The sequence below is a fragment of the Acanthochromis polyacanthus genome, chromosome 23, assembly GCF_021347895.1.
Source record: "Acanthochromis polyacanthus isolate Apoly-LR-REF ecotype Palm Island chromosome 23, KAUST_Apoly_ChrSc, whole genome shotgun sequence".
Lineage (NCBI taxonomy): Eukaryota > Metazoa > Chordata > Actinopteri > Pomacentridae > Acanthochromis > Acanthochromis polyacanthus.
In genome coordinates, this window is record NC_067135.1 from 12,211,097 (window position 1) to 12,335,269 (window position 124,173).

Genomic DNA, 124,173 nt, shown 5'->3' on the forward strand with positions numbered 1-124,173 from the left:
GGGGAAATTTGCAGTTTCACAGCATTACCATTGATGTTCAAATTAATGAATTACAGAAAATGACCTTTCTAATCAATAATGTAACAAAAAACATTTTATTGCACCATACGTAGCTGTGCTTTGATAAATTATCCTCACACATGGACAGGATTTTTGATATTGAAATCACAAACTATTTAAATGTAAATTTTCATCCTCAAATACTCTGCACCTTCTTTTGTACTGGCTAGATGTTAACTAGCTAAATCTGGCAGATAATTAGTAACTTTCACTGTAAAGTAAGCAAATAAAATGTATCAGAATGCAATTTCTCAACTCTCATACTGACAGTCTTGAACTCGCTTCCACACTACAATTCCTAAAATTTGGTATTTGTGTGCCTGCATTAGTGTTCTTATGTGTTACAATTGCAGGAAACTGTATTTGCACTGTGTTTATGAAATCTAATTAGGACCTCAGTACTGAAAAAGTAAGTTCAAACGTCCACCATCTATTATCCTCCAGTCGCTTCACTGCAGACTCAATTGTACTCTTGTGCTGCCACCTACTGGACGATAAAAATCAGGTTAGAAAATTCAATTAACTCTGTTCAAAGTTGGATTTCTGCCTGGACAGAGGGCAAATGTCCCAAAGGACCAAAACACAGGTTCACGGCAAGTTAATTACTCTGTTATAATTTCATTTATGGCACATTTGTTTGTGAAACAACATGCACCGCTAGCGTACATCAAAATTAAGTTAAAGGTGGATCCTGCTGAACTCAGCAGTGTGAACTTTCTATGAATACTGAAGGAGCATGAAAAAATCTAATCTGTGGCTCCAGCATGACCTCCTCAGAATTAGCTCATTTCCTATGTACAATAACTAACACATTTACTGAAGCCATGCAAAGTTTTACCGTCATACTGTGAACATTTTCAGTCACAGATCATTTAGCTACATAAAAGGTGGGTTCAAATTTCATACTTTGTAATTTTAATTTTTCCATAATTTCTGAGCCTCATAACATACATCAGTACAGCAGACAGACGTATGCAATTTTCAGGGCTGAAAAACACATTTGAGCTCCGTTAAAAACTGCAATCACATCAGTTTTAAATCTTAAGCTGTAATCGTGTTTTTGTGCAGCATGATTTTTAACCGCCCTTTAGCGGGATATATCATAGTTTAGCGATAAAAACAGACCGACAGATCTATAAAACATGTCAATGCCAAAGTCGTTTCTGCTTTCAACAACCAGAAGATAGAGATTATATTCTGGCAAGTTTAAATGTTTTTCACTCCATGGATTTAGGATTCACACACTTCAGATAGTGACATCTGGAGTGGATATAAAACTCATTTGGCTGCAGTTTCTAACAGAACTCAGGTGTGTTTTTCAGCCCTGAAAATTTCTCGTGTCCATCTGCTGTGCTCATGAAGTTATGAGAATAGAAATGATGGATGAAAATCATGCAAATTAAAATGCAGGAAATTTGCACCCACCTCTCTACTTCAAGGGCCTGCAACTCTAAAAATATAGTATGAAGGTAAAACTTTGCATGTTTTCATTTAATATACAGAACATCATATTTAGTATTTGTATAGGTGAAAACCTGTTTAAATAATGAGGCAGAAATTCAGAGTACGAAAGAATCTTTTAATTCTTATTTAGGAACACCAAGTTCATAATTAATGAAGGGGCACCTGAACAAAGACTCAGATGTTCCACAAAATGATTACCGCTCATTCAAAAGTCTTCTTATGAACCACATATTAGGTACATGACGAAATACTGCGTCATGATGTATTTATAGAGGGTTGCACCTGTTGTACAGCAAGGCAGGATAAAAGTGCAACTTCCATTAAATGAATAATCGGTAATAAAGAATTCTGGATTAACATACTGATTAAGGGAATTTAGAAGCAGGTCATATATGTGAGGCTCCTCTTATTGTTCTACAAATGTGAATTAAACTAGTAATAACTTCTGGTTCTCAGTTTGTAAATGTAAAAAAACCCACAGTAATGGAATACTGAAGTTTGGCGACCAAAGCTGATGCTATAATTAAGGGGTCGTCACTAAATGAACATATAATTGCTGCTAAGTCAGACTTATGACATTTTAACAGCCTGTTTTATAAGCTGGTGGGCAAACCATGTCTGCTTACTGATATTTAAACACCATCAGGCTATAAAAATCACATCATTGTGATGCCTTTGTTGATGCCTAGAATCACTAGCTTACATAAACCTGACAATTTAAGTTGTCAAACAATATTTTTAAAAAATTATCCCTAAAAAATTGTTTAGCCAATGAGCTTCTGTGGTCCAACAGCAGTACAGATACTGTGAAGATAACATTGACAAGTCACTTCTGAACATGACGAGGTTCTGTTTTTATAGAAGGCAACGGTCAGACCAAAGCAGTCGAAAGGCATCTGTATTGTTTCAGTAGTTGCCTCTGTGGTTCTGGACGTGTTTGTAAGGACGAACAAACCTCCGATTTCCAGCTGCGTTCCTCCCATCATCGTACTCACTGTGCCTGAAATCAATAAAATTTGATGCAAAAGATGACTCAGTTAAATCTGGATAAATGGGCTTTGATATATTAATAAACATCTGGTTCATTTAAGCCAAATAAGTTTTATATCACAGGTTTACATCTGGGCCTGTTCCATTCAGTGCCTTTACCAAATAAGCCAGTCTGACTTGCTGTCAGGTCATTTTAATTTCACTCAATAACACTCAGTTACTCTGTAAGCTTGAGCTGGGAAACTAACCAGGTCCAAGTCAGGCTAACTATCAGGCTAACTATGAGGATAACTGTGAGGCTAACTATCAGGCCAACTATGAGACCAATTATCAGGCTAACTATGAGACCAACTATTTGACTAACTGTCAGGTTAACTGAGACTGTCTAACTAAATATAATAAAAATAATACAAAAAAAACAATAAATGCTTCACTTGTCACATCATCTCTCCTTTTCGTAGCATCTGCAGCATGTTTCTCTAAACTGCATGTGTTTTATCACTGCATAATGCAAAAGTAGCTCTTCAAAAATGTCCTGCTGTGACCTTTATAGGACTCTGTGTACATCTGATTTGATAATCTGGCCTTCATTAGCAAACAGTTTCACTCTGGAGGCAGTTTTAGAGACAGGCAACATGCGACTGGCTGAAAGGGGAGGATGGCGACAACACAAAATAACATGTTTAACTAAGAGATAATTGGGTAAAATGACAATGTGAAATACAGACTAAAGGCAGCAAGAGTGTCAGTGTGATGACAAAACAAAAATAAATAAATACATTTATTGCCCAGAATATTTTAATGATTCCTTAACTGAACAGAGACATTATGAAATAATAGTCACATGAAGAAATGGTGTAAAACATAGAGGAACCAACAATTGACTTGAAGCAACTGAAGAAATTCTTAAAACTACTCTGTGAACAAAGCAAACAAGCTGATTTCCCAATACGTTGACCTAATTCCTGAAAATCTGTTGGATATAAAAGCACTGACCTGACGTTTTCGTCTTGCAGGTTTTCGGCTTTAAGGGCAGATTTGGAGATGCCCATACCTGGAGGAATCCTGTCCGGATATCTCACAACCATTTTGATGCCGTTCAGCTCATAGCCCTGGAAAAGAGAATAAATTACTTTATAGCAGCAGGCAGGACTGTGAACAGACAGCAGAGGTACGTGTTTGACACTGAACTCAACCAAAAGTCAACAGTCCTGCAGAGCAACACATTACTTTCTGATAAGATTCTAAGGGTTGACAGCTGCTTAGTCGTGGGTGTAAAGGACAGGTTTCATCACAATACAGAAATCAATACAGTATTTGCTGATAACACAAAGTCTGAAATAGTCAAATAACAGTGAAAACTTCAGGTTATTATCTTTCATAAATCCAGAGATATTGTTGTCTGAACATCACCTGAATGCGGAAAAAAAACCTGCTCAAAGTGGGTAGATGGGCAATTTTTATTAAACCTTTTTTGTTGTTTTAAGGTAAAACTTAACGGATACCATATTAAATAAATGACCAGCAAAAGGTTTCAGCAGAAGGAACAGAATTATTTGAAATGGACTCCCAACCGAAATCCCATTCATGACCATAAAATTAATTACAAATCTTGTTGTTATTAAAGAGACAGTTCAGGATGTACTTACATTAAAGCGCCTGATTGCTTCATCACAATGCTCTTGTTTTGTAAAGTTCACGAAGGCACATCGTTTGGAAACCAGAACCTTCGCACTATAAACAGCTCCGGCCCTGCAGAAGAAGAACGAGCAACTACTATAAACTCAAGTACTTTAATACAGAGTTCACTGACCAGTTGAATTGTAGAAATGACCTGAAACTAAATAAACATTACATCATCACGTCTTACTTAGTAAACAGGTTGATAATCATGGACTCAGCTACTGGATAATTCAAGTTTCCGACCCAAACTGGAAACAGCTCTCTGTGAAAAGACAAAATCATTAAAAATAAGAAAATTAAGGTGACACACGTCCATGAAAACCGATTTGTAGACAAACATCACTCATAACACACAGTCTGAACTGCATGAAAGCATCCAATGATTTTCTGTTCTGCTGGAATATATTGTCTAATTAAAGGTGAAGCAACACCAATAACCATAAATATACTGTCTGAGTACTTCATTAAGCTTTTCCATTACAAAAGCTGATTGGGGATCACAGTTTTAATTAACCTTTGTTTAGATTGGCTGACACAATCTGTAATGTTTTTGTAATTTACTTCTATATTTAAACTGACAAGTAGTTAAAGGTTGAGCTCACAGTTTTTAAACTTCTAATATTTGTGCCCTAAAATGGATAGATATAAACACAACCAGTAAATTCTGTGCTTTCAGTTGTCTGCCTCAATCTGCTGCAACTTTTTTAAACTCAGATAGAGATGTGGGGAATTAATTGTTAAATTACTGTGTTCATAATAATCATTTAGAAGATATTAAACAATGAAGCAGAAGATGAGGGGCATGCATGATAGATAAATTGTTGTAGATTAGCTATAGAATCTGCTTGCCCTATCAGGTGGAGCCTCTAACTGTTTAATAAGATGGAGTTACAGGTGTGTTTGCTGACCGCCTATAAAACAAGTGCACCTCCCTGTTATCTAACTGTTAACTGTGGCAGTGATGTTGATGAACTCTGCAGCATCAATTTGTAAAGGGGCGGCTGTCTGCATTAGCTAGCCACCTGCAGCTAATGCTAAGCTATGATGCTAACACAGTTCAAAGCACAGTACAACAGTCAGTATAGAAGCTTCAGAAAACATTGAAGTGATAAAGTGTGTTGGCCTGATGATAAATACATTTTAAACGCAGCATGAAAGAGATTTTTGTGAGTGAATCAATACTCACGGTGGTGGTCTGTCGTCGTCATCGCTAGTCTTCACTGACCGAGGATTAACAGGCTTTGACTGACTCTGGACATTGGACGTATTGTGTACTGGACCTAAAGGTTTGTTAATAAGTGTTTGTTTTGGTGCATCCTGGGACGGAGCAGCAGCAGCAGCAGCAGCAGCAGTATTGTTGTTGGCTGACAGGACTGGAGAGACTCCAGTGACGTTGACTACCTGAGCTGGTTGGATTGCGCCATTTTCAATAACACCTAAAACAAAAACAGAACAGTATTTGAATCAGTACTGCAGAAAATGAAGTTTATCACACTTTATAGCAGCTAAGGGGAGTGAGATTCTGGATGTAACCTCTGTGGGCTCACCTGGTTGTATGTTTAATTTGGACAGCACCTCTAACGCCTTTTCTACCGTCTCATGAATAATTAAAGCATTTGAGCTCTGCTCCCGTGTAAAACCAAAGTTCTGAAGAACAAAACACAGAAATACAGGTTTAAGAACACTTTCTGTGACTTCCTGACTCCTAAACCACGGCTCCAGACCGCAATCAAAACGGTCACATCTGCCACCTTTTTTTGAGTGTGTGACTTAAAATTTGAAGTGATCGCATTGCATGATGATCATTAAGCTGTATTAGTGTTGCTCTAACCGGCACAGGCAGCTGCTGTGTTAACCACAGTGATGGAAAGTAGTACTTTTATAAATTATTAACTAATGTTAAATGAGCACATGAAAAATAAAATCACTCTGACATAAGGCTTCCCAAGTTTAATTCTTTTCAAAGTAATTTTGGTCACCAAGCAGCAGCTACAGTAGCCTGCGATGTGAGGCGTTTAGGGAACATTGGTAAATTGTAGAGTCTAACAATCAGAAAATGTTCAGCAAATGATGCGTTTTGCCTGTGACAAGGTGGGAGCTGCTACCAGTGAAGAAGTTAGTCTGGAGCCCTGGAAACAATGCTGTTTTTGTTTAGATACATATAATAAATTATAGAATACGGCACTAATTTTGACAAACCATTAGCTGTGTTATCTGCACACGCATCAGTTCCTTGGCAGCTTCTGCACATGAACTGTCCATTTTGAGGACTTCCCTGAAGGCCTGTGTAGCTTCTTCATACCTCTGAAAGAAGAAAAAGAAAGTTTTCATCAACTCTTCCACCGTCTTGTCATCCGGTTATTAAACGTCTCATGCAACCGCTAGTCAAAACAAGTCTGAGTGAATCATGCGAGTCTGCAGCTACAAGGACACAGTGATTAAAGTCATTTCAACCTGACCTACAAATGAAGAAAAACACGCAACTTCTTCACATCTACAACCACGGCTGACATAAGACACAGAACTTACACAACAAAGCACAAACTTCAATGATTTTATGGTCACTTTGATATAGCTCATTATCCCTCTGAACCTGATGCATATTTTTACTAAATGTAGGATCATTTTTCACTGCAACATAAAGTCCTGCACCTTTATGGAAACAACATAATCATGGCTAGAAGTAGAAAGAACTCAGAAATGCCTTTGGAAAGTTCAAAAAAGTCATAATTCCACAAATCATATATAAAGAAAAGCTGAATTTCTGGGATTGTTTATTTTTCAAAAATTGACAAACTTAGAATCAACATATTTTCCCGCAGGTGTTTTCAATACTGGAAAAAATGGGACTCTACATACTAAAGATGTTTATTACTTACATTTTCAGTTTATTTCAATACTCATTTCCCATCTACTCAATGAACACACAGCCTTCAGTTCAACCAAAACAGCTGTTCCTGTGTGTTGTAGCCAAGTCATTATTGGCTTCACGAACTTTCAGTTAAACTCTTTAAAATGAGAATAAGGTGATTTTTACTGATTTGGTCACTTTTATCAATGAAACCGAACATCACACAATTAGTTAAAGAGTTGAAAATTCAATGACTGTTTCTGTTTTTACAGTTTCGTGCTGAATTTTTTTGGTTTAATTCTTTATTTTACCAGGTAAGCTCAGTTAGTAAGAAGCCCCAGCAGGAAAATTTGGTTTGGTGATGTTTTGAGGAAAAAAAAACGTCTTTAAACACTGTCAAAATGTTTTGGGGGTCAGAGGGTTTAACACCAAAATCATTTTTACCAACATACTCAAAACAAGTGAAAGATTTGTCTTGAGTGAATATTACAGAAGAGTATGCATTCTACATGTATATTCTGTCTTTGAGCCACACTGACTGCTACTCAGATAAAATACAGAGCACATCAAACAGTACGGAGTATTTGTGTGTAGATTAAAGATGGTTTACCTTCAGTCCAGCCAGAGCTCTTCCCTTTCTAAACAGACCTTTAACCCAGCCTGGACAGATTCCCAGAGACAGCTCCGCATCTGTCAGCGCCTTGTCGTATTCTTGCAACTTTTCGAAACAGAAAGAACGATTTCCAAACAGCCTGTGGCAGAAACACAGAGTGAACACTGCAGAAAATCCAGCGATGTTACACCAACAGTAAATGTCTTTTAAATGAAGTTCTTACTTAAATTCTGTAGGATTATACTTTATAGCATCAGTAAAATACTTCACGGCCATACTGAACTCTCCAGCACTTGCATATTTATTTCCAACATCTAGGAAAAAAGAAGGAACTTCGGTTAGAATTAAATTCACATATGAATAAATATTTATCTACAATCACGTCTCAAAACTTACTTGCAAGATTGGTACTTATTTTAACGTTTTCTTCAAAGGTGGCACCGCTAGGAGCAGCAGAATCCTGCTGGACAGAAAAACTAGATTAGCAAAAAAATCCTGTGGACCAAATTCAGATTATTATCACTGCATTACAGTCAGACTGTAGTTGTTGTAATCATCCGTCACCTTCTTTCCATCCTCCTCTCCTTTATTCGGGTCGTCAGGCACAGATTTACGTTCTTTTTCTGGGGTCTTCTTTTTCTCCTTCTTCTCAGCTCTGGGCTTCTGCTCCAGTTTACGCATCGCTATAAGAGCTGCTTTGCTCACAAAAGTACTCGTCATATCCAGTTCCTGAGAAAAATACGTACATCGGACATAGAGACGGTGTTACGCAGCATCTTAACTACTTTAATCTTCCAGCAAACCTCCATAAAACTATATATCCCCACATTAAAAAAAGCAAAGATTTTGATGAAACAAGGACATCAGAGGAACTTATTCTGACTAAATGCTGCATGTCTCAAAGCAACAGCAATAGTGAGCAACCTGAAGGATTTACTCAGAATTTTACACCAAATCAAAGCTGTAAGTGTTCAAATTTAAGCTACAGAGTAAAAAACCTCAATATTGCTGCTGCAAAAAGTCAAAATACACCAAATATAAACACAAAAATGCACCAAAACATCAAAAATTTTTATATTAACACACTGAAAAATAAAAACAGAAATGTTACCACACCAAAACAACCTGGATGTTAATCTCCCTGGATATTGTAACAAAAGTCAAAAGTATGGATATTAACACACCAAAATAAAAAGGATATTACCGTAGCAAAACAGCAAAAACACAGATATTAACGCACCGAACAATGTAGATATTAACACACTAAAATGTTAAAAACCTAGATACCACACCTTCAACTGCCTGGATATTAATGCTGCAAATTTTCAAGAACATTAACGCATCAAAATATTAAATCCTCAACACTGTACACACTACAGCTCCAAATACTCGGATATTACTGCACCACAACGTCAGAAGTCTGAATACTTACACTTCCATGCATCAGCACCAAGCACAATAACACACTACAATGTCCAAAAACCTGCTCCAAAATGTATAAACATGTATGAAAACAATAAGCAGGCCCAGCTGGGTCTGATTTTAGAAGACAACAGCAAGACAAAAAGCTCCAAGTGGCTCTGAAAGACTGCTGGGGCACAGATGGCAGGAGCTTCAGTTGCAATTCTGTAAAAATAGGCATATCATACTTGCCACAAAGTCTACTGATGTTTGAGGCCTCAAAAGTCGGAGAAATGTTGAGCAAAGACTGTATTTTTAGTAAGAAATATAGATACACCCATTTCTGGAGACACTGGACCTTTAAAATGGCTTCCTGGACAATTTTTTGAGGGTGAAATTCCAAAACATTTTCAGGTCTGAACACATACGATGTCCTCAAAATTCAGCCAAAATATTTTACATGCATTGACTCCAAAACAACAACAAAGTAAACTCTGAGATGTTGGGGCATCACTGTACTAGGGCACTATGTTGGCTTTTCCTTTAATTTGTCACCTCTCTTTAAACATAAATGCTTTATTTATTTATGTAAAATGTACCTCTGAGTTGCTCGAGTCGTGCTTGGTGTCTCCGTCTTCATCACTGGATTCGTTTTCACTGCTGTCACTCGTGTCTGTATCTTTAGCTGAAGCCGACAGTTTAACGCTGGAATTGGCATCGCCTTCATCTTTAACTGCTTCAGACTGCTGTGTGTCGTCTTTTTGCTGTAGAATTTTAAAAAAAAAACCTGTCAAAATGAGACACGTTTATTTTTTCGTTGCCTCTGAAGACATTGCAGATTATTGTCACCTCCTCGTTTTTTGCAGGCTTCTGTTTTTCCTTCTCCAACTTCTCGCGCTGTTTTCTTTCCTTCTGTTTCTGTTGGAAAAGAAAGTCATTTACACAAGTTAAGATTCACTCATTATCAAGCAGCTCGTGTTAGAGAAACCAGAACCGACCTGTTTTTTAAGCCTCTTCTTCTCAGCCTTGTTTTTGCCTTTTTTAGAATCTTGTAATAATCTGGTTTTCCTTTCAGTATCCTGCAGGAACAAAGCAAACGCTGCATAAATTTAACATTAACGCCATCTGAACCCAACAGAATCACTTCAGGGTGTCAAAATGAAGTCATCTGACTCAAATGAGACAAAATAAAAATAAACGTACATTCTCTTTGGCCTGAACTTTTACAGCTGGATGAGAAGGTTCGTGAGCTGAAGTGTAGTAATGCAGTGGGGGATGATAAAGAGAGCTGGATGGGTTTCTATGTAATCCACGCCCGTCACTCCTCCCAGGCAGCCTCCCGTATCCATGGAAACCGCTATGACCATGTGCCCAATGCTCAAAATCATCATCCTCACTTGCATCATCCAGCTCACCATGATATTCCATACCTGTAAATAAAATCCACACGATTACTTCTACAACAAGTTTAACCCTTGTGATGTCCTGCGGGTCAAAATTGACCTCATTTAAAGTTTGAAAATGTGGGGAAAAAACATGTTTCCACAGTGAAACTTCTGATGTCCACTTTTTCAACATTTTTGAGAAAATCTTTAAACGTTTTTTGATGGAAAAAAAGAAATTTTAAAAATGTTTCTTAAGAACATTCACAAAAAAAATCAACCAAAATACAGCGAAATTCACTGGATTTTGTTCTTAAAGAAAATATTAGATGTTTTACGATATATATGGAATAACTTTGATATTTTTAGGATTTTTTGAAAATATTTACAAGAATTTTATTGCCATTTAAAAAAAATAAAACTTCAAGGAAACTTTTTGGGAATTATTGAATTTTTTGCTGAATTTTTGGATTTTTTTTCAAACAAGGAAACAATATTTCTTGGTGCCTGTAAATGAAGACAATAGGAGGGTTAAGAAGCAATTTCACACATAAAAACGAAGTGCTAAATCATATCTTCTTACCAATAAGGCCACATGTTATGATCCTCTGCATATGAGTCTTTCCATCAAACATATTCACAACCCTTTGCTGAACAGAAAAAAAGAGACAGTTTCACTGAGTTGCATAAGACTTTCCACAGCACTGTGAGCCATCCTTAAGTTTCACTTTCATTTATGTAAAAAAAAGTTGACTCACTGGACTCACATCAGCAGACAGGCGTATTTATTTACACAGCTCAGTAAGAAGGCGACAATTTCACATTTATTTGTAGAAGGTTTCCATTCTCTAAGTCACTTTTGTTTGTACAGCACATTTAAAAGCAAAAGGAATCGACAGAAAGTGCATCCTACTTGTATAGTAACTGGATATTATCGTAGATAAACAGATAAAACCTCAATATTAACGCAGCACAGCGTCAATAATCTGGATGTTAACGCAAATCAAAGTTAAACCATGCACCGAGACCACATATCGACTGTTTCGTAATTAAATAATCTATCCTATCATGAATAAAACCCCTCAACCCCCCTCTTGGCAGTTCTGACAGTTTTTCTGCGGAGCCAAATGTCTCCAACCCGGACAAAGTTGAGCAGCGGCTCCTATGAGGCCGCTGCATCTCTTCCGTCCGCGGACAAAAACACCAACATGACCCCGCTTCATAGTGCCACAGCTTCAGTGAGGAGAGTTTTACTTACGACCATATGGATGTCCGGAAACTCTGCAAGAGGAGAAGACAAACAAATCAGTTAAATTGTGATTTTTCTGCTAGTGTGACCGCTAGCCCGTTAGCTAGACGCAGCAAACAACTTCCACGGAGCGGCTCGTCTCTTGTTTTCTTACCGGGGTCGTCCGTGAATATGTCCATGTGTGCTGCTCTGCGCCCCGCCACAGCTTCGTTAACTCCTACCGCCGTGTTATTTTCACGCTACGTGGATGTTAGCAGCCTCATAGTACCGCCGTGAACACGTCGTGCCCGCGCTCTCAACTTTTTTTCTGTGCGTGAACGGAGCTTGGCTTCAAGACGCATGCGCGCTGTGGCCCCCCACTGCTCTGTCGCCCCCTGCCGAACACAATGTGGCTGTGCAGAGGTTTTAATGGACACTGCCTGTGTAAAATATAAAAGAACCTGGTTTACAATGCCTCAAAACGTCAGCGCCTAAATATGAACACATTATAACAAAAAGCTATTTATTAACACATTTAAACTTTAACAAACCAGGATTGTTTTGCGCTATTTCTTAAGATTTTCTTCCACTGAAAAGGAGAAGCTTTCCAATTTTGTAATATACTGTATAATGACAATAAAGCATATTTTATTGTATAACAATGGGGAAAAAAGCATTTGATGGGTTCAAACCTGAAAAACACAGACACAGCACAGGAAGGAAGAGACAGTACTTGAGCTCTGGTATTTGACTTGCCACTAGGGGAGACGGACAGACCATACGCATTGCTCCAAACAGCCTTCCAACTCCGTAGAGCCTGCATCTCCCCTACGTCTTTCTATTTGCTTCAAACAGTCCTGTAACACAGAGGGTAGTACCATGCATCAGCATAAGATAACAATAGAAAGACCTTCTTCACAAGCAGTTGTGTGATGTCAGCATAAGATAACAACAGGAAGACCTTCTGCATGAGCAGTCATGTGATATCTGTGTCTGCTTTCTTATTATCTTATCACCTAGAAGGTCTAGTTCTGTTCGCCTCTCGGCATGTGCCATTTCTTCATGTTTCTGCCATACAGTACACGTAGAATCATGGTTTAAAGTACATACAGAGTCATGGTTCAAACTGTTCGGATACGTTTCACAGTCATCGCTCAATGATAATCTAATGATAATCTAAAAATAAGTATTCTATTCTAAGTATCCCAAGTATATTTCTTCTAACAGCATTCAAAACCGAGATATTAGTGGACCTTACTGTCGAAAGACGTCCAAAATCTGCATATTAACTTAGCAAAATACCCAGATCTGGAAATAAACACACCATTGTGTCCAAAAGCTGGCTACTATTGCATAAGAATGTCATAAAAACAGGATACTAACACAACAAAATATCAAAACCTAAACATATAATTCCAATGGCTCAGCTTCCAGACTGTTACATGTGTTTAAAACTCAAGTGCAATTAATGCATGAGTTGCCCTGACTTGGGGGGAAAAAAAGGAAGAGACAGGATTCAAGCTCAGTCCCAGGCTCTGAAGGACTGAATGCATGAGGGTCATAGACAGGTCAAGATGGAGGGATAAAGCTGCTTCACACACATACATAGAGCAACTCTGCTCTTCATCACACCGCATACTCCTATTACCTTATAAGGTAACAGCTAATGACACTGAAACTGCTTTTCCAAGGTTGATTTAAGACTGGTAATCATAACAGTCCTCCCTGTGAGGTATCTGCATCACATCTCAGCGAACAAAGGAGTAGAACTGACAGGTAGAGAGCGGGAAGTGTTAGCAAGGAGGGTTCTTTTCACAGGCTGCTGCTGATTGGATGAATTGGACATTTACGTGCACCAATGAAGGGAGAATTATATCTAAACCATGCTTCTTTCGAACTATATAGCCATTGATATTTGAATTATGACAGTGATATTAGAAAACAAACAGCTTAATTGAAGAGAAGTAGTTTGTCTTCTATCTCAAACAAACACGCACCTTCACAGCACAAATTAAATCACAAATAAATGACTTCACCTGCCAAACTACCATTGTTTTTCCCCTACGTCTGTCTCGCACACAGACACAGGTGCCCCCTACCTCACTCTCTACCTCTCTTACGCTACCTCTTATGCCCTGGTGTTTTTTGTTTGTTTGCAGGTTTTGTGCAGGTTTCTGCACAAAACCTGCAAGCAACAGCAGCAGGAAGTGTTTGTTATGTGAATCAGCAGGGAAACTGAAAATTATTGATTGGATAAGGTTCAGAGGGAATACTCTATACACAAAAGCTGCATTAACACTTGTGTGCAAGAACCTGTGTGTGATGAGTGACATGGTTGTAGCAGCAGTCAGACACTTTGCATCAGAAGCAGACATGGCAGGGCGACCTTAAAGATGGTCAACAAAAGACTTTAAGAGGCCCATTTTCTCACACAGAATGCACGTGTGAACAATAAAGGCATGTGGGCTGCAACGTGTAGGGCAGGGGTGTCAAACTCATTTTGGTCCAGGGGCCACATACGGCCTAATTTGATCTCAAAGGGGCCGGACCAGTAAACTTATAGCATAATTACCGAGAAGTAACAACAAGTCTAAGTTTTTCCGACATTTTAGTGCAAAAACTATATTAGAAACAACCAGAGATTAAAGTAAGTGCAATTTCAACAACACTATGACTCAGTTTAACATTTATTTGTGTGCATTGTGCATAACAACTGATCACAGTGACTGTACAATGGCACAACATATTTAGGTATGTGTAACTTCAAAACATAGTCCTGGAATTAAAAAGAAAAAAAAAATCAAACTTATCAGGATATAGAAATTTTTTGAAGTCCGTTTTCCACATCTGGAAGGTAATTGTGAACACCTAAATTAACTCTGCACACCTTTAAATCTTAAGAGGCAGCTATTTTATACAGACAGTTAAGAAAGTAAAGTTGTCACCTGCCTTGTTTATGTATAAAAAAAACTACATACATAACATGGATGCATCCATTGGAAATAATATTCCACTCAACCAGACACTTTTGTAGTGAATCTGATGACCAACACTGAATTTCACAGTATTAACTACAGCAAGTTTTCATTTAGCAACTTTTTTTTTTTCCTAGGGCAACAATGTTTAAAGCAGCATTTTACAGGATTTATTCTTGCTTCCTATTTGCTCCTGAAAGTATCAAAAATTTAGATATGAATGAACAAGAATGTGGAAAAAATGGATATTGATGCAGCAAACCCAGATAGTGAAATGTAAAAAAAACTGGATAAAAAAAAGCACAAAAATGACATTTAATGTGTCAAATATCAGCAAGCTGGACATTAATGCAACATGGCTTTAAATACCTGGAGATCAGCACACTGAAAGGTCTAAAATTTGGATATTTATGCACCAAAAAACCTAAATATTATTGTGCAAAACGTTCAAAACTAATTGAATTTATCAAAATTTAAATCTGGATATTATTGCAACAAAACATCATAAATATGGATATGACCACATTGAAACATCACAAACCTGGACACTAATATTTCAATAACTTCCAAATCAACAAACAAATATATTAAAATTCTGTATGGTAACATACCATATACTTCAAATACGTGGATATTACTGTAGCAAAACAACCAAATCCTGTGTTAAAATGGAGAAAAGTATCAATAATGTAGGTATTAATGAAGAAGAATGTGAAAAATACGGATATTGACACAGCAAACCTGGATAATGAAATGTCCAAAATTGAATTTAAAAAAAAGCATAAAAACAACATTTTAACATCTTTATTTAAACAGCTTTCTGATTTTTCTTCTTTCAATCGGTCTCTTATGCAAATCATGTTGGATATAATTTATAAATAAGATAAAAAATACCAGACAGTGTTATTAAAGTGAACATACGAGCATAAGATCACATTAAATCTGTCATTTATCACTCAGTTAATTGTTAGCATACACACATATGCACACCACTTTGCATAATTTCAGGTAAGCAAAAACCTGCAGGTTTAAACTACAAGTGAAACCATTAAAGGAAAAGAGGAAAAAAATGTTCAATATTCTTCAAGAGTTCAGTGAAGGGAATGTTTAATGAGTACCACCGACTTTTCTCTCTCTGAATATGTGCCACAAATTCATTCACAGCAGCTTACTGTGCAGTGCTAGCTCCTTTATAAGTCACCAGCAACCATTAATACTTACCTCAACCTTATCTCTTCACTGTAGAGTTTAAATGTCAGAACCCTGAGTTAGAAAATCTTAAAGGCTTATCAGTTACCACATTGTAAATTAAGGAGCAGCAGCAGTCATCACTGTGGCCAGGATTCTGGCCAAATAGAAATCCACGGAGTTATTCTACAGTCCTTCCGTGGCGCACAGAGAAGGCGATGAGTCTGTGGTAGACTGAGCCGAGCAGGACGATGGCTCCAAACACCAGAGCACAGATGAGGCTGAAGGCCCAGCGAGGGCCCAGGATGGTGTAGACGTGAGAGACGAAGATGGGGCCCAACGTTCGAGCCCCGCTACCCGACGCCGTCAACAGGCCCATATAAACACCCTGAAGAAAACCACGAAAGAAACGTCACTCGGAGCTTTTCTCCTTTCATTCAACATTGATTAATGGTCCATGTAATTTGAAAGACCCAAATATAGAAAAAATAATATATACATACATACATATATGTATATCTATATAAATATTACAATACAGTGATTGCATCAGAATTCCCCACTTCAAGTCAGTATTTAATAGATGCACCTTTGGTCGCACATCTGGATGCTGCAATTTGACCTCATCCTTCTTTGAAAAACTGGTCAAACTGTCAGGTTACACAGAGATTGTGAGTGAACACTTTTCTTATCTGTTCCAGACACTAATTCTCAGCTCTGGATTGAGGTCTGGGGGCTGACTCCGCCTCCAAAGCGGTTGAATACTTATGCAATCACTAATTATTAGTTTTCACTTTGACATGAAAAATACTTTTTTTTGGCAAAGTCTTGTCCAAAAAAAATTATACTGACCATAATTCAATGTTTAGAAGCAATAAAAGGGGAAATCTTTCAAGGATGCAGCACTGACACATTCAAAAGCAGATTAAAACATCCCAATAATTTCTTTTTTTTTTTTTTTTTAAATACACTTCCATTACCTGAGGTTTTGGTCCAAGGATTTTGGAATACAATGTGTAAGACATCACATTGCATGCTGGATATCCCACCCCAATCAGGAAGTCCGAAGAAATGTACTGGGCGAGGTGTATAGCAGGAGTATACTGGCACCAGGTCTGTACAGATGGGCAGCCTGTTGGCTCCAAAGAGCTGTTGGGTGCTAGCGTGGTGCCAGACATCATGCTGATCAATGAGTTGTTTTTGACATCTGTATATGATAAAAAAAGAACCTAAATGTGAGTGGAAATCCCATCAAAACAGACTGAATTCTGAGCCAACTTTTAAATTCGTCCCACAGTTGTATTATTTTAATCACAAGCAGCAGAAAGAGTCAAATTGGCACTGAAATAAACCAATTTAACTGTACAGTTCAATTAATGAATCAATCCATACCTGCCCACTGGATTTTCGGGAAATGATTTCCCCATGGAAGGAGAACAAAGAAGCCAGCAAATATAATAGCCAAGCCTGCTAGAAACACAGGACGATCCCCAACTCTGGAAGAAAGCAAATATTCTTCTGAATAAACCAAATTCAGGGGAATCTAATTTGGTTTAATCCATGCACGCAGGAGGAAAGGTACCTTTTAGAAGCCATTTTTACCACCACAAACACCAGGATAGATTCAAATCCAATGCAGCAGATAATAATGCCATTGTACAGCACAGCTTCCTTCCTGGTCCAGGCGAACATGTCCATGGTCAGCGGCGTGGCAATTCTGAAGAAAAACGTTTAAATCAGAACTTTGTAAAACTGAGTACAAAGAAGAAGAGGATGAAACTTGACTTTAATGAAGCACATACGTCTCAAAGACAGCGAAGATGAACATGACGATGAAGAACAGGACGTTGGAGGTCACGACCGCCACCTGATCGACGGTTTCCTCAGTTTCTTCACTGATCTCAGCTCTATCTACAGAAGGATAACAGAGAATTAAACCCCAAAAACTATTACAACATCCTGTGTCTTGATCCCACTTGGTGAGACAATTTTGACCCCAAAAATGTTTTATTTGTATGTCTACATACAGCATGTCATTCCTCTGTAGACTGTTTATAGTGCTTATTAAATGTTTCCCCTTTTTATTGCTTTACAACATGGAATCATCATCAAATTACACACGTGGACAAAATTGTTGGTACCCCTCAGTTAAAGAAGGAAAAACCCACAATTCTCACTGAAATCACTTGAAACTCACAAAAGTAACAATAAATAAAAATTTATTGAAAATTAAATAATCAAAATCAGCCATCACTTTTGAATTGTTGATTAACATAATTATTTAAAAAACAAACTAATGAAATAGGGCTGGACAAAAATGATGGTACCCATAACTTAATATTTTGTTGCACAACCTTTTGAGGCAATCACTGCAATTAAACGATTTCTGTATTTGTCAATGAGCGTTCTGCAGCTGTCAACAGGTATTTTGGCCCACTCCTCATGAGCAAACAGCTCCAGTTGTCTCAGGTTTGATGGGTGTCTTCTCCAAATGGCATGTTTCAGCTCCTTCCACATATGTTCAATGGGATTCAGATCTGGGCTCATACAAGGCCACTTTAGAATAGTCCAACGCTTTTCTCTCAGCCATTCTTGGGTGTTTTTGGCTGTGTGTTTTGGATCGTTGTCCTGTTGGAAGACCCATGACCTGCGACTGAGATCAAGCTTTCTGACACTAGGCAGCACATTTCTCTCCAGAATGCCTTGATAGTCTTCAGATTTCATCTTACCTTGCACACTTTCAAGACACCCTGTGCCAGATGCAGCAAAGCAGCCCCAAAACATTACTGAGCCTCCTCCATGTTTCACCGTAGGGACAGTGTTCTTTTCTTCGTATGCTTGGTTTTTGAGTCTATGAACATAGAGTTGATGTGCCTTACCAAAAAGCTCCAGTTTGGTCTCATCTGTCCAAAGGACATTCTCCCAGAAGCTTTGTGGCTTGTCAACATGCATTTTTGCAAATTCCAGTCTGGCTTTTTTATGAGTTTTTTTCAGCAGTGGTGTCCTCCTTGGTCGTCTCCCATGAAGTCCACTTTGGCTCAAACAACGACGAATGGTGCGATCTGACACTGATGTACCTTGGCCTTGGAGTTCACCTTTAATTTCTTTGGAGGTTGCTCTGGGCTCTTTGGATACAATTCCAACGATCCGTCTCTTCAATTTGTCATCAATTTTCCTCTTGCGGCCACGTCCAGGGAGGTTGGCTACTGTCCCGTGGGTCTTGAACTTCTGAATAATATGAGCCACTGTTGTCACAGGAACTTCAAGCTGTTTAGAGATGGTCTTATAGCCTTTACCTTTAAGATGTTTGTCTATCATTTTTTTCGGATGTCCTGGGACAATTCTCTCCTTCGCTTTCTGTTGTCCATGTTCAGTGTGGTACACACCTTTTCACCAAACAGCAGGGTGACTACTTGTCTCCCTTTAAATAGGCAGACTGACTGATTATGAGTTTGGAAACACCTGTGATGTCAATTAAATGACACACCTGAGTTAATCATGTCACTCTGGTCAAATAGTTTTCAATCTTTTATAGAGGTACCATCATTTTTGTCCAGGCCTGTTTCATTAGTTTGTTTTTTTAAATAATTATGTTAATCAACAATTCAAAAGTAATGGCTGTTTTTGATTATTTAATTTTCAATAAATTTTTATTTATTGTTACTTTTGTGAGTTTCAAGTGATTTCAGTGAGAATTGTGGGTTTTTCCTTCTTTAACTGAGGGGTACCAACAATTTTGTCCACGTGTGTAAGTCAGCTTTTTTTGGAAAAAAATTACCAAAGAAAGACTCTTTTGTGTCAAAGGGAAAACAGATTTCTACAAAGTATTGTCAATTCTCTACAAATAGAATTATATTCGGCTCATTTAAAGCAACGAATTGGGTAAATACTGATCCTCAACTGCAGAAAAAAGGTGCACCTACTAAATTTATTTTACACTTTATATATATATATATATATTTTAAGTAATAACAGAACTACCTGATTCAATGTTTAAAAAAAGCTTTAAAATGGGAAAACTCTACTACAGTCTTATCTGATAATAATCTTAATAAAACAATCAGAAAATATGACAAACCCTACCTTCTGCTGTGTAGTTGATAGCTTGAACGCACCTCCCGTGATCATCAACATGATGCTCTCTGGTGGCAACAATCACGAGATGTTTTAGCCAAAGGACAGAAGATGCAGAATTTTTTCAGTCCGTGTTAAAATAAAGGTGTTTTAATGATTACTCGTGAACTCACTTCAACACCCAGAGAACGAGCACGATGTTGACGATCCCGAGAGCTGCAGCCAGTAAAGCAGGAGAAGTGTACATGTTGAGCCTCAATTCGATAAACTTCAACGTGACGCCCTGCTCACCGATGAATGACAAACCCGCCTGCAGAGCTGGTACATAAAAATGAAGTAAAAACGATGGAAACACTGCTGCATTTCTTTTTTTTTTTTACTGCTGCAGCTCAGGTTTCCATAATGTTAAAGTATCCTCTACGTTTTTGGTGCCCCAAAACTGTGAAACTTGCAAAAACACATTTATCAGCATTAAACATGCAAAAATATATTTTTTAGCAACTGGACAAAAATAGTCAAACTTTCAAAACACATTCATTAGCAACATTTCTGGTGCCCCAAAACTTTCAAAAACACACTGAGTAGAGATGTTTTAGGTGCACCAAAATGTCGCTTATAAATTTATTTTTGCACGTCTGACAGCAAGTGTGAGTCCGTTGGCAACAAAAGATCTTTACCCGGCCCGAGGATGAAGCCCAGAGCCTGACAGGCGCTCATGTTTGCCATGGCGCTGGTCCTCTCCTTCAGTGATGTAGCGCCAGCAACGTAAGACCTCACCACGGCAACATTACCTGTCAGGAAAACAGCAAAGCTCACAAAAGGCTCACTCCATCTCAAAATATCACATTCCTGCTCCACTGTCTCTGATGTGCATGAAGTTTTGATAGCACAAAATGTGGATATTTATAAAAATTATTATGAATAAAGATTGTTTTTTTTGTTGTTTTTTTAATTTCCCACTGACTCACTTTTAGCATTTTTTTCGCACACTGACATTTGAGGATGTTTAATCAACAATATCTGAGAAAATATAAGATAAAAGATTGAAATTTTAACGGTTATTTCTAATCATGCCATTGATTCAGAATTGGCAATGTTGGACAAGCAGATCAAATTACCTAATAGTCAAAAAAAAATGAAGCTGTCATAAAAAGTCTCATTTTTGAGCTCGTATTAATAAAAAAAATGACAATGAAGAAGTCAACTAGTGATATTTTTTTAACCATATACAGCTGTATGTCATAATAACACAAAACTAAATATATAAAATACTTTTTAAGATGAAATATTTGGTCACAAAAATGGGAAGAAAAAAGTTATTATCATTGAACTTTCATAACTGGTTTGAGCATGTATGACAAGTGGTACCATAAAACAAAAATATTGGTCTTATCCGAGTGGAACAAAGTTTGAAATGTTCAGAGATTCTTTAATCTACTTGTCTTATATTACAGATTCTATATCAATAACATGATGAGAAATAACATTGAAAATCCCAGACTTGAAGCTTTAACAGTCCCTGAGATATTGTTGTTTAAATGGCCTCAAAGTCAGGCAATTTTCTAAAAAAAAAAAAAACGTCAAAGTATTTCACACACCAGCCAAAATGATACAAATAGCATTTTAAATATTCACAGTTTATGATTAAAAGTTTCAATTTTCCTGGCGACTTCAGATGGAATAAACCATCCTCATTTGGTGGAAAAGATTGATTCGGTTCTGTAGGTATTTCAGAAATGCATCACATGAAACCATCACCTGCTCCGAAGCCCACGAAGGTTCTGGACATGAGCATGTGAAACCTGTTGTTGGTCTTGGGCAGGTAGGCGTAGGCGTAGTAGATGTTGGCTGACAGGTTGATGAAGATGGAGCACACCAGTGGCTCCCTGCGAGGCCGGTGGTTGGACCACCAGCCAAAGATGGGCGAAGCCACCATCTGCCCCAGGCTGTAGGCTGCTACCACCCATCCCAGGAAGCTGGCGTCGGCACTACCGTCAATCTACAGGAAACAGTCGGCCAGGAGGTGCTTAGAGTTACTCTTGGTGGGTCAGTCTGGGCCATTTAGAAGTTTACTGAGTTGTTATTTGGGACCCAAAGTAAAGTCCTGCACATTTGCATCTATTTTCAGACCTGTGAATTTCTGTATTTTCATCCTCCAAAAACATCCAACCTAAGAAGCCAATTTAAAGGTTCAATATCTCCAGAAAATGAACTCACACAGCCATGAAAGTTGGTGATGATACAGGTAGAAGTGTTTTCAACAGATCCGAATCACTCAATGGCTCCAGCAAAGGACAAAGTGTTAGTTAGTGGCTCTTGAAAATGGAGAAAATTGCAAAATTTTCACTGGTATTGGCCCTCGAAAGTTTCTATAAGTGCATATATACGGATGTATCCATATTGCTTTAAAAAGTATAGTCTTTGGAAGACATTTCACCAACTTTTGAGGCCTCCAACATTAGTAGAGTTTGATGTGTGGCCAGTATGTCAAGACAAGGTAGCAGTTTTTTGTTATTTTGACAAAACTGTGAGTAAAGTTCCTGCCATAGTTTCCAGCAGATCTAAGTGACTGAATGATTATTGACCTTGCACATGGATAGAAGTGCAACATTTTCAAACTGGGTTGGTATTGTGGCCCTAGAAAATTCCTGTAACTCTATATATGTGGATGTTTGCATATTTCCTAGAAAAAAAATACAGTTTTTGTTCAACAATTCACAAACTTGTGAGGCTCCAACATCAGTATAAGATTTGATTTCTGGAGATATCAAACCCTTACAACGGCTTCTGAGGTGAGACGTTGCTTTGGGAGGAAAGTCTAAAATTCCCAGGTCTGTAAACCATATGAAATTCACAAAAATCTGAAAAAAATGTGTCAAAGAACTCAGTTTGGGGTCAAATCATCATCAGTTTCTCTGTTCAGGGTTCGTTTCAAGAATCAATAGGGCCTAACAAGCCTCACACGTTGTTAAATGTCAACATGAAGACAACTTGAAACTTTTCACATATGACAATATATAGACGCCTATACAGACTTGTGTTAGGGCTTCTATACCAAAGTAGCAAAAAAACTGGAACCCTGTCTTGACATACTTGCCACATATCATATTTAACTGTTGTTAGACCTTACATTGGTGAAATGTCGACCAAAGACTGAATTATACACACTTACAGGAACTTTCTGGGGACACAACACCACCCTAGTTTGAAACTTTTGCACTTGTTTGCATTTTCAGTGGTCAGTAATTAAAAATGTGTCCTCTGCGGGAGCCATTTAGTCATGTGGATTAGCTGGAAACTATTCTGTCTGTGTGCTCACCGATATTTCTATAGGTTTTAAGTTGCCTATGAACAACAAAACAATCAATATTTTTACATCTCCCATAACAGGCATCAATCTTTTACTTTAAAAAAATAATGAGACATGCATACCTTTTGCAAATAGGGCCACACAGATGTGATGACAATCGTGAAACCTAAAAGAGGACAAAAGACAGAGACGAGCTGCAGTCAGATTCCTGGAAATGATAGATTGTCTCCTCAACTTTCAGACAGTCTTTGAACATATCATGTATGTATGAGAAAGACAACAAAAATGTAGCTTAAATTAGTGATATTTCTTCAAAAAGATTCATTTAACAAAAAAAACCCTTCTCGGGTGAACTGCAGGCAGTGTTTCCACAGAACAGAAAGGAGACAACAAGCTAGGACAATAAAATATACTGGAACACTAAATTAAATCAGCATGGTTCAAAAACTGTACACATAGGGGCAGGATGTTAGAAGACAGATTCAGCACGGTCAAACATCTGTGTGGTGGGTCTGCTCACCTACACTGCTGAGGAACATGGTGAAGTACATGACCCGGATGGACCTCCACCGGCTGCTGCTGTCCTCCTCCACAGATCCATCACTGCTCACAGACAGGACAGGTGAGGTTAAGTATTTTTTTCTGGACAGGTGGTTTAGTATTAATCCCAGAACGCACCTGGACTTCCCTTTATATTTACGTAGCATCACAACCTACACACATTTATTTTGAAGCCAATGTCATAGAACATTTCATCCAGGGGTGAAACATCTTCAAGAACTTTAAAGGGAAGGATTTATGTTGCCAATCACAGTCAGAGAGAGTGTTCTTCCTGAAGGGGGCGTGACAACAACTGCTCAGCTGCATTTAAAGCTATAAACACTGAAATATCCCGTTTAGAACACGACTAAAACCAGTAGTTATACAGTCAAGCTGAAACTTTCCTGAATTTGCTGAAAAAAGAGCACAGCATGAGGCAATTAAAGTAAACTGAGCAGTTTTTAAGACATCGTGTGTGTTTTTTAACATCACCAACTGCAAGCACTTATCATGAGATTATCATGCAACATCTCATTTTAGAGGTGAACTCTTTTCAAGAACTTTAAAGGAAATTCCAGGTGCCTATTACGCAAGCTAGGATTACCATGACCTGGTTGACAGAGCATCTGCACAGACATATATAATTATACCAATATGAGACATTCAAAAGTAAACGTGCTTCTACAGAAGAGGCTACTTTAAGTCTGACCTGCTATCGTCGTCCCTGAGCAGCGGTGTGGTGTCATCAGGCTCCAGCTGAGACATTTTAAAGCTGAATCACGATGCTGTCTTTGGACTCTGAAGGTTCAAAACAGTGGTACTAACTCGCCATTTTGCCGAGGGTCAGTGAACTACGCGGCTAACTCCTCTGAAAAGGCTCTGGCGAAGCGAGCAGCGGTGTCAGGCTAACGTAAGCGAACGGGTCACATGCTAGCACGTACGAGAGACGAGCTAAAGCCGTAAACGGTTCGGTATCGACCAACGGTGAAGAAAGTAAACAACCGTGCTAGTCGGTAGCGTACACACAACTGGACTATGACACCAGAGGAAGTTTAAAATTTGACCCCTGTCAAGTTAGACAGCGTCAAACCCGCGACTTCCGGTTAGCGCTTTCAAAATAAAGTTCCCCAATCCATTTAAAATCTGGGTAAAATCAGTTCTTGACATAAAAGTTTGCATGATTCTGCTTCCAGATCAACCATTCAGAATGAGCCGATAAAATGGTACAATATAGGAACTTCGATGTTCCTATATTGTTGATGTTGAAATTAAACTTTTGAGACCCTCACGCTTATTTTTGTACCATCACGCACTACATACATTTATTTTGAAGCTATTCCACAACATCCGGGGATTTTGTGGCGTTAACTGTTTACCTTGAGGCAGCGCTCTCACGTGAGAGCAACATAAACACAGCTAAACCTCATTTAATCATCTTCTGTCATTTCAGTCCGAAAACATCTAGCAGGATTACTAGAATTGTTTAGAAATGCTTATAACAGAATAAACAAAAAAAGCCCAAAGAGAAAATACATTTTACCAGAAAATAAAACAAGCAATATAAACTCATTTTTCACATTTTCTTAAGTCTATAAAGTTTCGGTGTGTCGTCTCTGTAAGCTCAAATTACAAAAGATGCGTTTCTCTCTTTGTGTTATTTATGATACCTGCTATATCACATTTCACTAAATGGTAAACGCTAAATGACTGCCATATGTGAAACCATTTAGTGCTGATTTCACTTGCACCCTGACACCGTAGTTGCATTCACTGAAACTTGGATATCAGAGTTTCTGTGAATGAACTTGATCTATTAGATCTGTCTGTCGACGTACCGTCAAATATAATGGTTACATTCAAAACTTTTAAGAAAGACCAAACAGCATCACTTTAAGAAAACTCTACTTTATGATTTTTTTGTTTTGTTTTGCAGTTATTTATGAGTTCTCTAATAAAACCAAAAACGAAAACAACAGACAGAATTGGTTTAAAAACATGATATAAAAAGTATTTTTTAAAATGCTGAGAAGATGCATTAATCAGCCACTTCCAAGCAACTATCTTTATTTGTCATAAGATTCCATTTTTCTTCATTATGCTCCAAGACATTACATTATTTCGGTTTCCGCATTAACTGTTATTTTACAGATTTCCCTTGTTTTGTTAAATGACAGAAAATATCTAGTAAAATCACAGAAAAAGCCATGATTTCAATGTAAATCATAAGAAATATTGTCCACATCAAGAAATCTGTATTTCTAAAAATTTAACTTTGTTCTTTTACATTTGATTGTTAGATTACACTATTTTTTTCTGTATTTAAATTAGGAAAAAATGAAAACAAATGTTGTATATAACTGAGAAGTTGTTTTAAACCTTTTTTTAACTGTTATTTTAGAAATTGTCTCTGATTTCTAAAATTAGAGGGAAATAATCTAGTAAAATCACACAAAAAAGAATTAATTAAAAATGTTTTGCTGCCTGCAATAAATAAAAAATAAATAAATGTCCAAAAGTGTACACATTGTGTCTATTTAAAATCAATACTTCTAAAAACAGCAATTTCTTCCGACTAAAAATGAACTGTTTGACTGTTTTTAAAACCATAACAACAATTAATAAATCAATTAATGAAATAATAAATAATTAAAAAATAAAGAGAAGATCGAACATGTGCCAGATATTACTTAGAAAAAAAGGCAATGCCATAGAAAAAGAAATGTAGTGCCAGAAAGTAGAAGCAGTGACATGTAAGTACGATACATGATCGAAAATAAAATAAGGCTAAAATAGAACCGTTTAAAATAAAGCTGGCAGCTCAACTGAGGAGCAGCAGCTGCAGACAGAAATAAGACACTTCTTGTCGGTCCTTGATTTTCTGCAGCTTTAACGTTGCTGGATGTAAAAGTGAAAGTGAAAATAAACCTCTGTGTGAGGCGACATCTTGAAGCGTGGTTGTTGTATTTTCGAGCTGCACGGAGAAATCACACTGAAAAAATGGCGAAGCTGACTTCATACCTGTAAAAAATAGGTTTAATTACACCCCGATTTCTGTCTTTAAGGAGTTTACCTCGATTTCACCGCTGGGATTGTAAAACCAGAATGGGTAGGTGAACGCTCCCTGTTTCAGCGTTTCTGAGGTGGAATAAAAAGACCTTCAGTCATAATTTCTACATAATTACTGATTACTTCATGTTTTACAGACGGACGTGTGATTCATTTGTGGCTTGTGGGGTTTTTGTCATCTTCTTGTGGAGCTTCTTCCGGTAGGACAGGTTTCTCTACATGCCATGTTCACACAGGTTTTATATGCTTGCCTGAGGGTTTTACTCACTAAACCAAGGTCAGATACCTCCCAACTGTAATCACTTTTGTCACCACTCTATCTATCTATCTATCTATCTATCTATCTATCTATCTATCTATCTATCTATCTATCTAGTAAAAAATGAAAGTTTAAATTGTATTAGTTTCATTTTTCTTTTTTCCTTGTCCAGTTATTTTGCAGATATGAATCACAGATGATATCCAGCAAGATCACAGAAAAAAAAAATCATTACTTTACATGTTAACTATAAAATAAAACTTCCAAAAACTGTAAACAACATCTACCATATATGTATGATTGGTGATTTGACATTATTATCTTGTCTGTGATTTAAGTTTCAATGACATCAAAGCGATTGTAAACTTTTATCCTAAATCCAGAAATTCCTAACTACTAGTACAGTAACACAACAGCTAACCAGACTCAAAAGCAACATGTATTTCAATGCATAAAGTATAATTAGATACATTTATAGAGTTAATAATGTGATGCTGTAGCACTAGCTAGATTGAATGCTTCACTAAGCCCTTCTTATGACCCAACTTCTAGTTTTTTGTCAGGGGTTGTGAATATAAATTATAACAAAGATAAAATAAACTTTATTTTGTTGGCCCAGAAATTCTATCTCATCAGTATAGTACCACAATAGCTCACCAGCAACTTAGAAATAGTATATGACAGAGAAATGTGATTGACATGAGAAATGATATGATTCACACAAAAATGTTTCACACAACCCTGGCGGTGCCGTTTTAATGTCCTAATGGGTTAAAGCTACATAATATAAGGCAGATGGTTCCAGTGTTATGGCTGATAGGTGTAGATCCTGCTAGCCTGTGTCTACACGATAATATGCAGGTAAAAATGTAACTTAACCAACGGCATCTATGTGATAGTTTCAGATAGTCTGGTGGTTTCGGTCGGGCCTCCTGTCTCGGTGCACCGCAGCCTCACAACCACACTACCGTGCTGGATCAATCCACCGCAAAGTGCCGAGGATCTGGAGGTACGCTGGTTTCGTGACAGCGACTTTGACAACCCCATCATGCTTTATAAGGAGAAAAAGGTCAGTGTAACCCAGGCGTCGTACGCTGGCCGAGTCTCATTTGGCCCAAAGGAGACAAAATCTGACGGGTTGAAGTCGGGTGATGTAAGCCTGAAGCTGGAAAATGCTGTGATTGAAGACGCAGGAGATTACACCTGTTATGTCAGCAGCTACAAGGGTTATGACAGCGCAACTATTGCTCTCCTTGTAACAGGTGAGGGTCATGAAGGTGGAGTGAATGCAGATTATCAAAGAAAAGATGGGTGCATCAGATGTTCTTGATTTTCCTCCTCCTTCCTAGAAATTGGAGCCCCTCCTCTGTTGTCGACTGTGTGGACAGAAGATAACAGGGTGAAGGTGAGCTGTGAATCTGAAGGATGGTATCCGAAACCAAAGCTGCGTTGGTCGGACCAGACGAAAGATCTGACCCCTGGAACTGTGCTCTACGGCAACGATTCTTCTGGTCTTGTCTCGGTCTCCAGTTGGGTGCTTGTCAAAAGCTCCTCAGAGGTCTCCTGCTCTATCAATGTTCCCAACAACGCAGCAAAGGAGGCTAGAATGCACGTGGAAGGTCCTTCTGCTCAGAAGGGTAAAGAGAGTTATGTGTATGTGTACTACAGCTGTGTTTATACAGTAAATGAGTTACAGGTCCTTGAAGTACATAAAAGTGGGTACAAATGTTACTTTTTCCATTATTTCTGACCGTCATAACTTTGTGAGTACAGGAAATAGGCACGTGAAACTTCAAGGTCTGAAAAACACATTTGAGTTCTGGTGAAAACTGCAATCAAACCAGTTTTACATTTACTGAAGGTGCTGCAATCTAAAGCCAAAATGTTTTTGTTCAGACTTGTTCAATGCTATCACTTGTTTTGAACAACATGGTGATATGAGCCTTGATGGTTTACCCAGAATGCAGCTTTTTAAAGTTTTCTTCAGGAAATTATCAGAAAACTGAAAAAACATCCAGGGTATCAGTGAGTGTTTCTAGGACTCTCTGTTGTGGTCATTAAACTGCTGCGGTTTGACTGTTCAGACTATCATACATCCCATTATATAGATTTTTTAAAGTGGGTTATAGAGAAAATGAACCCAAACCAGATGTAGTCTTTAGATTGTGACACTTGGAATCGATGTAAAACTGATTACCAGAATTAAAATGTGTGTTTTTCAGCCCTGGAAGCTTCAATTGTCTATAAAAAAAATGCTGGAAAAAGTAACACAAATTAAAAAGTGCAAAATTTAGGTAAAACTTTGCATGGCTTCATTACATATAGTGAAGTTTTCGTATATGAAAACCCTGCTGATTCTGAGGAGGTCAGGTGGGAACTTTTTCAGGTTTGGCTGATTTTACATGGAATGACTTGGATAAAATACAAAAACAAGAAATCCTTCTTTTTATTTAGAGTCTGGATCCGCTGGAACGGCTGGATGGGTGGCCTTCGCTTTGCTCCTCGTATGCGTGGTATTAGCTGGACTTGCTGCTGTGTACATCAGAATGAAAGGTAAACTTTAATACATAGATGTGTGTGTAACAAATTAAAAGTGTGTAAATATGAGCACTGACTGAATCAAACCCTGACATGTTTTTATTATGTTTCAGGGAAGAAAACCAAATCAGGCACAGGCCATGGTGACGGTAAGAAAGACCACTGACGATTACTTTGTCACAACGTTTCCCTTAAACTGGATTATATTCATTATATATTTATCTTACAGTTGTGGTGTTGAGCTTCCATAAAGTTTGGGTAACAATCTGAACTAAGTGAATAATTTACTACATACTCTCAAATCATCAGGTTCCTTTTGCTTGACCATCTCTGACCATCAATAAATTATTATCTCTGATTATGAATATGAACACAAATTTAAACTGTGATGAAAAATCCCATCTTTGAACTCATATTACCAAAAAAATGCTAATACAGAAGTCATTGAGTAAACTTCATATGCTTGAAGGTAAACTCTTCAGTAATTCTTATGAATATGCATAAAGTCCAGCTGTCACTTTTTTCTTGAATCCAAGTTTATTCCCAATAAAACATAAAAGAAGAGAAATATTTTCATCCTATCACACATTTTCCACGTGTCAAGTCATGAAAATTTCCCACTAGAAAACCCCCACTATCCAACAGTTCTGTGTTTTTGGTTTTATTATGTTGATGTCATCCTAATGACTTAATGCAATCATGATTCACATAGAAACTGCACACAACTACATGACAAGTCTCCTCCAAACCAAAGGTTATGTCTACATTGTGGGGTCTGAAACTTGAAAATCTGTCCGTATCAAAGGAATGATTTTCTGATATTTTGAGAAGCATTTTGAAACTTGAAACATCAGCACAATATAACCATGACCAAATATTTAGATCTGTTTGGACATTGGGATGTATCAAAGATGAACTCAGGTCGAGAGACCATAAACTCTTGACGAAAATGTTTACCGAGGCAACACATGAAAACTAAAGTTGAATCACTTCCTCATTTTTGCAACCAGAGGAATCGCCCTCTGCTGGCTGTTAGAAAGAATGCAGGTTCAGTTTTCAGACCCAAGTACTACGTCCATTTTTATAAACAGTCTCTGATCACTTCTATGAAGGATACAGCTGTACATCCTCATTCATCCTTCAAGATGCTGTGCTGTGACTGATTTTCCTTAGGAGACACGGTGGCTGGAAATAGAGAGATAATGCAACAGATTAGCAGGGTTATGTTTGAAAACGTCATCTCAGAGCCACAGATAATGCTCCTAACAAAAAGGAAATTCAGCTGTATGTGTAAACTCAGTATATTTCTTTCATAAAAAAACACAGAACATTTTTTTTATATTGTATTTTATATATTGACGGACATTTGTCAGAAGGTAAGAATTAATTCAGACTGTCATTGTTCTTGGAGTCAAAAGAAAAACCCAGCAAATATATGAACATATTATTTCCATTTCAGCACAGAAACATCCAGCAGGATTACATTTATTTGTTTAGACATGTTTATAGCAGAATAAACCAAAAACAGCTGAGAGAAAATATATTTTACCAGAAAATAAAACAAGGAATATTAACCCATTTTTCACATTTTAAGACAGAAATTGAAATAATCTAATGTCTCAGAGCATAAAGAAGAAAATTGGGCAATGTGACAGATTAGCAGGGTTATGTTTGCAATCTTCCTCTCAGAGCCACAGATAATGCTCCTGACAAAAAGGAAATTAGACCTAATGTGTAAAATCAGTTGACTTCTTTAATAAAAACACAGAACGATAAACAATGTTTTTGTATTTCTTTCCAGAGGATGACCCCCTTTTGTCAAAAGAAATTCCTGTTCTATCAGAACTTCGGGAACAATATTATGGTAATTACTTGATTTAATTTCTTGAGAACCACAGTTATTTGCTCCTGTTTTTCTAATCTGTTCTTGTTTTTGTCACTTTCAACAGTAAATATTAAGCTTGAGGACACAAACAACAAATTCCTCACGTTGGCAAAAAATAAACTGCGAGATGCCAATTGTGCTAGCTTTCCTGATGGCGAAAGTGTGACCTGTCTCACTGCTGTCAAAGGAACACCTGGGTTCTCCAGTGGACGACACTACTGGGAGGTTTCTTTGGGTAATCCAGACCTTGGCCTGAAACGGTCCTGGTGGGTCGGAGTTACAAGTGCACCTGAAATTTCTCAGAAATTCGACCTTCCAAACACTAACGGCTTCTGGTTCCTGTTTTCTTCCCCCGACAGAGCAGACAGACTTCAGTTTAGCACTGAACCAAAGGTTTTAATTGGTTGTCCAAGACCGCAGACAGTTGGTGTGTTTTTGGATTATGATGATGGAGAGCTCTCCTTTTATAATGTAGAGGATGCAACTCTAATTGGATCTTTAAAAGCCACATTTAGAGGTGAAGTATTTCCACTTTTCAATCCTGGGAAAGGTGATAAATCGCCTATGGAGATTTTACACAAGGTAGAAGAGAAAAAGTCTGATGATGAGAGGAATTGTGTAGTTTCAGTTGAACAAGAGACCTAACCAGAATTCAGGAAATACTGTATGTTGTTGCAGCATATCATATTTGTTCAGGCTTTTCTTATTTGCTATTTGAGACCCAAAACCAAGTTCTATAAAATATTATGGCTGAACTTTGAGAATTTCTGAATGGTCTGACCTGGGAATTTTTCTAATTTCACCCCTTTACCTGTGAAACCATTTTGAGGGTTGAATATCACCTAAAATGTAGCTCTTTGAACCATGACATTGGTGAGGACAATTAAATTTCAGTTCAATTTTATTTACAATTCAGATTGTTTCAAGACCCTTTACAGAACCCATAAGCCTGCATACAGCCTTTGACCAAATTGAAGCCCTCATCAGTGGATCAGTAGAATTTGATGTGTGGCAGGTATACCAAGACAAGGTTCAAGGTTTTTTTTGTTGCTATTTTTACATGCCAAAATAGTGTTGTGGACTTATTGGTAGGGCCTCAAAAACTGGTGTATATGATGTTCTATATGTGGAAAATTGCAAGCTGCTCCAAAATATCAAAAAACTAGAACCTTGTGTTGCCACACAACAAATTCTACTGATGTTGGAGGCCTCAAAAGTTGATGAAATGTTGGTTCAAGATTGTATTTTTGGTTGGAATTTTGTACACATCCATCTATATACATTTGCAGGAACTTTCTGCAGCCCAGTTACCACTGGTGTTTTTGCACTATTCTCCATTGTCAAGCACCAGTATATAAATATTTGACCTCTGCTGGAACTGTTCAATCATTTGGATCTGCTAGAAAACATTAGTCTGTGTCCTCAGATGTCAGGGCTGTGGTAGGTCTATTACTGGAGATACTGGATCTTTATAATGGCTTTGCAGGTAAGACATTTCTTGAGAGTGGAAATACAAAGAATTCCCAGGTCTCACAAAAAGTAAACAGAAGTCTCAGGCAAAGTGCTTCACAGAACTTAGCTGTGAGTCCCAAATAACAAACGAGAAAACCACTGAGAGCGCAGTACTCCAACGAGGCTGCTTAGTCGTATCATTTCCAACAGCTAAAATCTTGAAAAAAAAATTTCTTGCAGAAATCATGGCCATATAGATTATGGCCATTTAATACGATGTACCCACAAACAAAATGACCTTGCGCTGAGCACAGGCATGTGTTATGCATGTGTACATTATGTACGGATACCAAATCATGTGACCTAAATATGTAGCGGGCGGTGGGAATTGATGGTACTCAGAAACGCCCCCACAATTTAATCAATTGTTCCTTGTATCATTTCCCGATAAGTCCGCAGCGGTCGATTTGTAGTAGGATCGCAAGCATGTGAATTTCAACAGGCAGCTGACGTAACGTTCCCTTGTCGTAGTTACAGTGATGCCTTGCCGCTATCTGGGAAGGATACAGAAATATTCAACAAATTTGTGGATCCAGAGTATAAGCTGCATCACTTCCAACATCTAATTACTTGGTGCTTGTGTCATTTCTAAGCTTCCCTGAAAATTTGATCCAAATCCAATTTTGAGTAATGCTGCTAAGAGACAGACAAACGTATGCCGATCATCGCATAACTCTGGCCGTTTCTTGGCGGAGTAATAAGGAAACGCTGAAAAAAAAAAAAATCTGACATGGTGGAGCAACACCGTTATCTGAACTGACACCAACTGACTCTACACCTATTTAAAGGAGCTGGTTGAATACTTTTTAATACTTCAGCATTATCCTGTGCTGAAGAGAAATCAGGAAAGTGAGTATTCTGAACTTATTGATATTTCTGTAGACATTTTTCAGCGGCAAACTGTACAGACTTAAGTAATGAAGGATGTTTTCTAAAGGGATTGTATGAGTGGCATACTTATCAGCAGCTTTATTACCCGAGGTACAATGGGAACAAAAAAAGGCATTTGACTGACAAAAAGTGAAAAAGTCTAAAATGACTTCAAAATGAATGTGACACGTTTGAAATAGCTGAACAAGACGTCACCGATGGAGAATGAAGGATTTTGTAGTAAAGAATCAAAAGGGATTCAGCTTAACTGCAAAAGAACTCATTAACCTCAAGTACCATAATATTCTAGACCTGAGCTCCTTCAGGTGTCCAGGAGTATAAGATATAAAGTGGTCAGAAGAAGGCCGAACCACGACCACAACTAAGATTCACAACTTTAAGAGCCAAAACACATATGAAAATAAACTTTTACAAGCTTTATGGACAGAATGACACTCCATCACATGTATCTAATTAATCTACTGCTTGGCTCAAAGGCCTCAAAGATGACTGAATAATGATGCTGGCAGTAATGGAAGATGATATATCTCTAAGCAGCATTGTATGAGACTCTTTTTACTGCGTCAGTAAAAGTAAAGATACCAAGAAACTGACACACCACAGATGCCAGTTATTGAACAGGAGATTGGCTCTAATGGTGTGACATTTACAATACATTTTATAATAAAAATGGGAGGGACAAAACTTACTTTCCCTTCGTGAAACATTGAAATTTGAGGCACAGTTAAATTTTCAATGATCTGAAAGCATAGTATTTGTTAATTCTGATGTAATTGTTTCATAATTGTGAATACTATCTACAAACTAGCTACCAAGCCAAGACCTGGCCTTTTTTTACTTTTAAATTATCGTAAATATTTGTGTGTAATGTGTATATGTAATTCATGTTAAAAATCAAAGTCGTATTAGCTCAAGTGACACACCGGACTGACAAAATTATTCGTTTTATCCGTTTAGCAGCATGTGGCATTTTTAAGTAAATATAGGTAGTATTTTGTTAAATACAGTATGCTTATTCACTTTGATGCTTCCTGTGTGGTAAATATGTAACTGCAGCCAGCAACCTGTGAGCTTAGCACAAAAACGGGAAGCAGGGGAAAACAACTGACATTGGTCTGGATGAATTTTAAGCTGCCTAACAGATGTTTCAACACTTTTTGTGGGATTTAACAAGCAACCTACATACACTACCTGGAGACCTGAAACCTACCCGTTTGATCTTTTTTACTGTCTTTAAGCTAAGCTAACCAGCTGCTGGCTGTAGCGACCAACAGGTAACTTTTCCAAATCCATTGCTTTAAGTGTTTCTTAGTTGGTAATCTTGAGGTAAAATGCAAACCATGAGTGATGTCCTGATCAAGTATCAATCTGATACCATTTTTCTAGACAATACACACTTCAATCCAGTGTAGATGTTTGACAACTGAATGGCATCCATGCTGTCCCTTAATGTTGTGTAGGTAGTCAGGAACTGTGGCTCCACAAGCTCAAACATGGTGAAAACCTGTATTCTCTACATGTATGTCAGAAAATGTATTGCAGATTAGCTGTACTACCTGGTTATTCCACCAGATATAACTTTATACTGTTTATTTCTGTAGAGACCAGAGGAACTGGCCATTCGGAGTTTGTGCCAGCAAGCAGAGCGTGTTGTGTTTTTTTTTTTTTTTTGGTAGCAAGAGGTACCATGACAAAGACTTTTGGGACAGTTAATGACCTCCAGGCAGAGCTCATGTGTTTAAGACAATCTGAAATCAATTGTGACAGAGTTTTTATATCTTAGTGATGTATGTAACAGGGCTTCCTTGCGCCTCCAATTATGCAACCATTGACCTGAACGGCAAAATTACCATAAAAGGAATGTGCACTGTCAAGTACCTTTGATTAATGGTACTGCTGATTACTGAATTGTGATCAGTCCAGATCACAAACTCTAAGATAGATCAGGACATCTCTACACACCATATAATGTTATGCTTCTGGTTTGTTGTGACATGCCTCTTAGTCAGCGTTGTTTGGAGTTCATATGACCACATTGCGATATCACTGAGATCTTTGAGACTTAAATAGCATTGCTGTGTCTACAATTCAGTCATTTTGTTTTATATAGAAAGTGCTATCCAGTATTGTAATTTTTACTGACTTTCCTTATAGATGTGAAGCTATTAAATGCTGTTATGTACTAATTTGCCATAATCTGTCATTAAGATACTAATTAAACCATGTATAATGCACAATGTTGTCATTTCTTGTGCTTACATACTTCCTTCAGCATTTTGACTTTTTGCTATTTTTGTAACAAAATGTAAACATTTCATGCCTCTTGGTTTGAAATCAGTTGTTTTCAACATCTGGGTAGGATAAATATGAACATCTACTCGCTTTTCTTAAATTGTTTAGCTGCATACATGTGGAATTTTAATTAGGGTCTGAGCACCAACGGTCCCGGAGGACCCTATTGAAACCTTAGGATTTCTTTTTTTCTTCACTCTTTTCCTGTCTTTTCAAACTCCACTTTGGGAGCCTAAACATACCCCAAAACATGTCAAACTTTGCATACATATCAGGACTGGCGAAAAAATTTGCTCTAAAGCTCGCCAAAATTAACACACATACCTGGATTGGTAAACCATTTCATATTTTAGGGGAATTCCACCTGATTGTGGCAAAATGGCTCCACAACACCACCTGGAAAATTTCAAACATTTACTACGGCCAGTTCGTGTCATCCAGAGTTGTGAAATTTGGTAGGCAATTGTACAATGTCCTTTGTGGGGTATTGCCTCAAATCATAAGAAAAACTGAATTTAAGGACTGGTCACCAAGTCTGGCTTATTAATTAAATACAACTAATTAACTGGAAGGTTCTCTTCATTTTGCATGTTTTTCTTGTTGTCGGAGGCCCCCGCTACACCTTATCCAGCTGTATCTGCAGCTTGTACATCTCTGTGGTTGTACACTAGATGGCAGGAAAGTACACAAAGCTGACCAAGCTGTGATGAGAGTAATGTTAAAGTGGAGTTTCCTTCCACTTTTACATTACTCTCATGCCAATGTGACTGTGTTATGTTATTGTTTCTTGTAGCGAAGATAGTAGGGACAGGGGACAAAGCTGACTGAATAGCTGACTTCTACCTGCATTCTGCATCAATCAACAAACACTGAGGAACTCAGGTGTTCAAAGTGTTAACGATCAATGTATCCTCATCAGTTTTAAAGCTACAGCTACATTCTGTATCATACAAGCATGAGCCGAGTGACCTACCGCTAGGAGTTGTCAGTGTTTGTGCGGAAGAAGAGACTGCTCAAAGACAGAAGTGTTTCAGAATGGGGAAACAAACCCACACTAGCCTCTGCAAATTCCCCCAGCTTACTTGCCCCTGGAGGAGGCAGTCAGGGGGACGAGGGGTTTTCTGGTCACGGCCTACACCCAGATTTTTAATGTGTCTGAAGTGCATTAGATCCATCCTGCCAGTCTGTCAAGGTCCAGACAACGACAGACCTATGTAGAAAGCAACAATCAGATAAAGCAAGAATGGACCAAAGGGGGAAAAGTTTGGAGATTTAAGGGCCACCTGCTTTCCTGTGGTGAGTCCCTTCTGCTGGTTCACCTACCAAAACCCTGTCAAGACTTCTACCTCCTCTCAATAGTCAAGTTTGATCGTCTTCTCGGTGTACTTAGACAGCAATAGGCTTTCCTATTAGTGCAAGGATCAGGTTTCATGTCGAGTTGAATTAAGCTGCATCCTCCACTCCCTCCATTAAACCTGAAAGCTTTGCAGCCATCCACCCCTCAGTATCCAGACATATTACTCTCCTGAATATTTATTTTTCTGCTAATTGTCGCTAATTGTATCTAGATGTATTTACAGCACTAAGCTTCAATTTAACAGTTACATGTCTTAAATAAAAAGTACATAATCAAGAAATTCTGATGCATTTGTGAAAGTATTTTACCCCATTTTTGTCAAAAGTTAAAGAAATGTTTTGGTATTTTAACATGATTTTACATTAGAAATTAAAAATAAAATGTAAATATAAAAAAAATGTAGAGATAAAATGTGTGAAATTGCACATTTTTTTGTCACAGTTACATGACAACAGCCGTGTTGCACAATACGTTTACCATATGCATGTTCCTAGTGATAATGCTGGACTTTTACTGATGTAAGAGTTTGATTACAACACTTTAAGGAGGACTGAAAGTCGGCACAGCCTTTCCTGTCACTTCTCTTATCTCGCCTTCAGTCATAAAACTGGGCTTACCACGCACAATGAACACTAAGCAAACTGCTCCCCTCACTGTCAAAGTCATTGATCTCTACAGAGTGACTCCCTGCATTTTCCTGCTCAGCGTCCTGTGGTTTGGATGTCCGTGAGCTGCTGCTTTTACTGGATTATCTGACATCATCAGGTGGGAGAAGATCTATTTATTTTTTAGTGTTTCAGGTGTTTTTTCAGTATTGATCTTGCTCTGGTTGAGATTAATCTACATTAGGGTTACGTAGAGTCACTTTAGAGCTTTAATTTTTACTGAACAGGATTTCTTGTGTAGCAGAAAAGGGGAAATGAGCGTTAGCTGCTTCTGAGTCGTACTGACTTGGCTTCAGTTTCATGATCATCAGCATTGCAGGCTGTTAAGTCCTGCTGATTGTGCCAATACAGCATTTTAATGTGATTTTCAGCTAACTGAGCCTCTGTTTGCACATCAGCTAATTTTCAAGCAAGCAGTCAAAGCTTAAAACTCTTGCTGGCAGATGTACAAGTGTTAGTTACTTGATCACATGTTGTGTCTTGATTATGTTTTGACAGTTTTACCCATGTGAGTGAGCTCTCCTGAAATCTAATCAAGTAGTTTTTGTGCTTGAACCAAATCAAATTAAACCAAACGGTTACAGAAATCACTTTTGCAATGTTTATTTGAAGGCACATAAACAGTTGGATGATGATAGATAGCGCAGTTTTTACATTGATGGCCAAAATAATGTGATTAATCAATAAGAAGGATGCACTTAGTCTGTGTAAGCAATTGGCTTGGTTGCTATGCAGCAGGGTAATCTAATTAGCTGAGCAAGCTAACTCAGGTGGCTAAAGAATTATGTGAGAAAATGGACATCTCATTCAGGAGGTCACAAAAGAACCTAGACTAAATTCAAAAGAACTGTAGGACTCAATCGCCTCAGATAAGGTCAGTCTACATGGTTCCACAATGAAAATGGCACCCATGGGAGAGTTGCAAGGTACAAACCACTACTCATCAAGACAACCATAATGGTTCATCCAGCATTAGCAAACAAAAATAGCTGGATGATCCTCAACACTTTTAGGATAACATCCTGTAGACCAGGGGTCGGCAATTAGATGTGGCTTTGGGCCAAAATTTGTGTAAACAATCGAACAGCGAGCCAACCTGCAGGGGGGGTGCTCCGATGCCGCGAGGTGGGGTGATACCTGGAGCAGCGGAGCTTCTACAGCTGATCGCCGCTGCTTGGGACACACGTCTCAATTCTGATCACAGATGTATTAAAAATGACTCCCGAGACACACACGTTTTGCACACACTGTTGCTCTGTGAAATCTGGCTGGTACAACCGTGTCCGACCAGTAGTGCGGCAGCAGCCGACCACGCGAGGGTGACGGACTGGCTTGGCTCCGTGCCAGTGGAAACGCAAACTGTTTTTTTGAACTAGCAGTAGCTCCTGGAGCCAGCGGGTGGAAATATGATATATGGGTGCGATCGATTCTTCATTTTTAATAATCTCAAACATTGAAAAAATAAATCAAATTTTCAAAATCATCTGGCGGGCCAGATATTATTCCTGACGGGCCAGTTTTGGCAGTGCTGTAGACTGATTAGTCAAAGGTGGAACTTTTTGGAAGACATGGGACCCGTTAAGCTAATACTATAATACTACATTCCACAAGAAGAACATTATGCCAGCAGTGAATGCATAGTGGTGGCAGTGTGATGTTTTTGGGGGCGGCTTTACCTGAAAATGTCATAATTGATGAAGCCAAGAATTCTGCTCTGTGTCAAAAAATCCTCCTGGAGAATATCCACAATCAGTCCATGACCAAAAGCTAAACACAAATGGTTTATGCAGCATGACAATGGCCCAAAGCACACAAGCAAGTCCAGGTCTGAGTGGCTCAAAAAGAACACGGTTGAAGTTTTAGAGTGGTCCAGTCAAAGTCTTGAATGCAATTGAGATGCTGTGGCAAGACTTTCAAAGGACAGCTCAAAAATCAGCTAATGTAGCCGAATTATAAGTATTCTGCAGAGAAGAGTCTGTCAGAATTCCTTCATGGCGATGTAAAAGACTGATCACAAGCTATAACAAACATTGGACTGCACTTATTAGGTTCAAGAGGGTAATTACTTTTCTACAGGGGCAATATAGGTTTTCAATAATTCTTTAAAAATCACCATTTTGCGTTTTGTGGGTTATCTCTGTATAATATTCAATAAATATAAGTTTTAGTTTGATGACCTGGAACATTTCAGTCTGAGAAACATGTAAAAATAAAAGATTTCTGTAGGGTGGCAAATGTTTTTGCACGGCGCTGTATGTTCTCTGGTTCTTGTCACATTGGGTTTAAAAAACCAAGAGGGAAACAGTCATAATCCAAATCTCAAAACAGTAGTCACAAACTAATAGGAGACTTCAGAGGCGATATCCAACTTTTATACCCAGTCAATGGCTAGATTAGATGAGAATTAGATTATAAAGTATTTATTGTCCAAATGCGGGCAATTTGATTTGCAACAGTGGTCAATACAATCCTCAGATGTTTTAGAGTAATATGAATTTGTTACACAATTTATTGGACTCCAAACCCCCCAAAAATGATTTCATCTGATTCTGGTTTGGCAAAATATTAAGACTGACTCTTCTAGCTGACACATCTGCTATTACTTGCCATATTTGGTTTTATTCAGGCTTCTTATTTGTAGTTGCAGCTAGATGACATTTCAGGTAATTACAGTTCATTCCTTCACCCTGCTAGTGACTTTGAAAGGCATGTTATCTTTATTAAAAAAAATCACCAAAGTTACACAATTTATCTCCACATTGTAAACTTTGATGGTCCTTGATCTAATGAATGCAACTTTCAGCTCCATCAAGAAACACGAAGAAATCCAAAGCTTACACTTTCATCAAGGTCAATTTGTTTTGCGCTTGCAGTTTAAACATTAACTCTAAGTTAATCATGTGTAGTCATGAAATTTCACTTAAAAAGCAATAAAAAGTTCCAGAGAACCATGAGTGACTCAGTTTTGACCAACAATCATCTCCTGAAATTTAAGTGAGGATTCAGCTGAACAATAAATGCAATATTAACTTTATTAATCCCTGAAGGGAAATTACATAACTGCAGGCAGTGTTCACAGAGAGTAGATAGTATACAAGTTTGGAAATAAAAAATCTACGCATTTTTCCATTCTGGGTGACCTCTGTGGTCATCTGGAACAATGCTGTACATGTTCATCGTAGGTTTTCCATTTTTTTAAAGTAACCAAAGCAATTTTTAAATCATGAATGACATAATAGTTTTGTAATATAACGCAGGAGACATTCTTGAGTTCTATTGTTAACCATGGTTGTGCTGTTTCCATAGAGGTGTGAGACTTTATATTGCTTTGAAAAATTTGCCTACAGTGACGAAAAATAAAACAAAGGCAAAAGAAAAAAAAACACCTACTTGGATTTTTGAGAGATCAGCAACTTTACAACCACAAATGGGCATTGTTTTTCAGATCCAAAGGCACAACAGAGTATTTTGTCCTTTTTAGAAAATGTATTGCTTTTTACACCGTGTATGTGGTAAACAAAATATTTGGCGCTTTCAATATTGGAGTTGCTGGGCCTCAAAGAGGAATCTGAGTTAGCTTGAAATGATAAGATTTTCCTCGTTCATGTTGGTAACTATAAAATGTTCATTCAGGGTTCTGCATTCAGGAGGAAAGAGGGTGAGCAATGTCGAACAGCAAGGTGACGATCGAGACCGAGATGAATGGAGTCTCCAAACGCCAGGTACCTTTCTCACAAGATACTAGCATTACAGATGCCCGAAATATGTCTGTGTGATCCTGGCTTTGAGGTGAATTAACTGTTTCTCAGCGTGCAGACTCGAGTCGACGTGGCGCCACTGTCAGCTTCCACAATATTCACTACAAGGTGAAGCAGGGAGGAGGCTGCTTTTGCATGAAGAAGGGGACGAGCAAAGACATCCTCATCGACCTCAAGTGAGTACGAGGCTGTGTCTAAAACTATGGCTCAGTGCTCCACTAAACATTGATAACCAGTGGCAAACTGCAGTTTAATGTTGAAAGGCAGACAAGTTTAAAATGTCCGAAGGAATCCGTACCACACCCTAAAGTAAGCATAACCTTAAGCCATGCTCCATTATGAGGGATGTGATTGGCCATTACGAGGCAGGGCGGGACCTGCTTGGCGGTTGTTTATGCAACCAAACTTGCTTCTAGAATTACATATAAATGAAACTAGCAAACATGTTTTTACTTCTATATGGTTATTGTTTTATGGCCCAGGTTTAATGACCACTCGGTGCAGCCATAAAGCTTTTTAAACCCTTCTTTCTCAGCTTCACTGTTTCTGTAGTTGGCCAGAGGTGCACATGTGCATCTCAAAGTTCACCAAAGTTAGTCTCAGTGCAACAAATTTGCTCAGTGTTTTTTTAAATTTTGCATACTGACGATACGATTGACATAAACTGCATTTTACGCAGAATCTCATTTTTAATAGTCCAGAAGCCTCCGCTCCCTTAACAAAAAGACACTACGGCGTTATTCAAGCCTCGAGCAATGAGTTTGGTAAACCGACGCTGCACGATCTACCACGTGTGTGCAGTTATTGTGCGATTGTGTGTCTACGTGCCGACAGCGGCCCACCTGGCAGGCAAACGTGACGCGATCAAGGCCCCCTTGGATCAAACACCCCCACATGTTTGGAGGCAAAGGAAGGAAGTTTGCTTTGTCGAGAAACTCGGACTCCTACTGCGCATACAGAAGACAATGACTGTGGGCTTAAACTAACAAACAGGCACAGCAGCAGGATGCTCAACTGCCTCAATAGGTTTTGGTTTAGTGAGAAAGTTCAGAGTGTTTAATTCACAGAAAAACTGTTGGATTCTAGGAACCTGAAGATGAAGAAGCGTCTGCACATGGACATGTTGGCACTGGTCCACCGCTTTGGCCCAAACTCAAATCTGTCAACAATGAATTAGGACAAAATCTGCTCTAGACAGTTGTGGATCCCAGAGGATGAATCTTTGCAACTTTGGTGACTTTTTGATTTTACACTAGCACAGTTTTAAGGTTGACATGTGAGGAGTTGAGTGAAATGTCTCAAGAAATGCTCAATGGATTGCAATGAAATTACCAAAGATATTCATGTCCTTTTTCAGATTATTCATAAAGTGCTATCATGAGGTAAAAATTCCTTGGCCACATACCAAATGCAAAGCTATTTAGTGCCACCGATTAATGCCAGTGTAAAATGATCAAAAAGTAGTTGTGCTACATTGATTGAAATTAATTCTATACTTTTATTTTGGTAAACCATTGAACTGAAAGCATTTTCTTTTGCAGGATGACACACTTATAATTCCATAAATCATAAATGTCACTGATAATTTGTTTTACAAAAATGGAAAAAACCTCAAATCAACATGTTCAACATTGTTGCTTGTTTCTCATACATAGTATCATTTTGGCATTTCAGAGGGTAAATATGGAAATGCAGATGATTTAAAGATGTTTTTTTCTGGTGAATCTGACAAATCAACAAGCTGTAAAGTCAGTTATTGTAAAAAAAAACCCACTCTTCTCCGTTGCTGTCAGAGCTCATGTCTTCTCCCGTGCATCTCAAACACCAGCACGTGACAGCAAGCAAAGTCTTTTATTGTACTCTCTTATGAAACGCGTCAAAGTCCGTTATTATGTATATATGTTATGAAAACTGCAGTCGGCCAAAGTGCAGCATGTGTTTCGGTTTACAGGAACTGGTATCTCTGGTATTTTATTGTACAGCATGTGTAATCATTGACAAACTTGAAGGTAGGGACAGTTTATCTGTTCACGTGAGAATGAAGCCTGCATCATGTCCTGACAGCTTTTTATAATGTGCTTTAACTATCTTTTATTGTGCATAAAGCTTCTCTGCATCCAGTTGTTACTCAAACATTTGGATAAAACTGCATTCAGACAAAAGTTTATAGTCAGTGAAGGTCACAAACAGGTTGTTTTATTGTGGGACGATCATGACTAAACTGTATGAGACAGAGATTCCATATTTTACTGCTTACATTGTTCCTTTGTGCCAATATGATGCCAGTAAGGAGGCTTTATCCTGCCTTTCTAGTGAACTTAAATCAAAAATTCCAATTTCATGGAGTCATAGTCATAGTTTGACCTTGTTGGTGAACAGAGCTCTGGGAATGGGAAGACTGCCACCTTTTTTTTTTTTTTTTTTTGGTCCTGCTAGAAACAGTATACAGACTTAGCAATATGATGCAGTGTGACTTTAAAGCTTGTCTACACGTGATGAAGTTGCAATAAAATGTAGAAAAAGGAGGCTGGATGTTAAACATTTGATTTGAGGAGTTAACTATGAGATGGTGGGGCTGACTGAGCCTCTAAAAAATGTATAGATTTCCACGTTTTACTTTAAAATGAGCACGATGTTTGACATGGTGGTCGTTTTTCAAAGCTGATTCATTGTCTCCAAATATTAAATGTGCAATCTGACATTTTTTACACCAGCATACCGAGAGACAATTAGAACTGGGAAAAGAAAGGAAGAAGAAAGGGTCCGATGACAGAAAGATGGGGAAGAAATAAAGGCATGCCGAGGAAAAGAAGGAAGAGGGGAAAAGATGGAGAAATATAAGACAAAAAAGAAAAACTGGAGCGGTAATGGGAGAGAAAAGACATGAAAGAATGGAAAAAATAAAAATGGAAAGAAATAGATGTGAAAGAAAAGATGAAAAGAAAGAAGTGGAGAAAAAAGGACAACATGGGAAGAAAAATGTAAATAGATGACAAGAACTGAGAAGAGCAGATGCAGAAGGACACAAGGAAAAGCTTCTGTCATGGAGGAGTTGAAACAAAGCTGTAGCGTCATGTTTTCATCGCTAAAAATAACCCAGAGGAAAAGAAAATTCAAAAAGAGATCTCAAAAATGTTTCATTTACTTCTCCTAGACAACTTTGAGATCTGTGTGACACCAAACTGAGACTAAGGCTTATTTCTCCTGTGTCTCATTTTTTTCTCCTGAGCAATAAGATGCACTAAATCTCAGTTTAGTCTCCTTTAAAGTTTCAGAAGAGATCTCAGCAAGCTCTCATATAATTCTCAGAGTTTCTCAACTTTTGTGTCTCTTTGTGATCTCAGGCTGAGAAATCAGAGAGCTCTCTCTAAGAACTCAATCTGTTCTCATCCCAGCTTCAGTTCATGCATCTCATACTAAGCTCAGAGAGAACAAATGAAGAGATCTCCACAAGCGCTCACTGAATTCTCAGACTCAGGTCAATGTTTTGGTTGTTTTTAATCATCTATCATGTTGACTTTATTGTAATCCACATGATATTTTTTTAAATTAATTAATAAAGATTCAGATTACTTTATTCATCCCAAAAGGGAAATTCATTTGTCTGTCAGCTCATCTGCTATTTGCTATAGAATTATAAAGCCTGATCGCTGTGGGTACAAAGATCTTCTATATCTTTCCGTCCTGCAGTCCAGAGAGAGGCCCATCACGATATTATGAGTGGATGATCCGTGTTGTTTAGAATGATAAATCCAGTCAAGTGGGAGGAGAGGGTGACATGATTGAAGTCACCATATATTATTATAAGTGCCTCAAGATGTTTAGGCTGTATCCTGGCAACTTCTTATTTGTTGCAGCATTTATAAGGTGTGTGTGTGTGTGATGATTAATATATGCATAGGGTGGTATAGCTCAGTGGGTAGAGTGGCTGTCTCACACCCAGAAGACCGGGGTTCGATTCCGAGTCTGTCATGCTCATGTGGAGCTGTGAGTGAGTCTCACATATTGCTCTGTAGGAGCTCCACTATTGTTCATTTTCTTTTCCAGAGGAGAAATAAAGGAGCCATTAAACACACTGTATTGAGATTAGCAAGGTATCTCCCACAAGTCTCAAGTATGACTCCCTCTAATTATCCTGTCTCACCTATTTCTCCTAGTGAATTTTAGGAGAAACATATGAGAAACCTTTAGACAAAACAGAAACTAAAATGAGGCTGACATGAGAATCTCAAATTTGTCTCCTGAGTTGTAGAAGAGCAAGCTTTGAGCAGTAAAATTTTCCTCTGGGAAACTGCAGCGTCATGTTTTCATCACTAAAAATAAACTGCAGTGTCATGTTTTCATTGCTGAAAATAAACCGCAGCGTCATGTTTTCTGCTGAATCAATGACCTGACTGACTGAGGAAGTCATCTTCCCGAGTCAAACCACAAGATGATTCAAACTTGCTAAACAGAGATCTGCTGACTAATGACCTGACACACGTTTTATAGCGGGAAGTTATCCCCTTCAGTTTTATCAGAATCTACGAAAGCTTCTCCAAAGTTTCACAGAAAGACTGAATGTTTGGTTGCTCACTGTGAAACCTCCATTTCTCTCTACTGTTGAACATCAGAGGTAAAGAACAACCATTTAACTATTTATCACAAAACATTTATCAGAACCAGAAACTGTAAACAGCAAGAATCGCCGGATTTCCAACTTTCCGACAGTCCTCGAACTCATCAAGAACAGGAAATGAGCAAACCTACGCTTCAAATTTGTGATATTTCATAAAAATCACTTTATTCCACATGCCTCATTTTAAAAATTGCACAACTGAGAAACCATGACTCACTCTGCTGTGTCACAGTCACAACATTCAGGGAGGAGATGTGAATGAATTTAAACAAAACACACGGGATTAATAAAATAAACGCAGTATGGCTCAAAAATATGCAGAGGAGCAAGTTGTTGGGAGATACATTCAGCATGGTGAAAGAGCTGATACAGATGATGTGCAGAGTAGAGGGAAAGAGTTGGTAGAGGCTGTAAAAACGTAAATATTTTTAAAAAAAATCCCAGTATTAGCAACACCTGTGGGCGCTAATACTCGTACAAATGTTGTACATGTTGATTAAACCTTTTTCCATTTTTTGTAAAATATAGTCTACCATACAAAAGTTTAGAGTCACCTCGAAATGTCCTTATTTTGAAAGAAAAACCTTTTTTTTTCAATGAAGATGAGTGAAAATGAAAGCAAAGACAGAATCAAACAGAAGGACAAACACTGCAGCTTCATGACAGCAGCGTGCCACATTTGCTGAGTAAATGACCTGACAGACTTTGAACTTCCTCTGTTTTTTTCCCGCAAAAACGTTAATACATGACTCAAACTGTTGCAAAACAACCGCACAAACTGTCGTTGAACGTACAACTGGCTGAAACTGAGGAAAAAGCAGTTTCTCTTCCACAAAAAGAAGTTGACAGGTCAGAGGTAGTTTACCACATTTACCTCTGACAAACCCAGAACTGAAACTGCTGCATCACTTTAGTAAGAAAACAATAAAAGCAGAAAAAGTAAGCACCTCTCAAAGCTCACACATGTACACACGATTTCTTGTTTGTTTAATCTCCCCAAAAGCACAAAAATTCTATTAATAATGAGAATAACAGTGCAGTTAGAATAAAAATGCCTCCAGTAACCATCGCAGTCAGAAAATAGGAAAATATTTGCATCTTATAAGGTGAAATAATGCAAAATATTATAGATTTTTTCCTTCCTTTTGCTATTGCTCCGGTTTCATGTTGACTCACTGTGGGCTCATTTTTCACTGCAATATAAAGTCCTGCACCTTTATGGAAACAGAACAACCATGAAGAAGCAGAGAGAACTCAGAAATGTCTTCTGTGTATTAGGACACAGTTAAAATCGCATTAATCATGGAGAAAAAAAACTGTGAAATTGATTCCTTCTGTCTTAATTATAGAAAAATGTAAATCAACATGTGACAACAGGTATTAAACTAATAGCATTTTTACAAACTCTACAAAGCTTTTTCACGCTACTCTGTTCAAAATACAAAACTTGTCCAAAATAGCTCAAAATGTTTTCAAAATGACTCAAAACTTCTTAAAAATGACTCCAAAACGATTAAGAAATATCCAAAGTGACTCAAAACGTCTTTATAATGATTTAGAATATGTTCACAATAACTTAAATCTATCCAGAATGACTTAAAATGTCTCTTTTGAACTGAAAATTCCACCTAAAGTGCCTCAAGAAACCAGCGGTAAAAAAAATTCAGTTAAAAACATGATCCATATCAGTAGCAGGAGCTTGACGTGCTTTTGTTGTAAAGTGTTTCTAAGGTGTTTAGGACAGTACAATATAATGACCTCGATTGTGTCTGAATTTAAATTTAGAAAGTAAGAGGTCATCCAGGCCTTTATGTCCTTATGTGACCTCTCTAATCATTAAACCAAATTATTGCAACATGTTACCCAGTAACAATGACAGCGCCTTTTATTTCCCCATAAATTGCGGTAGTTTGATAAGTTATTATATATAGACAGAATTTTGAAGCAAAACCCAAACAGGAGTCAATTGTTGTTTTCTATAAAGTGTTTGTATTTTAGCTGCTGTTGACCTATCCTCTGTGGAAAACCAGTGAGCTCAAAACTCAACTCAAAAGCAGCAGCAACTTTTCTGTAATTCTTGGTTTTATCCTCAGCAACATCCTTCCAGTTCTTTCCTTTTTTTTAAGCGGAAGCCGTACAAACATAAGTTAAATAAACATTCACTACTCAGGGAAAATGGTCAAAACTGTAAACTTTTCAGTTTTACTTTTGAAAACTAATAAACGAAAGTTAAATATCCAAAACTTGTAATAGCAGTTGGAGTTAAAAGAAGAAATAAGCTCACATAACTAGTTAGTTTACTGGGCACTTATGTTACCAATGCTGGGAAACAAGTTTGGCTCAACATTTGTAGACATTTTACTGTTTATATTTTTAATTAGTTTTTGTTGCATCTGCTCTGTGGAAAAACAAAACACAGTTAATTCAAGAAGTCCCTGAGTTTTTGTCTAATGATTGTTGGTCACAACTGAGTCAGTAGTGGCTTTCCAGCTGCACAGAGTGGCGCAGAAATTTTTTGTTTAACATTTACATAATAATTTTTAAGTGAAATCACAATTGTAAGTTTACATTTGGTTAAGATTCCCAGCAGAACATACTTCAAGAAATCCCACAATTATTTCTAGCTGTCCAGTTTCTGACTCTGATAAATTATGTCATTTTAGCCATTTTTTAAAAAGATAACATGTCTTTCAAACCCAACAGCAGGTTTTATGGTTCAGAGGGTTAAAGACTGCTGCTTAGTTGGAAAAAAGATGGCAGAAATTTTATCCCAGGGGCACTATGTTGGTAATTTTCTTCTGCTGAATGAACTGAATTCCCTCAACTAGCTTGGATAAACAACTTACACTTTAGATGCGCCACAGAAAGCACAACAACATATTATAAAAAATAATGTTTGGAATAAAGTCTGTTAGAAAAGCAGAACACTTTTTTCCCACTTGTGTTATTCCATAGTTTGATACACTGTAAAAGGAAAGACTTTGTCCGAACTGAAATAAAAACTTCATTCATGTGAACATCCTTCACATCTTTAAAGCGTTTTTGCTCTGTTTCAGTGGGATCATGAAGCCGGGTCTGAACGCCATCATGGGAGCGACAGGAAGCGGCAAATCATCGTGAGTGTTGTCGTAAACAAAGAGCTCTCCAAGCATTTGTCAGGTTCAAGTTTACCACAAATTTAAACTTAAATTTCCAGAAGATTGCAGCACAAAACTCTGAATTAGTGTTGTTTTTCATCTGTTGTGTTCTGTGAGATCAACAGCTGGTGGCGCTAATTCTCTAGTCGATGCTGTTGAACCAGCACAAGAGAAGATAATTTGAGGAAATCTTTTCTACATTTCAGCTCCAGCACCTGTCCAGAGATCAAAAAACACAAGCTGAAAATTAGAAAACACAATTCTCATTCACTTTGCATGAAAAAACAAATTAATCTCAATTCTATTCTTCATTGACAGTTTTCTTACAGTGCGATATTAATAGTCTTAGTTAAGAAAACACTTCTTCTAGCACTAACACCTAAATTCAGTTAAACTTTTCTACAGCCTCCAAATCACTAAATCTGCCCCCCCGCCCAGAGTAAATTTACCCTCGGGTCTTCATTAAAGCAATAGTTCATTACCCACCTCTAGTCTGAGCCAGCTTTGTTTTTTTCTTTCAGTTTCTTGGATATTTTGGCAGCCAGGAAGGACCCTGCAGGTCTTTCAGGGGAGGTTCTGATCGACGGAGCTCCTCAGCCTCCAAACTTCAAGTGTTTGTCTGGCTACGTGGTGCAGGTGGGTAAAAGAGGCAGGAAGGCAGACTTACGATGCAGAGTTTCCTGGAAAGAGCTCCTGTTGTAGCGTTACATCAGTCACATCAGCAGAAAATGAAGTAAAAATGCTTGTTTTCTGTCTGCAGGACGACGTGGTGATGGGAACCCTGACCGTGAGAGAAAACCTGACCTTCTCTGCAGCGCTGCGTCTCCCGCCAACCATCAGTCAAAGGGAGAAGAAGCAGAGGGTGGACAGACTGATCCAGGAGCTGGGACTGGGCCGAGTGGCCGACTCCAGGGTGAGGAGGGAGAAAGAAAGAAAGAACGGCGACAAACCCGAGTGTGAACATGAGTGGTAAAAAGATATTTAAAGAAAAAGCAACAAACATGAAATCATAAAAGCAAAGAACAAAAAAATAACGATCAGACTGAAAGTGAGACAAAAAATACAGAAAGATGAGCAACTACAATAGACAGAGCAGTAAAAAAGGCTCAAAGAGTGAGTTAAAAGAAGTGAAAAAAGACAACGAGGATGTAACAAAGGAAGAAAAAAAGAAAGACACATGGAGTAAAGCAAAAATAAAGACCAAATAGAAGCATAGCAGTATGTGTGTTTTTGTGCAGGTGGGTACTCAGCTGATTCGTGGGATTTCCGGCGGTGAGAGAAAGAGGACAAACATTGGCATGGAGCTGATCATCGACCCGTCCGTCCTCTTCCTGGACGAACCCACCACCGGCCTCGACGCCAGCACGGCCAACTCTGTGCTGCTGCTGCTCAAGAGGTGAGCACAAACAATGCACACTGTTGAATCTGAAGATGAACAAATCCAGATGGCCAGTGGGACGGTAAATCACAATGGAAGCTACTAGCTGTGCACAGAACAACAGGCAGAACAGGCAGCTGTAGGCGTTTAAATCTAGAGAAGGGCAAGAAAACAGCACAATAAAACAACACACAAGTCCTCTTCAACTTTCAGTCAGTCATTGCTCTACTAACTGTAAAACATTTAAGCCACAAGCAAAACTTCCCAAATGTTCTGCTGCTGGCTGTAAGAGTGAACACAACAATCTCCATGCACTCCCAGCATCTTGGGAACAGATCACAGAGTGGAGGACCGTTATGTTTGATGGAAATGTCATCACAACGATCAAAAATCCTTTGTATTAGCACTTTGTGTGGTTAATGAGGCTAACATTAGCTTTGATGCTACATCTAAAGGTCAGAGGTCTGAGGAAACCATAGGACTGAGGGAACATTCAGAGAAGGTGGAAACTTTAACTCAAATCAGTGAACATGGCCTGGGTGGATTAATGTGTTTTCATGTTGTACATCAGTACAGCTTAAACACATCTGTTAGCTTCTCTCCTGCACTCTGCACTTTTTTTTTTTTTTTTACCGTTTCTGTTGTCAGACAACAGAGCCAATAGGAAACAGTGACTGAAATGGAGCTGAAATGTTACCCACCTTTCATTTCAGGGGACAACAGCATCTCTGCTGCATTTAAAGCTCCATACATTGAAACTTTCAGAAAGGACTAAATCCAGGAGTTAAACGGTCATCGTGAAATCAACCATTTTTGTGGTGCTTTGAACTGAGAGACACCTTCTGGGAACATGTTCAACTTGTGAATTTTTTTTACGACATGTCACAATATTGGACCTTCAGCGTTTTGGTTTTAAGTTAAATCCATGTTGGTTTGGTTACATATCTGCAGAATGGGGAACCACGGTCGCACCATCATCCTCTCCATCCACCAGCCTCGATACAGCATCTACCGCCTGTTCGACAGCCTCACCCTGCTAGTCAACGGCAAACAGGTCCCTCACCCTTGCTGCCTTTTAAAATACTATTTCTAACTTAATTTTTGTTCAGAATGTCATCACAGTAACTTCTGGCAATACAAGGTGTTAATACTACTTCTGTTTTCTCTGTAAATAAAATGATCAGGTTTACCACGGCCCTGCACAGAGTGCACTGGAGTATTTCTCAGACATCGGTAAGAACGTGAGCTCAGCTTTAACCCCATATGATGCAACACGATGGAATTTCTAACTCTGCTGGGAAACTATTTCCCAGGATACACCTGTGAGCCCCACAACAACCCTGCTGACTTCTTCCTGGACGTCATCAATGGAGACTCGACGGCCGTCGCTCTCAGCAATGCGGACAAAGACGGTGAGTTTGTTGTTGGACCAGAAGTAAAAGTGGAAATACCACTCTATAGTAACCACTGTCTATGGAACGTAGCGAGTTTAATTTCATTGTCACTGGAGGGTTACTAGTGATGCACTAACTCTCAAATGCATATATTATTTCTTTTATGAGTCAAGTATTGTGATTAGATTGAGGGAGATTTTGCAAACACTGTCAGAAAAATTCCATTTGTACTTCCTGGATGAAGTCAGACCAGATTATATATTTTGTATTTTACTGTCTTATATTGCTGTAACTTCTCATAAGGTGACACCAACCAAACCCCTCGTAATTAGAATCACATAATGATAATAATTAGTCACATTTTCTTGGTTAGTGTAATCTGGTTATTGTGGTTGAATGTGGATGGACAGAGTTTGTTTATGTAGGAGTTTCTCAGCTCTAAACTGATTCTGAAAAGACTAAAGACTTTTAGAGCCTCCATCAGCTCTAATCAGCTGCGTCAAGTCGCTACTCCTCTTTTAAAGGTTTCCAAAGAGTTTGGGAGATCTAAAAAAAAAAAAAAACTACTTGTGGGTTTATAGCTGCAGAGTTGAGGCAGATGAAGAACTGTATGAAATTCATAATCAGTTCTGACTTCTCTTGGGACATTAACTGGACATATTTTGTCCATTTTCCTATTTTACTTTTAAATAGTTACTCAAGTTCTTCTTGCTGCCATCAAACTCCAGCCAATAGAAAACACATAGAATAAACAGTAGAACAGCACCACCATCAGGTCAAACTGGGAAATGCAACATCTAGCTCTATATTTTTCATCCTGAATGATGCTGTTTGAAAACAGTGTTACTTGCATCTGCACACTTCACATTAAAATAATTCTTTACATCCTTTTTTAATATTTGGCACCAGAATGCAGTTATAGACAAGTAGTTTTGTGACAAACAACAGCTTTATTGATCACGTGAAGCTTTAGTTTGTTCCCACATTAAATCAATTAAAGCTTGTTCAGTGATTTCAAACCCAGATTAATTTCATCCACACAGTCAGTGTGTTCGACTCACAATATCGGTTACATACAATAAAGTACTGACCAATCGATAATCACCACAATCGGTACAGTATGCATGACCTCATCTGTACAGCAGTTTAAGCAACATTTGTTATGCCAAACCATTCAGCGTAAATAGTTTTATGTATATGTGATACAAGAAGGCATGCCAATTTCTTTGCAAAGGCCCAAAAAGTGGAAGAGAATCACCAATATACAAACACTCTGGAGCACAGAGAAGTTTACATTTTCATGTGGACAAGGGGAATAAAAGCCGTGATGACAGACACTGGAGGGACAAACTGCAGCATCAACAAAACAACAGACGAGAAGGTTTTAAGTACCGTTCATAGAGTGCGACTGACAGAAGATCAGCTGGAAACTGAAACACATTTTAACCAGCTGTTCCTTGAAGAACTCTATTTGAGTTTAATGAACTTAACAGTGTCGTCCATGTCCCAAAGGTAAAGTCCAGCATGTATCGGCTGAGTGAATGTGGTCTGGACTCTGTGGAGGAGTGTCATGGTTCCAGAGACGCTGTAGAAAGACAGAATACCTGCACTGTGATCCAGATAAACTCCTATTCTGGAGGAAGGAGGGCCTGAGACGGGAGTTCTGATTTTGTTGTACCAAAACGTATGGCCGTTTTTGTGACAGCGCAGAGCCCAAGATTTGTCATTTAATCCAAATCAACTATCATCTGAGCATCCTTCCCTGCTGGTGTTCTTGTATGCGACTGCTACATCAGCTGCTCTCCCGCTCCACTCCACCTCCCAGTAACAACACCCAGTCAGACTCTCTTTACCCAGAACCTGCCAGCATCCAGTGAATCTGTCCGGATGATCAGAATAAGACTGAGGTTTTTTCATTCCTGTTACTTTTGTGTTTCCTTCCGATAATAACAGCCATCTGTGTGGGGTGTTTGGATCCAGTGTGATTTTTCGTGAATATTTTAAGAATCCAGCTCTGGTCTTTGGTTCTGGCTGAGAATTTGACAGGAAAACATCTGTGTCAGTGGTTGTCAGGGAGATGTTTGTCCATGTGACCCTCAGAATGTCCTGTAGTTTATCTCTACTCTCTGTCACAGCTGCTGTCACCTTCTCAAAGTATCTCCGAGGATGGATGTTGGTGCTGGATGAGTGTGTGGACTCACTGAGTGCCGACACTGATGGGTAGTTGTGTAGAAACTGGTTGTGGTCTTGTGTATCTGAGAGCTGCTTCAGCTCAGCATCTTTCGTCTTCAGATCACTGATCTCCTGCTCCAGCTTCTCCTGAAGCTCTCTGACTCGACTCGCTTCGGTCTCCTGCTGGGATCTGATCTGCTGCTTCACATCACGGCTTCTTTTCTGGATGAGACGGATCATCTCGGCGAACATCTTCTCACTGTCCTCCACTATTCTATCAGCAGAGCCATTGATGTTCTTCAGTTCCTGTTGGAGCAGCTTCACATCTTTCTCTCCGTCCTGGATTCTCTGCTGGATGTTTTGTCGACTCACTTCAAGCTCCTTCTGCTTCTCCGTCCTTTCTGCTGCAGCTGAGACTGTTTCATGGCCTTTATGTTCATCCATTGTGCAGAGGTAACAGAGAGACTGCTGATCGGTGCGACAGAAAATCTTCATCACCTCATCATGACGAGAGCAGATGTTCTCCTGGAGGTTCTTGGAGGGCTCCACGAGCTTGTGTTTCTTCAACGGAGGCGAGTCATAATGAGGTTGGAGGTGCTGCTCACAATAAGACGTCACACAACCTAAACAGGACTTGATGGACTTCCTCTTCCTCCCACCAGTGCAGACGTCACAGGCCACATCTTCAGGTCCAGCATAGCAGTGACTAGCAGCAGCAGCTTGGAGTTCAGTCTTCTTCAGCTCCTCCACCATCCCTGCCAGCATGATGTTTTTACTCAGGACAGGCCTCGGTGTGAAAGTCTTCCTGCATTCAGGGCAGCTGTAGGTTCTCCTGCCCTCCTGTCCATCCCAGTGTGTTTTAATGCAGTTCATGCAGTAGCTGTGTCCACAGGAAGTAGTCACCGGATCCCTGAGTAGATCCAGACAGATCGGACAAGAGAGTTTTTGTGAGTTTGACTGATTTCCTCTCTGCGCCATTTCATCTGCAGTTTTTCTTTACTTCCTTCATAGAAAATTAAAGCATCACACAGGAGGCCAAACCCAAGTTGTTTTCCTTCCTCCTTTGCACACTGATTTGCAGCAGTTGGATTTGTCAGTTTTTATACTTTGCAGCATTGTGATGACATCAATCCCTCAGCTGGCAGATCTGTGAAAGGGGAGGAGGCAGGAATCTACCATCAGACCTGGACTCTGTTGAAGAGAAGGGAGCATCTTCAGTGTTGATCTCATTCAAGCTAACATTGTAGCCTTCAGTGCAGACTTAAATCTGTGGTTTTCACTTTATATGGTGGCTTCTGTATGCATGTATGAGCCATCGTTCTTCCAGTTTGAACTTGAGCAAAGCTTGTGGCTGTAAAACAGCTGTGTCATTGTTTTTGTCAGTGAGATCTTCATCAGTTTAAGTTTGCCGTACCCTGTTCTGGCATGCTGTGTTCAAGTAAACACAACCGTTTCCAGTCAGACAACATTCCCACTTTGAATGTTAGAGATGTGCAGCCTCATTCACAGTGGATGTTTTCAGTATATATCCAGAATAGGCCTCACATGTGTCACCTTCTGTGTTCATTTGCTGACAGTCAGTGAAAGTTCTGCTTTTCCTGACACCAAAGTCTAACCTGGCAATAGCCAGATTACTAATTGTGTAGTACTTGATAGTACTCCACAATATCAATCTGGGACCGCTCCATGTAAATCCGTTCGGAGGAAAGAGGCACGGATTGGACAATGCAACAGTATGTCCCGCCTCTGACAGGTTTGTTTTTAGCCAGTCGCGGCAAACTTTAATATGTCGTCATCGGGTTGTGCGCAGGTGCTATGGTGTGGTCAAAGTAAAACTGACTTAATAGCAGCATCTACACAATCGCAGTGTTTCCCCTCCTATATGACCGACGAGGCGGGCCGCCTCGCTGGTATAGGCCACCGCCTCACTACAATTTTGCCGAAATTGCCGCCTCACTGGTCCGCGCCCAAAAAACAAACAAACGGAAAGCACCAAGCCACCGGAGCTGTCATTTTTAACTGTGCAGGTCCGCCGGCTGCTCTCCCCCGGTCTCCTCCGCTAGCTGGTCAGCTAACACCTGCCGCCGCTCGTCTGCCCGGGACAAAACACGCACGCACACACGCCCCCAAAAGTTGACCCTTGCCTACACCCCACCGCCTCACAGCCATTTCAACCCAGGGGAAACACTGCGATCGTTGTCCTCCGTTGCCATGTTTGTTTTGATCTACTGGCGCTTGGTGTTGTCGTCACACCCGGATATCCCGCACATTATCCCGCCCCACACACGAATACTGCTGCGTGATTGGCCCGAACCAACTTGGTTCTGTACGAAAAGTGAAGGCGGGAGTGGAGCAAGATGGTTTCTTGAGAGATTTGTGAACTCACAAATATCGCGAGAAATCAACTTGCTGGCAAGGTTAACCAAAGTCATGAAATAGTCAGAAGTAAAAATCCTACATTTAAGTCTACATTTCAGTCAAAGTAAATTAATATACTGAAGTATCCAACCATGCCCACAAAACCTGGTGAGCTAATCATGGAACAACAAGACACGATAGCTACAACTAAACAGAGGGGCAATGTTCGGGGCCTTCAAAACATGTTACCTGTCAGGTTTGGTGAAGAAATGTCATGAGGTCAAAAGTATGTTAGTCAAAAACAGAGCTTATGTCATTGTCTTGAGCATCACCTCCTAAATCGGTCACCACCAGACACCGGCGTTCTTTATGCCTAAAGGTTGCAGAGATATTCAAGACATTGTGTCATATTGGTTGGGTTGTATCTCAGCATGTGGTGGTGCTATCACTACCACTTTCAGCTATTTTAACCATTGTGCTATGGAGAAGCTGTCCAAAAAATGTTAGTTTTGTAACTTGCATTGTTTTTTGAGGGTTTTTTTTGGTAGTTTTTTCATTATGAGTGTTTTTTTTTCTTGGTGTCAAAATTTCATACAGGCAGTCATTCAAACAAAAATTGTCAAAAACTCTCACAACTCTGCTAGTTGTACCATAGCCACCAAAAAAAGTGTGATTGCACTAAGAATAAAGTTTTTCAGCTGCCATTTTAGTATTTTTAGTTTTGCTTTGTGTTGCTAATCATGAGAATGCACAACTAGTTTTCATACTCCAAACATGAAGGAAGATATTGCAGGTTGAAGAACTAAGAATTCTGAGAGCTGCATGATAAGATTGAGACTTTAGTTTAATAAGCAACAGTTTCTTATGGAAACAATCACACCAGGGGGCGCTGCAGGTCAGACTCTGAGGAAATTCTACAGAGTAAAGTGAAGTTAGCTTTGGACTGTGAAAAAAATTGGACAATGTTCAGTTCTGAGCTGCTGTAACTGACATGATGTGTAGTCCTGATCCAAAGCGGGTGAAAAACACAACAAATAAACATGCAACAAATGAGGCAAAACCCTCCATTTTCTGGTCCCCAACCCAGCAGTAATTTCTGTATTGTAGCTAAATTTAGATCTGGTTTTGTTTTGAATGCTTTTTTGTTTGTCCAGATCCAGATCCAGAACTAGATCCAGACTCCATATCGTTGTCCAGACGAGGAATCGAGGACAAACTGGTGGAGGAGTATCGAAACTGCTCCTACTACAAACAGACCAAAGCAGAGCTGGGTAAGTACAAGAATGTTTTCATGTGCACTGAGGTGTCTGAGACTGCTTTAGACATGAAGATGGATAAAATGAATACCACTATCAAATACACCTCAAAGAATGTTAGTAGGTTCCTTAAACAAAAGCACCTCATGCTACTTTAATTTGATGCATCTGCATTTTAAATTTACCTTTCAAGGAGCTGAGTAAAATGCCTCCCAACGAGAGGTTTTTATACAGTTGTGGCTTGAGGAAATAATGAGGGTTCAGAGCCATAATGGGAACATCAGCTAAAGATGTTCAACTACAAGGTGAGATTTTCAATCTCCCGAAATATCAGGAATGAAAAGCAATAAGTGCTGGACAAAAGTCAGAATCTAAACCCAGACTATAAAGAGACACACAATGTCCTCAAAAAGATGCAAAGTGACCACAGAGAATCAAAACCCAGACAGAGATGGAAAAAAATAGCATGTTTAGGTGCAAAGCGACTGCAAACAAAACCAAAACAACCACAAACGATCATAAAGATATGCAAAAAAAGGCCATAATTAGATGCAAAATTACTCCAAAGAGACACTAAACGACTGCAAAATCATGTAAAACAACCACAGGGAGAGGCCAAATAACCAGAAAGAGGTGATAAATGAACACACAATCACACAAAATAACCACAGAGAGACAGAAAACGACCTCAGAAACACAAAACAACCTCAAAGAAATGCAAAAATAGCCACAAAGAGATGTAAAATGGCTACAGGGAGAAATTAAATGAACACAAAGAGGCACAAAAGAATCACAAAGAGATGCAAAAACAACCAGAAGAAAATGGAAATGGCCACAAAAGACACAGAGCATCCACAAAGAGGTCAAAACAACCAGCAAAAGAAGCATATTGACCAGTGAGAGACACTAAATGAACACAAAGACATGCAGAACAAACCACCAAGAGACACCATATGACTGCAAAGAGTTGTAACTTCACAGGTAACGCAACAAAACTCTTGGCATTTTCGACAAATTGTGCAAATTTAAAGTGTTGCCACCTTCTGCGTCTCAGAAAGGATCATTGAGGGAAAGCCAACCACCAAATCTCATCGCACCAGAACCATCACCTACAACACCAGCTTCCTGACGCAGTTCAGATGGGTTCTCAAGAGAACGTTTCGCAACCTCATGCTCAACCCTCAGACCTCCGTGGCTCAGGTTGGGGCATCGAACAAACTCGTCTCTGGTTTTTTATCACTGACTGACTCCACAGCTGCTCACTGCTGTGTTTTCTCTCCGTTCAGATAGCGGTGACGCTCTTCCTCGCTCTGGTCATAGGCGCCATTTTCTTCGACGCCAAGATGGATAAAAGTGGAGTGCAGAACAGGTGATTTGTTCTTCTCTGGGTCAGCAGTAGCAGCTAACTGTGGCATGCTAGGAGATCTAACAGGAGGAGAAATAATCGTAATACTGCCGGGTCATTCCAGTTCAATTCACTAAAATTTTGCTGGCAGTTAGGTGTTTGCTGATGGTAAGACTTTTCATAAAATTGTTTGAAGCCCTACGAGTTGGAAAACCATGATTTTACTGACAATATTGTACTACTCTTCCATTTGAGACCACTTTTGGAGTGGTTTCACCATCATACCAGCTCAGTAATCATCCTAATATTGGCCATAAATGCAAAAACAAAAAAAATGGAACAAAATCAGCCTCTTAGGGTGAAAAATAAAGGTTTTCTGGCTGGTGGAATATTGAAATTTTCAACTTTTTTGACCAAATTTGCACCATCATGTCCCCGGTTTGTATTGTTCTGTCAAAGCACTGTTGAAGATCATTTATAAATATCAATGAACCTGCAAAATTTTACGATTTTAGCTACATTATTGCTCACATTACGGCACTTTAAACAACGCTCTGCGAAGAAAATGACGCAGAAATCCACACAACCCCACCTTCTTTAACCCTTTGAACATTTTTTGGTGGAAAAAAGAAGTGAATTTTGTTGGATTTTGGTTGATTTTTTTTGTGAATGTTCTTAAAGATAATAGAAGTTTTACTGATATATATCTAATCACTTTAGACATTTTTAGGATTTTTTTTGGAAGATTTTTGCTCATTTTTTTGAAAAATATTTACAAGAATCTTCTTGCTAAATTTAGGGGATTTTTTTTTTTAAATGTCTTAAGGGAAACTTTTAAGGAATTATTAGAATTTTCTTCCTGAAGGTTTTGCAAATTTTCAGAAATTTAGGGAATTTTTTTGCTGAATTTTTGGATGTTTTTCAGACAAGGAAACAATATTTTTGGTGCCCGTAAATGAAGACAACAGGAGAGTTAAGAATATTTACCTCAAGAACTACTGGTAATTTTGACCAAAGATTTGACACATGGTCAACTCAATCAATAATCAACCACTTTAAAAAAAAAAAAAAACAATCTGTCAAACTGAAGCTGGACAAGTGTGAAACGTTCAGTGAATCGAAGCAGAGCGACCCTTCCAATAACGGTTCCAGCTGCAGAAATCCTGTCATGTTTTTAGGGTAAATTGTTTTATTCTGGTGTTATATCAGATCTTTCACTATGTTTTCAGGTTCGGTGCTCTCTTCTTCGTGACGGTGAATCAGTGTTTCAGCTCCCTGTCGTCTGCCGAACTCTTCATCTCAGAGAGGAAACTCTTCACGTGGGTTTGACACACAAACCAAACTTCAGAGAACTAATTTAATAATAAGTGTCAACCAACGTTTTTTTTTTTCAGTGCAGTGCCAATATCTATTGATACTTATCAAGAATGCCAATAGCTAGTTTAAAACCAGTATATTTTCAGTACGAATGAAAATGTTGGTGTCAAAATTAAGAAGGACTGCTACACAGAACCTTGTTGAGATGCCTCCAAGCATGTTTTACATGTTTAATATAAAGAGAATTTCAGCGTTGATTGTCTCAGGACATTGCTCTGGCCACACTGGAAAAAGAAGAAAAACTTAACACGACCATGCTCAGTTTTTCTTGCATTTTTTAAGACAAAATAGGAGACTTCTGCCAGAGACAAATGGTGGAAATGGTGAAACAAAAGCATACGATTGGTTGACGCTTCACTGGAATTACCCTTATTTTGAAATCCTGTGATAAGAAAAAGTCCCGACTCACAATTACTTGGGGGCAAATATCAAAGTTTTCACATCAGTTACACAGATAAAGTGAAGATGTTTCCCAAATTATACTGTAACTCTTTCAACGTAAAAATAAAGTCGCAACATCGTAGTTCATTGCTGCCCCCTACAGGACAGCAGTGAAATACATCGTAGTACACATCCTCATGTTGTGTCACAATGAAATTAAAACCATTTGATTATTTAAAACCTAAAGCTAAACAATCAAATGCAAAAAAAGGTGAATTAATACACTGCAACTATGCACTTTGCTTTTTTTTTTAAAAAAAAAAGACAAAATTGCACTTTTTATGATCGCAAATTACAATTTTGTTGGAAAAATTCCTCAAATCTAAGCTTCAAATTGTGCTATTGCATCAAAATCACTTTATTTACATGTCTCATTTAAAAGATTTGGCAGAAATTAAACACTTGCACAAACCAGATTCAGCAGAAAACAAAAACTCTGTTCTCCTTGGAGCAACCAAAAAGCTCTTCAGTTGTGATCAACAACCAAAAATTCTGAGATTTTTCGGCTAAACTGCAGCAGCATTTACACAGAGTAAAGAGAAGACAAGCATGGAAGCTAGTTTTAAACACTGCGGTATTAAAATACTGTAAAATATTAAATGCAGGGCCACAGTTTGTTTTTTTATTGTTGTTTTTTTGCAGTAAAACTTAAATTTTGTGAAATGAATAATCAAAGACATGTAACTTCCATGTTACTCTTTTTATGCCAGGACCATCAAACATAGACAAACTGCTTCTAGTTTAGAGGGTTACAGCTGACTTTAAATTTACAAATTTAAAAAAGTAAGATTTCCTATTAAGAGTAGAACAGCTGAGTTAATTCCAACATTACCAGGTAGTGGCAGAAATAACAATAAATATGATCCAAGTAGAAGTAAATTCACTCACAGTCGACACTGTGGCTGTTTTTCTTCACCTCTCTGCAGTCATGAGTACATCAGCGGCTACTACAGGGTGTCCGTCTATTTTCTGTCCAAGATCCTGTCCGACATCATTACACTGAGGACCATCCCCGGCGTCGTCTTCAGCTGCGTGGCGTATTTCATGATCGGTGAGTGGAGAAGCTCATTACGCTCAGTTTACCACGAGAAAAATAGCACACAGGGCCTCCAGGGAAACCTTGGATGTTTTGAGTCATCGTGTATATTTTTGTAGTCGTAACTTCAGTTCAAAATTAGTCAGGTTAATCTTTATAATTAATGATACAGTTGGGTCTCAGCCTTAATGTTTTGGTTGTTGCTAGAGGTACGGACCCGTACCCGTAGCCTGTGGACTACGGATACGGCACTTGCCATTTGCCAATCAGATACGCGAGATCTGGTCACGTGACTCCCGGTAGACGCTAGCGGTACGGACCCGTAGCATCGGTACTACAGGTACGGACCCTAAACCTGACCCTAACACTAACCCTAACCTTAACCTTTGCTTACCTTTCAACAGTTTGCAGTGGTTAGCAGCTTCTTGACTTGCGAGACTCGCGTATGGGTCCGTATCTGTCTGGGAAATGCAAAGTGCTGTATCCGTATGGGTCCGTATCTGTAGACACTACCTAGTGTTTTAGCCCACGTGTCGTCCTGCGGATCAAATTGACCAGTTTTAAAGTTTGAAAATGTAAAAAAAAAAAAAAAAGTTTTCACAGTGAAAACTTCCACATTTTCAACGTTTTTTGGGAAATTTTTGAACATTTTTTGGTGGAAAAAAAAAAGAAATGTTAAAAACAGTGTTTCTTTATGAACATTCAGAAAAAAAATCTACCAAAATCCAGCAAAATTCGTTGGGAAACTTTTAAGAAATTATCGAAATTTTCTTCCTGAAGGTTTGCAAATTTTCAGAAATTTGGGGAATTCTTTTTGGCTGAATCTTTGGATTTTTTCAGACAAGCAAACAATATTTTTTGCTGCCTGTAAATGAGGACAACAGGAGGGTTCATTAGTCAAGTTGATCTCCACACTTAATAATACTGTACGGTCTTAGCCTGAATATTAAAAGTAGTGTCGTTAATCTCCAGAATTAATAATATTTTTGATTCTGTTATTTAAGTTCGTCAGGTTAATCTCTATAATAATAAAGCAGCATCTAAGTTTTAATGTTTATATTATTCCGGTTACTGTATATAATTGTTAATACTGTAAAGTCTTAGCCTGAATATTTAAATTAGTCAAGTCAGGCTCAATAATTAATTAATTCACTGATTGAAAATAGTCTAATCTCTATAATTAATAATACTGTAGAGCTTTCGCCTTGATATTTAAATGATCAAAGTGATTCTCCATACTTCATAGTACTCTAGAGTCTGAGCCTTCATATTCCAACGTGCTGTTTTGCAGGTTTTAAGGCCACAGCCGAGGCTTTCTTCCTCTTCATGTTCTCCGTTGTTCTGGTTTCCTACACGGCCACATCCATGGCTCTGGCCATCTCCGCCGACCAGACGGTGGTCGCCATCGCCAACATCTTCATGACTATCGCCTGCGTCTTCATGATGGTGAGACACCAGCAAACATGAGCTCAGAAACGTCAGCGTTTCTGCAGCTTCTGTTGCCTTACTGGTTTTTGTTTAACAGACGATTAGCAACTGTTTTTATTCATTTGTTCATTTCATGGTAACAAACTGGGAAAACAGGCGCAAGTAAAGGTCATTTTCAGGTTAAAAAGGAGGATCATCTTGATTTCCATCATAATCTTCCACATCTCAGGGCTCCAGATTGACTTCTTCACTTCACTCTTTCTTATTTGATCACTCTTAACATCTCGTCACAGGCAAAACACATCACTTCCAGAGCATCTTCCTATAGACAGACTCTAGAATTTACCGATGTTCCCTAAACGCCCCACATTGCAGGCTGTGGTAGCAGTATGTTCTCTGTCTCTCCTTCTCTGCAGATCTTTGCAGGTTTGCTGGTGAATCTTCCCTCCATCGTCAGCTGGCTCGCTTGGTTAAAATACTTGAGTATACCAAGATATGGCTACACGGTAAGTAGTTTAATCCAGGTTCTTGCATCTGTAATCAACTAGTTGGAAAATCCTTTTGTGGTTAGAACAATAGAAGCAGTCAAGGAAGTTTTCACACATTTTTGTTTTCTCCTACACTGTATGCGATGATTTCTGGAACTTATATTTGTGTGCTTCTCTTCAGGCTCTGCAGATCAACGAGTTCACTGGACAGAACTTCTGCCAGGGGTCAGACAGCACAGCCAAGTAAGAAACACACATTAAACAAACATAGATACTAATGACGGATTCTAATAACGTAACAGTGATGGTGCCACCCTGTGGTCAATATGGTGAGTCTAATCAATAGTTAGATGATATATTTGGCACATGAACTTAGATACCTAAGTTAATGGTGGTTATTAATCTTTTATTTTCATATTATTTTTCTAAAAAGGTAGTATTGATAATACATTAAATAGTTGATTTAAACTCAAGTATTTTAGTTAATTGGTTAATCGGTTGTCTAAAATGTAAACCAGTTAGTATTTTAGTTGTTAACTTTGAGGGTGAGCTGGTCAGTTAGATAGTTGGCTTCATACTTGGGTAAAAGCTGAGCAAGTTAGTTATTAGACAGATAGTTGGTTTCATATTTCTGTGCCAACAACCAACTAAATGAAGAGAGAAACTAGCTAAACAGTTCACTAACTAATAACCTAACCATCTTAGCTTTCATTGAAGTACAAAACCAACAGTCATTCAGACCAGCTCACTCTATAAGTCACACACTAAACGCTCCCTCTAACCAACTGTCAGAGGACTGAAAGAGCCATGTTTTATCTATGAATTAAATAACCCACTACTAACTTCCTCACTTTAGTAACTATTTAACAAACTGAGCGACTGGCACAGAAAACCAAAAGTTAAGAGTCTTCATCAAGTCAGCAGAGATCTGGAATCAGTTCTTCATCTCTTGAATTAGTGTCTTGTTAATTCAGATATCATCAAATGTGTGTTAGTTGCAGTTAGACAGACAGTTAGATAGACAGTTAATTTGTGTGCTAACAGGTTAAAGTAGCATCCAGTGACCTGGTTAGTTGTCTGGTTACTCAGGAGCCTTTGTGGTTTGTTTCTAGTTGCACTGGGGAGTATTTTCTGTGGGAGCAGGGTGTGGACTATTCCCTCTGGGGCTTCTGGCAGAACCACCTGGCTCTGGGCATCATGACCATCTGCTTCCTCACCATCGCGTACCTCAAACTGCGCTTCATCAGGAAGTTCACCTAAACCTTCGTCGTGATTCTAAGACCTGCGACTGGAACTTCTGCTGCTCACTGTTGTTTTGTAATTTCCTCTCAGCCTTTCTCGGTTTTTCATTCATTAAGCAGAAATACTGTTGATTCCTTTGTAAAAAATTCATGTCCTTTTTGTCATAAAGACTTTAATTATTTATTCATTCCTCACCAACACTGGAGCACTTAACTCATATCAGGATGTTTTCACTTTGAGTTCAGAGCCACACAAATACAAGAATTTTATATTTATAAATTTTTGCTAAATAAAATACAGATTTTCTGAATCTCTGTTCTGTCCATTTTTGAGTTTCCTACTGAAAATGATTTCTTCCACTCATATCGAGATTATTTTCATAGAAGCTAAACTGCAATTCTTACTGTGGAAATACTGATTTGATTAAATCTATCCATCATTTATATACACTTATAATCACCTACAATCCTCTGTGGGGGGGGGGGGGTGGACTCCATCCCAGCTGAGTTATGGCGGAGGAGAGAAGACAGACAATGAAAAACAACTCACCAGTTCCTTTGTGAATGTAGGAAGAACCGTAGTCCAACATGAGGATGTCGTCCTGCCACTGGGATCAGATCACACAGATAGAATGTTTTAGTGGATTCTTGTATTTCGCAAGAAACACAAAAACGCAGGATGTGACCCTGTAGGAACACGGAGATAACAATTAGCTAAATGCATTTGTACAGAAATAAACATGATACAGAACAAAATTTTAAACCAAATAGCCTTCCATGTTGATCTACATTCCTGCTCATGCATCAGAGACGGATTTAAAATAAACTTCACCTCTATTCAGTGCATTTATATGTAAATTAAACTTTTGCTTTATCGACTAACACCACAGTATACCAAAGTTCCCTAGCAGCTCACGTGAGTGCTACAGTAGAAGCTAGCTAGCTGGGCTAATGCACAGAGAAGCCTCTAGTCTCCACTCAGTTACTGCAGCCCAAGTGATAGATATATATATAGATAGATAGATAGATAGATAGATAGATAGATAGATAGATAGATAGATAGATAGATAGATAGATGATCTCTTGCAGGAAATGACAGTGCTACAGCAGTTTCATAACAGTCATAACACCACACACTTCCATACCGAAGTTAAAAAGAACAATGAATAAATACTAAGAACAATAAATAAAAAAATGCAGTCATTTTTGTACATTGTAAAATCTGACAGCAATTACTCTGAAAAACTCAAATGAGGCTATTTAATGTGAGATTTATCAAAGATGCAACATTAAAAAACAGAGATTTCAAACTAGCAACTGAGATCATTAGCTCATTAGGAAAATGTTCACTAAGCTAAAAAATGTCAAAATTAATGAAGTGCTCCTGGACGCAGCTTCGTTGTCTGACTGCAACTGAATGGACCAATGACGACAGTTTGATCTTTTGATTGGATTTCATTTGGATTTGAAGAAGCTTTGAAGACGTTTCCTGATGCCGGAGGAGAAGATGAGCAGCTTCGGACCTTTGCGGTAAGAAGACTATGGCCGTTTCTCAGTACGTAACTGTCCGTACTTGCGTTCTGGTGACACTACAGTGTATCAGAGTGAAGTTTTTGAATATTTGTGTCTCTCTTTGCTGTCACAGCGGTTTTACAATTTGTAGACAGTCCCCATGCACTCCATAGACACCAATGATAGACCATAAACCATAGATTATGTGGTTCAAAAAGTGCAAAATGATATGATGTTGAACATGTATGATATGTTGTTCAAAAAATGTCATAGTGCAGTATATTGTCAAAATAGTATGCTATTCAAGAAAACAGAGTCTAATATGTCGTCTAAAAAATGCCATAGAATAATATTTCATTGCACAAGTAAAAATATAGTAATTTTTAAAGCTGTTTAAATTCTTATATGTTTCCAAAAACCAACAAAAAAAATCTTCATAATAATATGTCAATTAAAAAAGCCTATAGCATAGCAGGTCGTCCAAAAAACATCATAGTATAGCAGGTCGCTCTAAAAACGACTAAGACTAAGTTTACAACAACACATGTAAGCAGAAACATTGCAAAGTCTGTCTTTCGTTCAGCTGAAAATATTAGTTTTCGTCTTTTTTATTGACCAAACTTTTCAGGAAGTAGATAAAGAATAATTAAAGTTCTCATGTAGAAGTCCAACTTATTTTGGATCCTTGTGGAGATTTTAATCTTAGAGTTTGTAAAGCTGTTGAGCTTTTAGAGTCACATGGATTGTTTTGACATTTAATAGAGTTTAGTGTCTGATTGGAATTCTGTTCAGTGAATGGATAATTTAAGTATTTAAGTTTTGTAGATATGTTTTGTTTTTGCTTCGGCACTTTTTATTGTTTAGGTGGCTGATGTGGTCAACTTGAAGCTGTTGAGTGTATGCATTAAATCCTCCAAGACAAATGTTACAAAGTGGTTGCTGGAGTTATTTCAATTATGCATATATTTATGGAAAATACTGAAATGTGTTGTGCACATCCAGCCACAGAACTTTCATCCATATTTTACATGAAGAATCATTTTAAATACTGCCTGCCCTTGCTCTATTTTTTTCCAGATTTTTTTAAGGTCAATGTTTTCTTTATTATCCCTTAATGTTATCTCCATAATAAAAAATAATTTTTATCTCCATAATAAGATTGTAACAGGCAAAGTGCTCTTAAATTACACCAGAATGCAGGAAATAGGATCAATAATGTTCAAAATTAGACCCCCTGTCAGCATCCCGCACAAACCAAATCTCACTCTAAGATCTGGTCACAAGTTGGCAGCCCTGGGTACACACAAAACACAGCTTTACATGTATTCAGTAATAAACCCAAAGACTGTAAAAGATGGATGAAGCAACCATGACATATCCTGCTTCAACCTCTATTTTCCTCTAAATTGGATAATAATTTACTAAATAAACACCGAACTGTATTGAAGAAGACTTGAGAGCAATGATTCAGACCATAAACTGATCAGGAAAATGTTTGCCGAGGAAACATATCAAGCGAGAAGTTTCTCATTTTCTCATGATCATTTATACAACTTGTTTGAGAGGAGGCGCCCCCTGCTGGTTGTTAGAAAGAATGCAGGTTCTGTCTTGGATTCGCCTCTCAGACTCAGAAGCTACATCCATCTTTTATACAATTTATGTAGAAAACAAATGACAAATTCAATTTGCATTGATGATGGCACTAGAGTTATTACAACCCACCTTGGTGAGAACATAACTGTCTGAATGAAATCTCATGATGATCCAGCTGGTATTTGTTGGCATATTTGAGTCATGACTAGCTGAGGTGAAATCCCTCTTTTTTGGGTTTATGACAGGATAATGGCAGAGGATAATAAATGTGAAACACCTGCACACTCACACGTCTACAGATTAGATCGCTATGGTTGACTGTACAGTAGGTGTGTGTCTGTAAGCAGACACCGGCTCCCACAGCAACCACTGCTGCAAACACACTGTGCTCCACGTTAGGAAATCTCCTGTTCCACTTGAGTAACACCTGTAATGAGATACAGGTAGCGAGCTGCTGTGGGTCCGCAAAATCTGCACGTGGGAAGTCAATGAGTAACTGTTTCCATAAACTGTGTAATGTGCCCTTGAGCAAAGTTAACGCAATGAAGAAAAACAAGCTTGCCCCCCAAATTAAACCAAGTTTCCTTCTAACTGTTTTGTTTTAGGGCCCGTGAATGTAAAAGTACCAGACTAAAATAAACAGTGGAAGTTATGACAGTCTCACCTGTGTGCTCAGATAACTTCAAGATTAATTAACCCTCTCAACCCCGAACAGCTTCTGGCCATTTTCTGCTCCCTTTTGTTTTCACTGCAATATAAAGTCCAGCACCTCTACGGAAACAGAGCAACCACAAAGAAGAAGAGAGAACTCAGGAAATGTTTGCTGTGCAGTATGACAACGTTAGAATCCCACTAATCCTAAGAAAAGAGAAAGAAATGGAATTAATGTGAACATTGGTCCACAGGTGTTACCATACCTGGGAAAAATCAATGACTCTACATATATTTAACAACTTACTGACTTTTCCCCCTATCTTCCATGTGTAAACACAGCCTGCAGTTCAATCTAGTTCAGCTTAGAAGTCCCAGAATTTTTCTTTCCTAATTGTTAGGACATGTGTCACATTTGAGTACCAGTATAAATTTTTTTTTTTATTTATTTATTTATTTTTACAGAATTTGGTTTGATCGAATGACTCAGTTTTAAAGAAATATCATGACTTTTGGGTCAGGTTTGGTTCACCTTTTCTGACCAAAGAATCGTTAAAAAGTTGAAAATCTGACAGTTTACTGTGTTTTTACAATTTCTGGGTCTGATAAATATTGTAATTTTGGTGATTTTTTTTCAAACCTGCCAGCTAGTTTTGGTGTTCAAGTCCATTTTTATTGCTCGTCCAAGGAACAGGGCGGAGTTATGTCCGTCTGTTTGTCTGTGTGCAACATTACTCAAAAACGGAATAATTGATTTGGATAAAATTTTCAGGGAAGGTCAGAAATGACACAAGGACCAAGTGAATAGATTATGGCAGTGATGCGGCTTATAGTCTGGCTCCATGAATTTGTTAAAGATTTCTGTATCATTGCGACAAATCGTGCAAATCGACCACTTATCCATTGGAAATCATACAACAACTGAGCAGCCTTGGGTGCTTTTCTTGGTATTTATTGCAGTTCATTTACTTGGTTGAAAGCAGAAACATAAAAATGCACTCTAATACAAGTAAAAGTACATAAATAAAAGCATCAGAAGCAGAAGTATTTATCCAAGGTACTGTACTGTTTAGGTATTGATGCATACATGTACATGTTGGACAGCTTAATCCAAAATAATGCTCCATTATTTATTTTTAAATGTCAAATAGTGAAGTTGTCTAAAGTAGCTTTAATGGGAAATAAGTCGATACCTCAAAACTCTACTTGTTGATCTCATGATTTTTCAAGGTAAGTAACACTCCAGACTGGATTCTAGACAAACTGAACCACAACGTTATGATGATTTCTCTTTGCGTCACTCTACATAAACACTGTGTGTTTTGGAAATCCCTCACCGCAGTTCAAACAAAGCTTTGTGGTTTTTATGCTCCTCTCATCTCAGCTGGAATTAAATTACACAAGCTGCAGCTCTGACGTTCAGTCAGACACTAACAAGGATTGAAAAAAACCTGGCAGGGAAACTCCAGGTCTGTCTCCATGACAACTGGTGCCAACGTGAGGAAACCTTGACACCAGTTGTTTTGCTGTAAAAACCCTGGATTAACATAATGAAATCAAAATGATTTTAGCCTCAGAACCACAATGAATGAATGAGGTCTTGCCAGAAAAGAAAACTTGCTAAAATGTTTTGTCAAAGTGTCAGAAAACACATCAGTGAGGAATTAAACACTGAAAATTATTTAAAAGACATTTACAATCCTGAAACTTTCACTGTATAAATTCTGCAAGACCTGACTTCTAACTTAAGGCGGTGTGAGTTTAGGCTGCTTATGTGCAAATTATATAAGAACTACAAGGAAATCGCTGCTACGTTTGCAAAGACAACAACTTCATACCAAATATGTTCATGCTAGCTGGCATAGTGGGCGAATTAGAGGAGGTAAAGTTTAACGGACAATGTACATATGCATCCACGGGGAGTTTACTGGGTTAAAGCACACAAAGACTCTTAACAGTCATTTAACATCAATATTTTCAAAAATCGTTTTTAGAGTTTATTGATGAAACCCTGCCTCAAGGAACATAAAGATATCTTAGTCTAGATTAGGGTTAGGGGCTTTGGGATTGGAACCAGCTATGGATGAATCCACGGAAATACAATTTTATTCCATGCACAGGACGATGAGTTCAATTCACTTCAGTCACTTCAAACTGACCAGGGATGTTTGAATCAGGTGTTTTTTTGCATACAATCCAATCTGTGTAATTTTAGTTTCTGCCAATAATGCCACTTTCCAAGATAATCAACACTGGAAATATTGTAGCTTAGATGTAGTACCTGGTTGTTCCACAAGGTGGAGCCTCTTACTGTTTAATACTGAGATGTGGAGGTCAACCAGAGAGCATTATGAGGGTTTAGCTCATACAGGGGCACCATGACAAAGACTTCTCTTCTGTTTAATGACCGCCAGCAAGCGCACAATGTGTGAAATCACACAGGAATCAAGTAGAACAGTGTTCTTATATCCCAGAGATGAATGTACCAGGTGTTAAATCAGGTGTTTGTGGCTTAAAATAGAGAGATGAGCATCGGGCACATACCCTTATCAACTGTGGATTGACAATGCTGCACTAACGAAGCCTAATTTGCAATTTACGACGCCGACTTTGACGGTGAAGGCCAAATTTAAATCAAGTAATTTGGGATTTTTATTAGAGCAGTCTGATTGATTTTTGACCACACTTCTTGAGCACAGTGTCGGTGACAGATATGCTATGGGATGCAATACACTACAATAAAAGATGCTGGATGTTGGTCAAAAGTTTAGAGCATTCATTTAAAAAAATCTGATGAATTAAGGTTAAAATATGCTGACAAAAGCTTGACAATCATTTGCACTGATGGAAAATGTGTGTTCCTGTAAATCCAGGTGTTACTGAGGGGGCTGATGTTGCTTCCTCACATGAGTGAAGTTTAGAAAAGCAGCTCGGATTAACGGGGTTTTACTCTGTTGCAACTCTCACACCGTCAGAGCTGCTGTGACTAAACTCAACAGTCTAGACGTTTTCATGCCATTCCTCCTCCCTCTTCTTCACTCCCTCTCTGCCTTTTTTTCCTCCTCACTCACTCTGCAGTCTGTCTTCTTGCTTGTCTTCTCTAATTTCCCTCCTTTTCCTTCATTCTATGTTTCTGTCCATCTGTAATCATGTCCCTGGCAGCTCTGTCCGTCATTTCCCTCCTTTATGTCCTCAGAGCTCAGAGCATCGACTCATCAGACGGTGAGTACAGAAATATTCATGCTGACCTGAAACACTCGACTCCGTTTGCTACCCAGGAGAGGAAGCTGTGAAAAGACGTGTTGTTGTCGTCGTAACTGGATGCTTTTTTGTCGCATGTTGCTGTTTGATTTGCAGCAAACAAAAGAGAAAGACAAAAGAAAAACACACCTTAGAGCTGTTATCATGAATTATGCAGCGCAGACTGACAGATCAGATAACTGCACAGACACCTCGACACTAACAGAGCTGTTGACCTCGACATAAACAGGGAAGAGCTTCACTTTACAAAACCAGCTAAATCAGAGATATAAAGGTTTTTAAAGGTGAACTGAACTCATTTATTCATTGTTTCCCTGATCTTCATCTAAAGGTAGCAACAGATGCCAAACTACAAGATTCAAATCTGTCATATCAGAGAATTTATCTCAATGATTTAATGATATTATATAATGTTATAAATAAATCCTTTAATGCTCAGGGTCTAACAAAGCAAAAAAATAATATAAAATAAATGTCAAAATGCTTGAAAATTCCTCTCAAGAAACAACAACATTTTGCATTTGACAGTTGGTGTTTACAGAGTTTAGAATGAACAAATATCCAAACCTGAAAAACTAAATAATGTTTTATAATTTGTACACACCTTGTCCACCTGGCAGCTGTTGGAAATATCTAGTGGTTGAAATGACCTAAAACATATTTACAGCACAAAGAACAATTGTGAGGCACATTTTTCTTCAATATTTTAATTTTTGCTTTATTTTACTTTATATTCTGCCTTAAGTTCAGTTCAATTGTATTTATATATTTCAATTACAATTAAGATTTTCTCAAGACACTTTACAGAACTCAAATGGCCTGAATCCCCAGAGGAAGACCTAAGGCGATAGTGGCAAGAAAAACTCCCTTTTACTGTTTTTACCGAGGAATATTTGCACAAATATACTCCACTGCATGGAAAATACCCAACCTGTTTGGCTTGATATCATTTACAAACAGCTTTCCAGATATCTGATTTAATACATCCCCTTTAAGCTTTAAAGTAAAATGAGACATCCGTGGCTAGAAGGGCCAAAATTAGCAAAGATTCCAGAAAAGTCCAAAAAAACCAAATACAATTGTTCTATAGCTGAACTTAGTTTTATCTTTTAATTACCTCATGATGCCTTAGATTCATTTTATGGCAATTAATTAAAAGTAGCATATTCCACATTTAAAGATTGACCAAAAGTATACCAATTACTGTCACCAAATTACGTAAAAAACTGAATATCAAGCACTTCTTTGTGCATCTATGAAGCCATTAGTGACTCAGCTGTGATCAACAGGCATGCATAAAAAGAAAGTAAATTCTGAGTTTTCAGCTTAACTGCAGGATTGTAAGGAAATATCATAATAGTACATTTTTGTAAACTTAATACATAAACCACAACATCTCTGATTATCTCATGAGTGAAGAAAATTCTAAAACTTACCTCTGATTTCACTCTATTAGCTTGGCCCGCCTCCTCTCTGTCGGGTTTTGAGCTTCCAGAGATTGACGGATCCGCTGTGGACAACACCTGCAGGATCTACATCATTAACGATGCCACCACAACATCCACAACATCCACCACAACAACATCAACCACAACAACATCAACCATGACATCACCCATCACCAAGAAAGTAAGCAGCAGCATGACTGGTCGGCAGTAACCTCACTGTGTCCCCAAGGGCTTTTAAGTTCAGATTAGTGGGCAACATGTTTGTGTTTACATCCACCTAAACCTTCTCAAGGCTAACAAGCTGCTCCCATAATGTCCGGTATGTTTCCAAAAGAGAGCTAAACGCTAACATGATAGTGATCACATGTTGATGTTTAGCAGATCTAAAGTTCACTGTGTTTAAAGGAAAACAATAAGGAAGTACAATTACTTGGCTTATGAACCACTTCTGTGTTTGAAAGGTGCGACTGAAATAAATGTTCCGTGTGATTCTGCAGCAGGTGGTGGAAACAACGAAAAAGTCAGTCATCGAAACGGCAGCAAAGAAACCAGAACCCAAAGACAACAGAGAACCAATCAGGATACAGCCTGCAGCAGGAGGACCAATCATTGATCACCGTGTTGTCAGCCTTCTTCACCGCCTTCTGGCCAGTAGCAGAGGACAAGGGGCTGGTCTTCAGCCAATCGGACGGCAGCCTCGGGGAGGGCAAGCCGCATCCTCAGACAGCGACGAATCAGTGGCAGCCTGGAAAACCGGTTCAGCTTCTTCAGACTCCAGTGACGAATCATAAAACTCAACCAGGAGCCGCCTCTGAACTTCTTTTCTATTATTGCAGCTGTTTAATAGTTTTCGCTAAAATGTCATCAGGATTTCAAGGTGAACTTTGCAGAATGTTTTTTATTCTTTATCAGATGCAATTAAAAGAACTGCATCAATATGCAGATTTCAGTTGTATTTGCTGTTTGAAAAAGATGTAATTTAATCAGGGCTGGTCGCTGGCATAAACACTCTATGCCGTTGTTTATAGCCACATCCACTAGAGGGGGCCACACCACAATAAGTGTGTGATTCGCATTTTGTCCCTGTCCAGGATACATTTTTAAAAAATAAATATTTGCTGTTAATCATGTGCATGTGTGTTTTAACCCAATTACAAGCTGTGCACGTGATTTGGTAGTTGTCCTGTGCATGTTTTGGGGCCACAAAAAAAATCTTGGTTAGGGCCACCAAAGTCCTAGGGCCGGCCCTGAATATAATAAAACAAATCTAAAGCCTTTACCATTAATAAACATTCATACACATTTCACTGTATTTACATTAGCATTTGCTTTAACGTTAGATTTTTTTACACTGGTAAAAATGTAGTTAATGAAAAATAAATTTAAAACATAAGGAGAGTTGAGAGATAAAATCAGTATTGTTCATATTGCCATCTAAAGTAACTATTAAGTGCGTTATTGCGTTAGTTGTTGCGTGTTTGAGTCGGTACTGTCGTGTCCCTGCTGCTGTGGTTGTGATGGTGAACTGGAGGGTGGATGTTTGTCTTTCCTCTGATCCTTTGTGGTGCCTTTGTTGTGTTTGCCTGAGAAAAAATACATACATTTTCACATTTTTTTAACTTCTTCAACAGTTAGTTACAAATTGTTTTCTGGATGGATCAGTTAGTATTTTAGAGCGACTGTTAAGTAGTTGAATTTTGTGCAACACTGACTTATGTTCACAAACTAACTCTCTGAAATTACACCATTTATCAGAGCTAGAAACAGTAAAAACTGAAAGATTTTCACATTTCCAACTGTGCTTGAACTACTCATCTGTGAAGTGTTCTTCCATTATGGAATTAAACCAAATCTGATCTTAAAAATATAATATTCTATGAAAGTCATTTTATTCACTGAAAAAAGTTCTAAATAAAGTGCAACAGACTCAGTCGACAAAAATTCATTCATTTTTCAGATGAACTGCAGGCAGTGTGTACACAAGCAGAGAGGAGATATGAACCGAAACAAAAAATATAAACAGTGAAAGAAATCTGGACTAAAAGTTGGTGTTCAAAGCCCTTTTTCATCTAAAGAGGGATATTGCTAAGAGGTGTGTGCGTACCTTCTCTTCTTCGGAGGTCCGTCAGCACTGAGCTTCTTAGATCCGGGAAATGGATGTGTGGTTTATTTTTGGTCACTGCAACACCACTACTGTTGGAGATCAGACTCTTCTCTGATGCCTGAAAGGACAGTGTGTGTTTACTTTGGAGTCATTTGTCCATTTTGAAACCCCAGCACAATCAGTTACCTGAGAGGTGAGGGATACTGTAATATGGTTTGACAGAAACTGTTGAGCCTGTCGACTATAAATGCCTCCATGATGTCTTGATTTGTCAACACACCTGTAACACACACAGAGACAAGAATTGTATATACCTGTGTCAAATCAGACATTGATTCTAACATGTGCTGTGTTTGCTGGGTGGATGCTGCAACACTATGCTTCTAATAAAATCAAAATCAATAAATTTGGCTATACCGGACATGAGAGCCTAAAAATTAAAATGCCGGTATACAGGAGCAGGGCTTCCACTTTGGGCCTTGGTCAGCCCATCGACATTTACTTTGCTAGTCGCTATTAGCTAATGTAAGGGAAACTAGTCCTTACATACAATAGATGTCTACACTTTTTTGATGTTACCCAAGTTACACAAATTTAATTTCTGGGTGCAGAAACTGCAGATACAACAATCCCAAAGCAAAAGTTCACCATCTCTTTTTGGCACAAGGCCACACTATACACGTGCTGCAAGTGTAGCTAGAACAAGAAAAAAACGTGTTTGATGAAAGTTGGGGTTTCAAACTCAATCATAATCCAAGGAATCCTCACAGGAATGACAAATTTATGTAAAAATTTATTTCAGGAGTGTGTTTTCCCTGTATTCATGTTTAGCTGAAAGTTGGGGCGAATGTTTACAGGAATGACTCAATAATTGACATTTTTAGTCTGACTGAGGTCAAACAATTCTAGACTGAGGGAAATGAGAATTCAGTCTTTAATCTTGACCCATTTGGAATTGTTTTGGCTTGGATGTTAGAATATAGTTTTCAGAACAGAAATTTTCAGAAGCTTTTTGGCTAAAATCAATCTCAAATGGGCCGAAGTCTGACACTCCACTGTTGTGCATTGTGAGTTCTACAATACCTAAAACTGTGGGTACCAGGATGGAAACCTGCCCCAAAGGAAAGGTGATCACTGGCAGCTGGGCTGTTGGAGGGGATGACAGATGTGGTAGATGGAGGCAGGAAGAGAGGAGTGGAAGAGGGCGGTGGAGGAGGAGGAGGTGGAGAAGAAAGAGGCACTCTGAAATCAAAGTCATTTAGGTCTGCGATGTCCATGTGGGGAATGACGGAGTTTCTCGTCAAAGCTTTGTGGTCTGGAGACACTGTAGATGAAGCTGAAGTCAAATCTGTAGGGTCGTTTTTTTCTGGGTCTTCACTTTTTGTTCTTGGATCTGTTGCCAGTGTAGTTTTCTGAGTCTTTGGTGTCACTGTAGATATCATGCTGTTGCTAAAAGATCCAGGCTTCGTCTTAGGTTCTCCGACCAAACATTTAGAGTAAGGGGCTTTTAAAGATACCACATCAGATTCAAACTCACTGCTGCTTCTGGGAATATTCAAGGCCTGATTTACTGAAAACATCATTATTGGACTGATAGACACAGAAAGAGCTAAATCCTCTTGTATCTCATTATTTGAGACATTGAGGGTTTTCAGAATATTTGTCCCTACTGATGTGTTTTTATGTAGCATGGAGGTTGCAGTTGTTCTGGCATCTGTGATGATCTTAGACTTGGAAGTTGGTTGTTGATGTAGACAGGAGGGCTCTAGAGATTCAGGACTCCTCTCATTTCCAGCTTTTGCGGTCATTAAGTTCACCTTCAAGAATCCGTGATCCTCCTTCAGGTCTTTGTCTTCTGTAAGTGCCCTGTCTTTTGAAAGCCTCTGTGTAGTCAAGTCAGTTTTGGACACCTTTGGATTTGAGAGTCCTTGAGGTAGTACTGTAGCACTGTGGGAAGGACTGGTCTCTCGAAAAACTGCAGAGGACAGCACTGAAAGATCTGAGGTAAGAGTCTTTGAAGGACTGGTGGGGAAAGACAAGATGTTCTTGTTTGCTTTTGGGTTTGAAGTCACTGACTTATGGTTTGAGGGTTGAGCGTTTGGACATTCAGAGGTCCTTTGCTCCATGTCAGTTGTCAGTTGGTCGGTCTGGTGCTCTGAAGTAGTGCTGGTCTTGCATGGCTTGATATTCACCTCAATGTGATTGGCGTTTGATGATTTAGATGATTCAAGTACCATGCTGGTGTCAGTCCGATCAACAGCCGATTCCAAGGATACTTTTGGAGATGAGATTATATTTGCATGGTCAGTGGATGAACCTTTAGGCAACCTGGGCACTTTTGTGTTGGTCTGATTCCAGCTCTTCCCAAACTCTTGACTTGGCTCCGATTTCGGCAATCTACAGATCTCCATCTTGTTTGCCTCAGTGGCATTTGACGTTGTGTTGTCTGAGCGACAGTTCCTGTCATTTACATTTTTTAGATTGTCCTCAATCTGTTTTGGAGAGAAGACTTTTTCATGTTTATGTTTTGCGGCCACTCTGTTACTGTCCTTAAGGTACACTGTGGTCCTGGGGGCGTCTGATGTTTCAGACGTAAAGGTTTTAGTTGACTTGGAAGTCTCAGTTCCCTTCCTCAACTCTCCACCAGTGGCTTTTCCTAGTTTACTTTTCATGGCCATGGGCGATTGCGCTGCATTATGGATGCCCTTGTTAGCAATAGTTTTGGGTTGTTTGATGGCTATCAAAGGCTCTGAGGTATTACAGATGGTCTTTGACACCTTTGGAGGTTGTTTTCCTTTTGTTTTCTCCATCTTTTCTTTGTTCATTTTCTCATCCGTGTCTTCTGATGGTTTCCTTTCTTTCCCTCTGCTGTTTTTCTCATCACCATCATCCTTTTCTTGCCTTAGGTTTTTGGTTATTTTGGGAAGGGTAGAATTTTCTCTGTGGTCTTTTTGGATTTTAGCATTCAACTCATCCAAAAATCTGTATAGATACAAAGAAAGATGCAGCGGGTCAATTTGGAGGCTCTTCAACAAGGAAAAAATGAATTTTTTTTCATTTCAGTTTTTAATGCTTCAGTTCAGTAGAAGATAGTAATGCTCCTATAAGTTAGGTAGTTGCCAACCGCCAATAAATCCCAAGAATGAGTAAAAAAAAAGAGCCTTGCTGGTTTAATTCCTGGAATTTGTATTCTTGGTAACATGCATTTCAGTCTAACCTCTTTAAACCAAAGATAAAAACTAGGAGACTATGCAATCTAACTAGCAACCAAAATAAAATCCACATTTGTAGATGGAAAAAGTCGTATTTTTGTAAGAATTTATTGCACATAACTGTAAAAATGGAAAACATAGAGAGATGCACCTGATGTGGAAAGAGTCTTGTGTGAAGAGAACATGCTCTAAGAGCTCTGAACACTGAGCTCGTCTTTCTGGATCCATTTCCAGACAGCTCTGAGAGAAAACACAATGGTATTACTGGCATTTAGAAAACAACAAACTGAACAAGTTTCTACAATGTTTCCCATAAGTCTTTAACACTGAGGCAATGTCAGAACCTAAAGGGACCAGAAGTTGTTCAATACTAACAAAATAACATAGACTTAACTCTACTTACAGGTTATCAGACAGAATGAGAGGCAACAAAAACTAACTCAATGCTTCAAACTACTGTGGAAATTCAGATTATTATAATCTACAAGCTATAGGTGAAGTCACAAACACTGTATTTTATCTAGAAAGGATGGAGCAACACGACTAACCTGTGCTAGATCCAGGGCAGCAGGTGTAATTGTAGGGAAGCGTTGATGCAGCTGGACTCGAACAGAACATTCAGGCAGAGTGACTCCAGAAAAGACGGGATTTCTGTAGAACAACTCCTTGTGATGAGTCGTCAGGTTACCTATGGCAGACAAAAAGAACGTGCAGTTAGGATGGAGAAGAGAAAAGACAGCCTGCTAATGTTGTGTGGAATGCTTACCGAAGCACCTGATGATGTGGTAAATCTGGTCTAGGTCAGAATCTCCCGGAAACAGAGGTTGACCGGTTAACATCTCTATTAACAGGCACCCCAACGCCCACACATCTACTGGTCTGCAAACACATACTTGTTAACATTTTTATTAAGCAACAACCTACAGGTAACATACTCCTTACTTCAGAGAGATACTCACTTGCCATACTTAATGTCTCCCACCAGCAGTTCAGGTGCTCTGTACCAACGAGTAGCTACGTAATCGGTGTAGACGGCGCCTTCAGAAGGCGAAGCCATGGTGCGGGCAAAGCCGAAATCACAGAGCTTGACTACACCCCCTTGAGAGATGAGGATGTTCTCTGGTTTAATGTCACGGTGGATGATCTGAGACAGCAAAGACAGAATCAAAACACTGCATATATATTACAAGTCAGCAACCCTTCATGTGGTATGTTGGAAGGTCTTCCTACTGTCACAACAACATGGAAAAGGCATGGTTTATAATTTTAAATTATTAACCCTCACGTTTTGCTGGTGACAGAAGGCGGTGGCCCTCAGGATCTGGTACAGGTACTGCCGGCTGGTGTTTAGGTCCAGTCCACTCTGGTTTTGCTCTAGCTCCTCCAGAAGCGTCCGGTCCACAAACTCAAACACCAGATACCAGCGGCGACGACGCTTCCACACTTCTAGGAGGTTCACCAGGTTGTCGTGACGGAGTTGCTATATGGGTAAAAAAAAAATAGTGATAAATATGGATGTGATTACTTCATGGTTGCAGACAGTGACGTGAGCCAACACTGTGACCATCTCTGCCTTTTACACCATTGATTTAAAAGAAGCTGGACTCTACAAGACCCATGACAGTGTTGTGTACTATGTGGCTCCAAAAAACGACTTCAGTGGAGTTCCACAAGCTTCTGCATTGATTTCTTGCCCTTACTGAAGCTCTGTTTTTTTCCTTCTTTTTCAGATTGTGAGGATTTGCTTTCTTAATTTTAAATATGCCAGCCTAAAAGTTTCAGTCTGTTGTGGTGGTAATCCAGCCTCCAGCCCTTGATATAAACTTTTCCGGGGTCTAACAAACAAAAAGTGTTGGTGCCATTCTGAAACCAGTTTTTCTGAGTCAATTGTTTGACTGTGGAAACGGAAATAAACAGTTTGAGAACAAATCGACCTTTGAACTACATTGCTACAGGTGAAATGTGAAGGTGCAAAGACCTGAGTCGCTTTACCACCAAACATGTTGCCTGAAAGGACCAACTGTTTGTTTAATACCAAATATTTCCAAAACTTTATAGGTGGCACAGTGGTAAATATTACAGTTTCATTAATTAGAAGCAACAATCAGTCTTTTCATATCTAGATTCTCACCCATAAGTTCCATTATTGATAACATCTCATGGCGACAGTCGGTCTAAATTTGAGTATCTGACCCGGAGTTGATTGACGGGTTTTGCTTCACTCTGGTTTCAGGCGCCTACAGACCTCACTGACTCATTGATTTTTGGCCGACTGACTGACAGGTGGACCGATGGATTGATTGACAGGTACCCTGAGCAGCTTGATCTCCCTGAGGGCGATCTTCTTCACAGTCTTGTCGTCGTCGGAATCCATGAATTTCTTGATGGCGACGAGGCGGCCGGAGTCTCGGTGGCGGCACTTGAGCACGGTGCCGTAACTGCCCTCCCCGACCGGACCGAGAGACTCGTATCGCTCCATCAGACTCGTACACTAGAGGGACAAGGAAAGCCGTCTGATCTCCTACTATTTTGTTTTGTTTTAAGGCACCAAAATCCAAAACGGGTTCCAAATTTATTATTTCTACTACTTTTGAGTCCAAAATGAGCCATACCTCCGATATATTTATGACCAAAAAAAAGTAAACTAGAAAACAAATTAACCTTTTCACTATTTTTTGAGATGCACTAGAATGTACACACACATTTTTAACACACAATCATTAGAATTCACAGGTTAACTATAGTAACTAAAGCTGTAGAACTAATGTTGTGAATTAAAAGTTTACATGAAGTGCAAATCCTTCATGACATTATTATATCTTTACTGCATCTTTATCATGGTCATCTATGAATAAAAAAGGTGCTAGAAGGGTTTCTGGATGATCATCAGACAATATTACGGAAAACAACAACAACAACAACCTGCTATGATACAAAACGCACACACCGACCTTACAGGGTTTCCTTTTCTGGCTTTAATCTGCGTGGCGAGCTCCCGTTATCACCGTAAACACTGGAGTAATGCAGAACATAACGTGTTGCAGTCACCTGAGACGACAACTCGACTCCATGTGTGCATGTCACCCAACACGTTGCCATAGTAACACCCCCCTCCTCCAGTTGTTATTACTAGAAGAGAGTTGTGTTATGTATGGATATGAGCTGAAATATCTGTTAGAGGAAGAATTTTTTTTTTTTAACAATTCGAAAATCTAATTCAGCCGAACTCACTAGTAACTGTTCTTTTATGTACATGCTGTTGGATATAATCACAAAAATCAGTGAATTACCTTTATACTCAATCCTAAATACATTTTCTTCCAGAATTTCTAAGCGGTATGATGTCTGTTTTTAGATCTGAAGTTATGACACTAAAACTCTTTTTTTTTTTAAAGCAACCACTTAAAGTAAGTTTCCCTCTTTTTAAACTTTTTTTTTGCATGTTTTAACATTTTTTGTTTTTACCATGAGCAGAAAAATACATAAATGATGATTCTCAAAACCAAACCGAAAGCAGATTGTCAACATGCTTACAAAATGACATCAGAAATTAAAACAAAACTACACGTAAAATTAATACAAACTATTTCTAGCAGTCATTTTATATTTAGTCTTGTTAATTTGGGGCTCTAGTGAAAACTGTTACAGAAATCAAGCATTAAAATAAAACATGTATACAACATAGTTAACTCATTTGTTATTCTTGCCATTATGTGCCTCTTAAAATGCCAGCATGCACATGACAAACCTGTAACGGGTAGTTTTATTATTTAAAAAAAATGAGCAAAACTAGCCATTAATTATCTATAATCCACACGAGGACACCATTATTTTGAAAAGCTACGAACTATTAAAAGTCTGTGCTTAGTTTTTATACTTACCGGGTGTTACTGATTCCAAATAGAGGATAAATTAAATAAAGGTAGATGAGTTTCTCATGAATAGTCCAGACATCTATTGTTAAAGGTCGTAAAAACAGAAAAACACTGGTTAATATCCAAAATTAACCAGTTTTCAACCTGATAAAGAGATTTTTTTTTTTAAATTTCTACACACATTTAGAGCATTACAATCCTGGGAGTGTAAAAAACTAACACCAACAGCTCTATGGCTTCACCTGGTGTCACTTTTGGTGTACTGCACACTTTAACAACTACTGACTCCTTTATTGCACATTTTTACATATAAAATCATGAGGTACAATAAGAAAAATTACTGTAAACAATACGAATGTAGGGCTACGACAATACATATAACCATAAACTACTTTATTAGGTTTAATAAATGACTATAAAAAAAAAAACTATGACTGTTCTAACAATTATTATTCATTCTGTTCTGGTATACACCAGCAGTTTACTTTGGAAATGAACCCCAACTGTTCTGTGAATTTGTTCAGATAACTTTAGTACAAAATCTGCTACATTCTGAATCTGAAAACAACATCTGAGAGATAAACATTTTTTCCCAATATGCCCTTTAAATGCATCGTTGGGTTTTATAGGGTTAAAATCCTAATTTGAACAATAATATATACAAGATAGAAGGACTATGACAGCATGAAATGGAAAAGAAAACAACAGAAGTCATATTTATGGTCAAAACAATATAAAACTGAGTAGATATGAGTGTAGGGCTACAGCAACTTAAATGAGAAAATGATTTAGTTATAGTGGGATACATTCATCAAATTCACTCACATGGTCTCAGCCACAAGCAAACTCACTAAATATTCCATGTTTGGCTGCAAGAGTGAACACGTGTCTTTATGCACTCCTAATATTGAAGGAACTGAAGATCAAATACATTACTTTTAATGTAAATGTCATTACCGCAGTCAAAAATGGTTGTGAAAAGCGTACTTTATACTGACAAACAATTGCATCGTTATATTCAGAACCTGAAACATCTTTGAAACGGCCACAAGTCACTGTTCAAGTCAGCGATTTGCTCTTTCAGATCTTTGGCCGCGTTTTGAACCCGCTCAGAGGAGTCAGCAGCTGTAGTCAATCATATAGAGGTCATGTCACTAAGAAAACTGGATTTTCAGAACTTTTTATATCAGCATAACTGATAATTTAAGTTGCTGTATGTAGATTTTTGATCCAGCAGATTTGGTTGTTTTTCCAGATGACCCATAACAAATCCATAAAAGAATCTAAATTCAGGATTGTTTTTCGGGACGAAGATGTATGGGTTTTAAAAGTTTTCTTCATAGAACATTTAGAGCAATAGGAGTAATTGGAAGCCCATGATATATATGTTCTTTACAAGTGCACATATACTTTTGTTTACAGCTGTAGCTAGGTTAGAGGTTAGCATGTTTATCCCAGCAGTCTACTTCCAGTGAGTCAGACTAGTTCAAATACAGCTTTTACTCTGAACAAGACAGCTGTGAAACATGTTAAAATAACGTTTTCATCTTACAGTGCTGCTTTTTAGATGGCACGGAACGTAATTCTGGATTTAGACGATGCATTAATACAGCTGCTAAAGTTGTGTTTACTGCCAGAATGAGGAGACAAAAGTTACACAGTGCAGGCTTAAAACGTCACATAAATGAAAACTGAAAGAAGCTTTTATGAAAAAATATTTATTTACAGTGGCAAAATACAGCATGTGTACATTCATGACAACATGAAAAAACAGTTTGAAGGTCAGCAATATATTAATGTGTGTGTGTCAATCTGAATTTTCTGCCAGTTTTCTGATTTCCTCCAGGAGCTCAGAGAAAGGAGGCCGGCCCAGAGCCTTCTGCACCACCGCCACCACCGAAGAAGAAGAAGAAGAAGAAGAAGAAGAAGAAGAAGAAGGGTTCAGATGGTTAACAAAAGGTGTCATGTTCAAATGTATACCAGGAGAGTAAATATTAAGTTTGATTAAATTGTGCTTGTGGAGCTTTCAGCCACATCCTGAAGTCTTTTCCTTTTTTCTTTTGTTTGTTTGTTCACCATATTTGTGGTTCATAGTGCTCCGAATAAATGAAAATGACTGATTTAATAAAAGAGTGCGCTGTTTAGTACCTCATGCCAGCAGCGGTACATGATGGCGTACAGCGATTGCGAGGCTCGATGAGGTCGGTACAGCCGGATCCCTCTGGTGATGTCGTTGACTACCTCCAGGTTGGATCGGTTTTCAAACGGAGTCCGACCCTCCGAGTAGATCTCCCACATCACCACACCTGCACACAGACACTGTTTATACCAACTGTAGACCACATTGTAGATTGTAGATTTGATTTTAGCAGGAAAAATATCAGCTGTTATTTGTAACTAAAACACATTTATCCGTCTGAACCCCAAAACCTGCCGGCATGTTTGAAATGAAACAGGAAGGTAATCAACCATGAGGCACCATCCTGTTGGAAAACTTCACCAAAACTAAGCTTAAAAGTTTAAGATTTTACCAAAACATGCTTCATTCTAAATGTATTCCTTAAAAAATTGACAAAAAAACTAACAATGTGTATTATATTCTGTAAAAGACTAAAAATCCTTTGGTGCAACCGTGAAGATAAGAGTGAGTCATCTGCAAAAAAAAGTCTCGAGCCAAAACTTTAGGGACATTTTGGCTGAACTTTGTGGAAAATAGTAAAATTGCAACACATTTAGTATGCAGAATTATTTTATTCCAGTATTGATAACACCTGTAGGGACTTTTTTCTATTCCTATAAACATGAATAATTCATTTTTCAACATTTATGTGGATGGGCACCATGAACTAGTCAATATTTGGGCAATACTTCTGTCACTGAAATAGGAAATGGTCTTTTAAGATGCATTTTGACATTGAATATTTTAAACAAAGTTACTGTTTTCATGTTGAATACAAGCTTTTTAGTTTTCCCCTTGTACTTATTAGTTATACAGGGCCATATTATTAAGGTAGAGTTCTGTTCTGATGCGTCTAATGAAGAACATTCACCACAAACCATCTGACCTGTGGTGTGATGACATGTGGCTACTCTGGTTACAGCGGTTTGATTACAAACAACACATTCGTCGGTCTCCATCTGCCCTACTTCTTAGATTTTACTCCCTGCAACTTCTACTTATTTTACCAAAATGAAATTAAAGTTGAAGGTTCACTGCTCACCACATAGAGTGTTTGGCATGCCAATATAACAGGACTTCCAGGGAGCATTAAAAGCACTGCAGGAGCACTGGAAGCAGAGTATTACTTACCAAAAGACCAGACATCAGACTTGCTGCTGTATTTACTGTAGTGGAGAACTTCAGGAGGAGACCATTTCACTGGGAACTTAGCGCCGTTGGAACTGGTGTACTGGTTGTCTAGAACATATCTGGAAACAAGAATGCAGCTTGAAACCTCACTTCACATTTTTGTTGTTTTTAATGATTTAGCATACTATGCTGGTAACTCCACATCAAATACAAGGCTTTATCCAGCAGGCAGTTAGCTTAACTTAGCAGAAGCATTGGCAAACAGCTAGCATGCTGTCTGAGAACAAAATCTACTTAAAAGCACCTTTTAAGCTCACAAATTAACACATTATAGATGATTATTACATTTATTCACCGTTTGATGGGAGGGAATATGTCTGAACATTTCTTGAGATAACTGATTTAGAATGAAAAAGATGTCCAAATGACTATTTTATACTTCTATCAAAACAAATTATATGTATCATGTCAATTACGTAGCATCAGAGTGAAGTTCTCTAACTTTTTCCAGTTCGTTTTTAGTCTTTATGCTAAGCTAAGCTAACGAGCTGCTGGCTCTGGCTTCTAATGTAGCACATAGCGTATCTCCCAAAGCACTAAAACACAAACAAAATTTTAAAATATCTGGAATACCTGGTCATTCCAAAGTCGCAGACCTTCACCACATTGTGCTCATTAACCAGACAGTTCCTGGCTGCCTGCAGGGTAGAAAAATATCCAGAAGGCAAACATAAAACTGACGCATTTTTCCAGCAACGTTACATGACAAAGAGGACATTTAGAATATATTTATTCAGGTACTGTACTTATACTGAATTGTATAAGTTTGAAACATTGAATTAGAGGTGCTCAATTACTTCAAACCTACGGTGGCCGAGACCCGCCATCGCTGCAAATAAAAGAAACGCTGCAAATAAAAAGAAACGCCGCTGCAAATAAAAGAAACACTGCAAACAAAAACAAACGCCGCTGCAAATAAAAAAGAAACGCTGCAAATATAAAAGCCACAACGAAAGTGGATTACTGGGGATTATTTTTGCCGATACACCGGTGTGAGAAGTAGACGAAGTAGAAGAAGAAACAAGAACAGGAGTACAACTTGGAAAACGAACGAGAAAGTAAGTGAAAATGTTAGTGTTTAATGTCACTACGTCTAATTACCTCAGCCAGGAGGTTATGTAATCATCGGAGTTTGTTTGTCTGTTTGTCTGTTAACAGCATAACTCAAAAAGTTATGGACGGATTTTCACCAAATTTTTACAGAATGTTCGGAAGAGCCAAAGTAACAATTGATTAGATTTTGGAGATGATCCGGATCACCGTCTGGATCCAGGATTTTTTTGAAGGACTCTGTACAATTGAAGGCCATCTCTCAATTGTACAGAGTCCTTCAAAAAAAAATCTTGTACCGTACAAACCACACGAATACCAGAAGTGAAAGCATGTAGAGGCTAATATTAACCTCGGCTAGTTAGCTCTCAGGTCAGACTACCTGGTGCTACTTTTCCATTTATTTTTATTTCAGATTAATTTGCTCAAATTAAATAGTATTTGGGTATCAAACATTTAAGTTTCGAATTGCAGAGAACAGGAAGAAGTGGATAAATTAGCTTTAGCTACGGCTAACAGCTAGTCTGACTGAGTCAATGCAGTTTAGTTTTTGCCTCAGTTTTTTTCATCAAAAGTAACGTAACACGTCAAAAGTCCATTTTCAGTGCATAGATACACCTGTCAATCTGTGCATTACTGCTCACAAAACATATAATAACTTCATATATATATATATATATATATATATATATATATATATATATATATATATATATATATATATATATATATATATATATATCGTACATTACACTGCCTAACTAAGGAACTCTTTCGGGCTGTAGTACCACCGTAGCTTGATAATTTGGACCTTTTTTCCATTTTCTTAGTTTTTTATGTTTTTGTGGTGACTGACCAGGTCTCTGTGGATGAAACTATGAGCCTCCAGGTACTCCATCCCCTCACAGACATCCTGGCACATGGACAGAAGCCACGCCTCTTTCAGAGTTCCGCCCTTTTGCCGCAGGAAGTTCAGCAGGCAGCCATTCTCCATGAACTCGGCCACGATCAGCAGGGGGCGCTGCTGCAGACAGACGCCGTACAGCTGCACCAGCTTCGGGTGGCAGAGCCTCCTGAGAAAAAAAACAAAGAGTTATAACAAGCTGCTGCTTCTCCTCTCTGTTCCTGATCATCTCCACATCTTCTCCCATCCTTACATCATGACTTTGGCCTCTTCGATGAAGTCCTCCTCGTACATGGCTCCCTCCCTGATGGCCTTGATGGCCACTTTGTGCTGAGCCCTCCACTTTCCGAGCCTCACCTGGCCGAACTGACCGCTGCCCAGCTCCTTCATGAAGGTCAGCTCACTGGGGTTGATCTCCCACTTCTCTGGAGGAAGGAAGACCGAACAGAGAAGAAACAGAAGCATCAGTTTGGTCTGTCTATTCCAGCTCAAGGCCACTCTACTTAAAGGCTCGTGCCACTTTTTAGCAAAGTGATCAAAATGGCAAAGATGTGTGTTTCAAGTTTCAGCTCAGAATCTTTCAAAGATGGTTCGTTTCACCATGATGTGCATTGTAAAAAATAAAAAATAAAAACTGTGACAACCAGGCAGCAAAAGTACAAGAAAAAATACATTGGAATACTGTTACATTCAAAAACTATAAAAGACAAAATAATGGAAAAAAAATCAGCAAAACAGTGATACTTCATGATTTCAATTTAAATTTTACTTTCAGACATTGTGAAGAGAATTAATCACTATTTGTAAAACAACTGGACTTTAATAATAAGGTACAGTTTTGGTGTGTTTTTTAAAATATATTTTTTAATTAAATGCACAAGGGGAAAATACACATTTACCATCTTTCAGCTCCTAATATATATATATAAAATCTTTTTTTCAAATGATGGCAGATATCAGCAAAATAATTATACTGTACTTTGAGCTGATTTTATCCACACTTTAAAACAAAATGTCAATAAACACTGGAACTGAAGTATTTGTATTAAAACAAGTTGTATTAGCGAGAACAAAATATTTAAAACAGAAAAAAGTTCACAGCCTGCAGTTCAACAGAAAAGTTCCAGATTTTTTTGGTGCTGATTTATCGATGTCTTCACTATCGTGCAAAGAAATGCAGAAATTTTTTTGCTTTTTACTGGAGGAAATGTATTTATTTATGTGAATTGTGTAATTGAGAAATGTAAAAAAAAAAGCGATTTCAATAAAATGTAACAATTTTATTCTTAGATGTTGATCATTTTGAGACAAATAGTGATAAGCAGTTCAAAGACAGCTGGAAATCCATTGTCTCAATCTGATAAATCATGTAATTGTAAAAGAAAACATCCCTTTTAAACCTTCAGAGATCCGTGGAGCATTTTAATGTTTTTCTACCTGAGCTGAATCCTGCTGTGGCCGGGACACACCTTCCCATCGGTCCCACTGCGTATCGAAGCCTCGTCACCAAACCTGCAAACAACAAATGAAGCATCAGATGCTGAACCGCTGTAGATGTGTGTGCAGAGGATCTGTGCGTTTGTTTACCTGCTGCGTTGTGTTCGTGGTAGTGTATAACGTCGGGGATGGAGCTGAAGATGTGTTTTTCAGCCAAGAAATACTGTCCGGTGTCAGTTATTTTAATCTGGTAATGTCTGATGTCTCCGTTAGCACTGAACACCAAAACAAACAGATAAGTTACTCAGGTTACAGGTTCACACTTCAATATAAAATACTCGCATTTTCGTGCAATTTATTTGCATTTTTATTTCAGCTTTGTGTCAGACTTCAGACTCTAACTTGGTTTTTTGAGGTTCTACTTTTGAGTCAATCAGCATTTCAGCTTTTGTGTCAAAAGAGCCGATGTAGAAACGTCATGAAATGGGACATTTATGAGAAAAATCATGATCTCTTTCAGTGAGAATCACCTTAATGTTTTGGTGTAAACTGAGACGGTATAAACCCCCTTTTGGCTGGACTCTCGCACAACAAAACCACCTTCTTTGTCCTAGAAAACAACACAAAAGTCAGAAAGTGCTTGACATATTTCGCTAAAGTTTTACAGATACCTTTTTAAATCTCCCTAATTTATGATGGAAAAGTTTCAAACAAGTCAGAGCTGGTCAAGCAGAAGGAACCTGATGCTTCTTTCCCATATAAACACACGTAAACGTGGACGTTGTGGGTTAATACCTCTTGTCTCAGCAGCTGCTCTGCTTCTGTCCTGGTGACGTTCTTGCAGTACCACCTGGACATAGAACAGCAAAATTAACACTTTGATCATAACAAATATCAGATTTCATAATTCCATTGTCACCGAGTTGAAGAAAACTCACGAGTTTGCCTCGATTCTGTTTTTCTCCGTCACATAGTTGCTGGGGATGAAGCCTTTATGCCTGATAAAACAACAAACTGACACTTCAGGACATTTTCAGCAGACATTAGTTTTACTGAGCAGTAAATAGTTTGCTAATAATTTGCTTTTTATTGCCACATTGTTGGAATCAGTTGAACAGAAAGATAAACCTAAATGTTAAATTCAGTTTCCTTAAACAATGCTCTTATTTTGGTCATTATTATAAGAAGTCAGCATGCAAGCTTTTCTACTCCAAGATAGAAGATAATACTTCAAGAATTTTTATATTAGCCTTTATATAACAAGAAATGTGTCTGAGAGAGCATAAAAATGGAGCCACAAACACTGAATTTCATCTACATACACCCCCTGTCAAAAGTTTTGAGACGAGTTCTAATTTGTTTGAATGAGAGAGAGTGGGGGTGTATGTCTCAATTGAAGTTGTAATGATATTCCTGGTTTTAACTACCCGTGTTTGTCCTGCGCTCGCCACCACAGCTGGTCCTGTTTGTGGAGGATGATGTACTCCTCCCCCTGAAAACACAACAGGCCACATCAACACAACGCCTCAACACAACTCTGTCCTTGTTTGTTTGTTTGTTTGTTTGTGTACCTGTCTGAGCGTGAGGTCGGTGTCCTCCTTGGCGGTGAAGTCGTACATGGCGACGACGCTCAGCAGCCCTTCGCCTTCGCTGTCTTCGCCCTCCGGAGGCGGCTGCGGCAGCTTCCTCCTCGACCTCTCGACCTGAGACGCACAAAAACTCAACCTCAAAATCTGCTGAAATTTATCTTATAAAAAAGAACAAAAAATGCACCATTTATGAGCCAGAAACTGTAAAAACAGAAAGAATTGGGTTGAATGTCCTTGAACCAATCATGTCATCAAAATTAGTTTATTCGACCCTTCTCATCAAAAAATTGCCACAAATCAACCATTTGCAGGAACCATATTCTGTAAAAAACAAAACATTCTACGCTACTCAGAGGAAATAAAGTGTCTTACTGATTCCACTGTGACCAACAGTCATGTGACAAAAATTCACAAAGTATGGATGCAAATTTTAAATAAAAAGTTGAAAAAAGTAAGTGTCACTATGTTTTTCTTAGTTTTGCTAACAGCTATAAAATAAATAATCAAAGAAATTAATTTTTCATGATGTATGTGTCATGCTACTCAGAAAACTTCTTCACGGTTGTTCTGTTTCCAGAGAAAATCGATTCTGCATTGAGGAACAATGAGACAGGAAAGGGAGAGGGTATATTCAGAGAAATAAATAAGGACAGACTGAAACACACTCTGTCCTACCCGGTGGGCATGTCCTGGATGTCTTCGGCCTCGGAAACAAAGTGAGGTGCTGTCTTCCAGCTCCACACGGGTGCTGATCGCCCTGAAAACAATCAGTCAGTTAATCAATTTGTTGGTCTGTGTGCCATGAGAACCTTTAATATACTTTACCAAACTGGTTTGCCAGTTTCAGTATTCCACGAGGCACGACTTCTTTTTTTTCTTTCCAGAACTAACCATCAATAATTTAGTTCAGCAGGTAGTAGCCTTCAGGTCTGAGAAGTGAAGTCTTAACCTGCATTCTTTGTAACGGCCAGCAGGGGGCGACTCATCAGAGGTCTGATTGTATTAAAGTCTATGAGAAAATGAGTCTAATAAGGATATTTTCCTTTAATATTGGTAACTACTACCCAGTTGCTTTTTATTAGATATATACTGGACATGGTGGAGGATATATTTATAATCTAAGTCGACCAGATCCAAAGTGTTGACTTCGCTGAGCATGACCTGGTTTTATTGAACTGATTTTAAATGCAGAATTAATGTTAAAATAGATGCAGAGTACAAAATAAAAGTAAAAAAATAACAACTAGAAATACTATATAGAATAATATATTACAGTAGTATAGTAGAATAATAAATAGTGTAATAACATAATAACTGCCTCTTTTGAATCTCTAAAAGAATATAAATGCTGCTTTAATAACATACACGTGTTTTTTTTTAAGTTGGACCCACAGACTGTACCTGGTTTGAACAGCACAGCAGCAGCAGCAGAAGACTGAGTGGATGGAGTGATCTGGAGGAAAAGAAAAGAATCGAGTTTGTAAGAATCACTGAAACAACTATTTGTTCTCACAGACACCAGGGGCGCTGCAGAGGAGAGTTAAACTAGTCGACAGTATGTGAAATAACTAGCAGCACTGTGGTGGAAACTGTGGGGACACTTTCATTTCTTTTTAATTTGCTATTATATTTTTCCTGACTGTGGTTCAGTCTTCAAGTCCTGCACCTCTATGGAAACAGAACAACCATGAAGATGGAGAGAGAACTCAGAAATGTCTTCTTTGTCATATGACACAGTCAGAATGACAGAAATTTTTTTTAAAAAGAAGAAAAATGTAATTTATTTGAATATTTATTTTGCAAACAAATCTAAATGTTCAGTGTTTTTTATTTACAAATGCTTGTACAAATTAGATAGTTTTCTGCAGGAAAACATACATAAATAACACAATATTAGAAGTATAGACAGGATTTAAAACTAGAGCTAAGCCAGAAATATAAACCATTTGCACCACATTCTACAAAGAACAACAACTCCTGCGCTGCTCAGAACAAGTGAAAAACTACGACAGACTCAGCAGTGACCAACAGTCACAAGACAAAAATCCAAAGAGTTTTCAGATTGCATTTCCACAGAGCAGAGAGGAGACAATTCAAACATAGTGGAACAATAAAATAAATGCAGCATGGCTCAGAGTCAGTAAACAGAAACGTTTTTGGAGGATTCATTCAGCATGGTGAAACATCTTTCTACAGCTGATGTGCAAAGCAGAGAGAAAAAGTTTGCAGAGGCTGTAAAGATCGAAATAGTTAAGACATGAGACACAAATTATGACATAAAAGAACAAAAAAGACATACATAATGATCCAAAAGAGAAAAAATGACAAGAGAAAGAGAAAAAGGTGACACAAAACGGCAAAAAACAAGACACAAAGCGACAAAAACGTGATACAAAACAATAAGGGAGACTGAGAGGAAAATAAAACATTACTGATTAACAAACTGAATGCAGTATAGCTCAAAAACAGTAAACAGAGGATGTTTGAACGGCTCTGTGAAGTGAACAATGAGAAGCTGCGAGCCGTTCGCTTGTGCAAATTGCCCACGCTTTCTTCAGGTGTTATCTGTGTGCCCCATGAGTCTGAGCTGTCCAAGCTGCCTTCACATGAATGACTAATAATGACACCTCTGAGTTTGAGTTGTCCACAGCATGTTTAATTCACACGGCTATACATGTGGAGCGAACTTAGAGAAGGATGAGTGTGAGCACCGCCCGAGTCCGATTGACTGGAGACTGGAGCAGAGCCACATTTACCGCTTTATCAGGGAGGAGGAGATATTAGTGATGGAAAAAATACATAAATGAGCCAGAGTCAAAGGAAAGGCAGCAGCATTTGGATGCACTTTTCTGGAGACGACACATCAGGCAGAGCACAAAGCAATACTTGTCAGAAAAAACACATCTCTTTAAGTCTGCGTCAACAAACAACTTGTGTAAGTTTGAATTATTCTGGTCCATATTGTATTTCTCTGATAAAAAACTACCCTTGGTTGATCTCCCAAAAGACAAATGAATATAACGACGAGCTAGTTTTTTTGAACGGCTCTTTGAAAGGAACATCTCCTCAAGATCCGTCTCCCTTCAAAGACTCAGAAATCCCATCTCTAACCTGTAGCATGTACAGCGATTTGTAAAGACGTTCATCAAGATATTTCTTTTACAGCACTGGAAACACCTTCATGTTGTGCATGAAACTCAACTTTTATTTGTTTCTATGCTCTTTGTTTTTGAGGCCTTTTAACTGTGTCATACGGCACGGAAGACATTTCTGAGTTCTCTCTACTTCTTGTCATGGTCGTTCTTTTTTCAATAGAGGTGCAGGACTTATATCACAGTGAAAGAAGCTAAAAACAGACAGAAACTGCTTGGTCTCATGCATAATGATAAACATGTTAATTAGTGCACTTCGGTGTTATTTTAACCTGCTTCTTTTCTCTCCAACTATATCTCATCATCTCCTCTGCACATCTGTGGTTTAGAGGAGGAGGACTTCGTCCGCAAGTCTAGTTTCCTTTTCGGCAGAATTAACACACTCTTTGTGTCCGTGTGCGTGTGTGTTTCTGTGGGCAGGTTTGTGGGTCATTTTCTCAGCATTTGCACACACGTTGCTTCCTGTGCGAGTTTGACAAAGACACACATTTGTCATGCGATTTAAAGCTGAGCATCGCAGTAAAAGCAGCCCTCACAGAGATGGTATCAGTAGAAATATCCCAGCATGCTTTGCGACTGTGATCCCTGCAGCACAAGTTCAGAGTCAAAGCCATAAGGAGCCATGAACTCTTCTGGTGGTTTGTGGTGAACCGACATCCCATTAGCACACTTTCTTGAAGGTTTCTGTTCGCCAGCCTCTACGACAACTTCACGTTTTTCACAAATTAGGTAAAATTAAGTAAGTTTTAATGACACTGACTTCTGATTTTCAACGAGTTTTTCCTACAAGATGAAAACAGCAAAATTTTATCCAGATTTACGTCAATTGGCGCAAACAAATAGAATAACACATGTAGTACCCTGAAGTGTACACTTGAAAAATAATTCAGGGAAACTGTTGTCACCGCTTAATTAAATGTACAGAATAAAATCTAATTTAAGTTGCAAACATTGTTCTAAACTGTTTTTAGAGTGTAGCTTTCGATGCTTTGTATTATCTCACAACTATTGTTTCTTCTTATGTGGATTGTTTTTCATGCAGGCATGTGTTTTTTCGACCAAAAAAAAAACCCTTAAATGCTTAAAAAAACTTCTATTTTAGAGTCAGTTTACACCTGAACCGACTCTCGAAACTTTTTAATGACCCTTTCAATCCAATTCCAGTTCAGCTTACTCATAATTCTATTGTCTAATTTATTCTGTTTTCTTTACCTCATGAACTACTTTTCTCTTTCCCATCGTTTTCGTTCGCTTGCATCGTGCACATATTTGGTCTTACAGGATTCAAGGAGTCGCTGTCTTTGTAAAAACAGCAACATTGTTCATTTACTTCTTTGTATTTTGTGCAAAAGCAGCCTAATCGCAGATGGACCCTGAAGTATTTCAATGGTAAAAGTTACACAAATGTCTGATTCCATAAATGACCCAAACCAATCAATATGTCTTTTTATTTTAGGTGGGAGAAATCTTTCATTTTTATAAATCCAAAGGCAAGATGCTGTGTTTCTGAGTCAGTGTCAGGTTTTCTGACGAGAACCAGAAGCTAAAGAGATTTGCAAGATCTCCTCAGAATCAGCTGATTCTTTATCTACAGTAACTTTACGATATTTATTGAAGCCAAGAAACGTTTCGCATTCATACTATGAATATTTTTAGAGTTCTAGGCCCTTAAAATACATAAAGGTGGGTACAAATTTTGTGCTTTTTAAATCATGTTGTTTCCCATCAATCTTAAGCCTCACAACTTCATCAGCACAACAGACACAAACATGAAACTTTCAGGGCTGAAAAATACATTTGAGTTCTTATAAAAACCGCAGCCAAATCAGTTTTACATCCACTGCAGGTATGACAATCAGTTTTTGTTAATTTACTCTTTAACCACCTTTGAGGATCAATATTATGGGATGTATCATAGTTTGAACAGTAAAACTGCAGCAGTTTAATGTCTATTACATTATAGAAATCATATAAACAATCATTGGTTCCCCAGATGTGTTTTGTTTTCTGATAATTCACAGGAGAAATTCTGCTTTATTATTTATTAGCTGCATATCAGTGAATTTCCAGCTGATCTAGTTTGAGTAGCCGGCTGATGGAAAATTTCAGTGAAGTTAAATTTATCTACTCTCTAAATTGTATTTTTTTCTTACATTATTAAATCTTTATCTTGTTTTTTTTTTTTTTTTAAATCTCACAGTTTAGCATCTCAATATTTATGTCACATTTCAGATCTTGTATGTGGAGTTAACAGGGTTAAAGCCGGGACTAATATCTCATTTTTTAAAACTATTTAAGGTAGAAGCTATGAATTTCTGCAGCTCATTTATAGACTAACTGAATAATCACCTCATGATGGACAATAAAATACAAGTACATTTTAAAACTGGGGGCTTTTGGGAATGTAAACAGGAAGTGGACTGCATGTACAACAATATTGAATCTGTTTGTTTTTTTTTGCACATTTTGTCATATTAACCACTGGCACCTTATTTATTGCATCAAAAGTTTAAAAAAATAATTTGCTGAACCGTTTTTGTAAATAAAAAAAGCTTCAAAATGAGCCGCCATGTTAATTGGTTTGAAATCCAGGAGCAGAGAACCTCTGAGTGAAGCGGCGTCCAATCAGGTGCGGCAAATGTTAGCAAGATTGAAGTGGGGCGGAACATGTGGTGATTCCAGTTCAATCCTGCCATATTCAGCATAGATGGAGGCAACTGGAGTTTAGGTGGAACTAGTGTTTCTCAGGAGACCTGTATGGAAACCAGTGGGTGAATGATGGAGGGTGAAGAGGTTCTACGATTAAGGGATTTGACTGGCTGTTTTTAGCCGGGGAAGAAGCGCTCTTTGACTTTAGTAGCAGTTTGCGTCTGATGCGTATCAATTCAAGGATTCAAGGGTTCAAGGATATTTATTGTCATTGCATTTCTTCGACGAAACTTTCCAATGAATACATATTTTCTTGTTTCTATTGTTTCTATTGATCAAGAGCCAGTTGGGCATTTCCTTGAGCGCCACGATCAGGTCAAAATCACTTGTCAAACTCTTTCGTTTGTGATCAAATACCTGAGGAGCTAATGCAATATTTTCTTGAGCCTCAGCTGCTGTTAGCATGCTAGCTCCACTAAGATGGTGAACATCAACCACTTTTATATTAGCAGTATCGCTATGAGTGCTGTTGTACTTTTTTGGATTTGAAAAGCCCCTTTAACCTCCATCTGGGTGGCTGAACCGTTGTGCCAGCGACAGAAACAGAACTGAAACTTCACATTAGCTGCTTTTCTGAAATCAACAGATTGGAGGTGTTACTTTGCACACAGGTGTCTCTGCCTTTCTTGAATCTGCGCTGTAGCAGCACTTACGCTGCTACAGGGGTGAAGAAACGGCCACAGCCGAGTGTTTGTGGTCCTACATAAATGAAAAGCAAAATCATCGCTTCTGAATCTGTCATGGATGTAATTTATCTTACTTCGGAGGATTTTAGCTAGAGAAGGTTGAAGAAAAAGCAAAAGCAATGAGGAGATGTTTATACTTCTGAAGTTACGTTGAGAAAGAAGCGAAGGGAATACTGGCTGTCATGTTCGTCTGTTTTTCTCACTTCATACACTGATTCTTTGCACTTTATTCTCGATGATGTTCTGCGCAAAGTTTTGGTTCTGGAGATTTTTTGGATGCCGTTCTTCTCCTACAGAAACATAACGAAGTGCTCCATCTGTGGACGCAACAGTGTGCACAGCCACTTACTTGAGTGAATCATGATTGTCTCTTCTTCCTCTTCTCTTTGTTCCTATTCCTCCTCCTCTTCTATCTCGTCCTCAGCTCCAGCTTTTTGAGATCAGCGTCGATTTCTGTACATTCGGTCGCATCGACGGTGCCGATATGATGCCACAGGTGGGAAACCTTGAAAGAGCTGAGTGACGAGGATGTAGAGAGAAAGAAAGAAAGAAAGAGAGAGAGAGAGAAGGCAGGTGGGTGGAGGAACAGAGTGGGCGAAGAAGACAAAAGAAAGAAGATGTGAGGTGAAAACTATAGAAGAAGAAGTTTTTATTGTATGTTTAACACTGCTGTTGTTGTCTGTTTAGGCCACATCAGTTTTAAAAGTCTGATTTTAAGTTAAATCATCTATATGTTCAGTGTTTACAGAGAGGGAGAGATAAAGAGAAAGAAATCGAGAGGAAGTGAAAGAATGACGTCAACGAAACCACAAAGCATCCGTCGATGAGAATAACTCCAGGAAGGACACGCAGAGTAAAGCTCACAATGCAAAAATAAAGTCGCGTTTTCAACTCTGCTAAGTTTCATAGCCTCAGAGTTGATCCAAAATCTGATTGTGTGACTCAGCCGAGGCGTTTCTTATTATTGGTTATTAGGGGTGAACAGTGAATCAGTTTCAAGTCTAAATTTTAAACAAACAGCAAATCACAAAGGCTTCTGTTGATGGTTTCTTACATTCTGTTAAGTTTCAGATCTGTTACACTGTGAATAATATAAAACTAAACCCTGACTTTAAAAACATATTTCAGATTCAAACAGCTTCCGACAAACTGTGTAACTTGCAAAAATATATTTATTGGCCAACATTTCAGTGTTAGACCTTCACTGGGCAAATATATTGGTACAAAGTGAAGAATCCATGTTCAACAGGGAGTGGCTCTGATTCTGCCACCAATTAAGTTATTAAAAAAAACACTGAAGCCATGTTCAAGCTAGACACGACAGTCACTGTGTCAGATTTGGTGATTAGAAAATCCCAACTTCTTGCAGTGACTTTGACTGAGACACATGACAAAGTATGACATCTGACTGATGTCACCATGGATTAGGAGAAGCAGACTAATCTTGAAAGAAGAAAGTGAATGATACAGACTGTTTTTAGTTCAAAATGTCTAAAAAAAGAGAGTGGATTGTCCTTTGGTCCATCTTTCATTTTTCCAGCTGAAAATCACTCTATGCTCCTGTTGCTCAATGTCACGATTACGGTGTTTATAATCAATTGCATTTGATTAATTGCTACTGATATTTAATTAAAAATACATTTCAAATATATCAGAAGACAGAAATTGACAAAAAATGCACTGTAGATAAGCTGAAGTACCTGGCTGTACCACCAGGTGGAGCCTCTCAATATTCATTGTGATGGAGTTGCAGGTGTGTTTGCTGACTGCCTGTAAGGGTTCATAAAAGAAGCGCCCTCCTTGGTGTCTAAATGAAACTGTGGTAGTTGTGTTGCTGAAGTACGTTGTAAAAAGGCAGCTGTCTGGTTTAGCTATTTACCGTTTAGCTGCGGCGCTAACTCAGTTCGGGAGCTGAGTGTTTTTCAACTTGCCTTTGGGGCATGAGTTGAACTACTGAACATCTCTTAACAATTAATAACTCATGTATGGGTCATAAAAGCTGCTGAGAGGACAGTCTTGCAATTCCTGTCAAATATTTTACTTATTTAGTGACGTTTTCATACATGATCCTGCCAACATGACACAAATGCTGCACTAATGTATGAATTCGGTCCGAAAACCTCTTAAAGCATCTAAGAATCTTAAACATTATCACTATGCACTTTCCGGCATCTTCATAAGTCTCCTCGATCGTTCTTCAGCTTTAAATCTAATATTTAAACATTTTGTTGGCTGCAAAAATTTAAAAATCTGCGATTCAAGAAACAATACGTAAAGAGGAACTTTGTGAAAACTGTCATTAGTTTCTCTCTTGCATGAAGAGTCTGATGTTTTGTAACTACATACAAAATACCAGATACAGAGTTTGAGAGCATCACTAAACACACAATGAACCAGCTGAGAGTTTTTTCAAAACAACCGTGTCTAAGCTGCCGATTATTTACTACTACTGCTGTTTCTAACAATAGTGGTGGTGATAAATGTCTATTTTCATGAACACACAGGAAGTTTGAAGTCTCTGTGAGCTAATTTTCCAAGAAAAGAACTGAAACCAGCTGCCGTGACTGCAGTAATATGAAGTGCCAGAGAGCTGATGTATATAAAATACAGCTGGTCTGAAACAGGTGAGAGCACAGGAAGACATTTCGCCACAATCCTGCACTGGAACTTTAACCAGCTGTTGATGATTAAACCTATAAAGTTTCAAATAACCTCAGTGTGGTGGATTATTAATGTTTTCATTTCCTGGGCCTCAAACGACTTTCCAACAACAACAAAAAAAACTTAGTCTAGTCTAGATATGCAGTGACTAGCTCAGGAATGCTCATGACTAGCCTAAAGATGCTAGTGCTAAGTTTAATATTGCCAGATGCTTGTCTAGAGATGCTAGTAAAGTTGCCTTCTAACAGGTGAATTACCTTCTTTTGTTCAAAAAGCCACCTAGTCTTAATCCTAAAGAGCTTGATTCCAGTGATGCCCGAAGGGTCTTACTTATTTGACTTTGAAAAGTTTGATTATCCAAACTTTAATCTTTTTGTTACAATATCAGTCATAAACAACTCTCCAAAGTGCAGCAAGAAATCCAGTCCTAAGCTCATGGAAACTGCTATTCCAGAGCGCAGCGATGAGCCTAGGAATGCTAACTGTTCGACTAGGGATGCTAGCAGGTATGCTTTCTGGAACAGGCGAATTACCTGCCCTCGTGTGGAAGTTGCTAATTTGGATATGCTAGTAACTAGCATTGAGATGCTAGTGATAGGTATTTTTGTTATAACAGGAAATTTCACTTGACCTGCACATTTTTTGTTGGTTTTTACGTACAACATTCTCTCACTGCAAAACTGCATAAGTTTTACACAACATGTACATTTATCCTCCTAAGACGTGTTATTCACATATGTGGACATCTTTTTTTGTTTGTTTTTCAAAAAGAGCATATTGTTAATAATAACAACAACAACAACAATAAGAATATTAATAATAACAATATAAATGTCATATTATTATAATATAATAAATATAATAAACGTAATAGTGACTGACATATTAGATATTATCCAGTAATTATATTTATTGATTACTCCTTATCCCAAATAACTGGAAGAAATCTAAAATGCAAGCCCAACCAAAGCTCGGGTCTTCACAGATAAAGTCACTGCTGTCTCTTTAAAACGTCTCGACTTTCCACGAACTCCAAAAAGTTCCCAGTTTCCAGACATCCCGCAAACTGCACATGCAGCTGCTCCAAGCTGCAGTGGATCAGAGTATTTTCCACTCTGCTGTCAGACTCATTTGAATACACAAATGATCTTAGAGCCAGCTGATCTCTTTCTCTCTGACACGCACACCAGAGGAGGAAGTTTGTGAGTCCGTGCAGTGTGTTGGCTGAGCGTGTCCGCCTCCCTCTCTTCATTTCCTGAATCCTGCTCCTCTGATTCACAGCGACAACATGGGAGCCTGAAGGCGCAGCAGCAGTATAGAACCGAGACGAAACCTGAAAATGAAGCTCCGAGGTAAGAGCGACTCTGCGCATTTCTTCTTTTACTGTCGCTATTTGTGAAGAAACTGCTGCTGCTGCGGCTGTCAGTGAACTAAACCGCGGAGCAACAGGTTTAACTGCACAGCTGCAGCTTCACCGCCACTTTGAAAGATAAATGAAATAGAAACACAGAAAACTCACTAGTTGTTTAAATAATTACAGGAATGTATCTTATAGCAAAAAGAAAAGCCAATAAATTCGTTAAAGTATCATGAGACACTAATTTTCTTATAACCTCTGCATTATTTTTGTTATTATTATCCTGTTTTATAGGTATAATATAGGAATGTTTGATTTATAATATAACCACGCCTGAACCTAAACTAAACCACTTGAGGGCAGGTGTACACACTGCCTGCTTTTCTCCCCCATGTGTTGCATTCAACTGCTGTGGGAAACATGGACACCACGTTCAAGTGTCAATAAATCAGTGTTTATCAGTGACTTTTCTCAAACATGTCAAATGTAAATTGCAGCCATCCAGACAAGAACGCTGCGGATGGCAGAATATAGAATTAAGTTACTCTGTTCACTAATGGGGGCTGCACAGTGGTCGTGTCCCGGCTTTCCCAGGATCTTTCTGCATGGAGTTTGCATGTTCTCCCTATGCATGTGTGGGTTTTCTCCGGGTACTCCGCTTCCTCCCACAGTCCAAAAATATGCTGAAGTTAATTGAGTACTCTAAATTGCCCATAGGCGTGATTGTCTGTCTGTATATGTAGCCCTGCGACAGACTGGTGACCTGTCCAGGGTGTCCCCTGCCTTCGCCCGAGTCAGCTGGGATAGGCTCCAGCACCCCTGCGACCCTAATGAGGATAAAGCGGTGTATAGAGGATGGATGGATGGATGGATATTCATTAATGGTTAACAACTGACTGCACCACGAGTTGCTCGTCTAAACATAAACATTTATTTCATTTTTTCCCCAAATTTGTTGTTTGCAAGCTGATAATAAGAAAACTATCAAAATCATTAAGCGCATAGATTGAGGCCAACTGAATAAATAAAAATGTAAAATTTGATTAACTGTTGCAGCTCCAAATAAAACAAAAATGTGCAATCAGAGAGAAGTAAGTAAATCAAAAGTGAAAGCTGGTCAGGGGGAGTTCTCAGGTCAATTTCTTTGGTCTATGAGAGGATGTGAAGACTTCAGCTAATAAAGGAAGGTAGTGTCTACAGATACAGACCCGTACCCGTAGCCTGTGGGCTACGGGTACGGCACTTTCCATTTGCCAGACAGATACGGACCCGTACGCGAGTCTCGCGAGTCAAGAAGCTGCTAACTACTGCAAACTGTTGAAAGGTAAGCAAAGGTTAAGGTTAGGGTTAGTGTTAGGGTCAGGTTTAGGGTCCGTACCTGTAGTACCGATGCTACGGGTCCGTACCGCTAGCGTCTACCGGGAGTCACGTGACCAGATCTCGCGTATCTGATTGGCAAATGGCAAGTGCCGTATCCGTAGTCCACAGGCTACGGGTACAGGTCCGTACCTCTAGCAACAACCATACAGGATAAACTGAGTAAAATTTGCGAAGAAAAAAACCAAGTACCTAAAAGTTGTTGCTCAAATCTGCTTTTCAAAAACTGAAGAAATGGTTTCTGTTTCTGTTGCAGTTCTGTTTCTTTTGAAGAATTATTTCTTCAACTTCTGTGTAGGATGGACTTTCTGTCTGTGGCCACACTGATGACACAGAACTGATTCTAGGAATTTGTTCAGTTTCTTCAAACAGGGTTGACAGACTCTTTTTAATGTCTGGGACTGATTTCAGTCAAACGGGTCAAAGAGAATGTATATCTGGGGGGAAAATAAGCATATATTAAAATTGTGCACATTTCCTCAGCCTAGCTACATTCATACGCCACCTGAAAATATCGGCCAATGGGCTGAGGGCGTGGGCGGGGCCAGGATGAGTGCTGAGTCGCTATTGGAGGAGAGGCTGATCAAGCGTTCGCAGCAGAAGAAGAGGACGTCGCCGTTGAACTACAAGGAGAGACTGTTCGTCCTCACTAAGAGCAGACTGACATACTACGATGGAAGAGCTGAGGTTGTTTTATTGCTTTGGCTATGCTACTTTTTATCAGCTTTTCAGCTCTGGATTAGCTGTTTTCTTTCCAATTTAACATCCCATCACAAACATGTATATTTCTGTGAAAAAGGAATGTACATTTTTACATTTGTTTACATGATTTTTAAATGATGAACTCATGCCAATAATTTAGGAACGTCAGTGTTTAGGCTAGGGAAGCTCATGATGAGCTCATAAATGCTAGCTGATAACTTAACAACACAGTCATGCTTACTGAAAAGAAGACTTGCATGCAAGGTGCTAGTCTACATGACTAGTCTATGCTCGTAAATAATTAAGCTGACAAATGCCAGATTCTATTTTATTTTAGGAATGTGATGGCAGTAAGTACTGGTAATTTAGATATGTTATTGACTAGCTCATTGACGCTTTCTTGAGACACTCAACTTTATTTGCGACGACAAGCTGTTGTTGACTCTTTGTTTCGATCAACAGAAGAAGTTCAGGAGAGGCTCAATTGAACTGAGGCGCATCAGATGTGTGGAGATCGTAAAGAATGGAGGAGGGATCATCCCCTGCGAGAACAAATACCCATTTCAGGTACAAAAAAGAAAAGGAATGATGGGAAATGTAGTTCGGTTTGGAAAAAACACACAAACTACCCTGAGACAGAAGGGACTGACAGACACACAAAACCTCTTAAACTGAAATTTGCTAGAAACATCTTTGGCAAATACGAAACTAATTTACATTTTTAACTGGAAACATCAGTATTTTTTTCCGAGCATGTGAACAGACAAACTGTTTGTTTTTTTTTTGTCCAGGTGGTTTACGATACTAACACCCTCTACGTGTTCGCTCCGAGTCACAACAGCAGAAGTCTTTGGGTCCAGAGCCTCAAAGAAGGTGAGATAAATTTTACTCATGGAAACAGCAGAGCAGCACATTCACAATACAGTATGAGTTTATGTGTCTAAACTGCTGCAAAGATGTTTTCACACTTTAAACCACACATCTGAAACTGGTTTTTACACCTTCCCTGCAGCCCCGTCGGTTTCCACTGCTCTTGTCAAGCGACATTTTTACCTGAAACTCGACCCGCAGCTCACATTTATTTGTCATTATTTTCTCAGTCAGTTTGTTGTTTGGTCAGAAAATGGTGAGAGCGTCAATCAGTGTTTCTCAAAAGTCTTGTGTCGACAACCTGAAGATTTTCACTTCACTGTTATGCAGAGCAGAGAAACCAGAAAATATTCACATTTAAGAAGTCATAATGATAGAATTTAATTTTTTTCCGTCTGTAAAAAATTACTCACACTGACCGACTAACACTTTAAAGCTTAAAATCGTGACAGTTCCTCCAAAATCACTGCATTTTATATGTCTCAGTTAAAGTAAAAGTGAAACAGTTTACTCAGAAAAGATCAATCATGACTGAGCTGCAACTTATCAGCTGAACTACAGGCACAGAGAGGAATCAAGTATGGAAACAAACTAAAGTCTAAGTAGTGAAATATCTACAGTATGTCGAGGCACCGTATTTTCCAGTATTGCTCACAGTGAACAAGACATTTCTGAGTTCTCTCTCCTCCTAGCCATGACTGTGCTGTTTCCATAGAGCTACAGGACTTTATATTGTAGTGAGGATGATAAAAGAAGGGCATTAATTCACTGGAAAGAAAATTAAAAGTGATCTTAAATTTGAAGATGCTTCTATTAATTACAACAGCAGCACTTATACATTTGTAATTTCACATATTTGTAGCTTAAAGGTAGCTCGTGGGCTCTGCAGAAAGGAGCTAGTATGACTAAAAACGACAGAACAAGTAGGATTCATTTCAATTTACTGCTCACTATTGAGCCGTGGTTTTGAGATGGTGAGGCTTGGACAGATGTGACAAACAGATAGCGTGAGAAGCAGGTGTGTGTTAAAGCAACAGGAAGCTGGTTATTGTAGTTTGGCTGATTTAACCCTGAGCTCGTAGAGTCTTAACAGATTCAGGTCACAACACACAGATATGGAGGGGCTTACATTCCTGAGCGCGTCAGTATCTCTGGTGTCCGCCTTCAGCTTAATCATCGTGCATTCATGGAAACTCTGCAAACAGCAACGGCGCCAATTTACCAAATTAAACACAAATGTGGTCGATCTAACCAAACTCAAGAGGGAGCAAACTACGTCAATTCACTGCAGTGTTGAATTTACAGTTTACATCCCCCAAAGCATTATGGGGACTTCAGTACATAGACATGAGCACAATTACAGGTGATCCTTCGGCAATTTGTGTGGTTTTTAAGGTTTATATTATCCAAATAAGTAATCCTGACACATTAAAAAAGTGTCTTCAGCAACTCACTAAGGTATTAGGAACCAACAAGTCCAAAAGTTGCCAGACAAAAATGAGAAACCTGCTTTCGTCTAAATCAGTCTAAATCACGAACCTCCCATTTCAGAAATTTCCATAACTTTCTAAGATATTTTTTCCGCTGGTGTGACTGGAAATGGTTTGATTCAAACGTAGAAAAAGAGCTTTATTTAGCTGGAAACAGCAACTGCTTTCACTGGATGGCTTTCACTGCTGTACTTTTTGCAACTTCTACGAAACAAGTAAAATTCAAATCTCACCCAGCACTTCAGCAACAATATATACACTGCCTGTCCAAAAAAGAAGTCGCCACTTGGATTTAACAAAGCAAATAGGTAAAAGCCTTTCAATGGATAATTCCTGCAGTGATGACAACAACTTATTTAACCCTAGCCCCTTAAACTTCAGTGTACCGCCAGCAGTACACCTACTAATTTGCATAGGAATTTCAAGAATGTCCGACGGCTGCAAAACACTATATATATATACAAACACTATACACCGATGGAAAGCTTAGATTCTCATGAATCCGCCGGTATAAACCACTTTCAGATGTGATTACCACAGCGGGTGAGAAAAACACATTTGTCCGACAAAAACGAATATCCATCCATCCGTTCTCTATACACGGCTTCAACGCACACAGCGCGACTCACATTTCCGGGTTTATTATTACACACAGAAAAAATATTCCACAAAAAACGGCCATAATCCAACCTTGGACATCCAGACGACACAAGCCAGTAAACTGTTTTGTCCAAAACATGTCCTGAAGTCGGTATAAAATCCACGAATCGGTCGTTTTCAAGGAAATGCACCTCATGATGCGCGTCCAATATTCCCCGTATTTTTCGTAATTTTTTTTATTTAAAAATAGAATATTAGCGATTTTTTGTACTGAAAACAGCTGGAATTGACTGCAGCTTAAAGGGCTAGCTGATGCAGTGAAGAGCTTCTCATTTCGTAAACAACCATGTTGGAATACATATCTTGTGGTCATGGAAAGGATGTTAATCTGTTTCAGAAGGGTCAAATTATTGGTCAAGCAAAGAAAACAACTAAAGAGATTTATGAAACTACTAAAATCAGGTTAAGAACTGTTCAACGCATTATTAAAACCTGAAGGATAGTGGTGAACCATCATCTTGAAGGAACAACTGTGGTTGGAACAAACTCTTAGATGATCGTAGGAAGTCAACAGTAGAACTCATGGCTATGTTTAATCGTGGAAGTAAGAGCATTTCCACATGCACAATGTGAAGGGAACTCAAGGGATTGGGACTAAACAGCTGTGTAGCCCTGATCAGTGAGGCTAATCAGAAAAAAGGTTTCAATTTATTAGGCAGCATAAAGATTGGACTGTTCCAAGATGACGATATCAGGATTCATGAGGCAGTGTATTTTAAAATGGCTGTAATGAAGAAAAAAGAAAAGTAAAACAAATATTAACTTGATGGTGAGTTGTTTTTTTAATCTCTTTGGGACATTCTGGCATCCTTTAGCTCATTGTTTTGGTTTTATGCAGCTTTACTCTTAATTTTCTGTTATAGCATCGTCTTTGTGTGCAGCAGACTGACATTTTGAGATGGAAAGTTTTTTTAATCACATTGTGTCAATCACCTTTCTCTCTTCACGTGTGAATCCAGAGATCAAAGATAACCCGGCGGTCTTGATGAAGTTTCACCCTCAGTTCTGGCAGGAGGGGGCGTGGCTCTGCTGTCGGCAGGCAGAAAAACAAGCGGTTGGCTGCGAGGAGTACAATCTGTTCGGAGACAGTAAGAGACGCACTGACACTTTAGTCTCTTTGTACCATTTCATTCATATCTAGCACACAGTTTTAATGTTCACCATCACAGAAGTGACTAAGATGAGTTTAACCTGAATTCCTCATAAGGACAGCAAGAGACGCGCTGCCTTAAATCTTGCATATACTTGATTAAACAAAAGAAACTTTTTAGCTTTTGTTAATTTTTTTACAAAAAGCAAAAACAAACTCTGTCACAAACACACATTAAAAAATAACCATACAAATCACTTTAAATTCCTGAGATATCACAGCTAAATAAACCTGTAGAAGTACTGCCAAATTCTACCCAGTGTCAGTCATGTAGCAATAAGACCTTTTTATCACCTTTAAGCCCATAGTTTTGGTTCTCTTTTTTTAAGATAAGGCATGGGAATCCATTGCGTCTGTGCATGGATTGGTAGAGTTGTGAAAAGAAGAACAATGCACAATTTTGGCTTTTGTGGTGGCAATAGGAGCAACAGTTACTACCTTTAAAGGAGCTATAATTGAAGTAGCAGCTGCTGGACGAACAGAGTGGGAAGTTCTCCAGGAGTCCTGTGCTGTGTTTGAGTAACTATAAAGAATCATCATGAAACTGTACTGCGGTCCAATTTTTAACCTGTAAAATAGAGTAAAATCACAGACAGCCTTTTAGAGACATTGACGGGATTCATGGTTTTTCTTCATTTAGTTCGAGAGGCAGTCAACAATCTACGACACATATCAGCAAATAGCAGTATGAACAGAATCGTATGCACATTTGCTTTTAAGCTTGCGTTGGTCCGTGCAAGAGGATAGAGACACTAAAATTTTGCCTAAATACTGGCCTGTGGTGTCTGGAACTACTGTGTACCTACAGCAAGTCACAAGTGTTTAATAAAGTTTAATAAGTTAAAGGTGCAGTGTCTCTGTTACCCCCAAATGCTTCAAAGGCAAACTAATTATCGACACATTCACCTTCAGATGTCAACATGAGATTTAATTTAGACTGGAGGAGTTTTTTTTTTTTAAAATTTAGGTTGTATTTTTTAACAGTATCCATCTAAATGTACTTCTGCTTTTGGTAGGTATCGAATGATTCCGTCACAGGGAAATTACCGGGTTCTGCTCAAGGTTTTTTCCTGTTCAAAGTGCGTTTTCCTTGCCACTGTCGCCTTAGGGCTTTGCTCTGGGGTTCAGGCATATGGGTTCTGTAAAGCGTCTGGAGACAATTTGACTGTAATTGGTGCCATATAAATAAACTTGAATTGAATTGTATTGAAATTATGATGTTTTTTGCAATACAGAATCTGAAACCAAAGCATGAAATTGCATTTCTAGTGCTAAATTTAACTTACTCATTCATTCGTGCAACTGATAAGGCTCAGTTGTTGATCAGTAACATCACAAACAGACCTGCAGTGAGAGGTCAAGAGGTTGCAGTTATCTAACAATCTGACGATAAAACAAAAAAAGCAAATGTTCAAAATTTGTGCTTGACTCATTGTTTCTGTTCCTCTTCTAGTTTCAAGGAAACCTTTGCCCCCTATTCCTGGAGAGGAACCTAAAGAAGTGAGGGTAACCGCTAACTACACACACACAGATTCATGAGTAATGTTATCTATCAATATTATCACAGCAACACCCATTAGCTTTACCATTCCTTGCTCTGCAGTCTCGCCCTCCGCCTCCTCCCGTCCGTCCTGATTCTGAGAATGATGACGAGGATGAAGATGACGAGGAGGATGAGGTGGTGGTGGCTCTGTATGACTTCCCGGGCACCGAGCCCCACGACCTGAGTCTGGTCAAAGGAGGCGAATATATTATCCTGGAAAAATGTGACGTCAACTGGTACAAGGCGCGCAACAAGTATGGGTGAGTATATCCAGTTATCACTGGTGGACTGTCACTGCTGTTAAATACATCCAAGGTTTTATATAATGGGTGTTTATTTCCGGTGGTCTGTGAAACAGGAAGTTGCACCAACAGAGTTGCATTTTAGGAAGAGGCTAAAAAGTTCGCTAGCTAAAAAGTTACTCTTCAGTCTTAAAATCTTTTTTTTCCTGTAAACCTGAAAATTCAATTTGAAAACACAGAAATCTCATTACAAAGGAGTGGTGTGGGTTAAGTGTTGCTCAGTTAATGGCATGGCATTCCTTGAATTTCTGCATTTTTTGCAACTTTTCAAAAGTTTACCTCAAACTTGCTTGACAGTTACACAAAACATGACTGCTAACATAAAGTATCCGCATGTTTTTAGTCCTCTGACCACAGGGGGCAGTAAGAAGCACATTACGCAAACTGACAAGCCACACAAAGGAGAGATTTGTGGTTTACAGTATATCATACTTTTATATTTTTTGTTTTATCAAACGTAGGCCTGGTCATTTTATGTCAACACTGACAGATGTACTTTATTGTTATTGTAGCTCACTGTCTCTTACATGTTAAGTCTTTGTGGATTAGAAACAGTCAGGTTGATCGCTGACCATTTGATGCTGCTGTTTCTCTGTGTTCTTACATCTGTATCCATGTCCTTGCGTGCTGTGGTGATTGGTTTTCTTTCACAGCGAGGAAGGCTACATCCCAAGTAACTATGTAACTGAAAAGACATCCGGAAACCTGGAGCAGTTTGTGTGAGTGCGTTAATCATTTCCCAATTTAAAATTACACACTGATGTAATATTTGATACTGGCTGAATCCAAATGAAGGGACCTGTACACACTTGTTGACTTTACAAACCTGTGCAAATAAAGGTCTGCAGTAAAGAGGGCTTTCTACCATTTATCAAGTCTGTGTGCACACTTTTTAGAGACAAGTTGTGCCAACAAACCAAAGAGTTAGACACATTCAGCATTTCTAATAGCACATATTAGAGGCGGTAATGTCTGGCAGTCTTGTGTGTGCCATATTTTGGTTGTAAGTCCCCTACACTGTGTAATCATTTATTAAACACCATAAGCAGAAAAAAGACACTGAGCCCAACAGCCCTGATCAGCCCCAACATTAAAACTGATTCATTGACAAGTGAAGTGACTATTATCAATCTTCTCATTACAATGCAATGCTTTGCTGGAAAAGCTTCATGTGGATATTACATGAAGCTCCACTACCCAGAGAACCCAAAGGATCCACTGCCAACATCCAGGTTCCAAAGACCAAAGAACACCTTCAGAGGTTCCCTGTCCATGTCTCGACTTTTCAGAGCTCTATTGGGAAATCTAGACAGTATTACGCAGGTTGATTTAATCTTTGGCTGACCAGAGTATAACTTCCATAAAGTAATTATGGTGGATTCTTTGCATTATCTGGCCCAATTACCATTTACGTCATAGTCAAAAAAACACAAAAACCTTGATAAATCCATTAACAACTACACTAAAATAATTCAGCACACCAATCTGCCTCTATAAACACTTTTAGAAGCATGAGTCAACCTTCCCCTCCCCTCTGCTATTCACACATGGCGCAACCAGGAGGCATAAGTAGGCCAATAAAGCACAACCTTTTACCGCAGAAAAGAGGTGAATAACTACATGCATGCTTGCATGGTTCAGCTGCTGGTTTATGTTTGATTCATCAAGTACTTCGCCTTCATCTTGTTAAGCCATCCGTTAAGTTATTGCTCTTTTTGAAGGGGAACAACAAAATGACTCCAAGAATACTGTTAACCGTACAGTTGTTGCACTCTGGTGACTAAAGATGAAACATGCAAATTATATGGAGAATTGTATATTTTACTCTGGAGACATTTTCCCATTCAGGCCCAATTTATGTTGGGTATTTGGATTCATTCGGTTTGCATTTCTAAAAAGTCTGACCAATATCTTGTAAAGCTGATGGAGGATTGGACAAAGACTAATTTTTGTTTGTTTGCTCTAGTTGGTACAGTAAAAAAGTCAACAGGAACAAGGCAGAAGAACTTCTGAGGAAGGAGGTTAGTCTCTCTTCCCTTTATTTGCTTCTTCTTGTCTTCTGTTGTTCTTCCCTTCCCCTGTATGATTCCTTCTTCGACACTTCATTCTTTGTTTCCTTTTTCCTTCTTGTACCCTCCCATTATTCTACAAGTTTGAGGTTTTTTATTCCCTCCATCTTCTCTAGTTGTCAGCTTCTGTTTGTATGTCCCTGCAGGACAAAGAAGGAGCCTTCATCATCAGAGACTCCAGCACAGCAGGAACCTACACCGTTTCTCTTTACGTCAAGTCTGTCGCAGGGTAATGAAATACATGTGTGTGTCAAACTTGTCATGTTCATACAGACAAAGTGTGTTTGTTGTGCCAAATTGTCCCGATGTTGGGGAAGCAGCCACCAAGAGTTTGAGGTTCTAATCCTACAGCCTTAAACATAAAGGAAATAACCACAGCAAATACAGTTCTATGCAAAGATTTTACGTGTGTGCAGTAACATGAGGAAATTAAATGGGTGTGAGCAACATTTATCTTGAAATTTCACAGGTTCTACTCAGTTCTTAAGGTACTTCGAGGTTGTTCTAAGTAAGATAGAGAACTTGCCACAGTTCTTCTGTCTCTTCAGGTATTGCCATATTGACTCCACGATGCTGGGATCAAGGTTCTGGTTTGGCACATGGTTTGGGCTGTTTTAGTTTGAGCGTTTGTCTTTGACTAGTTTTGCACCATTTTTCAATTGCTTCAGATTGGGTTTTTGGACTTCGCTTGGGACTGCTTTTAGAGCGAGTTGTAACCTGGTGAATAACGTTGCAGACCTAATCTTACTTTTGATTTCAAGGTTCAAGAGTTGAGTTTGATAATGACTGACAACTTTTAGACCAGTGGTGATAAAAACCCGTGTACGCTGCAGTGTTGTGATGTTGTTGTGTTTGTAGGGAGGGAGGTGCAGCAATAAAACATTACCACATCAAGGAGACACAGAGTTTACCCAAACAGTTTTACCTGGCTGAGAAACACCTGTTCAGCTCCATCCCCGACCTGATCGAGTACCACAAACACAACGCAGCAGGTAAACGACACACATACACGGTCAGCTAATACTGACCATTAACCAGCTAGAAATAAGTGGGTTTTATGAATTATCATGAGTTTAAGCTTAGGTTTTCCTCAGTTTCCAAATGAAGGGTGCATACGGATGAGTAGTTCAATCACTGTCATAAAGAAAATCAGACAATTATTTCTGTTTCTGTTGTTTTTGGTTGTGCCGAATAGTGTCATTTTGGTACTTTTGTTAAGACAGCAGGTCTTTTAAATCTGCTGAAGGGTTTGGGGCCCAGATTTAATCATTCTGTATAAGATTTCAAAGGTTCATGCTATAATTTCCCAAAACTCAAATATATATATAACAAAAATATAATCAAATCAAGAGATGTGAGGAGCTTTAATTAGCAAATATTTGAAATTTGTAGTGAAAACTTCCAGAATTTTAGATGAGATTTTCCTGACAGAATGGGACATCTCAGATAAATAGGTCAAAGCCTGTCCTAAAGTTGAATTTCTACTGCTTCTAGCTGATAAATTGTGCAATTTTTGAGATTTTCTTAAGTATAAGATACTTTACAAACTTGTTTTCTGCTATACTGACAGTACTTTTCTCATTTTACTCTTTTCTTTTTTATTAAAAAATACAGAATACTTGTCTTAAATAGAGAAATAATTTTCTCCAGACTGATGAAATGCTTCTAAAAGTTAATATGTCCTCTATGTGTCTCAGGTCTTGTAGCCAGGTTGAGATATCCAGTCGGAAAACAAGACAAATCAGCTCCGTCCACTGCTGGATTCAGCTACGGTGAGTCCCAACAGCACACAGTTTGTTTTTCTTCAAACAAAGCTTTCTGTCTTACCTTTGAACCGTTTCCCCTCCAGAGAAGTGGGAGATCAACCCCAGTGAGCTGACCTTCATGAAGGAGCTGGGCAGCGGTCAGTTTGGCCAGGTGAGGCTCGGAAAGTGGAGGGCTCAGCACAAAGTGGCCATCAAGGCCATCAAGGAGGGAGCCATGTACGAGGAGGACTTCATCGAAGAGGCCAAAGTCATGATGTGAGGATGGGAGAAGATGGAGGGAGGGAAGAAGTAACGAGGGGCAACTAAAAAGAACAAAGATGTTAAAAAAACAGTGAGATGAAGAGGAAAAGTAAGACAATTACAACAGAGAGAAGACTTAATGTATGAGGCAAAGGCAATTCAGAAAATACACAAAGACGTGAGGAGTCATCTTTGACCTCTGCCTCCCTCTAGTGGACATTATCAGTTACTGCAACAAGAACACAAATCACAAAGTCATTTAACAGCAGGAGGCCCGTTCGTTATAAGAGTAGAAATTTAACACAACAGTCTCAAAATGAGCACAAATCATAATCAAAAATTAGCACATTGCTCACACTTTCTAGATGTATTTAATTGGTTTGAATCTGCTGGACGAAGAGCTGCTGCAAATGAAAACTCCAAAGTTAAGACAGACCAGAATAAAGTCTGAAGAACCAAAGGGTGGGCTATACGTTTCTATACATGGGAAAAATAAACATTTTATGTTGGACAACCGTTTTTATTTATATAATTTGCTCAATATGATTACCATTGTTTCGAACTTGCATTAGCACAGTTGAAGGTATGTTTGTAATGGCGTTGGTGATATGTATCTTGAGATGATTTGTGTCTTTCATCTTCACCTGATACACAATGGCCTTCAAGTGCCCCCAGAGATAGCATCAAACGCACCTTCTCAGGTATCTGAAACATAAAAAATATACATTATACATTTTTCTATGTATGGAAACTTATGACCCACCCTGTAGAAATTCCAGCACCTTGTTGATGGTAGTTTCGCCTTCAAGAGGAAAGAAAACAAATGTGCTGGTCATAACTGATCTGCCAGAATGACACTGTGTTGTCCTCTATGAATGCAACGGCCAATTATTTTCTTTATCAATTCAACGGAAACTATTTTCTTTGAATTGAATCTCTCTGTTGCAGCCTGAGTCTGTACCGTCTTATGTCCTCTCCAGGAGACTGTCCCACCCTAAACTGGTGCAGCTGTATGGAGTGTGCAGCCAGCAGAAACCCATCTACATCGTCACCGAGTTCATGGAGCAGGGCTGCCTGCTGAACTTCCTCCGGCAGCGGCGGGGCAGCTTCAATCTGGGGTCCCTGCTGAGTATCTGCCTGGATGTCAGCGAGGGCATGGAGCACCTGGAGGCCAATGGCTTCATCCACAGAGACCTGGTAGGAGCCATTCATCCCAATAGGTTCTTGATTTTGGTTCAGTTCTCACTCTTTCTTCTCCTTTGCTTCTTCTGAAGGCTGCCAGAAACTGTCTGGTGAACGATGCTCTGGTGGTGAAGGTTTCTGACTTCGGCATGACCAGGTACGATGCACTTATCTTTTAGTTACAAAGACTTTCAGCGGGTTGGAAGATAAATGGTAAACGCTATCTTATGTAGATACGTGTTGGACAACCAGTACACCAGTTCATCGGGTGCCAAGTTTCCAGTGAAGTGGTCGCCTCCGGAAGTCTTCAACTTCTGCAAATACAGCAGCAAGTCAGACGTGTGGTCCTTTGGTGAGCGCCAATAAATCACCAGCAGCAACTTCACATCTCAGTCGGCCTCATGCACACAGTAAAATCTCACTGCTCTAATGAAACCTGCCTGTTTGCAGGTGTGCTGATGTGGGAGGTTTTCACTCAGGGCCGCATGCCGTTCGAACAGAATCCCAATCATGAGGTCGTTTCCATGGTAACCCAGGGCCACCGCTTGTACAGGCCCAAAATGGCGACACCCACCATCTATGACATCATGTATCTCTGTTGGCACGAGGTAAACGTTATTTTTCTAAGTCTGTCTGGGTTCAATTTACTGGCCTTTTTTTTGACTGAAGCATGGTAAGAGAAGTATTCACATACTTCACAAATTAAAATATCTAAAGATTACAGTAGAAGTCCTACAGAAGTACAGTATTATCAGCAAAATGTACCGCACCCTCAGAGCTCCAAAACCCACTAATTGGTTTGAAAGGCATTTTTTATTCAAAAATTCACCAAATTACACCATTGATCAGACCAAGAAAATTTAGAAACTGGAAGAAAATTAGCAAAATTTTTAATTTTCAGCAATCCTTGATCGAATCAGTGGCGTGCTCTTCCATTTCAATTAACCAAATCTAAGCTGAAAATCGTGGAATTTCAACAAAAGAATGTTATTTGACATGTCTCATTAAAAATTTTATCAAAAATTAATCATTTGTACAAAATTTGGTAAAAGACAAAAACACATTGCACATGGTACACTCTGGGACAAAGTCAAAGTTGAAAATCTGGTGATTTTTTTCTGTTTTCAAAGATTCTGTCTGATAAATGGATTTTGCTTATGAAAGAAAAACCTAGCCTGACAAAACCTGCTAGCTATATTTTCTTTTAAAAAACAAGTAAAGCAAAACCTCTTGTAGAGGTTGTAAAAATGTCTGTTGTTTAAACATCTATAATGCGTAGCGCCTCCATTTTTTCTAGTGTTGGTATCAAAAAATGGTCATAGAGGCAGAAAATGACAAAAACGAGAAAGACTACAAACATAAAACATACATAAATAAATGTAACATGGCTCCAAAATGGTAAACAGAGGAGGACGTTGGCATTTAGAGGATTAAAGCCAAGCAGCCAGTTTAAAACTCCTTCTGCTGGTCTTCTCATAAAGTCTAACTTCACTTCTGTGTCTTTTGTCTGCAGAGACCAGAGGAGCGACCAACCTTCTGTCAGCTTTGCCTCATGATATCCGACGCTCTGGAAAGTGACGCCCCTCCACCGAACTGATCGACATTCCTAACTACAGGAACCTGACGACCCTTGGAGGTTCTGTGGCGACCGTCATCTGAATTATGCTACAAAAGGAAAGGCCAACCATGACGCTCACGGTGCTTGGAATGGACCAATCATACCACGTGTACATCGATGTTCGTCCACCAACCACCTTTGCTTATCCGGAAGCCCGGAACAGGACAACTGACAGCAGCAAAACTGCATTCACAACGCATGTTGGATTAGTTTTAGGGTGAATAACACCAACATGAACGTACAGAAAACAAAATGACAGGATCTCGTAATGGACACAAGAACCTGAATGTGCAGCTGAATTGATTCAGGATCTGCCGAAGGGTTTCCTCCTCGCCAAACATGTGGACAAGGAGGCACAAAAACTGTTTTAATAAATCTGTTCAACTGTGTGAACTGTCCAAGGACTGTCACCATGTCATGTGTGTGTTTTTGTGTAATTTACCTGCACAACAAATTTGTCTCTATGCGATTCCCGTTATATTCTGACCGAAGAGTCCATATGGTGCTTTTTAATGTTTTTCTCTTTCCTTTCATGGTACATTCAGGGACCAGTTGAAAATCTGGTGATTTTTCTTCTGTTTTTAAAAGTTCTGGTTGATTAATGGTCATTTTGGGGATTTTTGTGAAAGAAAACATGCCTTACAAAGATGTGAGCTTGTTTTCTTGAAAGCTTGTTGACCTTGTTGAGGTTGTAAAAATGTACATCCATAGTATGTAGAGCCTCCATTTTTTTCGGTCTCGGTGGCCATCAAAAAATGGCTACCGAGACCGAAAATGACAAAAAGAGAAAAATTACTAACATAAAACACACTGGACCAATAAAATAAATGAAAGATGCATGTGCTATAGTGTTTTTGAGAATGTTAAAGGTCTTCAAACTGTTTTGCCACCCAAACCCCAACAGTTAAAGACTTTTTAGACAGATGCGAATATTTAACTCAATCTGCTTAAAACAGCTAAATGCTAATGTTCACATTTCCACCAAATTTTGGGTCAAATCTCAACCAAATTTGCAAAAACCTGATTGGATGAAAATGAAAAGTATGTGCATTTACAGCCACTAGTGGAAAGTTAATATTAAAGGACCCAAATTCGGATTTTGGGGAGTTTTCTCTTCTCCAGTGTGTTATATTGCTGCTTTTCGTGCATGTCACAGGTTTCCTCTGTTGCTTATCTACGTCACCATGTAACGCATTTGTACAACATCAGTAAATACAACAAGAAGGCGCTACAAATAATGCATTTTTCCAATATTAAAGCAGGTAAACACACTTTAGCTGAGCCAAATAGTATAAATTCTGTAAATGTGCAGAATATGGGCTCCTTAATATCAAAGTACTGTAGAGCAAAAGTAAATGATTTCACTGTGATTCAGTCACGTCATCATGGAAAAAAAGCACATGGAAATTCCGTTTGATTAATAAGATGAGTCGAGCATCTCTATGAGGCTGTATTTAGACACAACAGTGCTAACATTAGCATGCTAACATTTAGTGAGTACATTAATGCCTTCAAATAGAGTTGTGTCTACTGTATTTATGAGAAAATTCCACATAAACACCCTCCTTTTCTGGTATTCACAACCTCGTGAGTGGAAATTTTCTGAAAACTCCCAATTTATGGCATGTTGGTTCACATTTTCAGAAATGCCAGAAGCTATAAAGGTTAATTTTCAGTGCATTTTAACTCAGACTGGAAGGAGGAAAACGTTGGTCTTCCAACATTTTTATTCGTTTCATTGTTCCCCAAAATCCATTTTATTGCCAAGTCAGTTTTCCTAGGTTGATCAAACTTACTTGGCAATAAAACAGATTCTGACTGTTGCGTTTCCTCTGTAAAATTAACTGCTAGCTAGTTTGATAAATGGTTATCCTCTGTGGCTTCTAAACACTATCAGTAATGTCCATGTCACTATCCTGACTTTAAGTCCAACAAGAACCTGTGATGAAGAAACAAGTTTGGGTCAGAAATCCCATAAATTTAGTTAAACTGCAGCAATTCTTCCAAGAGACGGGTCAAAGATACAATCAGAAGCTTAAGGACAGCTACCAAAAGTGCTAAGTTCAGGTGAAAATTGACATTTATTCAAATAATTGCTGGATGCATATTTTTGACACAGCAGATTGTATCATAGTTCCAGAATACCACTGATAAATCTATAAAAGAACCAACATGCATGCTTGGTTTTTGTGACAGATGCTTGGGTTTCATGATGCTATCATTGAAAATTTAGAGGTGTGGGAGTCATTGGATACTCAAGGACTGTTTGACAAGTGTTTGAGGAACTGGGCAGGGATGTGGGGATGTGGAAATGATTAATAGAAAATATTACTGACACTAAACGCCTTCATAAACTGCTGAATGCTCAGCATTATAAAGACTTTTACCACAAGCCCCTTATTATTTGAGGAAGTGTGTCTGGTTTCCATAGCTGGATCAAAGCAAAGACACTATTTGACTGATTCTCTTTGAGGGTGGTAAGCTGTTCTTTTCATTGTCACTTTTAATTTTTACTTGTAGATCAAGTTTGGATTTAAGTTTGAAATTAAAGTTCAGTGTGAATTTGCATTAGTTGCTAATTTTATATTGATATAAACTGTTTTTAATGTAAATGGGTTTTATCGAATCCAATGTGCTTTTCATGTTGTGAAACTTGCATTTTTGTTTGATCAAAATTTCAATCCAAATTTATTTCAAATCCTAACATGTCATCTTGGGGCATGTTGAAGGACCTTAGAATACAAAGAACTTAATAAGCAATATGCTTGCTGTCACAAAGAACTGCTAATAGACTGACAAGCCTATTGTTAATTTTCTACATAACTAATAAAGTATTTGTATTTTCCCCCCATCACAAGTACCTTGACTTTGATCTGGATCCACTGAAAGTAAACCGTAGTGTCTACAGATACGGACCGTACCCGTAGCCTGTGGCCTATGGATACGGCACTTTACCTTACCATAAATATTAATGAGACGTACATGAATATTAATGAGTCGGCTGATGAACGCGCTTTGTGATTGGCTGGTAATCCGACGTACATAAATATTAATGAGCCGGTTTGGTAATCCGAGTGATGAAGGCGCTTCCGTGATTCGAGGTGAATCTGCGTGCCGAGCCTGTCATGTCAGTCATCTGCTGTTCTCTTTTCTATCATGCATAATGTCTTATAAATATCATTATCTGACTTTTTCACGGACAGCGATTTGGGGGTTGAAATCGGCACTACTATTAAAAATAGCAAAACTTTTTATTCACGTGATCCTGTTCTAAAAAGCACAAACAGCAAACAAAACAAATGGCGGAACTAACAGCCAGCAAACGAAACGTATTTTTTTACCTTCAAAAGTAGCGACAGACTATTACATATTAACAACCTAAACAAAACCCTGACGTATTTTCTACGTCTGTCAACACAGACACTGCACGTCAGTCACTTTAATGTTAGCGGACTCTGTTGAATGGCTAATTTACATCACCACAAACAAATCTCACAATATCACAGTAAATCGAGTTTGTGGGTTTTTTTAATTCATGCCGAATTAAAGAGCTGCTCCTCACCATTCACGAGTGTTTGTTTCATATTCGACATCCTTAACTTTATCTTGTAAATTAGCGTCCGAAATTAAATGGGAACATTTGCAATGGAGTTCGTCAGCCGCTTCCACCACTGAACGCGGTAAACTCATTAATAGGAACTGGACTTCAAACAATTTAGACACGGCGTCTAAAAGCGTAAAAACTGCAATGTCTAAAGTGTGAGAGGAGACGGTGTATTTTTGGTTAAATTATACAATGTTCGCCGTCAAAGTCATTCATATAAACTGCCTGTAATGTGCAGCAAATAGTAGTTAACCGGCGCCAGCTCTTCAGTGACCTTAACGGGTCCGTACCTCTAGTACAGATGCTACGGGTACGAGTCCGTACCTCTAGTACAGATGCTACAAGTACGGGTCCGTACCTGTAGCATCAACCGAAAGTAAACTGATAAGAAAATGGAAAAACAAGGAGGTGGCATCTACACTTTTTTTTTTAACCATCGTTGACCATCTGAAAGCAAAAATAATCAGATATACACATTAAATACAGTGTCAATATTAAAAGCTATACAGTTTTTAGTTGGGTCATCAGCCAACAGCCTGTTTCTGAATATTGACTATTTATTGCACTTAATGTGTTCTCTACATTTGGCTGTCAAAATAAGACTGTTAGTCATATGAATGTGATGAAACCACAGTGAGGAACAGAGCTGAATTTAGTGGTTGAAAGAAGATTCACAGCCAGCACATATGCAGCTGTTCTCTGATGTGTTTGCATTTTTCATTTCTGTGAAACTTCCGTGTTAATACTAAGACATAACTGTTAGTGTTAGTTACTGTTAGTGACTGTTGCTATGATTCTCAACAAGACATCAATGTTGGATAAAATCTGAAAACAATATGGCAATGTACATGACCCTGTACTAAAAGAACGTTTAAAAATAATTGCCAATACCAAACATTAGCAATAATTAAGCTTACTAAAAAAATACTTACCAGAAAAAAATAAAATTGATTATTTAAAAGCAATGGAATAAAGGATTGTCTGTCTTGTGATTACTTTTTTAAACGGCTACATTTTGGCGAATCAAAGGACTGTGATATATTGAGCTTCTACCCTATATTGAATTATTATAAAATAACACAGTTGGCTGTTCCTTTCTTATGCGATGCTCTTGTGTGACAGGTGCAGGTACATTTCTACCACCTCCGAGGTTTGCAAAGGTCTGTCACCATTACTTAGCCTTGTGAGTAGCACCTACTGTGGATTGTAAGCTAGTTAGCTGGACATGCTAACATTTGGAGTTCACAGTACAGTGATAAACAGTGTTAAATACATTCCTTACTTTTTGGTTATTGGGTTTGGTTATTCAGCCACAATACCTGCGTGACTGCACCTTTTCCAAGTGGTTCCACAACAAATCTACATAATAGTGACTTTCTTCTGCCACTTTGAGAAGAGCATCATCCTTTATCTGATGTTCATTTTGGCTTTTTATGCTGGTATCGTGATCAAATTTGATTTCTGTAGATTTTTTTCGCCTCTGACTGAACTTAATGTATAGCTTGTCAACTGATTAATCATCTAAATTCCAAGTGTAGGGTGCGGCCACTATGTAATCCAGTGCAGAAGTGAAACATCTACAACATACTTGAGGCTAATGCCAACCTGAAATAGTTAACAGAGTTAACAGATGCTCTTACACATAGACTGTATATATAGTGGACGTAGCATCTGGCTCCAGAATTGAAGCCAACCCGGAAGTGTCAAAAACTTGCGTTATCACGCTGTCCGCTAGGGTTGGCTCCAAAAAGCTTTTCTCCATAGACCCCAATTCATTTTTGGAAAGAATAAAATTTGATACACTGATGTTCTACAGCTCAGGATTTTTTCCCCGTCAGTTTCATGGTCAAAATGAGAGATCAGGTAGCCGATCTTAAAATAAATCAATACTGAATTTTAAATAAATCCTTAAAGTTGGCGGAGCCACGGGGCGTGGCTATACTTGATAGACAGCAACAGAAACCTCTGTGAAGAATGTGGGCGGGATAAGAGAGTCCTCAGCCAATCCTGCCCCTATTTGCTCTCCAGTTCAGTCTGTTTGATGACGCTTTTTACGTCACTGGCTCCAAAAAATCCAAAACGCCGACGAGGAAGTAGCAAAATCCGGGCTTCATTTCTCAGCGTTGAAACCAACGGGTGACGTCACGGTTAGTTTACGCCTGCTCTTACAGGAAAGATCAGAGTCGTTGCTGATTCACATATGATTGCATAAAAGCCTATGCAGTTGTTCAATACATTCTGGCAGCAACATGTGGCGTTTCAAGAGCTGCGGTACATGTCATTTGCTCCTCATTTGCATAAAGTTGAGGTATCAACTACTTTATGCAAAAGCAGGGCATCTACTCACAACTTCCCTTCCCAATAATCTTTTAAACTTTTCTACTAGAAGAGAAAGTTTTCAAACGAGTGCATTTGTTTTCTCTTCAGATCAAATCTCGCATTTCGTTTGAAGATGACAGCGCTACACATGTGGTGTTCCTGGCCTGTTATTCCTCTCCTCCTCCTCCTGTCCATCGTACCCATGTTGGCTGAAGTGGTGAAGTCAATGTCAGACTGCGACCACGTTCTTCTAGAAGGAACTCCGCCGCAGATCCCGGGTGTCTTGAAAGGTGGGAAAATCTTGAACCAGAACCGGTACAAGCCCATTTGCCAAACTTATAGGAACAAGAGAAGGTTTGTGACACTGTACGACATCAAGAACAGGATTCCAGTGTTTTCTGCTTACAAGTACAGAGGAGTCGAAGGAAAAGGGAGACCCAAAAAACATTGGAAGATAGAGCCACAGGTAGGTGTTTTTTAAGATTTCATTTTTGATTCCTAATATAGTCACATCCATGAACCAAGTGTGCTGAACAGGCTAGTTCCGGTGCCAGGACTAGTGTCAGAATGAGTGATAGACCCATTTGCTTTTGGATTATGAACATAAATCTGAAGGAGTCGGAAAACGACGATGAAGGATTTTCCAACAGTCTCAGCACGTAGACATCAAAAGACGACTTCCTATCATGTGAAAGTTTATCAGAATGACCCTTTTCAACCTTTCTGTTTCCATAATGTTGCACAGTCTGACAACTCTGAAAGCAACAAAACAACAAAAAATTGTTGTATGAGCACATAAGAAATAGAACAATGGAGGTTTGTTATATGCTGAATTTTACATTGAAGTGTGCAATAGACAGAAGACTGCAACTTTGCAATGACAATGAAGAAAAGTGGCACTTGCGGAGTTCAATCAGCAGTTTTTCAGAAGTACCTACCCTATATTCTGAACCGCAAACGGCCCTTACAGAGGTTCTATAGCTGGGGCTCAGAACAGGCGTAAAGGTTCAGGCTGCACTTAATGAGCTGTAGATTTGCTGCACTGGATTGTTCAAGTGA

General features: G+C 38.6%; 8 protein-coding genes, 1 long non-coding RNA gene and 1 pseudogene across 10 annotated transcripts; 4 read left to right on the plus strand and 6 right to left on the minus strand.

The window, feature by feature from the left end:
• Positions 1 to 1,618: 1,618 nt before the first annotated feature.
• Positions 1,619 to 12,016, minus strand: LOC110949528 (hsp70-Hsp90 organising protein-like). Its single transcript, XM_022191638.2, has 18 exons — positions 11,848 to 12,016; positions 11,703 to 11,725; positions 11,028 to 11,094; positions 10,266 to 10,492; positions 10,061 to 10,141; positions 9,912 to 9,980; positions 9,662 to 9,826; positions 8,226 to 8,390; positions 8,058 to 8,121; positions 7,885 to 7,975; positions 7,659 to 7,800; positions 6,397 to 6,501; positions 5,745 to 5,844; positions 5,384 to 5,633; positions 4,385 to 4,459; positions 4,164 to 4,266; positions 3,511 to 3,626; positions 1,619 to 2,524 (listed from the first exon to the last, which is right to left on the minus strand). The coding sequence occupies exons 1-18, from the start codon at positions 11,870 to 11,872 to the stop codon at positions 2,431 to 2,433; spliced, it is 1,962 nt and encodes a 653-aa protein (XP_022047330.2). The 5' UTR covers positions 11,873 to 12,016; the 3' UTR covers positions 1,619 to 2,430.
• Positions 12,017 to 14,346: 2,330 nt separating this feature from the next.
• On the minus strand, positions 14,347 to 24,833 carry mfsd8 (major facilitator superfamily domain containing 8). Its single transcript, XM_022191637.2, has 12 exons — positions 24,469 to 24,833; positions 23,740 to 23,822; positions 23,342 to 23,385; positions 21,668 to 21,908; positions 20,587 to 20,700; positions 20,083 to 20,227; positions 19,919 to 19,977; positions 17,638 to 17,746; positions 17,418 to 17,552; positions 17,228 to 17,331; positions 16,816 to 17,042; positions 14,347 to 16,223 (listed from the first exon to the last, which is right to left on the minus strand). The coding sequence occupies exons 1-12, from the start codon at positions 24,522 to 24,524 to the stop codon at positions 16,017 to 16,019; spliced, it is 1,524 nt and encodes a 507-aa protein (XP_022047329.1). The 5' UTR covers positions 24,525 to 24,833; the 3' UTR covers positions 14,347 to 16,016.
• Positions 24,834 to 26,489: 1,656 nt separating this feature from the next.
• LOC110949525 (butyrophilin subfamily 2 member A2-like) lies at positions 26,490 to 36,147 on the plus strand. Its single transcript, XM_022191636.2, has 9 exons — positions 26,490 to 26,509; positions 26,822 to 26,865; positions 26,963 to 27,025; positions 27,984 to 28,346; positions 28,434 to 28,721; positions 29,539 to 29,637; positions 29,736 to 29,771; positions 31,424 to 31,486; positions 31,572 to 36,147. Coding segments are annotated over exons 1-9 (1,539 nt in total). The 5' UTR covers positions 26,490 to 26,507; the 3' UTR covers positions 32,153 to 36,147.
• Positions 36,148 to 38,181: 2,034 nt separating this feature from the next.
• LOC110949523 (broad substrate specificity ATP-binding cassette transporter ABCG2-like) lies at positions 38,182 to 65,962 on the plus strand. Its single transcript, XM_022191634.2, has 19 exons — positions 38,182 to 38,324; positions 41,858 to 41,946; positions 42,034 to 42,158; positions 49,657 to 49,716; positions 50,259 to 50,373; positions 50,498 to 50,650; positions 50,976 to 51,133; positions 52,067 to 52,169; positions 52,300 to 52,348; positions 52,429 to 52,527; positions 58,194 to 58,310; positions 59,350 to 59,495; positions 59,582 to 59,664; positions 60,870 to 60,959; positions 62,385 to 62,509; positions 63,786 to 63,940; positions 64,339 to 64,428; positions 64,592 to 64,653; positions 65,523 to 65,962. Exons 2-19 carry the CDS (start codon positions 41,890 to 41,892, stop codon positions 65,668 to 65,670), a joined length of 1,935 nt encoding a protein of 644 aa, XP_022047326.2. The 5' UTR covers positions 38,182 to 38,324; positions 41,858 to 41,889; the 3' UTR covers positions 65,671 to 65,962.
• Positions 52,534 to 55,984, minus strand: LOC110949524 (tripartite motif-containing protein 16-like; annotated as a pseudogene).
• Positions 65,963 to 69,325: 3,363 nt separating the features above from the next.
• Positions 69,326 to 74,202, minus strand: LOC127532437 (uncharacterized). The gene is made up of 4 exons (XR_007939881.1): positions 74,105 to 74,202; positions 73,273 to 73,318; positions 72,656 to 72,749; positions 69,326 to 69,527 (listed from the first exon to the last, which is right to left on the minus strand). It is a non-coding gene; the product is annotated as an uncharacterized LOC127532437 (long non-coding RNA).
• Positions 72,293 to 75,418, plus strand: LOC110949514 (uncharacterized). Its single transcript, XM_022191624.2, has 3 exons — positions 72,293 to 72,629; positions 74,125 to 74,297; positions 74,614 to 75,418. Exons 1-3 carry the CDS (start codon positions 72,557 to 72,559, stop codon positions 74,905 to 74,907), a joined length of 540 nt encoding a protein of 179 aa, XP_022047316.2. The 5' UTR covers positions 72,293 to 72,556; the 3' UTR covers positions 74,908 to 75,418.
• Positions 75,419 to 75,571: 153 nt separating this feature from the next.
• On the minus strand, positions 75,572 to 82,506 carry LOC110949511 (serine/threonine-protein kinase dst1-like). The gene is made up of 11 exons (XM_051944214.1): positions 82,384 to 82,506; positions 81,744 to 81,923; positions 80,718 to 80,912; positions 80,392 to 80,576; positions 80,199 to 80,311; positions 79,981 to 80,120; positions 79,584 to 79,672; positions 77,304 to 79,202; positions 76,407 to 76,500; positions 76,221 to 76,338; positions 75,572 to 75,699 (listed from the first exon to the last, which is right to left on the minus strand). The coding sequence occupies exons 2-11, from the start codon at positions 81,909 to 81,911 to the stop codon at positions 75,572 to 75,574; spliced, it is 3,129 nt and encodes a 1,042-aa protein (XP_051800174.1). The 5' UTR covers positions 81,912 to 81,923; positions 82,384 to 82,506.
• Positions 82,507 to 85,015: 2,509 nt separating this feature from the next.
• txk (TXK tyrosine kinase) lies at positions 85,016 to 108,378 on the minus strand. The gene is made up of 17 exons (XM_022191632.2): positions 108,255 to 108,378; positions 98,554 to 98,719; positions 93,059 to 93,110; positions 92,333 to 92,414; positions 91,640 to 91,771; positions 91,496 to 91,560; positions 91,007 to 91,066; positions 90,864 to 90,918; positions 90,599 to 90,678; positions 90,219 to 90,343; positions 90,069 to 90,143; positions 88,885 to 89,056; positions 88,584 to 88,800; positions 87,251 to 87,315; positions 86,618 to 86,736; positions 85,456 to 85,613; positions 85,016 to 85,186 (listed from the first exon to the last, which is right to left on the minus strand). Exons 2-17 carry the CDS (start codon positions 98,564 to 98,566, stop codon positions 85,115 to 85,117), a joined length of 1,542 nt encoding a protein of 513 aa, XP_022047324.1. The 5' UTR covers positions 98,567 to 98,719; positions 108,255 to 108,378; the 3' UTR covers positions 85,016 to 85,114.
• Positions 101,846 to 118,028, plus strand: tec (tec protein tyrosine kinase). Of its 2 annotated transcripts, none has more exons than XM_022191630.2 (18): positions 101,846 to 102,217; positions 104,083 to 104,286; positions 104,764 to 104,868; positions 105,093 to 105,174; positions 108,281 to 108,409; positions 109,925 to 109,977; positions 110,075 to 110,274; positions 110,970 to 111,035; positions 112,283 to 112,337; positions 112,532 to 112,614; positions 113,244 to 113,377; positions 114,083 to 114,157; positions 114,235 to 114,406; positions 115,372 to 115,588; positions 115,666 to 115,730; positions 115,807 to 115,925; positions 116,024 to 116,181; positions 117,087 to 118,028. In XM_022191630.2, the coding sequence occupies exons 2-18, from the start codon at positions 104,149 to 104,151 to the stop codon at positions 117,168 to 117,170; spliced, it is 1,935 nt and encodes a 644-aa protein (XP_022047322.1). In that variant the 5' UTR covers positions 101,846 to 102,217; positions 104,083 to 104,148; the 3' UTR covers positions 117,171 to 118,028. The 2 variants fall into 2 exon arrangements, with proteins under 2 accessions (XP_022047322.1, XP_022047323.1); XM_022191631.2 differs by having other exon boundaries at positions 109,925 to 109,971.
• Positions 118,029 to 124,173: the final 6,145 nt, after the last annotated feature.

What these genes read in the sequence shown, in the direction of transcription:
- LOC110949528 (XM_022191638.2), bottom strand. Translation starts at nt 11,872, where the DNA reads ATGGACATATTCACGGACGACCCCG. An exon ending in AGAAGAGGCTTAAAAAACAG is followed by an intron (nt 9,981 to 10,060) that starts GTCGGTTCTGGT and finishes CTTTTCCAACAG; the next exon opens with AAACAGAAGGAAAGAAAACA. An exon ending in ACGACTCGAGCAACTCAGAG is followed by an intron (nt 8,391 to 9,661) that starts GTACATTTTACA and finishes TATTTTTCTCAG; the next exon opens with GAACTGGATATGACGAGTAC.
- mfsd8 (XM_022191637.2), bottom strand. Translation starts at nt 24,524, where the DNA reads ATGTCTCAGCTGGAGCCTGATGACACCACACCGCTGCTCAGGGACGAC. An exon ending in CTCAGGGACGACGATAGCAG is followed by an intron (nt 23,823 to 24,468) that starts GTCAGACTTAAA and finishes GTCTGTGAGCAG; the next exon opens with TGATGGATCTGTGGAGGAGG. An exon ending in GTAAAAATGGCTTCTAAAAG is followed by an intron (nt 17,332 to 17,417) that starts GTACCTTTCCTC and finishes GCTTTCTTCCAG; the next exon opens with AGTTGGGGATCGTCCTGTGT.
- LOC110949525 (XM_022191636.2), top strand. An exon ending in GGATTGTAAAACCAGAATGG is followed by an intron (nt 26,866 to 26,962) that starts GTAGGTGAACGC and finishes CATGTTTTACAG; the next exon opens with ACGGACGTGTGATTCATTTG. An exon ending in AGGCACAGGCCATGGTGACG is followed by an intron (nt 29,772 to 31,423) that starts GTAAGAAAGACC and finishes ATTTCTTTCCAG; the next exon opens with AGGATGACCCCCTTTTGTCA.
- LOC110949523 (XM_022191634.2), top strand. Translation starts at nt 41,890, where the DNA reads ATGTCGAACAGCAAGGTGACGATCGAGACCGAGATGAATGGAGTCTCC. An exon ending in ACAGGAAGCGGCAAATCATC is followed by an intron (nt 49,717 to 50,258) that starts GTGAGTGTTGTC and finishes TTTTTCTTTCAG; the next exon opens with TTTCTTGGATATTTTGGCAG. An exon ending in CGTGGCGTATTTCATGATCG is followed by an intron (nt 62,510 to 63,785) that starts GTGAGTGGAGAA and finishes GCTGTTTTGCAG; the next exon opens with GTTTTAAGGCCACAGCCGAG.
- LOC110949514 (XM_022191624.2), top strand. Translation starts at nt 72,557, where the DNA reads ATGTCCCTGGCAGCTCTGTCCGTCATTTCCCTCCTTTATGTCCTCAGA. An exon ending in GAGCATCGACTCATCAGACG is followed by an intron (nt 72,630 to 74,124) that starts GTGAGTACAGAA and finishes TCACTCTATTAG; the next exon opens with CTTGGCCCGCCTCCTCTCTG. An exon ending in CATCACCCATCACCAAGAAA is followed by an intron (nt 74,298 to 74,613) that starts GTAAGCAGCAGC and finishes GTGATTCTGCAG; the next exon opens with CAGGTGGTGGAAACAACGAA.
- LOC110949511 (XM_051944214.1), bottom strand. Translation starts at nt 81,911, where the DNA reads ATGGAGCGATACGAGTCTCTCGGTCCGGTCGGGGAGGGCAGTTACGGC. An exon ending in CCACATCATCAGGTGCTTCG is followed by an intron (nt 80,121 to 80,198) that starts GTAAGCATTCCA and finishes TGTCTGCCATAG; the next exon opens with GTAACCTGACGACTCATCAC. An exon ending in CAGTATCCCTCACCTCTCAG is followed by an intron (nt 76,339 to 76,406) that starts GTAACTGATTGT and finishes CTGTCCTTTCAG; the next exon opens with GCATCAGAGAAGAGTCTGAT.
- txk (XM_022191632.2), bottom strand. An exon ending in CCACGAACACAACGCAGCAG is followed by an intron (nt 90,144 to 90,218) that starts GTAAACAAACGC and finishes TGTTGTTTGCAG; the next exon opens with GTTTGGTGACGAGGCTTCGA. An exon ending in GAAGAGGCCAAAGTCATGAT is followed by an intron (nt 88,801 to 88,884) that starts GTAAGGATGGGA and finishes TTTTTTTCTCAG; the next exon opens with GAGGCTCTGCCACCCGAAGC.
- tec (XM_022191630.2), top strand. Translation starts at nt 104,149, where the DNA reads ATGAGTGCTGAGTCGCTATTGGAGGAGAGGCTGATCAAGCGTTCGCAG. An exon ending in ACTACGATGGAAGAGCTGAG is followed by an intron (nt 104,287 to 104,763) that starts GTTGTTTTATTG and finishes TTCGATCAACAG; the next exon opens with AAGAAGTTCAGGAGAGGCTC. An exon ending in GGTCCAGAGCCTCAAAGAAG is followed by an intron (nt 105,175 to 108,280) that starts GTGAGATAAATT and finishes GTGTGAATCCAG; the next exon opens with AGATCAAAGATAACCCGGCG.